General features: G+C 52.7%; 1 protein-coding gene and 1 long non-coding RNA gene across 11 annotated transcripts; one reads left to right on the forward strand and one right to left on the reverse strand.

Annotated features, from left to right (window-relative positions):
- Positions 1-273: 273 nt before the first annotated feature.
- LOC125385738 lies at positions 274-10,612 on the reverse strand. Its single transcript, XR_007225315.1, has 3 exons — positions 10,602-10,612; positions 3,983-3,984; positions 274-560 (listed from the first exon to the last, which is right to left on the reverse strand). It is a non-coding gene; the product is annotated as an uncharacterized LOC125385738 (long non-coding RNA).
- LOC105666158 lies at positions 4,009-116,636 on the forward strand. Of its 10 annotated transcripts, none has more exons than XR_007225309.1 (4): positions 41,981-52,346; positions 98,473-98,541; positions 108,728-115,296; positions 115,386-116,636. XR_007225309.1 is itself a non-coding variant. In XM_048409107.1 (3 exons), exons 1-3 carry the CDS (start codon positions 52,250-52,252, stop codon positions 115,592-115,594), a joined length of 375 nt encoding a protein of 124 aa, XP_048265064.1. In that variant the 5' UTR covers positions 51,406-52,249; the 3' UTR covers positions 115,595-116,636. The 10 variants fall into 10 exon arrangements, 2 of the variants coding, with proteins under 2 accessions (XP_048265064.1, XP_048265065.1); XR_007225311.1 differs by lacking the exons at positions 41,981-52,346; positions 108,728-115,296 and adding exons at positions 65,092-65,214; positions 65,396-65,900; XR_007225310.1 differs by lacking the exons at positions 41,981-52,346; positions 108,728-115,296 and adding an exon at positions 4,009-7,594.
- The last annotated feature ends 19,273 nt before the right edge of the window (positions 116,637-135,909 follow it).

Genomic DNA, 135,909 nt, shown 5'->3' on the forward strand with positions numbered 1-135,909 from the left:
GCACGCGCGAACTACCCGCCAACAGCGAACGAGGCTAGTTCTCGCGTGGCCTTAGCGATACGCACGAAGAGAGGACGAAGGAAAAGGCGCACGGTCGACGATCGCAAGGCGAGAAGAAAACGCGGGCGAGAAAAGGGTTCGGCGACGACCAGATAGAGCGGCGCGCCGGAAAGGTGAAAGGGGAAGAAAGAGAGGAGAAGGAAGGAGAAAGAGAGGGCCGAGGTAGCGAGTACGATTCGTCGGTGGTAGTGGCAGATAGCAGCGAGTGGCTCGGGGCACAATGAGCCTATCAGATTATATTTCTATTTTCGACACGCGGCCTATCGCGCAATCCCATCTCTCTGGCGCGGCTACCGCGACGTTCTGCCAACACACAACGCAACGCGATATACACGGAGCCGCGCGTAGCCTCGCTCGGCTACACGTACGAACGCGTGCGGGAGCGAGACAGTCGTGCAACACGAACACGAACACCGTGTTGCGAACTGTGCACGGCTCGGCTCGGCACGGAACGGAACGACGCTGTACAGCCACGCCACGCCATGCCACGCCACGCCACGCTACGCCACGCCACGCTACGCCAAGAGACGGTTCGTAGGCCCCGTCTCGCGCCGCCTCGGGCCTCTCGGCCTCTCTTTCTCTCTCCTCTCTCCGTCTCTCTTGGTTCTCTCGACGCTGATGCCGACTCTAACGCTGATGTTGCCGCTGCTGTTACCACCGATCGTCCCTGCTCCGTTGCACCTTTATCGAGCATGCCGCGAGTACACCAGCGGGCTTGCTCTCGCGCGTTTACTCGTCGCCGCGCCGCCGAGCTGCCACCGTTTTCGCCGGACGCATCATGCGCGCTCGCACCGTCCCGTTGCTCCCTTCCAAACAATAGAGGCGATCGCTACCGCGAATAAGCCGCGAAGGAACGCGCGTGCCTAACGTCGTTACTTCGGCCGATGAATTTCCACGCAGACACCGGAATACCAGCAGTCACGATGCTGCACGCGAGATACGCCCGATTGAAATACGGGAAACGACGGCAACGGGACGCGCGCGGCCAGACCGGAAAGACCCCTTTCGTGCCCTGGATCTCGCGAAAGTCGCAAAATCCAGAACGAGGAATATAGGAGCGGTGCGCCAACCGGTGGTCGAGGGGCTGTTTGGCTCGTAATCGGGCGCCAACGATCGAGCCAGCGATCGAACGAGCCATCGTCGAAAGGGAAAGGACAGAGTCGACGACCGAGATTCCACGCGTTCGGTATTTCGACGAAGAGAGAGAGAGAAAGAGAGAGAGAGAGAGGGAGAGGGTTGGAGCGGCGTTCGATGGTGGTAGCTCGCGGCTACTTCGGTCCGCTCGCAGACCCCTCCGAGAACTCTGGAGGCGAGTTGCCCGGCTTCGTTTCCTACGTTCCATGCGAGACGTCCGGATCGCGATGATGACGGCCACGCACGCGTATGCGTGAGCGCGCGTATGCGTGAACGCGTATGTACGACAGGGACAAAGGGAAGCGAGCCGAAGGTACGATCGAGCGAGACGAGCGCAACTCGAACCGCTTTCCTTCCTTCGGGCGGTGCAGCTTCTCCCGCGACGGGTACCACCGCGCTTCTCTCTTCTCTGCCGCGTCCTCCGCTCCTCTTCTTCGCGTCCCTCTTCGTCGTTTCGAGACCTCGTCCGTTTTCTCCTCTCGCTTCGATCCGCCGTGTCCCGTCGCCGTCTCTTCCTCTTCTTGCTCGCCGTGGTTCAACGAGCCCCTCGTCCACCTTCCCGTCGCTCGAACGATCCATCGACTCTTGCCAGGACGCGACGCGCTCGTAGTTATCCGACCGTCGCGGATTAAATCGCAAAGTTTCGAAAGATCTGGCATCGTGTCGAGGCAACGCGTCGGGATAGAATAGAGAGCAGAGAACGGAGAGCACGGAGAGACGAAAAGACGTCCGAGTCACGGCTCTCGCATCGTGTGCGAGTGGCGGCGAACACGGCGGCGGATACCTCGCGGAAGGCGCGAGACTCTTTCGAGGAAACGTCAAGCGAGACGTTGAAACGGCTCGGGGTGTTCCTGGTCGACGCGATGGAAGGGACTCGCGCGCGACTTGGCAGATGGTTTCCGAGCAGCGGATAGCTGTCGCGCTTCGTTGAGTGACGTCGAAAAAGGAACCAACCACCGACTGCCGCCAGTCGCCGAGAAGAAGGAAAAGCACGGCAGTTATCACGACACTTCGTCGCGACGTGTCCGTTGCTCTCGGCGGGAACGCGTGTGTGCACGCACGACACTGTAAAATTACCGCGTCAAAAACAATTACCTCACAGGCCAACAGTTCGCGGCAACCCGTCCTCCAGACAATGAAAATAACCAAAGCCGCCGAAATGTTTCGCGGCTCGGCTCGGCTCGTCTCCTCCGCTCGTTTCACCTCCTCTCCTTTTCCGCCTCGTCGACGAGTCTTTTCCAGTTGGTCCGACGCCGCGCGTTTCGTCGCGATCCGACCCCCGTACGATCTCCTCTTCGCAGTCTCTCTTTCGGAACGCGATGGTCGCGCGAGCGGCATTCGCGCCAACAAGCAACGGACCGAGTAACGAGGAAGCGCGTTAACGAATGTTAAGCGGCCAAGGGAGTACTCGCGGGACAAAATGCTGGAAAAAAGCTTGCCTTTACGGTGTATCGTGTAATTATCGGGGTGTATCGAGTGTCGGGGTGGCGCGACGCGTCGCGTCGAATATTCGCGAGCGACGCTGTGGAGCAGCCTGCTCGATAATATCAACGATGTTGGTTCGTTCGTGGGGCGGAATCGAGCGGGCCGTGGCAGCCGAACGGAACGGGGACAGGGGATACCGGTGGTGCACCGTTGTCGAGTGGAAAGGGGTCCAATCAATCAGCCGCAAATCAGTATGCACGGCACGTTCGCCTAATGCCGCCACTCTTTCATCATATTCATTTGATCGCAACCCCCTCGGCTTGTGCACGCAATCGTTAATGGCGCTGTTTAAAGATCGCTACCGATCGATGACGAAACCCGCCCCACGATTCTCGTCGTCCCTCCAGCCAAAGAACGGACGTCGTCGGTTCGGCCACCATCGTACGCACACTCCTTCGTTCTCCGTCTCGGATCTGTTTTCGACGAAAAGAAGGCCTGTGCCTCTGATCGCGAAGCGTTAAACAGATTACGGACAACAGACGTGGCTCGTTGCCAGAAGGCAAACGCGTCTTTGGCTGCGACTGGCGCGAGATCGAGATGGCAGCGGCCGGAGAACCGGGCAAATACGTAATCCGGATTACGGTGGATCCGCTTAGCTTACCGGACACTTGCGCCGTGGAACGATACGGCGCCGATACCGGTGCCCCGTTTTACCTCGCGCGTTATCCTTCCACGACTCCGACAACTTTTTAAGAGGATTTCTCTCCTAAGCCTCGATATTTTTAACGAGCGATTCTTCCGATCGACGCCCCATCGTCTGCACGAGTGGAGTGGTCGCGACCCGAAAATTTACCTCCGCGGTAATCCGTCACGCACGAAACCGTTGGCGATCGAGCGTCCGCTTAACGCCAAAGTTGCGAACCGCTGATCGCACGACGACGTAGATTTCCTGGAAAAGATAGTCGACGGCCGTCCGAGCCGGTGGTCGCACTTTGCCGACCGAGACCCGATTTCGTCTCGATCGCGACGAATCGCCGTAACGAAGCACCGGACGAGCGTACGTCGAGGCTCCGCGCGTCCACCAGAATCATCGAGGCGTAAGTCGCAGGAAGCGAATAGAAAACGAGCGAAGCGGAGGCGGAGGCCGGCGGAGCGAGGGGTAGGTCCAATTTAAGCCGAGCCCACGCCGCAAAAATGCTTCGGAAGGCTCTGGCTCGGTTCATTAAATGGAACCCAATAGCGGTTGTTTGCGTTGCCAGACAGCGAATCCGTCGCAAATTGAATGCCATATTGCATACGTTCCGCCTGCGCTTCGTATACAGTGCCGCGCGCTCTGCCGTAGCTTCGGCGATTCTCCGCCAACCACTCGCTGCTCGGCTATTACGCTTCCAATTTATAGAAAATTAACGGATTTAATATCCCGTCGAAATAAAATAGACGACCAGACGACGCGCCTATCGATGCGTACGGTATCGTCGATCGACCCGTTTGTCCGTGTCGTCGTACGACGAAACGTCGCCGCTATCCGGTTTCGAGCAACCGACGAAACAAAGGCGGACAAAGTGTCGGCAAATATTTCGCGATATTCCCTGGAAGAACGGTGGACGGATATCGCGGCGATACGGCGCACAGTTAAAACACAATTACCGGCACACCCCCGTGCATCGACCCCCGACAGACCGCGGCCGTACCGCGCTGTCAAAATAGATAACGCTCGGGGTAAGTCACCCCGAAGTTAAAACCCGTCCCTACAGCGCGCGCTATAGGTCCATTCACTTTGGGTTAACGTCGACAAAGGGTGTGCACGAGCGGTAACGAGGGGGGAGGGTGATTACGCCAGGACCATGATACGCCCCGTGTGCACGTTTTGCTACTCGTGAACCGAGTCAGGGGTTGATATTGCCGCTGTCGGGGGTGCCGGTGACGTCACGGCTGATTAACATAAACCATTTCAACGATCTCCGCCGCGATTGCTTTTCCTCGCCTTTGCCACTTCGCGCCGCGGGTACGTTCCGCCGTTTCGCAACGAACCAACGAACGATTCTTTCCAACTCGAGCGATGTCGCTGATGAATTTCGCGCGGGCTCGGCTTTTACGATATCGGGCAGACGCGGCGTCAACCCTTTTATTACGAGACCGGATGCCTATAACTATTTCGACGAGAGGAACGTTAGCGAGGCGGCGGTTGCGTTTCACCGTCGTTATTAATATATAACCACGAACAGCCAGCGCCAACACGGCTACGGGTTACGAGTTACGAGACACGAGTTGCTCCCTTATCGCGCACGACTTTTGCTAGCGTCGTTTGATCGAGCGACGCTGCGCGCAACGGCGAGAAATTTCTTGCCACGATACGAGGGCCGCGACGCTATTCTTTCCGACCTCGTCTTTCGCCACAGACCGCTCAATCCCGATTTACAGCGTCCGAGATCGTCGTTTGCGATGCACGTCGCGAATGCTTAAGCTGTATCGGGCACGCCGATTCCGGTTGTTTCGCACACGCGTTCCGTAAATCGGTTCCCACGTACCGTAAAAGCCGAATGCCGCCGTTAAACGATTCGATGCGCGATAGAGATAGACCGCAATAAGACGACCCTTTATGTCGCAGACCTTTATGCCGACCGTGCGATACGTTTCGACGGATTCGCCGATTACTCGATCGGAAGCCGGAGAACCGAGACGAGGGAGGAAAGACGAATTTCGCGAGGCGAAAGATTTCCCGGGCTCGGTGACCTCGGCATGGAAACGCGCGCGAGGTATTTCGGTATTTTCGAGGATCGACGGTTTCCTCGGGAGGAATTCGAATCGCTGGAGGTGTCGGAGCAGGCAGTCGGAGCAGGCGGTCGGACGCCAAAGCCCTTCCGAGATACTGGCGCGATCGGGAATCGTGTTACGAGGTACACGCGTACCGGCACTGTCGTATCGAGGCATCGCGGGGATCCCATGCATTCCGCGATCTTGCATTACAATTGCTAATAAACGCCCTCTCTTCGGGTCCGTTGCTCGTTCTACCGGCTCGCTCCTTCGACTTTGCCGCTTCCACCAGATCTCAGGGGGCTACGTGCCTCTGTTTCTTGCTCCTGCCTTGCCTCCCCTAGCCGCTTTCTATCTCTGTCGCTATCTCTGTCTGGTCGCGTAACCGTGAACGCGAAATCGAACAGAGTGAATCGGAGTAAATGGACGAACGGGGCTGCTCTTCGATTCGTACGCGATTCGTCGAGAGAAAACGAGAAATATGGAGGATCGGCCGGAGTGGAAAAGGGAGAGCGAGATAGCTGGACGAGCGTCCCGCGTCGGAGAGAAGGAAGGGAGAAGGAAGTGGCGTACAGCAGGACGAAACTTTGTCTCATTCGTACTTTTACATTTGAAAGCGGTAATTTATGCACGCGTCGAAGTGAAACGGAATGCAACGGAGCAACGGCGAGAGAGAGCGAGAGGAGGAAGCGCGAGGGGGCCGGAGGAGTCGGGGAAACGAAGGACGAGAAAGAGGAACAAACGTCGCTATTGTAATAGATACGTTAGCATGCAAACGCTGTCTTTTATACGTTTACCAGTGTACGGTAGTGGTGGCGATGTTTCAGGCGTGTGCTCCGGTGTTCGAGGAACCCGAGTTACCGTCGTCTCCGATCGCCGTGGACCGAGCGGACGAAAATTCGTGCTATCGGATCGGGGAGCGTCGAATCGGAGAACGAGCGAACGCCGGTATCGAACGACGACCGCCGTTACGTCCGCGACGACCACGTCGAAACGAAGGGGGTGGGAGTCAGCGTCGCGTCGTTGCGTTCCTCGCATCGTCGATGCGGCCGCAGGCCGACGCGAGGATTTTCGCGAGAACGCGCGAAACCAGCGTACGAGCAAGTTGGAAATAAATGCTCGACGAATACGTCCCTGGGGCCCCGCGAGGTAAACGTTTGGCGGCGACGCGAGGGGGGTACGGTTGTCGGTCGGACGGTGTCGAGAAGGGCTTGGGGAGGGGGGGAGGGGACGAGGTGGTCGGCACGGTAGCGACGAGGTCGGTGGCGGCGGCGGCGGCGGTGTCGGTAGCGATGTCGGTTCTCTGTGTCGGGGCGGTAGGGGCGGGGAAGGGTACAGGATCGGCTCGGTGAACGCTTAGGAGGGGAGAGGCGCGGGATCGGGACGTTCGAGGGAACGGCGTGCGGCAACGAGGGAGGGGCGGCGGTGGCAGGGGTGTAGCTACTTACCATACTCCCAGTATACCAAAGTCCCGCGGCCGACTCGCTCCGCGGCAGATAGCAGTCGCTAGCACACCACGCGCTTCTCAGCGCCGCTCGGGCAAACGGAGAAAGGCCCGGTCTCTCTCGCGAAAATGGCTGAAAATCATCGCGGCTACGGCCACGGCCGCGGCACGTGTTCCTTGGCTTCAGCGCGGGCCACCACCGCTCGGGAAAAAACGGTCGAGTTGCACACCGCGTCGGTCCTCCACCTACCAACCGTACGTACGTGTCCGTGATTTGCAGCGAGATCGACCGACCGACCGACCGACCGCCGAGCGAACGGTCGGAGGAAGCGATGCAACGAGGATGGAACGCGACCAGGACGAACCACGAGGACCCGGAGAGAAGACGGAGAGTGCCGGACGACGACCGCGATCAACGCCGGCAACGGCATAGGATCACGATCGGGGGACGCTGTTCCGCGTTTCCAGCGGTTCCGGTCACGTCGGTCACGTGGTCGCCGATCTCGCAGCCCTCCCCCTTGCCGTGAACCACCGCCGCCAGACCCCCTAAGACGGCTTTCCCACCAGGGAGGGGGAGTATCATAGGTGACCGGGTGGGGGCGGCGGATCGGCCGACAACGGAGGAACGGGGACGAAAGGAGAGGAACGGCCCAAGGGGTGGGAGAAAACGAGAGAGCGAGACGGACGCTTGGTGAACGTCGGAGCGCGACGAAGAAGACAAAGAGGAAAGACGGACGTGAACGATGGGAGAGACAGCCTCGATCGCGACCACGTGGGGTAAGTCGACGATGAGAACAAACGTACTTTCGCTTTTTCGTAGTTTGTCTTTGCCGGAATCGCGATACGTGGTACCATTTACGTATACGATACGTAGTAGTATCTGGTATTTGCCCCGATATTTGCCTCGATGTTTGCCCCGATATTTACCCCGATATTTGCGCCGAAAGAGGCGCGCACAGGCAAATGAATTCGTTCTGTCAATTATCACCGGACATTTCCAAACTGGACGCGTGCGGAATGTTTGGCGAGAAAATCGGAACGGTCGGACGAACGACCAGTCTCTCACGGATCGAGAGAGAACGAACGAGAGATCGAAGCAGCGATACGTCGCAACCACCGTCACGGGCGTCGTTGTTTCTCTTCGAACTGTTCGGTTGGCATCTATACTTGGCACGCGGGGTAATTGGTCGTACCTCGCGTTCGACAACGTGCTTGGTCGCGCCAACGATCGTTGCTCGTTCCAACGGGCCAATTTTTCGTCTCGGCGCCACGTGCTGTCCGACCACGTGCTCTCTCCTTCCAGTTTCCTTCGCTCTTCTCTTCTCTATCATCGGCCAACGAGACAACGATGATCCTCTGCAGGGAAAGATTCGTACGCGTTCGTTGCGCGCAACGGTAGTCGTCGCTACTTTTTTTCAAGCGATCGAACAGCATGGCGATCGATCGACCCTGGCACACGTGCGACTCGAAAGCGATTTTAACGCAAAACCAATCGACGACATCCAGGCCGACAGTGGAGGGTGGGCCGCTATAACTTTATCCTCGCTTAATCGCCTTTTCGATAGGTACGAGCCGATCCCTTTGTTCAGACAATATCTCCACCCTGTCCCCGCTAATGTATGCACCGTGCCGGCCTCTCTTCTCGCTCCCCCCGGGGCTTTCGTTCCTCGCGCGATGACTCCGGGGCTTCTAACTCGGTACTCGCTACCCCGCGCGAAACCCAGCCGAGGCTAGGGAGACCCCGTGGCACTCGTTCGCTTTTATTGAATTTTGGGACCGTTCCAGTTGCGAGCGAGAAGCACAAAGAAGGAGAGAGCGAGAGAAAAGAACGTATCCGGACACGCGCATAGAGCGAGCGAGAGGCAAGGAGGGGTTCGGTGGGCGGAGAGCTAGCCGGAATTAATTCTCAGCCCGGTGCATTGCTTTTTACGATATAACTGCGGTTTGTTAGTCGTTATTCACGGACCGAATTCAATTTCCCGTCTAACGCGGGATAGAAATAGCGCGGTAACGAATTTCTTCTTTCGATCGTCCGAGAGGGATCGTCGTCGTCGTCGTCGTCGTCGCCGCCGCCTGAGAGAGACGTTCCCATTTTTTATAAACACGCAAAACAGTTTGAAAATACGCGCCACGTGCAAACGTGCCTGTTCTTAATCGAGCGGTAGCGGTCTGCCGCGAGACGGTCCCCGACCGTCTCGTATACACCGGGTGAACATACATCCGGGTGAGTATTATCTTTCCGGCAGGGAGATTAAAGCAGGCGTGTCGGTGGTATACGATGCCGCAAACTCGACGCAACTCGTCGAGAGAAACCGGGAGGGTCGTCGAAAGGCGACGAGAGGCAGAAGGAAGGACGAAGACGGTCGGGAAGAAAGAGGGTGGCGGATCGTTGAGGGAAAGAGAAGAAGCGAGGACAGTCGGGTTGACAGGACACAATATTGCAATAACTTCAATTACGCCGACACGACGGATCACCGTGGGGTGAACGGATCTGCGGACCCTCGCGCCGACGCGCCCCGTCCCACCCCCTCGTCGTCCCATCCCATTCTCTCGTTTCATCCATTTGTATAGACGGAGTAACACAGACGTCGCGGTCGAATTGGCTGTCGGATACGAAATGGGGCTACCTTTAAACAAGTGCTTCTTAATAAACCATTGACGCGCGAAACCACCCTCGAAAATATGCCCCTTGGCGGTCTCGCGCCGACATCGGGCCACCCTTCTGCGGGGCTCGTCGTCGAGGGACGACGTCTAGTCACCGTTACTTCGTTAAACTCGAAAAGCCAGCCGGTTCTTGCGTCGACCGACCAACTTAACGAAGCGTTACGCCGTTTTTATTTCGAGGAAAATTTGGACGCCAGCCAAACGCGAATAAACTTCGCGCCTTGTTTCCGTTCGACCGACTCTCATCCCCGACTCTCTTCCGGCCAAGAACCAACCGGTGAAACACGCTTTCCGTCGGTTTGCCCGCCGTTAATACGTCAAATTATTATTCCCGATGAATTTGCATAGAATCTTTGGCCGCGTGAGCGACGGAACGCGATTTCTTGACTCGGAGAAGCGCGCGAAGCGTGAAACGGACGATGACTTATCGACCGCGCGCGCAGGCGAGTTTCAACGCTGGAAAAATCGCGCAGACCGTTTTGCCCCGCGGGCTAGGGCATTTCACTGGGGTGGCCGGGCACCCCTCTTTGCTCGCGTCCCACTCGAAATTTCGCTCTGCTAGCGCTTTTTTTTTTAACATTTATTTGACAGCTGTCGTCCGCAATGCGTGCTCGTTTACGTAGCGCGACCGCTCTCGTCTTTTGGCGGAACCGCGCGTCACGACACGAACGAGTCAGACGAGAAACGAAAGGGCGATCTGAGACGAGCGGAGATTTATCGTCCTCGTCGCGATCGTCCCCTGTATTCCGTTCGTTATCGCGTGACTCGCGCCTATTTTTTCCTCTCCGAATCGCTTTTCCCCGCGTTCGAAGTGATTTCACGATACTCGCACGGTTTGCCAATGTAAACAGCGTGCGGAACAAGGGAGAAACGATTTTCGTGTACTCGTTCGTTTTATTAAACGCGGCATCTTGTACGCGCCGTAGTAGACGTAGTTTCGAAAGCGGAAGAATCGCAACGGCGTCCGACGTTCGTTCGTACCGTCACGACGCAACGAAGAAGCGCGTTTCGCGGATTCGTAGTCGCTTTCCAACGAGTACCTCCGCTTCGTCTCCCTCGAACAGATCCGCGTAGATCGGCCGCTTTTCGATCATCGGTTCGGTTCGTCGATAGCGAATACCGCTAACACGCGTTTCCTGGAAGTTTCGCCACGCTTGTAGCTTATCAGTGGTGGCGCGATAAAACTCGTGGCGAGATCAGCGATCGCGGAAGCGCGATTTGTAAAGTATTCGCGAGCCGTTCAACTGTCACGTAAGGGAATCGCGAGGGTGAGCTCGTCACGCGAGCGAAACGAATCGACGATAATCGTCGAGCCTCGGTTAATTGTTCCGCGAGGCACGTCGCTGAGTGCGTGGGCGTAATGTTTCGCTTTCTCCGTAATCGCGAGGCGCGCGCCTGTGTCGCTCGATCGGAGCGAACCAACACGCGAAAAATTACCGGGAAATTATATCGTGGCACGACACTTTTCTCCCTTTGTTATCCGCCGCATCGCAACGCTTCGTACGTTCATTCCCGTTAAGGTAACGATTAACCGCCGGATTTTTCTCACGGTTGGAATTTTCTCGCCGGAAACGAATCCGGCGAGCTCGGACCGCGAAGCTCGATTTCGTAGGAGAGGAAAAACGTCGGAGAGCCGAGCGGCGTGGATTCCGCGGCGAGAGTTCCTTCGCTCGAGTTTCGCTTCGGAGGCGAGGTAAAAAAAAAGTGAAAACCGTATGGATAGGAGGCGGGTGCGGAGAAGGGGGCGACCGAGCCTGAGAACTTCGTCAATTAGAGGGAACAACAATTAGTCGACGCGACGTAGACGCGATCGGAGGCGACGGAGGCGGCTCGTTCGAGCCGATACGTAGGTAATAAGCAATAACGGATCGTAGAGCGGCCTGTCGGCCGCGCGGGCTTCTTCGGCGCGGCGAGCCTGTCGGCTCGTTTAATCGCGCGCGTTCGCACGACGACGCGAACGTTTAGCGCGTCGTGCCGCGCGTCGCCCGACGTTGCGCAACATTTTTTCGCTCGTCTCGGGGACGGCATAAATCACGTCGGTTAGAGAAATAATAACCGGCGTAGCGTAACGAGCGCCGGCGGTGACGAGTGACGAAACAGCCCGGTGTCACGATGTCGTCGATTTCTCGACGTTCAATTAGGGACAGAGTCGGCGAGCCGCGGCCAGACCGCCGCTTTTCTTCATTTTCCTTGGGAATTAACGTCGCCGCCACTTTCTTTCTTTCGGTGGCGCGGTGCTGCGGCCGCCGCGACGACTTCGTAATAAGCTTTCGTTTCGCCGGTAAATTTGCAATTCAATCCGACGGGGGTAGCGAGCAACTTCTTCTCGCGCGCGGCTACCGCGGTGTGTGACGCGCCAACGACGTCTCATCTCGGGATCGGAGCGATCCGCGCGGCCCTGCCGAGCTTCTCAATTATCGGCGCTGCGAGGTCGCGCGACGACTGGAATATCGGCCACGTTTCCTGTACGCGGAACATCGACTCCGACCGAGAAAAATCGGCGAGAATGTCGGTGATGAGCGCGTCGGCTACTTTCCCGCGGCAAGACGGTCGTTTCGCGTCTGGTCGCCGTTCCCGTTGCCGTTCTCGTTCGCGTTCCCTCGACCACGGTACACCGACGAGGATTCCTTCGATCAGTCAGCGCGGGACACTGGACTCTCGGGCGAAGAAAAACCTGACTTCCAGGCTTGCTCTCGCGTACGTGAGTTACGTGACGCCCGATCGACCGTCGATTTATCGCGATCGTAGGACACGCGCACCGGCAACCGGATGCGAGATTCGTTCCTGCCGATCCATTCGACGGAGCCCGACGTGACGTGACGTGACGTGACGTGACGCGACGTGACGCGACGTGACGCCGCATCGCGCCGTACGCACCGCTGCGACCGAGCGTTTGCCCGCTTTCTTCTCGCCAAGTTTTCTCGCGGCCTGCGATCGACACCGAACGATCGATCGGCCGCGATAACGCGTAGCGCGGACGACGCCAAGTACATACTAATGGTTTTTGCGATCCAGGGCCGTGTATATCGCCTAGCTGGATCGGTCGCGATAAACCGCGATAAACCGCGAATAAGATAACGACGATAAGAAATCGTCGGTTAGCGCGACGCGAGACGAACGGAAAGCGCGGAGAGGAGCGCTCGAAGACTCGGCGACCGGCGAACTAGTCGCACGAGATTCGCCCGTGAATCGATTCCCGTGAATTTTCTACATTGTCGGTGAAACTCGTCCCTCGTCTGGTTTGCGAGCCGGCGGTAAAGACAGCGCGCGGTTCGCAGGCCCGGTCTTGGCCCCGGGGCTGTGGATGGAAGCTCGAAAGGCGACCGTTCCGAAGTCGTATCGCGAAAAGGAGAGGCACGCCGGCAATTTTCGGGACGGTCGCGAAATAATGATGATCTTTATCCCTAATGAAATTAGTCCTGCTGCTCCGGACCGCAGGAATAGACATCGTACCGTGAAATTACCGTAATAGGCGGCGAGCCCGTAGATCTCCGCTACACGGACCCGAGCCGAGCATCTCTTCTTCTCGTCGGCTTCTCCAAACCTGTGCAACGTTTCTCGTGTATTTTGCGTCGATTTCGCGTCGCGTCGCCTCGCCTCGCCTCGCCTCCCCTCGACCCAATCCTCCCGGAGCTAACGCGGAACGATCCTGCAGCCTATTTCACCAGAACGCCTAAATATAGTTCTCTTTTTTACCGGAATTTAAAATTACGGTCGTAAAGAAGCCGAGGGTAAATTAGAAGATTCAACCCTCCGGGGGTGTTTCTATTCTCCTGGAAACTCCCGTATCGGTAGAACGGTGCCGGGTAGCGTCGGCCCGGCGAGTGGCGAATGCCGAGCGAGCGACGAACGGATGGTAGCGGGCCCCCTTCTGCGAAATCTCCAACGACAGTTGCCCGCTCGCAAGTGCCTGCTACTCGGAAAGATTTTCTTGCACCTGCCCCGGCACAGCCTGTCGAAGCCCATTACCGATCGATCTGCCAGCGAGCACGTCGACGTCCCGCGGTTTCGTCCGAAGCGTTGGCCGCGCGGCAAGCGCCGCGCCATCCTCAGGACCCGCAGCCCCACGAGCTCTTTCTGACGGAAACAATTGCTGCCGCGGGGCATCATTTACATCATAAGCAATCATAATGATCGAATTTTCGGCGAACGACGATGATCCAACGAGTGGAACGAGGGGAGCCAATTCAGAAGTGGGTACCCACTTACGAACCGTACGAACTATGCTCGCGAACAGACAAAGAGAGCGACAGATCGAAAAAGAGAGAGAGAGAGTGTGAGCCACTCTTCTGACCCTCCCCCATCTCTTTCGACTTTGTAGCTTCGGGCTATCCGCTCTCGTTCCTACGAACTGCCACCCGAAAAATCTCCCGCCCAGCCCGCTGTCGTTTTCAGGAAATATCGTTTCGACTTTTGCGCGTCGAACGCGCGTCGACCTCGGTAGTAGCTTTCGCGGCGAACTAATTACGCGTGTCGCGCCACACTCGAGTCTCGCTTCGAATCGAACGAATATGAAATTTCCGAAGAGGGTTCGAAGAGCGTAACGGGTATGGGTTACCGCGCTATTTTCCACTCGGAGTTTTACCAAAGACGACTGGAGAGGTCTGTTTTGGGCTTTGGTAGCGCTCTTCCTCCCTCTCTCTCTCCCTCTCTCTCTTTGTCTCTCCGTACGTACGACTGGACCCATCAGTATGCGGGCCACGAAACGTGGTCGAAGCCTCTCGCCCCTCGTCGTCCTCCTCCACCGATTCTCCTTCTTCGTCGTTCGAAGCTCGCCTCTCTCTTCCCTCGCACGGTGCCCTTCTCTCCCTCGTCTCGCCTTCTTTCTCACTCGCCGCTTCTCGCCATACCTCCTTGTCCCTCGGAAAGCGAAACGTAGGCTGTTTCGAAGAGAGTGTTTCCAGCGTAATACCGAAACGGTATTGATTGCAGGCTGCCTAGTTTAGCTCCACCGAAGCTATCGCGATAAGCTGTCGCCTATTTTCGTCGGTTGTCCTACGTCGATCCACGTAGATCGACGTAGCGAAGAAACGGTCAAACGGTGAGCGTTCGGTCGCGATCGGCTCGCGGTTTCTTCGGGTCGAAGGGGCAAAGAGGAGGGAGGGAGGGAGGGTGAGATAGGGTGATCGATTCCGCGAGAAAATCTCTATTCGGTGGACCGTGACGGATAGCGGAAATCGTGGCTGTCGCCTCGAAGCGAAATTGGCTGTAGGACCCTGCTAAAGGGTAGTAACGACGTAACAATGACCTCGGTGAGGGTAGTCGTCGTCGATGACTCGAAGGACTGTGGGAACGGCAGTTCCATCTCCGGAAGATGGGGTTGCCGTATCGTACCGTGGCAGATAATTAGACCGGTAATCGGGCGAACGGTCTGAGCTTCCAAGTATTACCGTTCTCTGCGATTTAATATAGAGCGACGGTCTGCGAGTTCTCCGATTCCCTTAACGACAGTCCCTCGTTCTACCCGAGATCTTATCGCTCGTATCTTCGTCGTTGACCTCGACTACTTCCAACTACATGGCGACCGTCCATCTCGCAAATCCACCCCCAAATCTCTTTTCTCGCTGTAGTTTTAACCGACGACGACGACGACGACGACGACGACGACGACGATGACGACGCGACGGGACGCGGTTCGACGAGCGATCTCTCGAGAACGCGGCACGACGATTTTCACGGATTCCCACGAAAGCGAGAAAGTCAAAGGGACTGCGGGATTTTTGTCGTGCGTTTGGCGGCATAACGAGGCCGGGGATCGATTGCCCTCGACATTAGCATCACAATGCCGGACACCCCCCTGCGCTATGCCACTGTACGTATAACGTGGCTGATAGACGGCTGGAATTTGGGAAGAAAACCGGGGGAAAAGGAAGGCGAGACACGGTTAGAGAAGACGGTGAAGCGGCGCAGGGGGAGAGAGCGACGTCGCACCAGCGGGCTTATTAGTCAGCAATGTGATCTATTTGCCCTGTACCGGCATAAAGAACCTACGCGTTATTGTGCCACTATGTTACGAAGAAGGGCGTTATTGCCCAATAGGGACCTCCAGTTAGGTCGCGCACCAGCAACCCGTGGCGACGTATGGCGTACGGTTATGGATATCGCTCGTTCTTTCGCCTCCCCCTTTTCTTCCTTTCCATCAACGACCCCCCGCAAGCATCTGCTAATACGCCGGTAATTTTTTCTCCATTCCGGATATCGCTTTATTATTTCCTGCCGCCTCGGCGTTACCATTGCCGGCGAATTCCACGCGTGGCCGTAATCGTGGGAAGGGAAGTGGATAAAATTCCGCAAGAACGAGAAAGCTCGCGGGGGCACCGAGCGTTTTTCGTCGACGGCGCGTGTTCGTCCGACGCTTCGTCGATCGCGCGTCACAATTTTGAAAGCGAAAATCGCGGCCGTGGGATCGGAGAAAGCCGCGCGCGCGACTAAAAACGTCTCGACGAACGAACACGATCGCTCGGCCTCGCAGCACCGGCCGCAGCGCCGATGGGACGCGGGCTCCGCTTTTTCGTGTTCCGAATTTTAAAACGCGTCTCGATGGAACAAAGGTGACGATATCGATGCGCGCTCGGCCACCTTACGCATCGAACGGTTCCGTAGTCGGTAGCCGCGTATAAGTACGCACCTATCTGAAATCTACGAGCCTCGCGAGCACTCGGGGGCGAACCGAGTCGGAGGAAGGGTCTGCCATATCTGGAGGAGGCCGTCATTCCTAACGTACACGGTGTCTCGAAACCACATCGCGCCTATTCTCCGCAGCAGCGAGAAAAAAGCCATCGGCGCGGCTAAAAACTCGTCGTCCTGCCGACGAGGCTTCATAATTGCCGGATAACGAGCTCCTCGAAGATTAAATAACGGCCGACCTGCTGCGTCCGGGAATAACACCTCGCGATCGAGCCGCGCGAAAAAACGAACCGACAACGAACTCTAAGAACTTTATAATTCGCGAAGTAAGGCGGGTTCGTAACGAGGCCGGTATCGCGCTGCGTCGCGTTCCCTCCGTCGTCTCGCGGGACATTCCTCTCCGAGACGAAGACCACGGGACTATGTTTTGCGATACGACCGGCCAACGATGTCGAGTTTTCCAGAACGCGTAGCCGAGGCACGAGAATCGTCGAACCGGTATCGCTCGCGATCTAGAGAATTCTAGCGCGGCTAATTTCTTTATCGTCCGTCGTCGCTGCGTTTCTTGCGTTCGCCGGATCGAAACGAGAAAGAAAGTTTCGCAGACACTGGGTAGATGAACGGCGTTGCTGACAGGACGATGCCACGGCCTCCATCCGCGACACTCCGTATTCCATTGTCGGTTTTGGTCGGTCGGTCGGTCGGTCGCTCGGTAGAGCCATTGTTTAGCATCCCGCGGATCATGCCTCGTCTGACTCATGCGATCGGCTTCCGTCCGCACGCGCGACCCAATCGAACCGTCACTGTCGCTCGCTCGTTTTGGCTCGTTGCTCGCGGCTTCGTTCTCGCTAGCAGCAATGGCGTCATCGTCGCGAAACCAAGTCTTGCCGCGTACACCGTTTCCTACCATCGATCGCGCGCTTTCGTAACGCCCGATTCCTGGAAACGGATGACTCGTTCGGTCGATTTCATCATTTTCGTCGTCGAATGGTCGATCTCTCGGAAGCCGAAGCGGAGGCCGCGTTCCGATCCAAGCCACCGGTGCTTTCGAATCTCTCGACCACGCTCGCCGCGCGATTCGGTTCCATCGACGGAACGAAAGTTCGAAGATGAGAAATCGTAGGAAAAAGGGCGCGGCGTGGCGAAGCCAGACGGTACAGCGTGCTCGCGAAGCAGCGAAACGCTTTCGGAAAATCCATAGCGTCAAGGAATATACAGGGTTCCAGCGTGGCGGAACACAATGGCGCGTTGTTAGAAAGGCGGTAGGGCGATAAGAGAGAGGAAGAAGGAGGCCAACTATGGGCGGAGAGGAGAGGAGAGGAGTGGAGAGAGAGAGAGAGAGAGAGAGAGAGAAAGGCAGAGAGCTTGCGGCGTCGGTCCTTGCCCCGAGTACGTGCTTCGAGTGACAAAGCTTCTAGCATGAGACCGACCGACCGACCGACCGTACGAACGCCAGAACGATACGGCGCATCAAGGTCCTCGACGATCGATAGACACGCTCGACTAAAATCTAGACGCTCCTCTCGCGTATTCCTCTTCTTCCGTCGGACCTCTTTCTTCGTTTTCTCCGCAAAGTTTCCCCGGTTCGCCGTTGCAACGTCGTTCGCCGTTCGAGAACGGCAGAAAATGAAACTTCTCGTCTGGACATAGGCCAGAGGAGCGTGGAGCGTGAAGATTCGAGCGGGCGTGGAAACGCCGGTCGGATATCGCGACGCGACGTAATGCGACGCGATCGTTTCGTCTTCGTTCGTAGACGACTCGCGGCTCGCGAAACCGCACGAGTTTGCTCGTGTTTGGTCCGTGACGAAAACACGGTTGGTCGTGAGTTGGAACGGCGAGGCACGATATTTTGACGTTTTCTCGGCTATGCCGGTGTTGGCGATCGAACGCGAAACGCCGTTCGATGTCCGATGGCGCGTAGCGACGGATTACGTTGAATCGAGACGGGAGCCGCGTTGCTACGTACGTAGGTGTCAGCAGATCCGTATCACGGCCCCATCGTGGCCGCTCTCGGCAGCGTGAAACGAAATTTGACAGATCGGCCCCACACACGCGTGCCCCTCTCTCCTCTCGTTCCTCGTCGCCACCCTTCTTCTTCCACTCCTGCTGCTGCTGGCTCCCTTCGACGTTTCGAGCGCGAACGAACGCCGTTTCCTCGATTTCACGAGCTCTCTCGCTGCAAAATGGCGTTTCTCGCACCTCCAGGGTGCCCCACGGGCATCCAACGCCTCCTCCCGCTTTCGCGAATGCTCTGCCCCCACCCCAGCCCTTTTGGCTGGCTCGTGGGGCCGTACACCCTATTTTATACAATTCTCTTTTATCTGCCACTTCCCTGCCGCCGGTTACGCTCCCTCGGGGCGCAGTTCAAGCGGGCCTCCTTAGTTCCAAGCCGACACCTTTTTACAAATACATCACACGACCTTCTGCCCTAGCCATCCCGTGCCCTCTCAACTTTCTCTTTCTCTTTCGCTTCTCTCTTCCCGTCCGAGTTTCGTACGCATAGTCGGTAGGTGACGCATTTGCTCGAGTATGTGTATAAAACGCTGCGGGACATTAGGCGCTTCGCGGATATTCGCTCGTCGCTTGAAAGAGCTGCGCGATAGTTCAACGCGTGAACGCGTGTCTCGTCTTGTCCGAGTTACACGGTGTGTCGACGTGGCCGCGTCGAATTCAGGGCGCGAACCCCGTGCAGGGAACGTTGGCCCCCGTGTCGATGTCCATCGGCAACGAAACGAACTCGATGCGATTACGTTACTCCGTAACGAGTTTTTTCTCGCCTGGAACCTGGCACCCTTCGTAATCTGCCATCAAAGCGCGGCAAGTTCGCCGTGACGATCTTGATCGCGACACCCTCTGGACCGGCGGTCGACGCAGACATTCGATCGAGCGACAGCTGCCCCGCATCGAAAACCAAATTATACGCTCAAAGGATCCAAGATCTCTATTTAGATTTCTATCTGTGGCTGGTGATGCAACGCAGCGACAACGTCACCGTCGTCTCTGCCAGCTCCGACCGAAGCAGTCACGAACGATTCTCCGTAACGGTTCGTGCGAACGCGTCGCGGCGTTCGATTTCCTCGCCGGTTTTAATCGCGTTTCGTTCGCAGCGTCCAACAGCCTCGATAGCATCTAACGCGGCCGTCCCTCGCACGTTCTTGTTTGTCGAGCCGATTTAGCGGCCCCTAACGGTCCTTCGAACGACCGAGGAAATGGAGAAAAGGCCGGGAAAGAGAAAAGGGTGGCCGTCGCGTTGGTGTCGTCCAAGATCAAGGTCGTACGACGGTCACGAAAGATCGTAAAATAGCGAAAGTCGTTGGAGCATATTCTTTTTTCCCGTCACCTTGGATTATCGACGAACGCGCAAAGTAGGATTTAAGTGGGAGAGCAGGAGGGCACGAAACGTGGAAACATAAAATTGAAAAGTTTGCGGTACGTCGGTTTATGGACGTTTTAGATCGTAGTAAAGCGGAGCGTCGCTTCTTCCGCGAATCGTTATACTTTTCTCGCTGCAGTTCACGGATTCCGTTGGCAAAGTTTTTCCCTCTGCGAGGCCGTTATCGGCCGCGTTCGTCCTTCCGACCATTCATCCCGCGCCGTTTCCACTTTCCGTCCCGTCCCGTGTCCAACTCGCGGTTCCACTCGACGATCGTTCGTCCTGTTTTGCCTGGCGTTCGACCGGAACTATCCCCCCCCCCACGCTTCCCTATCTCGATCAAATCGTCCGGTCTCCGCGAAGAACGGTAATTAGGCGAGGACAGGGAATGCCGTTGGATAGAGAGGTTCGCGAAGGGACCTTATGAAAGAAGTTGTTCGACATTCCAAGCTCATTGAACGGCCGCATTCCAAGCCTGGATCCCCACGGAACGGTTAATTATCCGTAGATTTTTGGCCAGAGGTCCGCATGCCGCCCGCCCCCTCCCCCGATAGAGCGATATATTGGGAAGGGTTGCGTGGAGAGGAAGAGCGAGCACAGGCCTAAGGGGTTAGCGATGAACTTGGACTCGCTAATGAAGCCCGTTCCCTCTCCGTCTGAACGAGTCATCGCCTCCGTTTCGGCTATATTTTATTGCGCGGCCGGCTTGCTTTATTATCGCCGTGGTCTTTCCTTTCTCCCCCGGTTGCCAGTCGGCTTGCTTCTCCGCGCTTTCAACGACTCCACCCCCCCCCCCCGAGAGCGTTAGGCGTTTCTGGCTAGATCAACCCTTCCTCACGCCCGACAACCACGATTCCGACCCTCGGAGAAAACAGTGACGCTCAACGAGCCGTTCCATCGCGCACGAATTCGCGCGAAACAAAAGGGTTGGACGAGATGTCTATCACGGGCATCGAAAGCGGAATCGCGATGAACCGCACCGTGCAGCGATCGCTCGTTCACCCTTCGTTCGACAACCTCGTTCTCGCGTAGTAGCGTTTCGACGCGACGCCGCAACTTTCCTCCACTCGTCTTCATCCGTCTACGCGTTAAAAAAGCTCTTCTCGAGTCTCGTCGACCTTTGGCGATTTCCCTAGCTGTGGAAATATCGCGTGGCCGTTCGCCGTCTCCGGGTTCGTCGCGCCACCTTCTTCCAGCTATCGGGCCATCGGAGAGACATGAGAACCGGTGGCTTTTAACGCGACCAGCTTAAAACTATAATGCGCCCTAATCCGGCAATATCTCATGCTGTCTTGCGGGATTCGCAGACGCGCGATCGTTCCTATTTAGCGGATCCTACGTACGTACATCGCGGGGCCCGCGCGTCGATGGATCGTTGACCCTTTCTTTTCGCGGACGTCCGATCGTCACTCGGGGACGACGAAGGGGGAAATTCGGGAAAACTCGTTGGACGAGGGAAAAGGGGACGAGGAGACTCTCCGTTGCTAAACCGGTCGTTGATCCGACACGTACCGTGCGATAGGTAATGAAAATCGCGAGATTGGTACCGCAGGGGGGCGAGAGCGAGGAGGGAAGTTGCGGGCAACCGAGTGGTCGGAGGAAGAGCGTCTTAGCGGCGCATCGGCATCTGTTCGCGAAGGAATTACGAGGTAACTTTGTCTCCGAAGATAGCGGGACGGTTGCTCTGGAACTGAGTGCTATCTCGGGATCGGAGCACGAGGCGAAGACGCGCGATGTAGCGAGTGGCGAGGATATAGTGGGAACCTTCGGATGGAGGTTAGCACCGGTGGAGAGGGTGCGAGCTGGTGAGTGTGCATGATGGGTGAGGCTCCTCGGAGGCTTGAGTTTCCATTGGGGTTGGTTCTTGCGATATAAGCTCTCGCAGCCACAGAACCACCAGCCAGCCGTCCCCCGAAAGCCCCTCTAACCACCTCGAAAGCCCGGCATCTCTCGCTGTTCCACCACGCAGCTCGCCCGCAGACCCCTACGAGACATACAGCATACCCACTATCACCCACAGATAGCGGTGGTTCGGGTCGTCTCTCGGTGTGCTACGGGGTGTCGCGAGCCTCATACATATTCAGCGGATGCATCACCCTCTACCCGCTAGAAACCCACCCCGCCCCGACCACCGCGACCTCCATCTACCACCACCGGTCATCTATTGACCCGACATCCCCCAGGGCCTTTCTCCGTCCACCGATGGACCAAAGTTTCCCCGGAACCTCGCTAAACTCGAATTACAGACCAGTTTTCGAGACCGATTGATGTTTAGGCGTTTTATCAAAACCGAGAAGCAGCGCTGCCGCGAGAGCGGCAGCGCGATCGCGTCCTCCCTCTCTCGATGCGAACTCGAGCTGTCGCGAGGATCCGCGACGCCTCGTTTATTCGATCGACGCGGCGCGCGATCTCTTCTTTTCGGTAGCGCGGTTAACGGACTGCGCGCCACTCGATATCCGGCGAATAAATTCGTCGCGGATCCGCGGTGACGCGAGCGAGAGAAACGGAGCGGCGACGATCCGCCGGACTCGCTAAAAACCGTATCGACGCGATCGGTCAAAGACGATAACCGGGCGACGTTTATGCAACGGAGACGATGCAGAATTCATGCGTCTCGAATTTATCTTCCGCCAGCGATAAATATTCTAGCAGGCGTTCGCCTAAGTGGATCGGTGGGGAAGCGAGGTAACGAGAGGCGTCGATCGGTCGAACGCTCGGCGCACAACGTTCCACGGCTTTCGTCGCGGCCTGTCGATGGGCAGCGACGCTAGGAAGCGCGCGGTTCGCTTCGCTGACATCCGACGCGACAGAACGGTTATTTACATAATAATCCGAGCTGCGGGAATAACACGTAATTGATATAAATATGCCGGGCGATGACGGCACCGACAGACGTACGGCAGACTGTGCCCGCTGGCCAGCCTATGGTATCCATGGACTGGCTGCGCATAATTTAGCATAAATAATAAATAATATTGTGAACACGTGCTGCGTTAACGCGCGTGCGTCATTAATACTCTCCCGCTGTATACGTACACTTGGACGCGTATTCCACACCGCACGAACCGATCTCGCTTCTTCGATCCGGTTATCCCTGCGTTTCTTAAACTTTGTGGCGCGCTTTTCACGCGCGTCGATCTAAACCGCGTCGCGTTTATCGTTTTCCGTCGCTCCATTTCCCGACGCGATCGCGTAATCTCCGCCGACCTATCGGACGACCGTCGCACGCACGCTCCCAACGGCTATCGCAGCACGCGTATCCCGATCTCGTTAAATCGTCCGGTGAATCGCATTCCTCCGGTGCTTATTGCCTGTTCCCGGTAATAATTAACCCGGTTCCACGATTCGCGTCGGAAGAAGCGTAGCAGGAACGCGCGTGGTTGCGTGTGTGTGCGCGCAGCCGCCAATACCTGGCAGATAGGACGCGGATCCGATGAATCGGCGCTGCCGTTTCGGGGAACGGGGAACAGCTCCGGCTACCACATCCCGACAACATCTTAATTCGCGATAAAGGGTATTAGGGCTGGAAACGGACACCGGGCTAGCCGCGGCTCGGCACGGCGCCGCCGACCCCGCAACTGGAACTGGAACTCCGACTCGTCTCGGATACGAACGAGACACGCAGGCCTCTCTCGTTCCACGTATCCACGGGGACGCGACAAGATTAGCATCGCTATTCGGTTACACGCGAGAGAGACACGCGGCTCCACGGCTACCGTGCGTCGCTCCTCGTGCACACGTTCTCGCCGACACGGCGATAGACCGAGGGAACGGTGTCTCGGAGATTCGCAGCCTCGATCAATAAAATCTCGCAGGCAACTCTCTCTCTCTCTCTCTCTCTCTCTTCGTCTCTCTGCCAGAGTATCGAAATATCGCGACCGCGGTCCAACTCGATGGCGGGAAAGGAGAGAAAAAAACGGACGCGATTCGGAGAAAAATTTATCGCAACGTCGCATGGGTGGGGGGTGGCGATTTTAAGAGGAGCCACCGAGTTGCCAGCGAAGAAACCCATCGGTCGATGTCAGCTGGTAATATATACGTCGTGTGCCCATAAGCATCGAGTTGCGCGATGCACAGCTTTCCATTGGCCAGCGTCACGTCGTAAATAACCGGCTGGCATTTGCTCGCGGGTAGTAAACATTCAATAAACGATCCAGATCCGTTTACGGGAATGCGTAATGCGGACGACGAGTCGCGCGAGGCACTTTTCGGAAGAGATCTCTAACCGGCGATCGAGAAGATGGGCCGGGAGGACGACGATGGTAGCGGTTACTTATTTACGAGGGAGAAATTCTCGTTGACCCGGTGGCAGACGAATGGTCGTGTTCGCGACGAATCTCGTAGGGTTTACGAATGCGCGAGAGGAAACGAGAAAGATTCGTCGAGTCGGCGGCTCGCTGGCGAGAAAGAAAGAGCGAATGGTTGGACGCCGGTGCGGGAAAGTTTCGGGCTCTTTCAATTTCTCGATCGTTTCGCGTGGCCGTAAGTCAAGGATAATGGAAGCGAGAGCCGGTCGCGAGCATATTCGGTTATCGTTTGGTCGGTGCCCGGAGCCAACCGATGCCAGCTCTGGCACCCCGGCTTCGACGTTAACACCCGCTAATCGAGCCCGATCGCCGAGCGGATAGGGCAACTGCGAGACCGAGAAGCCGGAGCGAAAAAAGAAGCTGGCCGGCGCGCTCGCTCGGTTATTTGATTAAGCGACGAGACGAGACGAGACGAGACGAGACGAGACGAGACGAGACGAGACGGGATGGACGGAGACGCGCGGTTGCCTCCTCGTTCAATTTCCCAAGGTGCTCAATTTCCATCGTGGTCTCTTTTGCGCCACGCGAATATATCTACGACGAACGATCGTCTGGACGCTGAGAAAATTGCAGGAGCGGCGATTGCAATTTATCCGCGAATACCTCGGAGGAGCCGATGATCCATGAGTGGCCCGAAGGAAGAAGTAATCCGGCCCGCAATCAAGAAGCGAGCCATCTTCGATCGAGGGCAGCGTTGCGGTCCGCGCGGACAGGTTTATCAATGCATATTGGAAACAAGTTGGCCGTTAAAGAAAGCGTTCTTCGCTGCACGCAAAAGGAAGGATGCCGTCGAGGTTTCGGCCCGTCCTAGTCGGTTGCTTCTTCTTCTACTACTTCTCCTCCTCCTCCTCCTCCTCCTCCCTTTCTCTCTTTTTCTCATCGGCGCACCACCCGCTCCTCCTGTACGCCCTCTGCTCGCTCGTTCGGTCTCGCTGGCTCGTTCGATGGCGCGCAGCACCGCACTGCACTCCCTGAAATATGCCGCGCGTTGTGAGTTAGTTTAATATGCAAATGGCCGGGGAGATAACGGGTCGATCCGTGAAGAGTGGAGACGGCTAAGTCGTGATTCCGGTAGCCGTGTCTTCTCAACCCTCCGCGTCGTTCCTCCTCCTCCTCCTCCTCCCTTCTGCTTTTTGCTCTGTCGCCTGGTCGAACTCGAGGACCGGTGCACCGGAGGATCACAGAAGAGAGAGAGAGAGAGAGAGAGAGAAAGCGAGGAACGGTTGCTGGCTCGCGCTGAGCGAATTGAGAGATAAGGGGCCCACGCTTAGGCCCCTCGTGGATGACCAGGGACGCATCGTCGCTCGTGGTCCATCACCGGTCTCGAGATGCTGCCGCTCTTAAAAGCGCGCCTAATGGACCCCGCTCGGTAGCAGCAAGCCCCGGTGGTCTCGCTATGAGGAACGACCGTCGCGTCGATCGCGGATGCAGCGCCTACGAGTGGACCAGCGGATCGCCAGATCTCGATGAAAATTTAACGCTCATCCCTGATGACCGTTTAATCCCGTAACGGGCCAAAAAGCCGCGTCTCGGAGATGGTTGGACGTCGGTGGTTACGACGCTCTCGGGTCCGTGCCTCGGCGTCCAGCACGATCATCGGATAGAAGGTGGCGAGAAACGGAGGAGAATCGATCGACGTCCTCGGTCGGCCGGTCGTTCGTTCGTTCGTTCGTTCGTTCGTTCGTTGGCTGAGAAAGAAGAGGAACCGTAACGTGGTGGCCTCTCCGTGGCACACCGTGTGTTCCCCGTGGCCTCGGTGTTGGTCGGTGTCGAGGTGTGTAGGAGGCTCGAGGGGGAGCCGAAGGGGGTTAGTAGCTAAGGTAGGTAAGCGCTTCATTAGGCCGCGAGAGCTCCCTAATTACACACGGCCTCATTAGCGGCTCCTGCTCTCCTCTCCCCGAACAGCCGTCCTCCCTCGACCTGCCTCGGCCTGCCACGCCGTTCCACTCCGCTCCTCCACCTACCACTACCAACGTCGCCTATGGACGCGTCGCACACCCTCTGCTAGTTCTTCGTCCTGGTTGCCGCTATCTCTGGCTGTTCGCGGATACGCGGCAAGGGGAGAACGACAGGGACGGGACGAGACGGGAACAGCGAGAGCGTGAAACGACGGATAGACGAACGGTTGGAGAGGAGAAGCAGGAGGAGACGGCGGTGGTAGATGGAGAAAGAGACGAAGAGGGAACAACCGGGCAGAGCTCGAGGGAGCCGCAACGGCGTGTTCGTCGCCGCAACGAGGTTTCGCCGACAGTCGACCGCGTCTGCCTCTGTGTCTGTTCTAAACGTGCCAGCAAACCGCCAAACGCCACCTGATCGTTCTCTCTCCGACACGCTCAAATTACACCGATCCCCGCCTCGTTTCCAGCGAATTATCGCTGCGACGGAAGCGTCGGCTTTTTTCCCTTTTTCCCTTTCGAAAGAGGCAAGAGGGAGAGTCGGTTACAACGGTTTCTCGTCTCGTTCGGTTTTTCTACGCTTTGCCTCGAACGAGCTAAACGAACATGACCGCGCCGTAATCTCGCGGCGTTCGAATACGCGCGAAAAGTTTAAGCCTCGGATTTTCCCTCCTTAGAAATATCGCGGCGCGAAGCTCGGGACGTCGTCGCGTGACTTAATTGGAAAGGGTGTGACGCGGCTGCGAAACCCGCGCTTAACGAGCAAACTTATAGCCTCGCGAAGCAATTCGTATCAATTAACCGTTTCGGTGCACGGTCGCTTCAACGAAAAACTGCAACACGCCCAATGGTATCTCGCGTTCCGCTAACAGGCCGCTCATTATTTATGCATTTAAAACGACTGCCACGGCCGTGTTTCAACCCTTTCGCTCGTTCCCCCACGGCCAGATCGAAAATAGCTATGGAAAGCCACCCTTTCTCGGCGCTGGTGCGAGGGAGTGTGCAAAGCCCCGGCGTCGACGACGTCCTTTTTAAACGTCGCTTAACGCGTCGTTAAGACCAGCGTCGATGGCTAATTTAGCGTGACTCGTGCACGAGTTTCGTCTCGTTCGAAAGAATCGACGGAAAGAAAAGTCGACGGCCCTTTGTTCGATCGACGCCCGTCGTGTCCAATTAATTTGACGCGAGTTGCTCTCTGTCGGGCCGGCCCCGCGCCTCCGTCCCGTTCGGCCGATTGTTCCACCGGTCTCGCCGATTGACACACCCCACCTGTGCTTCAAAAATTAACATCGGCTATTACGCGAATTAAAATTCAAAATTGCGCAAAGTAGAAAATAAAACGACGGCCGATACTCGTGACGAGGCAATCGATCGGCCACCGAATTAAACCTTGTCAATCGAGGCGTGTCGGCTGTCTTTCCCGATATTCGGCGTACAACGGCCGGACGCGTTAATATTTAAAATCGCGTAATTAACGTTGTTCGAAACCGGTGACCCGCGCAGCTTCGAAATTTCGTATCGCCGGCGATTGTTCGCGCCCGTTCTTCGAAAAATTCCCGACGAAAATTACTCTTCGACCGGACGCGTTATTTCCTTTTCTTTCTCTTTTTTTCTTTTTTTACGCGGACGAATGCGTGGAAAAAGGAGGATCGCAGGAATCGGTCAGATCAGAGACGAGTTCGAGACGAAACGAGTCTCGAGTTCGATCGATGCTTGATCGATGCGTGTCGTCTGTCGGTCTGTCGGTCGGTTGCGCGGTCGGTCGGGGTTGAATGCAGTCGCGGGCCTCCGCGGCGCTTCGCCGCGCCGGAAACGGTCCATCACGTGACCACGTGACCACGTGACGGTCTGGCCTTTGTTCCGCGCGATCATTAGTCTGTCAATATGCCCAAACGACGCTCGGCTTGTACGCCCCTAGCATGTATGTATACGTATCTACCTGCACAATGCGTCCATTGTCTTCCACGCGCGCGTATTATACACCCCCATTATGCACGTGGACGCGTGCGTGCTTGCCTGGCTGACTGGCCAACCGTTCGTTCGGTTGCCTCTGCTCGCCTGGCCGTCTAGCTGCCCGGCTGCCTAGCTGCCTGCCTGCTCGCCTACCTGCCTGCCTGCCTGCCCTGCCTGCCTACCTACTTGCCTGCCTGCCTGCCTGCCTGCCTGCCTGCCTGCCTGCCTGCCTGCCTGTTCGCGAGACCGCGTACGTGACGTAGGACCGCGCGTTTCCTCGATTCTCGCTGGACCAGGATCGATCGCGCTCGTTAACGCGATCGCGCCAAGGGTTGCGAAATCGTTTCGGCTAATGGCTTGTTCGCCGTGTGAGGGAGGAACCTCGTACGCAGAGATCTTCTTTTTCCTCTCTTTTCCTTTTCCTGTTCCTTTTTTTTTTCTTTTCTTTTCTCACTCGCAAACGCAAAGAGAGACGCGCGAGGAAAATCGCGTTAGGGGTTCATTGGATAATCCGTGGGTGTTAACGCGTCTCGTTCGCCTTTCTCCGGCACCCTCCACCTCCTTTCGTTCCCGCGACGCGTCGTCGAGATCTTCCGATGATCCCGGAAGGCAGCCCTGCCTCCGTTTCCACCCTAACGCGAGAAGAGATGCGAGCCGGAGCGGCGCGCTAAATCCAGATATATGATGCGAGCAGCCGTGACATGCAAATCTGGTCAAAGCCCGGCGCCATTACGTTTTCAAATCTTTAAAGTGTGTTTAGACAGTAGTCGTCGACGCGTCACCCTTGCGGAGGATCCTCGAATATCGAGGTATCGAGGGTCGTGGAAACGGTGCGCGTTCCATTCGGGCGCAAAGTTCCGTGCAAGAGCGAGCGTTCGAACAAAGCAGGGGGGGAAGGAGAGAGAATGGCGGTGGATGGCGGACGATAACGGTGGAACGCGAAGAAAGAACACCGAGGTCGGAAATTCGATCGACGATAATCGTAAAGAGAGCGGACCGCGTTCCTGGAAGCCGTGGACGATTCTCGGAGTGGATCGGCAGGGCAAAGAGACGCGTGGCAGCAGCGTAACCTGGGATCGAGCGGGGCGCGATCGTTCAACGTGGACGATCGATGCGTGCGCGCTGCCGGAGACGAGTTTTTGCTGCCGCGTCCAAGCGACATCGAAGTTTATTTCGTTTAACTTTCGATTCGTGGGGCCCCGCAGGGCGGTCCGCCGACCCAGCCGAGTCCGGCCGTGGCGCGTATGCGTCGCGTCGGCTCGCCGCTGTGTGAGAGCCCGTGTGTAACCTTCGCGTTTTATAGGACCCAATTAACGCCGGGCAAAAAGCGAACGCGTTCGAGGGTGGTCGACACCCACCGCAAACCTCGCCTCGATTTCGCCGATTCTCGCCGGAGATCGATGCGTTTGCCGGGCCAACAGCCGGTCGCATAAATACTCGCCTCATCGTACGTAAGAAAAAGTCGGATTCGCGGTGAAAGTTTAGCGACGTAAAAGCGTGATTCGGCCGACGCGTCTAACCGTTACTCGCCGAGTCGGAAATAAACCGGTAACTTCCGGTTCGGTTTTAAGGTTGCGCATGTACGTCATCGTGCGCGTGAATTTCGTCCACGCTACAACGTATCGACGTAACGGCTCCAGACCGCCGACACTTTCCCGTCTGTTCGCCGACTAGGTGGATTACTGGCAAAACGATTAATCGTAGTGGAAACGGACGGACAGTGGACGCGCGAGGCACGGAATCGCGAGCCGCGAATTCGAAGTTCTCCGGCGAACGAACGGAAGAACGAAGCGGACGAAGAGAAATTGGCGAAGAGGAGAGACGAGGAGAGGAGAGGAGAGGAGAGGAGAGGAGAAGAGAGGAGAGGAGAGAGACCGGTCGCTCCGGGACTCTGATAAGAAGGGGCTGCCGTACTCCGGTCTGGCCCGGCTCCTTTTTGCTCGAACCGATCCCACGAGCACCGACGGCCACGACGACGTTCGATCCCGTTCTCTCTCTCTCTCTCTCTCTTTTCCCGCTTGGTCGCCGCGACTCTCTGTCGAACGGAGGCTGCCAATCGCGGGACGATCGGGGACAAAGAGACGAAACACGGTCGGTCGTTTCGCGGTATTCCGTTTCTTGCGGAGGTGCGTGGTTGCCGCGAGCCTGCCCTTTCGCAGCCACAGCGTCGTCGGGCACGCCCGCGTACCGAGCCACGGCGACCTCGTTAACGCACGAACCGACATTTTTCTTCCACGATCGAAACGCGCGCGACGCACAGGAAAAAGACGCGGCGCGATCGAGCGCGGCAATTAACGGCCCGGCGTATCCGCTCGAACTGTTGGCGCGATCGTGGCGTTTCGCGCGTCCGTCGGACACGCTCGCGGATCTGCCGGATTTCGGGAATCGACGTTGCCTCTCGCCGGCGGCCGGCAACCACGAACCGCAGGCGGATCTCGTCCGAAGGGGATTATTTACGCCAAGAAGGGGGTGAATTCCTGCGTCGGTCGATCGAAAGGCGGCCGCGCCGATACGCCCGTTTGTTCCTGTTGCACGGCATGAAATAATAATAAATACGCGGCGGTGACCGAATGGTATTGCGCGCGGCTAAACTGATTCGTAAGCGTGGAAGCCACGGAACAATGGGCGCGGACTCGATCGAGCGGAGAACAAGAGACGGCGGGAGGGTAGCGAGGAGCCGAGAACGACCGCCGACACAATGGGCACCAAGTTGGCGGTCTGACCTCCGACCTCCGGCTCTGCACCACCGGCGCACCGCATTCGCATTCGGATTCGTCCGTTCGATTGTGTGCTAATGCTTGGTGCGGGGTCCGCTACCGTGCCAAGACACCGCGACACCCTCCTTTCCCGTCCTCTCTCCTTCGTACCATGCCATACCGTACGACCGTAAGTAAGTACGCAAGTAAGTAGGTAGACGTTTGGCTCGGGCCGCGAGACGTCGCGCGACGACGTTGGTTCGCGCGCTTTACAGAAATCGGCCGGCGGATCGCTCGACGGTGAGCCGGATCTGGCGGCCACGCGAGAGAATAAACCGGGTTTCCGGTGGCCTTGCACCCGAATTTCAAACTTTCCCCGTTAGCCGGTGGCGGGCGGCGGGGAAGCGGCGCGGCAGAGGGGTCAGGGTGGCAGGGGCCAGGGATGGAACGAAGGTCAGTGTCTGCATAAAACCACGCGAGCCTGGAGGCTACAGGCTGTCGGTTCGAGACTGCCGTCGAGGCGTTTGCTATGCGGGCTGCGCAGCTCGTGGCTACGTGCCCTGCCTCACGAGCCACGACTCAAATTCAACTCAAACTCTGCTTTCTGCATCTGCTAGTCCGCTTTCCCTCGTTGCTCTCCGTCAACCCGCCTACTCTTCGGTCGCGGCCACGCACCGCGGCCATGGTTTTTAAGTTGCGCCGACCGTCCACGCAGTATCGTCTTACCTTTGCGCCGCGTGGCCGACCATCCTCTCGATTAATTCGGGGCCGATTGCACCGCGAATTTCAATGTCCCGGTCTTCTCCATCCATCTCCGCTGCTCCGTTCCAGCTCCGACCGACCGAAATCGTTTCGGAAACGCGCGCACCGCACGCCATACTTTCTTCCTTTGTTCGCGTCGCCGTTTCTCTCCTACTATCTTCGTCCCGCGGACGATCTCGTCGCAAACGTGTAAGACCGTAACGGTTCGCGAAACACACGCGCCATCGAACACCAGCTTTGGGCGGCGCGTAACCAAACAGGGAAACCCGTCCCCGACTATCTACCATCGCGATAATTAATCCGAAATAAAAATGCTGTCGGGTGGTCGTCGGTTCGTTCGTCGATGACCGTTCGTGTGTCGAACGCGAGTGTCGACGACACGCGGCGCTGTAATAAGCCGGCGATCGATCGTCATCTTGGTTCTCTCGATAACGAACGGACGAGGATCGATTTGTTCTTCTTTCGGCGAAAGAATCGATTTTCGTAAAGTCGCGCGTGCTGCAAAGCGTTTCTTCGACGACGTTACCGGCTGCGAGGCGCTTAACCTCGGTTTCGTCGCGCGATAACGGCAGGATCAGCTGACTAGCAAAACTGACCTAATTATTATGCATTTATTCGCGCGTATTCAAATGCGCCGGGCGGCGGGGCCGTTCTCTCTCGCTCCCTATCCCGCGCTCGTCCCTTTCGCTCTCCTTCGCACCGACCGACATGCTCGCACGCTCGTTCGCTCCTCTCACGGACGCTTAACGCGCGCGCACGCCAAGAACGTGCACGCAGCCCGCAGGGACACCGACTCTTCCACGCTACGCCCGAAAACTTTCATCGTTTTTCCACCACCTTTTTTCTCTCCCCGTTCCAAACTATCGTCCGATCGAAACGCGCCGATAAATCGTCCATCGATTCGCGTCGTTTCGAAATTCTCCGCTTCTTGGCGACCGTGCTCCTATCCGAGATCCGATCGATCTTCGATCACGATCCGGAGCCTGATCGCGAGAATCGTCCGACCGACTGTAATTTACAATTTACAGCGACCGATCGATCGGACGAGTTTTACGCGATCGACGATTGCAAAATCGATCGGTACGTACGCTACCGATGTAGCGGCGACAGGGTTTAATATTCAAGGACAGATTGGCGGGAGCAAAAAACCTCTGGACGTGTGCAATCCTACGTTTTTTCCTACTAGTCGCGCGTGCTCTTTGTCCGCCTTTTTTTCAACCATCCGATATTTTCTACGGCTTTTTCCACAGTTTCTTCGTCGTACGCCGTTCTATTCGTCTTTGATGCAACGTTCGCGTCTCCTTGTCCGGCGTAACTCGCAAAGCCGGCGGAGCTCTTTTCGACGAGAGCGAAATCGACGTAGGCGAAACTTGGTCGAGTCGAAAGCAAAGCAAACTCGCATCGAACTCGTCCGACCCTGGTTCGACTACGCAAATCGAATTTAATCGCGGTCAGATTATCGAGAAACTCGCGCTCGTCCGCTAACCTCGTCATCGGAGACTTTGAAAAGCTTCGTCGAAACGCGTGGCGCGTATGGTAGAACGAGTGGCGAGGGACCTCGCGACTATCGCGAATTCTATCGAAATTCCGTCGGCGTTCCAACGACCGCTCCTGCTGCGGAAACGCGATTCCACGGAACGTGGAGAAAGACGTCGGGAAACGAAGGATGCGTAGTCGCGATGGAATTAGCGTACAGTCGGTCTTTCGGTCGGTCGGTCGGTCGATGGCTCGCTTTGGCAGTTGGTGTGCGTACGCGGTGAAACACGATTGTCCTACGTCCTACACGTCCTACGTCCTGCGGGATGATGCGTGTATGCACGCGCGCGACTCTGCCTCACGCCGATGTATGCCGCACACCGCGGCATGCCGTGCCGACGGAACCTGTGTACGGTGTACACATGTACGGGCGAGTCCAGGGAGGGTCGGGAGGGCGTCTCGGCGCCATGCTGATTTGCATGCGCCGCCATGACGGCCGCCACCGCTCGAGCGGGGGTTGCGCGACGAACGGGACGGAGGGTTCGGAGGGTAAGCATCGATCGCTTTCTCCTGTCCACCCCCGTCACCCCCCTCCTGCACGCCTCTCACGCCCTTCTCGCCCTTCTCGCTTTTCCCCTCGCTCTCCGACCCGCGCGGCCACGCGTTCGCCGCACGTTTTACGCCTCTCTCTCTCTCTCTCTCTTTCTCTATCTGTACTCTTTCTACGACGCTCCGTCCTCGACGATTTTCCTCGCTTCCTTTCCTCTATCCGTCACGGTGTTATCTTTCCCTCCTGCTCCGTCTCTGTCGCAGCCTTTTTTCTCGGCCGTTCCGTCGCTCACGGTCTCGAGTAGCGAACCCAACCCCGACAATCTCCAGCGTGACGCCTAAAACCAGAAAACAACGAACCGTCCTCTCGCTTTTCCCGTTTCCATCGCACCCTTCTTTTCCCTCGCTGTCTTCCTTATTCGCGCACCGTCGCCCTAACACCGCGCGTCGCTTTTCCATCGTTGAAATATCGGCCGCCGAGCGACCGTTTGACCGCGGCCGAGCCTCGTTCGATCGGCGCGATGGTCACGGCGGAGAAGAATCGCGTTGCGATACATCGACAGCGACGCTGAATGGAGGAAAGAAGCGGAGCGGCAGCCGTCTATTTACTTATGCGGTGGAGGATGAGTTCGAAGGGGTAGAGCGTGTGGGGAGGGAGCGGAGGATGTAAGGGGTCGGTGCCTCTGGCTCTGTTTGTTTTCGTTGGGCCACATAGCGTGATACGTTTGCTTAATGCGCCACGTCCGTCGTCCTTTCCACCGCCGCCGCAACCCCGTAGCACCGCGACTGGCGGGGATGGCGATCGTTGCGGTGAAATCCAGCGGGCGGTAAATCATCGCGTGCTCGCGTATTCTCGGATACCTTTTTGCCGATCGTGCTCGTCTCTTTTCGCCGATCGCCGAGCTCGCTGCTCGCCGCTCGCCGCTCGCCGCTTTCCGCCTCTCTCGATTCCCATCCTCTTCCAACGCCTTTCTCGCCGTCGCGTTTCGCTCGTCCAGTTTTTCCTCCGTTCTTCTCTCTTCTCTTTTGCGGCGCGGCGTCGATGCGCTTGTGCGAGGCCGCGAAAAAACAACGGAAAAACGAAGAAACGGCGCTTTACCGGTCTCGAGCGCTATGATGGATGCCGCGAGTCGAGCGAACTGGAAACGCGAGCCGCCCGCTTTATCCGCGAAACGGAGTTAATCGAGCCCGATGCGAGAACGAGCGAAAAGAAAGAACAACGAGGCGTGCGACGCGAGGAGGCGGTCCATGAATCGCGATTGCTAATGGTGCCGGTGGAACGCGGTAGGCCGTGCTGCCGTAATAGGATAATTGGTCGTTTCGTTCGACGTCGAGTGGATAAAGTTGGCAGGCGATGACGTTCGATGACGGCAATTTGCCCGCGCTAGCACGCCTAGCAAAGCGCTCGCTTCCGGCCCGAACGTTCCCGCGTCCTCTCGCTGAACGGAGCCAGCGCGTCTGCCGCGTTCCGTGGTCGGATCGCGCACCGTATCCCGTCGTTAAGCTTCTCTCGTCTCGATACGCGGCACGATGGCGAAGAAATAGCGCGAACGACGAACGAGCGTCGCGTTCGTACGGCGATCTCGACGAGAACAATAAGAGACAGATACTCGCGGAAACGCGGTTGTTATCCGAGGCCGGGTAAACAAACGGAGAATTCGCGCGTTTCCCGTATCGCGTTCGGCTGGCGGATGCGAGAAAGAACCGAAAGGGGCGACGATGGAAAGCGAGATCGGCGAGGGAGAAAGAGACGCGACGTCGCGAGAGAAAGAGAGAAAGGAAGATGGTAAGCGGTGGAAAGGGGGCGGGGGTGTGGGGGTGAGAGGGAAGAAGAGAGAGAGAAAGTACGGGTTACGGAGTAGTACGAAGTACGGGGCGAACGACGTGGACCCCTTGGATGGTTGCCTCATGAAAGATGCATAAGACGACTCACCGGGGGCGCGATAAAGAGTCGACAACAGACAGACCGACAGTCACCCCTGTGCACCTCCCTAATACCCCGATGCAATACACTACCACCCTGGGTAGAGGAATACCGGGATGCGGCGGCCACCCACCACAGGGGGGTGGCTCCCACTATCAATTAATTATAATCTAGATTGATGGATCCGATCCACGTCCGTATCGGAGATTAGTCTCGCTTCTGTCGCGGACGACGAGGTTTCGCAACGGCATCGAGACCCGGCAACCCCGAAACGATGCTTTCGTCCGTGTACGTTTCGATCGTCGATGGAATTGGCGCGCACCAGGATCGACCAGGGTCGACGACGAACAATCGACGAAGGGGACGCCGGAAAGACGCAAAGACGAAAAGGCGCAAAGACGCGCGACTGGCGCGGCAACGTAACGCCGAGGCGCGTTTGCGAGGTCTCTGGGCTAATGGCATGCAAGCGAGCGGCGGCGATGGCGGCAAACTTCCGTCCCGTCGCGGCCGGTCGATAGGAATTAGCATTTTTATGGGTCTATCCCGCTTACGTGCTACGGTGCCCCGTGGCACCTAGATTCTTCGGCATTGTTCACGCACGCCTGGTCCGCGCCGACGTAAATCCACGGTCAAACGGTCGCGCGGCGTGTTTCACCGCGCGTCGTTCGCCTCGCGGGGGGTATTTCTTCGTCGTTTCGTATCGGTTCGGCCCTCTCGTCGTCTTTTACAGCGCGTTCGGCGTTTCAACGGACGTCGTTTCGCGTCGGCAACGCGTACGAGTAGCGCGCGTTTCTTTTCCTCCGTCGAAAGGTTCGCCTCGGCGTATCTCGTGCACCGAATCGCCGTGCGAGTCGACGGGGAAAAAGCTCGATAATAAATCGATTGCCGCTACCGGCTCCGGCGACTCGAACCCGCTTCCTCGCTGGCGATCGAGATCGAAGCCAAGATGAAAAAACTTGCACCGGGTATATACGATCGACTTCTTTGGCAAATCGGTCGGTCGTCGACTAATTGGCGATCGTGCCGTATGACTGACCTTTCCGTGCCGAGTGAAAAACGGCGAGACCGCGGCGTCACGGAATTTTGATTAAAAGCTGGCGAAGAAAGAGAACGGCCGGAGGAGAGCTCTGTACGTTCTGCTTGAATTTCGCGATCGTTACGGTTTCGCTCGATTCCACGGTATCGCCGACGTGTTCCGTATTTCACACGGCCGAGGAGAACTCGGCTTCTTCCATGTTCCAACTTTCTCCGTGAATCGAACGCGTCGACTGGCTTCAAGGTCGATCGAAACGAGGATACTCGAGGCCCGAAGGCTGAAACCGCCGAGTCCTTTGCCTGGTCGGAGGATGAACGAGAGGATGAACGAGAGGACGATGCGAAACGAGGGAAGAGCAAAGACGCGCGTGTAACCCGTAAAGAGCGAACACGGCCTATGGGGTGTTTAGTGCGTATTACCGAGAAAAGGCGGCCATGGGGGTTGGCAGGCAGGGTCGAAGGGATCGACGAAGAGGAAAACGCGCGACGTACGTGGCAGAGGGAGGGCGAGAGTGTGTGAGAGAGAGAAAGAGAGGGTGCGAGAACGAGAGAGGATAGAGCGCGTCGAAGGGCCGGAGGGTTTTTGCCGAAAGGCGCCTGCGCGTTTCCATGGGCACCGTGTATATACGCCCCCTCTTCCGCGAAAAGAGGGGTATATATCCCATTCCAACGCACCGTCCCCCCTTCAGTCACTCCATCTCGTTCTGTCACCGTTCGTTCTCCGCGCCCTGCTGCCCACTTTCAGAGTTCCTCTGCCCGGAATCCTCCTCTGCCCCTTTTTCTCCTTCCTCTTATCCTTTGGTCTCTCTCGCGTCTCGTTCTCTGCCTCGCGACGCGACGCGACGCTGCGTCTACGCGGAATCTCGTACGTCTATCCCGAGGACGACGACTACGACGACGACAACGACGACGACGACGATGCCACGATCGCTTCTCATCTCGCGCACGATTTTCCTACGTTCCGACGTAATTCAACCCGCAGCGAATTTCGGCCGCGTGACTCTCGCCGTCTCTCTGCGTTTTTCGTCGCGTCGTTGACCCAATTAAACCGTAACTTTGACGCGGCGTTTTTCGACCATCTCTGTCCGACAAGATAGAAAAAAAGAAGGAGGATTGGAGCGGCAAAGGGCGACGTTCGAATCGCGAAAGGACAACGGAGAAAAACTTGCGAAGACGACGACGACGACGACGACGACGACCACGACCACGACGCAGCAACGTTCATTTGAATAATATTCGTGTAGCGCGAGCGAAGAACCGCGTCCCCGGTGTTTTTCGGCCCGATTCCGTCCTCGTAAAAACATCACGAGTCCCGGCCGTTTCTGTTCAAACAAAACCATCTTGTCCGCCACGGTTTTTTCGACTTTACATTCAGGTCCATGTTTTGTTCGGCGACTCGACGACGGACGGACAAACGGACGTGAGACGAGGACAGGTAGAAAAAGCCGTGATGCACCGAAAGTCGAGAACACACCGGATGGAAGGACGCGACCGCCTACTTCGACCGCGGGACACGCTCCGTTACGCGCGCACGCACGCACGCATTCACGCACACACGTCCAACCGCTCAAACTGCTCAGCTACGTGGCCTCTTGCATGCGCGGCACGAGTGCCTTTAAATATATCAGGCGTCGTCGGTTTGCCAGGACGAAACCGAACGGATCGGCGCGGCGGCTAGCCTCTATCGAGCTTTCCCTACCTGGGAAACTATTCGATGGGAAAGGTAATTTGGAAATCCGCCAGGCAACGTTAAACGAACGTTCGCGAGCCGTGGAATCGCCGGATCGCGTTTAACGACTCCAAGGCGAACCGAGGTCGCAGCGAGCTTTTGATCGAGGACCAGCGACGTTCCGGCCAACGGCGGTGTTCGCGGAAAGAGAAAAATCGGCGATCCATGGGTCGCAAGATACGCCGTAATGGAAATTAGACGGCGGTTTACCAACGGATCGCAGCGATATCTGGAATATGCGCAGGCCGTTTGCACGGTCGGTCGATCGACCGCTGGTCGAGGGCACCGCGGCGAATGCTTAGAATTTCTCTTACGCAACAACCTGTTTTACGAGTCGCATTATCCCACGCGATTCGCGTCGCGCGTGGGTTACGGCATTGACTGGACGTTGCATTTATGACGAAGTTAGCGAGTCGCCGTGCAACGATAAACGGCCGCCGAGCTGCTCGATCGGAATACTTATGCTCGCGATACGGAACCGCGTCCTGGGAACGGTCCCATTGGACGAGCCAGAGATTCACGGTTAATACTGGAATCGTCGCCCCCGTTCCGAGCTCGGGCTATAAACGCTAGCACGCCGCTTCGCCAATTTGCCTCCGTTATTTCTCTAATTTACGCGACACCGTGTATTTTACCGTGCCTGATAGTTGGCAGCCGAGATCTCGTCGCGTTCGCCGCGTTACACGCCGTTACAGTTTTACGAGGATCGCCACGCCGCTCGCAATTAGATACCGCTTAACTGTGGGAATCGATTTCCAGATAACGAGAGATCTCGTCTCCGGCCGAACCGAACGATGTCCAGAGACAAGAAAAACAGTGGATTCGCAAAAGATAGCAAAGAGGGAGGAAAAGAGAAAGAGTTTGCTTCGCCATCGGCGAAAGGTGGCGCGTTTAAGCGCGCGACCAAAGGGTCCGTCGATCGGAATAAAAAAGGCTGTTTATGATTTTTCTATTGAAGCGTAACTAGGTGGCACGCGAGGTGGTACGGGTAATAAAGTCCTTTACGCGGCAACTAACCGCGCTGCTTTCGAGGGTTCGACCGTGCGCCGGCTGCGTTTACCGTTTACTATCGCCGTTACAGCCGCTCGTACACATAAATCGCTTTACGATCTGTCGCTAAAAACGGATTTCATGCGAAAGTAGATGCTTGCTGCCGACCGCAACCACCGACACCAGCCCGGAAATAGGCTGACCCGCTCGGACCAATCTCCTTTTCGGTTTTCCGCGTAAATATCGGCGACGCGACGCGACGCGACGCGGCCAAACTCTCGTCCTAACTTGTTGCTCTAACACGCTCAAACGCAAAAGCGTCGCAACGAATCGTCGTTTCGCGATTTCGTGACGCGTCGTCGATCCTTGCGACGAAGAAAACCGTCCAAGTGTAAACGAGCGGTTGAGAGCGGTGGCGCACGGGCGGCGGAGAAGATTTGGCGAGTGAAAGTGGGAGGGTTGGGCGCGAACGAAACGGAGGACAAGATGATGGATGGTCCCTCTCCAACGTTGGTCGGGCTACGCGAACCGAGGGCGTCCCGACGCTGACGACGATGCTGACGCTAATGAGCAAAATATGAGGCGCCACCCTCTCTCTTCCCTCCGCGCCTTCGGCCCTCGTTCTTCTCCACCCTCGAGAGCTCCAGGTATCGATTGTCGCCGCGCGTTCTCCGGAAGAATAAAAACACGAGGAAACCCGGAACGAAAACAGGACCATCTATCCGGTTGATTACTTTCGCCCTTCTTCGCGGACTCGATCCTCGTTGCCTGCCATCGAACCGAGGCCGACCACGCGTAACCGTTGCGCCGGCTTCGCGAAAGTTTGCGACCCGGAAACCATTCGGTTGCCTGTCGCGTTCCATCGCATACGACGACCGAAAGTTTATCGATCGAGATTAGCGTCCGAAAGCCGCACGTCGAACGGTTTAAAGCGTCTTGTTACGTTCGCGGTGAGAGACGTGGATAGCTAAGAAAGGTGGCATTAGCGAAAGGTCGAACGTGTTTCCGGCGAGTTCCCCCTAGGAGCGCATCCCTCGCCGCGACCTCCAATCACCTTGACCGAAGCGGATGGCACGGACGAGGATAGCGCCGGATGTCCACACTCGTTTTTACCGAGGAGGAGACGTTCCTCTGGCGAAAAGGGCACCCGTTTAATTTCATTTCGCCGGCACCGCCCCCGTGTTCTCGACGCCCGAAGCGACGAGACGCCGCGAAAAAGGAGCTTGGTGGACGTTTTACGAGCGTAGCCGGCCTCCCTCGCTCGCCCCGGTAGGCTCCTGCTGTCGACGCCGTTCCTCTGCCTAGTCTCGCTGAAAAGCTAGTCTCGTCGTCGCTTGCTTCGCTCTCTTCGCGCTCTCCCTTCTCGATACGCGTCGTCGGTTTTCGATTCGTCGAGCGAACGACCAAATTCGCCGGATTCATCTTGCGCGGCCGACTCGCGGCGACTCGGCCCAAATCCGGTCGTGCTCGACGACGGTTTCGTTGGACGACGCTAGGAATCTAACTCTGCCGCTGTCTTCTTCGTTCGGAGCAGGAAAAAAGCAGGGACAGCGCGTAGGCACGTCGAGAAGAACACGCCGAGACACGCTAGCTGGTTCGTTATATCGGGTCGCCTTATTTTTTCGTTAACGATCACGTTTCGCCGTCACGCCTCCCGTGAGCGAGACCGAGGAGAGAGGTTTTTGCGCGACGCTCGGCGAGGCGTTCTCGCGTTGCCGAGAGGAGAAGCGCCGTGCCGGCAGAGCCTCGTTAGAAATTACCGTGCGGCCCATCCTTCTTGCCGTTAATGAAAGTCGGCCTCTGCGGCGAAGATTATTCGCGGTTTTTGCGCGTCCTGGCTTCGTTCTGGGAAGACAGCTCGGACGCGAGTCGGTGGACAGGCTCGTAGGTTCGACGTCGACGACGACGGCGCCGGCGAAGGAGAACGCGGCGCGCAGGAATCGCGGGACGAACCAATTAATTTGGCAAATCATCGCGTCGCGGTGTAAACAGGGTGGTTCGATCTGTCTTGCCGGGAGGAAGAGGGGCCTGAATCGAGTCGAGTCGAGTCGAGTCGAGTCGAGTCGAATGGAGGAAGGCCAGCCGAGGGTGTCGGTGAAGCTCGACCGACTGGGAGGGTGGATATCAAAGGGGAAGACGAGGGATATCAATCCCCGGAGAAGACACGGACTTGGCCTCTTTCTCTATCCTTCGCAGTCGCCCTCTTCCCCCGGCGTATACCCCATCCCAGAGTCGACGTATTCGCAGTTCTCAGCCGCGAAATCCTCCGCTCGAATTTATCGCCGTCGTAACCAAACGTACCGAAGTCGTCGAATCTTCTCGCGCCTTCTCCAAACGACGAATATTCGCGACCGAGCGAGAAACCATCGGATCTCGTCCCTCCGCTGCCAGCGAACGCGTTCGTCTTTAAAGGACTTGCTTTTACGAGCGTGCTTTCGCCAACGTTCGTCTCAACGCGAACGGGATCGGTGGACGTTGGAAGGTCGGTGAAATCGAACTCGCCGCGATCCGCGAATCTCGTAGCCGAAGAACGGCGAATCGGGCGCGGCTCCGTCATCCCGGAAGTTTGTTTAATTTCGAGGAGTACGATCTCGTGGAAGCGGTTGAAGGTCGTCTCCCGGTTATCTTCGGCCGTCGACAAAAGCCGACGCGGAATACGAAGGAAATCGCGAGAGCACCCATCCTCCACTCGGTTGCTTCCCTCCTTCGGCAACGGCAGCACACCGTCGTCGCCGCGCCGCGTCTCTTGCCCAGTTTCCGTGGATTTCTCTCTTTCTCCCGACCCGTCCCCATCTATCTATCCGAGCAGTAGCTATCGCCTCGTCTTCGTCCCGTCTCTTTCCCTCGAGCGGCGGATAGGGGTGCCTAAGGGGTGCGTCGGGAACGCGGGGGTGGTTCTTTCCCTCCTGTGACGGAGGAGTTGAGAGTGCCGTTGAATATGCATGAGAGCTCTGCCTCCTATCCACCGTCCTAAAAACATCCGAGCGACGCGAAGCGAAACGACCGATGGTCCGACCGACCGCGCGGCTCCCGTCGCTCGCCAATCAATGTCTCCGACAGACTTGTCTCGCGAACCTCTGCCCGGAGCAGAGCCGATCGTCTTCCGACCAAAAAACGTCGGCCGCCTCTGCCCGTGGAAAAATACCACGCCTTCTCCGGCTCGTAAGTCGATCCATCTTGCAAACGACGATCTCGTTGCTCGTCCGCGAGAAGTAGACGATCGAGCGTCGATCGGCGTTTGCGGCGTGCAACGAAGTCGGCGCGGCACCGCGGGCCCCTCCATCTCCAGCGACGTCCGATTCCTCGACCGTCGTTCACCCGGCTACGCAAACGCGTGTACGCAGCCACGCTTAATGCATTCAAATGATATTCACTGTGGCGCGCTGACGCGAGTGCTTTCGACAAATTAACGCCGCGTATCGAGCGACTATCTGTCGCTGGCGTGTTCACCGACCGTGCGGCAAAGTAGTCGCACCGGTGTCTTGCGCATCGAATGCGTAATTGGGAGGACAGATAAGATCCGGCCCGATTCCCGAATCGGGCCCGTCCATTTACCGTGGAATCGCGCGCTGTCGATCCAACGGCGTTCCGGCGCGATTCGCCTAAGCGATCGCGCGACGGTGCGAGAAACGTCTTTCCAAAGTAACGCGCAATTCCCAAGGTTGCGGTCGGAGGCAGTGGAGAGACGCGGAAACTCGGTTCGGCGTTCGACGAGACGCAGCGCGCCATCGAAGGGAAGACGATCGGATCGCGTCGGACGTGGCTCGGGTCGGGAAGGCCGATGGGCGCGTCGTGGAAAAGGTAGCGCGGCTCGTTAAAACTTTCGGCGAAAGAAAAATACGATTGGAAGGAGTTTGACCGTTGATCCGGAGTTTGGGACGAAAAGGAGGCCAAGAGGGAGAAGGTTTTGTCGCCATCTCTCGGCGATGTTAGGAGGCGCGGTAGCCATTTTGTTTCTGGCGGTGGCCAGAAGGTCGCCGTGGTGTCGCGGCACACCCGCGCATGTCCATTGGTCCCTCCTACGTTGTCCTCGCGGCGGTGGCGGCAGCGATCGCGGCGGTGGTGGCGGCGGCGGTGGCGGCGGTGGTGGCGACGGCGGCACACGGCGTTTCTCTGCTCGCTCTCGTCTCGCTCGAGCGACGGTGCCGCTTCCTCCGGTGCGCGCCCCTTCCCCGGCTTGCCGCCGTTCGCCTCTCTCCGCCGCTCACCCAGGCCCCCACCTTCTGGGCCCACCTTCCCTTTCGCGACCCTCGACGCCCCTCGCCGCCCCTCGCCGCCCCACGACGTCTCTTGCCACCGCACGTCCAAGCTCTGAAACCTCTGCTCCTCTGCACCGCCGCTTTCCTCCTCCGCGACGACCTCCGGCTCCCGCTGCTCCACCCGCCGCTCCTCCCGCCTCCGGCGTTTCTCTACCTCCAGCCACCGACGCTTCTCTCTTGCTCCTTCGCGATCTCTCGTTCCTCGTCGCTCGTCGCGCGTCGTCTTCCTTCTCCGTCGACAGCCACGGGCCGGCGTCCGTGTCCACGATATTATCACTCCGTTTTACTCGCGATTTATCGGCCTTTATCAACTCCACCGGCGGCGAACGGTGTATCGTCGTCGTCGTCGTCGTCGTCGTCGTCGTCGTCGTCGTCGTCGTCGTCGTCGTCGTGGAGATGCTACAGCGATCCGACAACGGCAGCCGCAACCGCGGCTACGGCCGATTTCTCGATTCCGATGAATCGAAGCGCGCGGGGCCTAACGCCGTCGCGTACCCTCGTAAATCAGCGCGGGTGGCTTATCGTCTCGTGCCGGCAGATCGAGAAACACTCCGTGCCTTCTCGCTCGATTCCTCGCGCAACCCCGACACGCCGACACCCGTTTCTCCCGGCACTTTGACTCGTTTCCGTCGTTTCCGCGGCAATCCGCGTATTCCTGTCACCGCCGCCACGTTCCCGTAAATCATTCGCCGCGCGGCGTGAGAACGACCACGATCGCGCAACCACTTCGAAAACGTTCGATCGAACGCCCCATCGAACCGGACCCGGATCACACCCGGAATCGATTTTCCCGAGCGGCGAAAATTGCCGCGAGGCGGTCGAAATTCCAGCCATCGATCGCCATGGCCTTTAAGAGGGAAAGTTTTAACGGGATACTCGTACGGGAACGGGCGTTTCGAGAACTCGAAATATGTAGTTGGTGCGCGCGGTCTGCCAATCTCTATTCAACGCGCGCCGCGTTGCTGTCATAAATTAGAGAGTCGAGTCACGCGCGGCGAACTGGTGTATGGAGCGCGGATATTTACAAGTATTTACAAACTGCGATATCTTCTGGTATTACTGTCCAGCGGGAACGCTGGCTCACGATAATTTAATATTTTCCGAATCGATCCAGCGTCGCGTCGCCTCCGCCACCGCTGTCCCGCCATTTGTTTCGCGATATCTTCGACCACGAGAGCCGCGATACGCGCTGCTCCACGGGTATCCGAAGAGGCATCCGCGACTAATTCGATCGAACGAGAGCAAGCGGGATCACGCGGCTATCGTTTTCGAGCGTTGGTGCCGCCGCGGGTCGAGTCGAAGCAAGTTGGTCGGGTTAATTTACGATCGCGGCGGCCATCATCGTCCAAGGCCCGCTCGCGGAACTCGACTCCCACGTTCATCCGCGATCGAACGTCAGATTGAACCGCGTATTTCTCAGCGTGCACATCCGTGCTATCTGGCATCTTATCCGGCGTATCGGCCGCGTCGACTACCGCGGCGACTATACGCGATGCTCGATTCCGCCGCGTTTTATTCCCACCGATCGTTCACTCCACGCGAACCAGGCCGACGTTTCCTCCTGCGTCGGTCGCGGCACGCTAATTTAACGATCCTTTGAAAATTCTCGATCGATGCGCGAGCCCCTCTACCGAGAGTGCTCGTCGCGGCCAAGTACCTGTTGAAATAGGAAGACGCGCTCTTAAAGTCTAGACGCAAACGAGCGTAACCGTCGTCGACGTAGATTACGGCTAACGAGCGTTTCCCCATCCTTCTTTCGCTCTCGATGATTTCGAGTGGCCTTTGCCGATCGCGATACGCGTGCCGCAGAGGCCGCGGGGTGCTGTTCGATCATCGCCAAAAATCGACGAAATCTGATCTGGCCGCGACTCTTCTTCTTTTCTCCGGCTGTTCCCGAGCGAACGAGCGAACGAGCGAACGAACGAGCGAGCGAACGTGCGAGATGGTATTCCATTTCCCGTCGTCATAGTCGTCGGTTTACATCCTGTTGGTCGGTGGAGGGTGCGCGGTCGCTCGGCGATGACGATGGAACGCAGTCGGTGTGCGTCCGAAGCGTACGCGTAGTAGGTAGAGGTCAGTGGCGCGTGGTGGTAGTCGTAGTCGGGTGTACAGTGTATATAGATCGGAGTCAGCGATGCACGGTAGAGTGCTTTCGAGGCGAGTGCAGTAGAGACTCACGGTGTTGCACGGTCTGGTGATTAGCGCCGCCCCCTGGGGACGGGAACCGCCAATCGGTGGACGGCGTCGCGACGCCCGCCGTCGTCGCTTCACCGCGCGAACCCGTCGGGAGTCCCCCTGCAGGTCCGCACAATCGCGGATATAACGGATAGCGTGAGGCAAAGCCACGACAAAAATCAATCACCCGCTGCTTCCTCCTGTTCTCTCCACGCTCACCCCTTCTACCCTCCGCTTTCTCGCTCTTTTCCCCCTTTTCCCTCTTTAGCCCCCGCTTTCTCCCGGTCTCTCTACCTACCGCCGAGTCGTTTTCCTTCTTTTTCGCGAGCTCTTCTTCCTCCCTCTGGCTCTAACGATATCTCTCTCGCTCTGTCTTTTTGCCGCCAACGCTGCCTTCTTCGACCACTTTCTTCGATGTCATCCGGCATCATCCCTCCGTAAGGAGCGGGAGCTGCGTGGCAGGAAATTTTCGTCGAACGCGGGTAACGCGTGTCGATCGAGCGAAATGCTCGTCGTCTTGCGATCGCGGAGATCGTCGTGTCTGGTACGCGCGCGATCTTGGAACGACGAGGAGAGAAGGCGAGGGAAGGTCAGGAAGCCGAGACGAAGGCAGTATCGCAACGCGCGCGCGTTGGTCGTGACCGATTTTAAACGCGCGTCGTCTTCCCACGTTTTCACGTATCCTGTTCACGCGCGCGTATCGATCTTGTCCGCGTCGATCCACGTCCTCGTGGCTGAGACGCGTACGAGCGGGGCAAGGACAAGCGAGATCTCGTCCGACCCAGCGGACTGACCGACGACCTACCTTGAATTTCATTCACACACACGCACACACATGCGCGGTGAGGTCGCGTCGCGACGCTTACGCGGAATACGAAACGACGTTCCCATGGATAGATAGCGCGGGACCAACAGCGTCGTTCGATCCGACCGAAATAAAACGATAGCGCGTAGCCTTTATAGGACACACCGTAGCGAGCCGTAGGAATACGCGCCCGTGTTCTACGACCGCCTTTCTCTCGCGGCCCCATGCCGCACGTATCGAGGGTTAACGATCCCTGTTTCTAGGCACGATGGTCGCACGACTAATCGAAAATGAATTTTTTCACGATTCTCCGTGGATGCGCTCCGTGGGAGCAAACGGAGGGCTCCCGTTATCGAGTACCCGCGGTTTTTCCAGAAGCCAGTCAATTTCCTGCGATCGTTGGCTCGTTCGTTTGGCGAAGTGTCGGGAGGCGTAGCGGAGAACGGTGCGTGCGGTGGCAGACACGGAACGGGACGCATCGGGACGATGAAGCCAGAGAGCGCGGAAAGTGCAGGCCGTGACTGAAAACATCCCATGGCGATAAAGATCTCCCGGCGATTAATTGGTACGACAGCGGCACACATTGGCGGTGCGTTAACGGGTATACGGCTGCCGTGCGGTAACCGGGATATCGTGCGCGATATCTCCTTATGACGCCGGTCGACGACTTCCTTCGCCTCCTCGGTCTCTCCGCGCGACGTGACGCGACGTGGCGCGACGAAACCAACAGAAAAAAATACAGAGAGAGAGAGAGAGAGGAGAAAACGGAGGGAAGAAGGCAAAGAGGTGGAGCGACGCGGGCGTCCTGGGAGCGCCGATAAAGAAGGGATCTCGAGGTTGTCGCGCTGCTTGCCCCGGAACTCTGGTTCCGGGAAAGGTCCGCGGGGAAGCCAGCTGCCGGAAGTTGCCAAGGCAAGGCGCTGCTTGCCGCCGCGAAAGCTCCGCCAGCCTGACCCGAAACGAACCGCAAGCACGTTGCAGGGATCTACTTGCCCTTCGCGGGTTCGAATCCCAGATTTCACCCTATCTCCGCTTCTCTCCTTCGCTCCAGGCATCCCCGAAGCTCACGCTAGCGATAACGTAGGAATCTCGTAGACGTTCCTCTATCCTGGAATTTCTTATCTTGGGGATAGTATCGGGGAGGAAAGAGCTTCGGATAACTCGGACCTCTCCTTTTACTCTTCGAGCTTCGTCGAGTCGGCCGATGCGAGATCTCTGGTCGATCCGCGAAAAACCGAAGTCGCTCGTAACGTTAGCACCTTTCGCGCGATTTCGTCGGCGCCAACGTTAAACGATTTTACAGATCCGTATCGGATAATCCAGGCCGATCGGACTAAACGTAAAAGCGTGCAAGTCGATCGGCAGTCGACGGTGTTTGGAAGCCGCGTCGCGTAGACGACGACGTTACACGCGCGCTTCTGCTCGGTCGCGGGACGCGAGAGCGTCTACGGGTTTCGTCGTTTGTCTTCCGGACGATAAAACGCAGCTGCGACCGCCGACTCGGCTCCGCACGGCCCGGGGATCTTTCCGATTGCCGCGGTCTTCGAGGTCAGCCTCGTTGCCCGTGGCGCACGCCGAACATCGTTGGTCCACCACCTGCTCCTTCTCGCAACCGTTTCACCTGCGCTCGCTACGCGGACGGTACCCTCTCCGACCGGGCAAACTTTTTTTTCGCGTGCACACGAGCGAACCGCCACTGCGCGCCTCGCGGTAGTATCTCCGATACTTCCGTTTCGTCGTGGAACGGTTCGCAACGGTGACGGCGGGAAAAGAAACGGCCCGTTTGCCGATTTACGTCGCTCGACCTGTGCGCGTTTCACGACAAAGTCGCCTCGATTTTACGATTCGTCTTTATAGCCGCGCGATTTTACGATCGCTCGGAGAATTAGCGATCCGAGTACCGTTCTCGAGGTAGGCGTCTCCCTTTCATCGGCAACGCGTGTAAAATAAATCGTCCGGTTTATCGCGAATAAACGCCGGCAAGAGTTAATAAACGGACGCGAGGACGAGCGAAACGAGAACACGGACAGTACCGTCGTTCGCATCTTCGCAGGATCGCTGACGAGATCGTAGTAAGAGCAACGCACGGGGAACACCTTGCGCGACAGGTGCCATCTCGTTCGCGAGTGTGTAGCGCGTGCATGCTCGACGAAGGAGAGCCGGTGGCCAGGCTCTCTTTCGGTTTGGTTGCCGTGGCTGTGTCCGGTCCCGTCGGTAGACGGTATCGCCGCTACTTAAAAATATGTTAGCGACCGGTATATAAGCACCGTGACCTCCGCGATACGATCTAAAGGGTCCCAACTCCGAGCCCGATGGCACGCCGTGCGTCAGATGCTTTTACGGGCCGACACCGAAGGGTGACACGAGCGGAGAACGACCGTGACTGTAACCGTCACGCGGTCCCCGGAAAAATACCGGCACCGAATATCCCGCGGCCCTCGTCCATCGATAAGCCACCTCGAAGAGGGACCACCGCCCTGGCTCGCACGCGTGCACGGCCCTTCTTCCTCCAGTCCACCGAAATGCCAAAGCCTTGGGAATTTTGCCGAACTGTTCGTGCAACGGTGTCGGAGCGACGCGCGTCCAAGACGCGCAACGACATTCGGTAGGACGAAGGTCGCATCCCGCGACATAGCCACTGGTCTAATAATTCATTTTATGGAAATACGGTGGGAAAACGTGGACGAAGGCGCGGGGATATCAGTGGGAGGCGCGTGGCCTGGGACAGCATATTTTGCCAGAAATTTAGCGTGGCCGATTTCGAGCCAATAAATCAAACTGACCGACCGGTCGGGGATGAGTCCAAGCGGATCTCCATATCGAGATTCTTTAGCATATAGAGTGCGGCGGCTTGCGTAACCCCTCGTACTTCGCGAGCCGGTCCACTCGAACGGAGGAGACTACGAGAGAGTGTGGCGCCCTTCTTTTCTCATCTTCCATCGGCTTCCATCGTCTTCCGTCTTTCACCCCTGTTCCGCCAGCCGACGGTGGATGGTCCACGAGGCAGCTCGTTGTTTTATGAGCTGGCCCTGGCCGGGGGTTACCGCTCGAGGAGGCGGCGGCCGGTTGACTGAATAAAAATTACGGAATATGTTGCATATAAAGTAAGTGAAAAACAGACCGAGATGATGAATTACCACGAGCCCGAGCGGGGGTGGCGAAGATAACGGCCAACGCCATCGATCACTGGCCCTGGCCAGCAATGACGCGACCTCTTTTCTCCTCCTTTCGAGCCACCGTAGACTATCGTCGTCGTCGTGGTGGTCGTCGTCGTCGTGTTCGCCTTCTTCGCTGCTTCGCTCGTTCTCGAGCTTCTCGCCTGCGGATCGACGACGAGTTTCCTCGAGCCCGATATGCGCTTCGGTAAGAGTTTCGCGATACAGCGATACGGCTACGAGCGATCCCCCGTACACAGGATACACCGTGAAAGGTGTGTAAAGCGAGTCTAAGCGCTGAGCAAATCCAAACTCCAACGAGAGAAACATCGGTGCGAGGATAGGAAAGAAGATGTTGGACGACGAACGAGCGGAAGGGAAAGGAAAAGGAGGGAAGACGAAACGGTGAAGTCGAGCGAAAACGGCGGAGGGCGAAAGGAGGAGGAGAAGGCGTGAGAGCGGAGCAAACAGGGATATAGGTAAGCAGGGGCGGAGAGACGCTTTCGAGGCTCGAGAGTAGCGCGAAATCTGCATTTCAGGCTTCCATCCTCGCCGCGCTGCTGGCGTCTCCCGCGCGGCTTCCTGCAACCCGAGAGCTTTCCAACGGCTCGCAAACACTCCGAGTCGCGGTAAAGCTCCAAGTCTGTGTGCGTGTGCGACCAACGACAGCCGCCGCCAACCTCTCCACGCTCTCTCGCCATCTCTTTGTCGTCACCCTACTTTTGCTTTCGCGCCTCTATTTGTCTGGCGAGAATCGAACCGCGAGTTTTCTAAGAACGCGCGTCAACGGTAACATCGTCTTCTTCGCGCGCCTCGTCGACCAAACTCGATCCTCTCGTGGCTGGATTCTCGACCAGAGCGAAAGGAAACGAGGCACGCTCGTGGCCGAAACTTTGCGTTGCGGCGCGATGAAAAATCGCTTTCCTCGGTCGGGCCAGCCGGCCGGAAGAAGGGCGAGAATAGCATGGACGCAAGAAGAGGCGAAGGCGACGGGTAATTAATCCGCGGTTTTTCCTCGTCTAATTAGTTGGATTTATTCCGTTGGTTCCCCTTATCCAACGGGTCTGCTCCTCTCGACGCGGTCGTCAGTCTCCAGCCGGCGGCTCGACCGGTCGGTCTTTCGCTCGCACCGACTCGCAACTTGGACGGGCTGATGTATGGAAATGTATGCGGGGAGACGGAGGCTCGCATTTTTCCAGCCACGCTGCCTTCATTTCCACCCCACCGATCCCCACCGATCCCCGCCGTGCCTTCGCCCTCGTCGGTCGCTTCTCTGCCCTCCAACACCGTCACCACCACCGCCACCGCCACCACCGTCACCCCCTTTCTCCGAAGCTCGTCTCGCTTCTTTCTCGACTCGTGGCAGTCGTGTCATCCCCCTTAATCACGCGTCTACTCGTTAAATTCGTGTCAGGCCGCGGTGTTTCTCGCGGCCGTTCTCGGAACGAGCTCGCGAGATCCAACGTACTTAACAAGGGATCCGCGTGCACGCGCCTCCGCACAGCTTTTCACTTTCCATTCTTGGTCTCTCCTTCTCGTCATCTTTCACCCGTGCCCGTCGCCGGCCTTTTTATCGTCGTCCAACCCTCCCCTCCAATGTCCGCTTATAAGGTCGCGCGACTTGTCGACAAATTCCCGCACCTTTCGTCGTTCGTCGTTCCCATAATCTACGGCCGATCCGTAAGCTTCGCGGCTCAAACAGCTACGGAACGGTGTTTTTCGCTTTCGTCGGTTCCTCCCGTTGGCTGCGAGCTCGAGCGTCAGGGCTCTGCGACCAATTTTCAACGCCGCCTTTACGTGACGCGTATAAATTCTTCCCTACGTTTAATATTTATGCTCGCGGTGGACGCGCCGCGATATCGGCGCTGCGAATTTTTGTGCTCGTTGTAATAATTAGCGGAGGTGATGCAACAGCGATCGTTGCTTTACATCGTTACGTGACCAAATTAATTTTTCATCCGATCCCGTCGAGTTTTAATTAAACGCCGCGTTTCGGATAAACGCGGCAGGCGCGCGAGGCGCGATGACGGGGCATTTCGTTCGAATAATGAGCGCTCGAGTACGTTTCCCGCAGCGATTTCGATCGGGAGAGGGTGAAACGCGCGCAGGGACGCGTGACAAAACATTAATGTAAATGACGCGGCCGTGCGTTTCACCGGGTCCATTTTCTCACCCGTGGAAATTACTTGCGTCGCAACGGAACACGCTCGATAAGAAAAACTTTTATCCGCCACGCAACTCGCCGTCGAATCGTACGCCGATACTTTCGACGGATCAAGGCAGCAACTTTCGATGAAATTTCGTCGTCCGACAGCATCGTGGGAATCGGAGGAGTTGCAGCCACAGGATCCCTTGGGCAATGCTCCGAGTTCTCGACACACGAGATGCGGAGACCGGAGATCCCCGGCAAGAAAAACAGTCGCGAGTGCGCGAGTTACAGAGCAACGATCAGCGGAGCGGCAACACAAAAGAATCGCTCGGCCATGTTAGCGTCTGCTCTTTTCCACGACCAACGCATGGTTTTTCGATCGACGGTGCGAAAGAAACGCGCGTTCGACCAAAGAACGAGCGAGCGCGTTCGTCGATGTAGCGAACAAAACGAATCTCGTCGAGTAAAAAAATCGTAACCGTTTCGTTGCGGAAGAATATCGGAGTAATAGATAAAACACGATAAGTGCATACCGCATGAATTATGCATCGCCTCGGTATACGCGATAATTGCCGCGCTTCATTAAAACCAGATCGCTCATTGTCAAGGCAAGAACGCGCGGTTTACGAAGCCATAAACTCGTCACGAGCAACGATCGATATCGTTAGCGAGAATCAGGATCGCCGATGGCCAACAACCACCGCGTCGTGATCGTGCTCGGTCGAATCTCTCGCGCGATTGTCGACCGTATTTTCCACGAAACTACGATCAGAGGGCAGCTATAAGCCCGAATCCGAGCGGTTCCCTACTCTTATCGAGAATTAAACGTTCGCTGGAATCGCTAACGGTTCGTTCGAACGCACGTTCGCGATCGGCAACGGACACTTGGACACGGGCGAAAAACCGCAGATGCGCTGCGAGACAGAAATGGCTAGCGGGAGGAGGAGAAGGAACTGGGGGAGGAGCAGCAGCAGCAGCAGCAGCAACAGAAAGACAAGGAATAAAGGTACGCATCGAAAGCGAAGGAATACGGCAAGAAGGAGCAACGGTGTGTATGTGGCGACGTACGGTGAAGGTACCGAGACGGTATGCCGCGGCGATGCCCAGCCACGTAGCTAGCAAAGTAGTAGGTACGTAATGGGCAGTAGCCAGTAGGTGGCAAGGCTGCGTGACGAGGCGATCGCGAACCGTGACTAAAATATTTAAAAATATGTATCTTTCTGGCTGGACTGCCGTCCAGTTCCAGTTCCAGTTCCAGTCCGGGACTCTTAGTCGGAGACCACCGCATGCCGCTTCCTCGTCCTCACCCCCTTACCACGCCGTATTTATTTCGCGTTTCCTTCCTGCCGCGAGCTTGCCCTCGTGCAGCCGGAGGGCTGCTCGTGCTGCTGCTGCTGCTGCTGCCTCTTCGTCGCTGCAGCCCAACCACCTTTTCCAAACTGCCAGCCGTTTCCCACCTTGCTTTCGATCCCACCTTGAGAACGGTAAGTCGACTTTTCAGTCGACGCTTCTAACGTTTCTTTCCGTGCGTTCTGCGAAGGGTGTCATCAGCCGATTTACGAAGCGTAATTACGGAAACGCCATTCGCGAAATTATATGGGGCGAGACGCGAGGAAACGAATGCAGCAAGAGGAAAGCGGGGAAACGCCGAAGAACCGGCAACCGTCGCCCGCTGCGATTCGCGCGTATCTCACGCCGGCTAGACACGTTAGATCGAGCCGCGGCAGGTGAGTTGCAACAACTGCAGGTTCCAACGTACAACTGCATCGGCCGGGGCCGGCGAGTGGTCGTGCAGTTCACCATACAGGATGACCTCAACGATCCGGGGCCCCGGCAGCCGGGTGCGAAATGCCGGCAAACGGTCGTGGCCGGGTCTGCGCGATGCATATTCATGATCCTTTTTTTTTTTCTGATCAGCCATCGCGGGAAAGAGGAAGTGAGTTCTGCTGGGCGCAACGCGTCACCGCGCGTTAAGGACAACCCGCAGGGCACCGCGACGCGACAGGGCGCATACTAATCACCTCACCGATTTTAGAGACTTCCGACTCGCAACCGACTGTTTCTCAGGCTTCCTCGGCCTAACGCTTTTCGAGATAATCTCCCTGTCGCTTCGATAAGCTCTTTCACGACTTTGTCGCTGTCCCTTTGCGCGTCGTTTGTCGCGATTCCGGGTTAATAACACGCGAATCGACGTTTCGTTGCTATCCGACTCGCAGAATTGAACGAACGATCGTCTCTTTCCATGGTAAACGATCGTTTATTTTCTCTCCTGTCTTTCTCTCTCTGTCTTATATACTTCTATCTCTGATATACTTTCGAAATGTAAGCGCCATTCGAGACGATTATGCCGGCGATGTCGCGATCCTATGTAAATGCAGGGGCGGGTGAACCGCTAATGGGGCATTAAATAAAAATATTCATTGGCGTACGAGAGGACGGTGCACGGGGGCGCGGCTTACAGTTTTATGGAGCTTAATTGTAAGCGAAACGCGGCGTTACCGTTTCGCCCGGCCGAGGCATTAATTTAATTCGCGTCGTCTCGGATTCCCTTCCCGGGCCACGCGGCCGCGAGAATTAGTACCATAGTTCGAGAAAAATCCGTCGTTGTGCGCGTTCCTCGTTCGCCAAGTTTCTGAAAAATTAGCACGACCTTCTTCAAACGTTTCTCCAACCTGTATGGAATTTGTGCCGCGTGTGGGAGCACTTTTTAAAAAAGACGAACGTTTGTACGAAAGGAAACCGCGTCGAAAGATCGACCAAGAAAAGTCCGTAGATTTTTAACCGACACGCCGCAGAAAGGAGTGCGAAGGGTCAGAGGAAGAAACGTACCGTCTTCGTACCGGTAGCGGCAGCAGTTAGCGCCAAAATAAAATAAGGATGGAACGAAATGAAAGGCAGGAAAAATAAGTCGGCCCTTATCTCGTCCTCGTCCCGTTCCGTTTGGCCTATGCATATTCAGAAGGCACGTTGGACTCTCTTCGTCCCACCGCGTGCTCGGACCTATCTCCCACTTTGTCGCGCTCCCTCTGGCAACGTAAACTCTACGAGGCATCCCCGGTTCTCGTGTTTGGTACCACCGGCTGCTTCGTACCACAACCGACTCTATACTTACCTACGTCCGCCACCCGCTAATTTCTAGGCTTCCTTCTTTAATTGCACCGGCACGATAATAACACCGTGTTCGACCGTGTGTACATACATATATCCGTCTGTGGACGTAGCGAGCCCTGCGAGCCTTGCGCACGTCCGAGGCTGTGCGTCGGTTCTGCCCGTGAGCGTAGTATATAGTAGCAAGTGGGTATGTATGCACAATGGTATCGTCTAACGAGGCGACACCCACTCTCGCGCCCTCGCCACCGAGATAATCTTCATCGTCGCGCAATGTTCGACGAGACTCGTCGCGGCTCCTTTTTTCTCCTCGTTAGACCGGAGCACGCGATTCTCCTTTTTACCCGGCGACGAGCCACTTTCGAATCGGACGCGCCGAAACTCGCCTCGCGGTGAGTCGACGTTCGTTCGTTGCGCAAAGTCGGACGCGGCCGAAGATCGCGACGCCTTGACCCGATCGGTGCGCAGCAAAGCAGAGCGAAGCGACGACGACGATTTGGCATGCGAGTCGCGTGTATTTTAGTGGAATAAGGTCGGAACCGGGCGACGCTCCTGCTCGAGGAGGTCGGGTATGGTATCGACGTTGCCGGACCCCGTTCGGCCCGACACAATGGCGCAGCGATCGTGTCTCTCGGAATGGAACGAAACGGAACGACTCTGCATTGTCCGTCGCCGTGACACGCGTCTTATCGCATTCTTATGACGCGCGTGACACGCGCTCTGCGCCTACTTAGAGAGCCGCGCGACCTTACTCGTGTCTTGGCTCGGGCACACGGTCCAGTCGATTATGGCCGTGGAAAACGGACCGGCCGATCGATCAAATCCGCGCACACCGCCGCTCTACCTGCGCCTCCGCCGCGAACGACTTCATTAGGAGAGACGCGCGCGTTACCGGATTCTTCGCGATTAGAAACTTTCCACTCGATCGTCCAACTATTCGCGCGTACCATACCGTTCGAGCGTATCGAAGACGCGTTCCACGCGATCGTTTCTTCCAAAACAGAGACGATCTTTCGTTTGCTGGACGGCTTTCAACGTCGACGCGTTACCGTCATTGGCAGCGAGAATCGATTACCTAGCAGTTTCACTGGTCGAGGTGGAGGCGCGATACCGTTAGGCACCAGCCTCGTTACCAAACTAAATGGACGGGGGTCAAGGCGCCGGGACGAATAGGCTTTGGATCGAGAGTCTTCTCTCCACCGCTAGCTGCTATTGCCAAGATCGTTTCAGGAAATTCTAATGCAGGCCAATGTTTTCTTCGAAGCGAGAAGGTTGAACGCAAATCGCGCCAGCTGAGAACGTTAAGAGCGTGCAAATAAACTCGAGCGTACGATCGGCCATGTACCAAAGATGATTGCCGAGCAACTCTGTACGGCGGCGAGGTAACTTCATCGAACGATACGCGTATCCTTTTGGACGAAGAAAATTGGCGCGTGTGGCAGCGGTCGATCCCGTTAGGCGCCGGCTAGGTCTAGGTAAACGGTAAACGCTCGTTCCACGCTACGTCGGAATGGATCAAAAAGTTGGATCGGTAGGGTGTCTATCGTGACGGATACCGCGTCGATTAACGATCGATGATCGAGAGTGGCGCGGTGCTCGGACAGATATCGAGGAAAGATGGGCGCGGCACGCGGCATTCCTCCTCGAAGAGCTCCGATGGCATTGTTCCATCGCGTCGCACCTCGATCACGCCTCTGTCACGTGGCCCACAATTCACGGGACGTGACTCCTCGTCCCTCTTCGACTGTCTACCAAACGACCGTCACACTTACACCGTAGCTGCCTCGACCAGCTAGTACATATTTCTTTTTTCTTTTTCTTCTTCTTCTTCTTCTTCTTATACTTCTCGCTCTTAAACGAATCGCCTGACAAAAATGCGCCTTGCGAGAGAGCCTCGGTTCGATTGGTTTTTCCGATGGAATACGAATCTTCTAACGGTGAACGAAGAGGAAGCGTGGAAAGGTCGAGAAAAGAGCGATGAATAGCCAAAAAGCGAGGAGCCACCGATTACCGGGCAATGACTTCCGAGATTATATAATATATCGCGGTACTCGTGTCGTTCGAGTTTTAGCGGCTCCCGTTGCGTATTCTCGAACGATGGATATCGTTGTATCGCTTCTCGTTGATATTTTTCTGACTGTGGTCTGGCCGTGTCTAACGGCGAACGAACGGTGGAGCGTAGCGCGGCTCGCCGTGTAATCGGCGGCGTTCGTTCGTTCGTTCGTTCGCTCGTTCGTTCGTTCGCTCGCTCGCTCACCTGCCTCTCATTAGAAGCCTTATCGCTAATTAATCCCTACAGGAACGGCGTCACGGCTCTCGTGTCGTTGGTTGCCTCGCGTTTCCTCCCTCCTCCTCGTCTCGCCGTCGTTTCTGCCTATTATGGTTATACTTCCTGAACTCGTCACCCTACCTACCATCCTAGCATGGCGAACACATCCCCGGTGCGTGCAGGAATCGCGCAGACCGAGAGTCGCGTGTTTCTCCTTCCGAAACGAGGGGATAAGACCGTGCCTTTTGAGAAACGAACAGTCATCCTCCGTCTTGCGATAAATCTTTTCGTGTTCATCTATGGAAACGCTGCCCCCCGTTACGCTGGATTTAATGAACTCCGGAGTGGAAAGGCGAGCTTTCATGGAAAGTAAGTACGTACGCGGGTCCGCAGGAAGGAACTGGTCAATTAAAATTGCCGCGGAATCGCAATCTCCGCCTTGCTCCGAATCGAGCTTAACGCGACAACCTTTGATTATCGCGCGATCCCATCGGGGGCCGACTCTTTTCCACGCTAATTAATAGACTTAACTAGTTTACGCCGTGTTACGTAGCCCCATCCACGGAAGCGGAGATACGATCGATGGAGCGTTCGTATCGAACGCCAGCCGAGAGTTAACAAACAAATAAGCGAGTTCGTTGCGTCGCTCGTTCCACCTGGATATCGACGTTTCGGAATTCAATCGAGGAGAATATATAGCATATTCGAGGGAAACACGGAAGACCGTGTGCCGGTGGTATCGCGCGTAACGATTCGCGCCGACGACGAATAGCTCGTGATTGCGCAACAACGATCGCTGCGGAATATCGTACGGGACAAAACGATGCCCGTGTCCGTGGAATTACGTAAAGAAGCACTCCGCGGGAGGCACGCGCTGCTGTCGCGCGACGTCGATCGTACACGTCCGATTCGTTCGGCCGTCCAGCGTGCGCGCCGATAACGCAGCTGGCGACATTTACAATAATGTATTCAGTCAATGTGTCAAGAGGACCGATCGTTGTTTCAGCTATCCGCAACGTTGTTAAGCCACTTAAGCCCTCGGCTATGCGACAGCTGGCATAGGTCAGTATCATTATCTCGCGAGGAACGAGAGTGAAACGACGAATCGATAGACGGACGTACGGGACATTAATAAACATGAAGAGGAGACCGCGCGAGGATCCCTACCAACCTATCAACTTGCTCGGAGTCTTCCCAGTTTCTCTCTTCTCTTCGCTTCTCTTCGCTTCTCTTCGCTTCCTTCGCTTCTCCTCGCTCCTAGTCTCTTCTCCTCGCACGCGTTATCGGCCACTTTCGCTCGATTCTCTCGCGATTTTTCCGCGAGTTCCATGCGCGCGAAAAAATCTTGGATCGATCTTCTCGGGCAACTCGCACCGTGATACTTCGACATGGAAGGTATTTAGTGGGCGGTGAACCGGTAAAAGCGAAGCGATGGTTTCCGCACGCGTTCGCCGGCAGCCTGAGGTCGTGTCGAAGCATTTTTAAATCGATCGACACGCGATACCCCTCGAACAGCTGTTTTAGCGTGAGCCGGCGCCGATCGTGAAGCGTAATGGAGCGGTGCGCGTTACCTCGTAACGCGCGAAGGAAAGCGAGAAAAAGAAGAAAGGATCGAGGCGTGTGCAACCAAGACAAAGCCAGATAGTACACCTACCTACCGGTATAGGCGCGCGAGGAGAGCCGGCAACTTGTTAATTATTAATCAGCATGTTTAATTCATATTGCGCGCGCCAGCTGTTTGTTTCCTTGATGCGCGCTAAGGTCTTGTACTTACTCCACCGCTTAAACGTTACCGCAGGTAAGCATCGCGCTCCGGGTGCTTAGGAATTCTCTCTCTCCCTCTCACCGGCCACAACCTCCGCCTTCACCTTCTCCTCCTTCGCCGCCTCTATCTCGTCCCCCTTTTATTTTCCTCTCTTTCCTTTTCTTTCTCCGTTGCCTCTCCCACGCCATGCTGTTTACTATGTATCCGCTACGTAACGCGTTCTCCTCGTGTACATATGCACCTCGTGCATCGCGCAATCACAAGGTCGTCTCGTACACGAGCCTACGCGTGCACCTCTTGCCACAGGAATCACGTCGCCTCCGTCTTCTTCCTTGTCTCTTCGTTGCTTTATCGCCTATTTTTCTATTTCTCCTCCTGCCAGCTTTTCCTTATTTCTCTCGGTATCTCCGTTCACGAGATACTCGCGTTAGAAAATTGACGCGTCTCCGGCTCTTGGAACGTTACGACGCGGAACAAGAAAGTCTCGGGAACCGTATTCCGAACGCGACCGACACCGAGTCCGCGTAACGGCTTCGATAATCCGTGGCGAGCCTCGTTTCTCGCGCAACATCGGGGTGGACGAGGCTCTCTGTCTCTTTCACGACGTTCCTTGTCTCTTCTTCTCGCGGCAGCAGGGCTGTTTATGGGTTTATTATACGAGCGCGGCTCGAGAAGGCCGCTCGCTTCCACAGGGATGACGCGAAAGTCAGTGCCACGTCCGGATGATTCAGTGTCGTGAGCGTTGGCGTGCATACACGCGCGAGACCGAGCCCGGCCGCGGTGGATCGCACGCGAAAAACATCCCTCCACGACGGCTATGTCTAAAGCGCGGGCAGGGTCGTAAAAAAAAATACCCACCGAGTGAAAATAAATCTAACCTCGGGTCGGCCAACTGTCGGGTCTCCCTTAGCGCGGAGTAATAGAAACGAATGGCCGTGAGAGGATGGAAGGGACCGAAAATGGAAACGACACCGGAATCTTACGTAATACGATGAACCTCTCGCGAACGAGAAATTTCTTCCGACGGGCATCGTTTGCCCGGACCAATCGACAGTTTGCGTCCAACATTTTCACCAACTTTGCATTTTTCATCGGGTAAGAGAAAGAAAATCGCATCGGATACTTGTGTCTATCGGCTGGTAGACGTAACGTACGAAAGGGGTTGAACGCATCTTCGTTTCCCGTATTAGCACCCAATTGCACAGCTATCCTAATCAGTAATCGCTCGACTCGAACGAGATTCTTTGTCGAGAAGATGAAAAAGTCGGATATATATCGTACGTAAGATACGCTTGGGTTCCACGGCATTCATCCCCCGCTGGCTGGGGAGAAAGGAAAATGTTATTGAAGGATCGGGGCTGAAGCAAACGGAGGTACTCTGGAAAGCAGCGGCTAGAAGAGAGATGGTTACGAGGGGAGAGAAAAACGTAGAGGAGGAGGAGGAGGAGGAACGGAGGAGGGAAACAGCGGAGGTTGAGTAAGAGAAAGACAAGGGAACTGAGAAGCACAGTGGGTTTACCGCACTGCTACCACCCTTAGCGCGGTCTGAGTTCATTGCGCGAGTCATCAGTATCCATAAGCGATGAGTTACCCCTGGTTCCCTCTCTTTCTCTTGCCGTGCAACGTCGTGGCGTCGTAGTCGATGGAACGAACGAAGGAAGGAAGGAAGGACGGAAGAACGAACGGACAGGCAGGCAGGCAGGCAGGCAGGCAGGCAGACAAGCGGACGGACGGATGAACGGAAGGAAGAAAGGTGGTGGGAAGGAAGAGGGATAGGTTAGGTTAGATGGAAAGAGGAGGGTGCTGGGGGTTGAGTCGGGGCACCTGGTTCGGTTGTTCCAAGCACTCCTCCTCTCTGCAGCCGGTGGCTGCCCCAGGATGCTGCAGCGAACGACGGTGGCTGGTTGCCGGTGTACACGGGAGGAGAGGACGAAGGCCGAGGACGAACAGTGCCGGCGGTGGGTGGTTGATTTTCTTAGGTCAACGTATAATGAAGCCACCGCGGAAGAGACGGGAGAGAGAGAAGAGCACGGACAGGCATCGTCCTAGACCAATCCCCGGGCTTCCTGGAGAACACCCCGTCGCGGGGGCGAGCCAACCGGCGACTTTACTTCCAGAAGGAGCCTTCCAGAAGGAACCTTCCGGATCGAGCGGCTTTCGATACGCTCCTTCGAACGACGATCCTCTTGCCTAGATTCTCTCGTCGCTCCTTCCTCCCCCAACCCCGCCGTAACATCCTGCCACCGACTCTCGCAACACGCTCGCGGCCAAACTTCGTAACGAATGGTCCGCCTGTGCACGCTTCGACGATTGAATTAAACGAGCTACATCGTTTCCACCGTGACCACGACTCGCGTTACTTGATCGAAGAAGCGATTAGATTCCAGCAACTTTAGAGTCAACCCCCTTCCCCCTCCCCCCCTCTCTCTCTCTCTCTCTCTTTTCTTTCTCGAGAACGCCTCGAGGATAACGCAAAAGGATCGACGACCGTCGAAGAGTAGCCGCGTCATACGTATCGAAGATCTTGGTGGATTAATCCTGCCAGGGAACGCCAACGACCAGGCAAATAAACCTCTCTGGTTTCTAGTCGCGTAGTCGTGGAACGATGGCCGGACGATGGTCCACAGCCCCGTCCAAGGATCGTCGAAAAGAAAGAACCGTGGGTTCGAAGGGAGGCGCGCGGAGGCAGGTGGCCGGTGAAAGTTGGTGTTCTCGGAGGCAAACGGGGCGAGATGGAAAAATTGCCTCGATGTAAAAACATGAGAATCGCTTCTCCGACGTCCACACTCGATAAAACGACCCCGGCCCAAGAGAGATACGTGCGATCCAGCGAACCGTACCAAGAGCACTCGGTCGAACACATTTACGAAGACGCGGATGCGACCGCGTACAAACGGATTCGATCGTTCGGTCACTTCCTTCTGTAGCGAATAGAAGAAGGGCGGACAGATAGAAGCGGGCGGAGGAGTGAAAGGGGGAGGGTGGGAGCTAAAGAGGGAGCGCGTGGAATCGAGTGGTCAGCTATCGAAACCTCCTACCAGCCGAGCACCCGTTCCACCCCCGGGGACTGGCTCCATCGGCCAATAATAAAAAATATACGATCTGTTGGCTCGCACACGGACGCAACGGACCGGTACACCGACGAGACTGGTCTCGGCCGAATTATACTTCGAGGCTGCTTCTAAGTGATCGCATTTCCACATAGACGAGCTGGTCCGATACGATATGAAAGACTGGTCGGTACCGTTATTGCCGCGTGGCCAGCGTGAGGGGGCTGAAAAAGGGCAGCTTGCCGCGCAGCAGGATGCCTCTGCAAACCGAGATCGAGGGTATCGTCGAACTGGATACTTTTCGGATTCTTTATGATCGCCGCCACCTCCCTTCGGAAAATTCGCGAAAAAGAAAAAAAGGAAACGGCACGATGAACGATCGTTCGTCGCAACAAAGTTGCGATATTCCTCTCTCTCTCACTCTCTATCTATCTATCTATCTATCTATCTATCTATCTTTCTCTGTATTTTGCCTTCGATCCGTGCGCGTTAACGGGAAATCTTGCTGCCGTAAAAGATACTTCTGTTATTTCGACAAAGATGAAGGAGCAACGAGTGCCGGCGATTATTTACGTCGAAGTAGTTTTCAGGAGAAAAGACGATTAAGCAGCGGCGGGAAGAGCGCGCGAATAATTACGAGAAATCTATCATCGAGCTCCCCTTGGTCGAGCGCGAGAGCGTAGAGGGCAAACTTAACGAAAGAAAGATGATCCATTCGTCATAATATAAAAATGGCCGTGACAGCGTTATCTGTGGCCATTTCCTGCAGCCGTACCGTCGACTCCCCCCGGTCTCACTTGTCACTATACCGGAGGTAATGATCATTACCCGGGGTTTCGATCCCCGCCAAGGGTATAGCCAGGCCGAGAGGTACAGCAACCCCGAGCGAAGGAGCAAGACCGCGAGAAAGCGAGACGAGAAAGCAAGTCGAAAGGAAAAAGAACGAGAAGGGTAGGTAAGAGGGTGGAAAGTAAAAGACGGTGATATAGACTCGATTCTCCAGGCTGTTTCCCCTCGTTGCGCGCTCTCGCTCTCCTCTCTTCGCCGCATCAGCCATGGGTGGGACAAGATGGCCGTTGGTAGAACTTGTCGGGGCCCGGTCGGCTTTATGTGTCGTAATAAATGGTAATTTAAAACAGCGAGAACTAACAGTTTCTTTCTTTATTTCTTCGCCGTTGCTTCGTGCTCCGGAGGCATCCAGAGACCACCCACACGCGCTCTACACGAGGCAAAGACACGCGCGAATATACGTACGTGGCCCGGCCACAGTGGGGTAGTTTTCTTGGTAGGTGGTAAAAGGAGAAAGCCTCGCGATCCGCCAGGATCTCTGATAGAGGGTGCAAGGGGCTGGACGAGAGGCGCTGGCTTTCTCGCCTCCGTATACCGCCCCAAGAGCCGTGAGCCAGCCAGTCAGCCAACCTACCCACGTAATATAAAGAGATATGTGCCACGGAATAGCATTACCATTAGGAGATATAGTTTAGCGAAGCCACCGGATGAAATGAGATACTGCGACTGAATCATGCATGAAGCGAAGGTGCGATTCGCCACCTTCTTGTACGGCTACCCTTCCCTGCTGTATCTACACCTACGCTGGATCATCTAGAGGGCTATCTGCTCGTTTCGTTCCACGTCGATCTCTTCTTCTTCCTCGTCCGCGGATCTTACTCCGCTTCTTTCGGTTTCGCTGGTAGCCTCTACACGGTCTCCGCGCTTTGGTTTTTCCTTTCCTTACCTTTCCTTTCCTTTTCCGCCCGCGTCCCCGCCCTCGTATTTCGCTCGTGTTTCGCTTTTCATCTCGCGCGACTCTTCGACTGATCACAACCTCTTTTTCGCCGGTTCACCTCGCCTCTTTTTCCTCGCAGCCCCGATGAGAAAAGTGAATATGCCGTGGTATTCAAATGGCAGCCGTGCGACACTTTATTAAACGCGCTATTTGCATCGCCGACACCCCTTCGTCGCCCACCCATCCTATCTCGATCGAGACTCTTTTTCACAGAGACCCGCCGTCAAACTACCCTCTAAACCACTGATTAAAAAATCGACAGAAAGCTCTTGCTCTCTTTTCGCCGCTAGTTGAAAAACTTTGCCCCGTCGTAGAAACGCGCAGGATCTATGAAAGGTAGATTAGGGCGCGACGCAAAAGAGTCCTCGGAGTGTGTCGCGGTCGACGCAGGGAGATATTACGCGGAAGCGTTTCGGTAGAACAGTGACTGCACGGGGCGCGCGTGTACACATTATGCTAATTTGTCTTTTAATCTCGCGTCCTGCCACCAACGTTACACCCTCTTTTCCCGAGCGAGGCCGAGTCGTTGCTTTCTCGTCTGCTAGATTACAATCTGCGTAGATTGCGTGCTATTTACTTGCCGGCAACGCGTGAGTAATTTAGCCTTTTTATAACCACCAACGCGAGATTGTATTTTGTAGAACCGCGTTGGAGCGGTTGTACCTTTGAGCCTTCTCGTAGATGCCCGAGAATTCTCGTTAAATCTCGGTTGACGGCGACCGGGACGTAGCTCTCCGGTAGGTAGCTCGAAGGGAAAAGAAAGCCAAGAGTCACGGAACTACGGGCAAAGTACATTCGTCATCCAACGTGCGATCAAGGTGGATTTGGTTCTGCGCAGGCAAAAGGACGGAAAGCGTCGGCAAAGAAAAGAATGCCGAATCAGGACCGGAACGAAGTAGGCGGGAAAAGCAGATGGTGGTGGCGACACTGGTGGTGGGAGCACTTATGCATTTATGCATTCATATTTCCGTGGTCTCTGCTCTCGAGACGAACCGTAAGAAGTCGTCCTCGTCGTCTTTCGCGGAGAGCTCTGCCGCGCGACAGCGATGAGGAGGGAGGCGGCGGCGAAGATGACGACTAGGCGCGCGATGGTACCACGCCACCATGCGAGAAGAAAGACGAGTACCACGTAGAAACGACAAAGAGAGAGAGGAAAGAAGCGGTGGGCGTAAAGTTGCTCCGGAATAATAATACAGACAGCTCGTGCCTGCTCGAGGAAAAAATCTGAATACATGAAACGTAATGACGAGCCGAGTTGTGGGCCTCTCTGTGCCGTCGCAGCCATTTCGGAGATGTCTGTATCCTTTTAAAATACAAGTTTCCGTTCTTTATCGATCGAACTTTGATCCCTTGAACTCATCGATCTCCCTAACGATCTATCGAATCGTCCGTGCTTGCGTTCAAAAGACGTTCTCGTCGATCGTCGTGCGAAAAGCAGTCGCCGCTCGTGTTCTTCTTCGCGAGCCGAAAGAAGTATGATTTTTCAAGAAATTCGGAGTTGTCCCCTCCGTGGATTAATTCTGCGATTACGTTCGAAATGGTAGTAGAATTTTTGCATTTTTAAAATACCTAGTTTAATAGTTTAGCTGGCTCGAGGCAACGTTTTCTGAAATTAGAGTCGACGTCGGCTAAAGGCAACTCCGACGGCGACTTAGAAGAAGGTGAAAGTGTAAACAGTACGGTACGTGAATGTTGTAAACGAAGGAAATTACAGGAATAAAGGGAAGGAAGGATGAAGGAGACAATAAGGAAGGAAGGAAGGAAGGGTGGAAGGAAGGAAGGAAGGAAGGAAGGAAGGAAGGAAGGAAGGAAGAAGGAAGGGCGCCGTCGTAGCCCGGGTACCCGTGGCTCCGCCTATCGGCGCGCCGCCTCGCGGTGGTGAATACATTTAGCCTGGTTAGTTTACAAATGAATACAGCGATTGAAGCAACTTATAATATCAATGTACTTCAGGCCGTCTCGCTCGCACGCCGGGCGCCACCCCTTGCGGGCATCTCGCTTCCACCCACTCTCTCGCGGGGTTCCATACAGAATGGCCATATTAACTTGATAATTAGCTCGGTTATACGACTTGCAGATGAGGAAAGACTCGGGACGGACGTCGGCTACCCCTACCAGGAGTGGTGCCAGTGTTCCTTGCTCTGCTCCCTATGCTATGCTCGACTCGGCCCAGCTCCTCGTCGCTCGTAGGATGGATATAGAACCCTTAGTTCGTATTCCTCTCCCTGTCTGCCAGGAACCCCGGTGTGCTCTCTCTGCTGGCTAGCTGCGCGTTCACGCCACGTTCCGCTCTTCCTTCGCCCGTTTCCCGTGGTTGCTCGAGTCGCGGAAATCGACTGCAGTCTACTCGAGTCTATTCGAGTCTATCCGTTCGAACCGCTCAGTGAAAAATCTAAGTGGCTCTGGTCGTCTTGGTCTGTGCATGGTGTTGGTGGTTCCAAGGTGTACGTCGGAGATCACGTGTCTAGCGCACGTCGAAAGAGTCACGTGCTTGGTCGCCGCGCCGACATCCGGAGGATCTATCTGTTCGACTGAATCATAGCGATGGTATCCCCTAGCGGGAAGACGGACGAACACGGAAGGTAGGTGAAGACGAACGGGAATCGCTGTCTGCGATTTTAACTATCGCCGCCTTTCGAACTTCGAAACTAAGAGAAAAGACGGCGATCGCGAGTGCGCTGCGCGCGGTAGTCGTCACGGTAGACGAAGCGGAGAAGCGGACTAGGTGGCGCCTTGAAGAGTCAAAATGGCCGCAAAGAGGAACACGAGAGAGGAAAAGAGAGAGGTAGAGGGAGAGTGAAAAGGGGGAGAAAGAGAGGCAGGCAGATGATCGGTGGCGAAAACATCGCAGTGCCGTCGCGCCACGTCGCTTTTCGTCTCGTCTCGTCTCGTCTCGTCTCGTCTTGTGGATAAGTCGGCTCGAGCGGAGCCGAGTCGAGCCGAGCCGAGTCGTGGCCCCGTGTCCTCAAAGAGATCGCGCGAAGGCCTTCTCGTCTTAGCGCGGAGCGCGGATCAGGAATACAAAGTACGCTTCGTTGAGGCGCATTCCGGGAGATGACTGGCATTGAAAGCTGCCTTTGGGGCCGCGCCTGCTTGCTTGCCTCTCCGTCTACGACCGGAATACAGAGGATGGCGGCCATATTAGGCCTCACCTCCTTCCACCGCCTCCTCCTTTCTTCTCCTGCTCCGTCCTCCTGCCTCCTAACCTCGACTCTTCTCGCCGGATCGCCCATCACCGTTCTTCTCCTCCAGACTTTTCGCAGTAAATACTCTCGTATCGAGTTATCCAGCCGCGAGACGCGACATCCACTCGACCACCACGCGGACACCTCTATCGAAGAGACCTGGCGTGTAGTTTGGCCGAGCGATCGAGCGCGTTGCCGAGAGCGCGCGAGGCCTATTCCCAACGAGCGATCGTTCCTTCCACTCGATTCCCTGAGACCATCGATAGAATCTTCCGTTCGAATATTACGACTAATCGCTACCTGTCGTCGCGTTCTCTGCTCGTTTCGTACCTCGCAAATGATGGGTTCTAGACGCTTCGAACCTTGTGGATTTATCGCAAAGGTGTCTACCGCGTTATATCCGTTCCGGTTACCTGCTATTACGTTGCACCTGCGCACGCGAGCACGCCAACCACTCTTTGCTTTTCTGCTCTTCTTGCGTTGCACACGAGTCCTCGCAGGATTCCTCGACGTCTATGTTAAGCAGAGAAACGATACTGTTGTATCTGTAGCAAAGTTACGAGAGGAAGAAGGCATATCGCGAGAACGGAGACGAAGGAAGGTCGCTCGAAGGCGGACCGCACGGTGCGGTGCGATGCGATACGTACATACGTGCCGTCACGTACGCGACGAGGTTTTTACTGAAATAAAATCTAAATAAAGCGACGGCACCGTACACAGCGATGCGCGGCTGCCACAAATTGTGTTCCCATGAACGCCGGTTTGCCGGCTCGAACCCGTGAGAGACTTTGCCCCGTTTCATCGTTACGTTCCCGGTATCGACCACCGAGACTCGTGTCCTGCTCGATTCACCAACCAGACGTTCCTTTCGTACTTCCTATCTTTTTTCTGTATTTTTTTTTTTTTTTCCTCTCGCTTTCCGAACGAAACGACTCGAAAGAAGGTGTTAATTAGCCATCAAGGACATCGAAGAGATCGACCGATTTGTCGGACATGGTCGGATCGTGTCGGCGAAGAATAGCATGACTCGGTGGAACATCCTCGTAGGTCGTAGATCCTCGTTCTCGTCCTCGTACGACGCTGTGACCCGTATCGAGCAAGGTCGGAAACAATCGTTAGCCGGAGCAACGAAAACGAGGCTGTCCGGCAATAAATTCGGTCGCGGAGTTATCGAGGATAAGAGGACGGGTACCAGGGTGCACGGTAACACCTGCCCAGTGTGGGTGCCACGCGGAGGGCAAAGAAGCCGACGAAAATAATGTATGCACCCCAGTACGCACAATGGAAACTCGAAGAGCGAAGCCACCTGAGCCTGCAGGCGGACGCGGGAGCGTCATTCGAGCCGGCTGTTTGGTACTCACGCCTTCCATCGGCCGCTGTTGCAACCGACGCCACAGCCAGCCTAATTATTCCCGCAATTTTTCTTACGCTCGAGAAACACGATCCTACGAGTTACGATAATTGCGCGAAATTACCCCGCCACGCTTGTATTTTCTCGTGATAGCGCGTTATCTAGCCTGCACCACGGTTCCGCAACCATCGTCACGACCCTCCAACGACTTTTCGCCGTCTTTGGATCGAAATATCGATCGCTGGCGGATCGAAGAGGGGAAAGCCATGGGAATCGTCCGGGCAGGTTTACGGCATCCGAGAGCAAGACGAGGAACGCGAAACGAGGCAGCGAAACGAAAAAGAAACCGCGGTTTCGGTGGAACGTTCGATCGCGCGGCGCAAGGACAAACGAGCCGGATTGCGGGAAACTGTAATAACTCGGGCTAAAACGTAGTTATCGTTGCCGGGCTGCCGTGATTATTTTCATTACGGTACGCGAGCGATCGCTATCTACGGCTTCCCACTGTAGTCCGCGCGGCAGAACCGGGGCTTAGATTTCATGTTTTTTCTTAATGATTCGAGCAATTAGCCACGCTGAGTGCTCTGACTTCTCGTTCCAGCTCGCTCCTTCGCGTCTCCTCCCCTTCCTTTTGCTAGCCGACTACTCTCCTCGGTTTCCCGGACCTTCGCGCTAAGGGCGAACCACGCGAAAAAAGGAAACGATCGTGCCCCCGAACTATTACTTTGTTTACCGCCACTGTTAATTAAAAGGTACGTCGGTTAACCGGATTGCACGATATCTTTGCTCGCCGACCTTCCACAGTTTCCCGCGTAAAGTCTCTAACCTTCTCGCGGCCTGATCCTTGGAAAAATAACCTTTCGTTAGCCAGCGAGGTTGTCGGAAGGGGGGTGTTGTGCGCGAAATTTCATAACCACCGCGATATCGAGGAACGACGCGAAAAAGCCGAGGACGCGGGAAAAGGGACAAAAGAAGCTCGGTAGAAACGAAGAAACGAAAGGACCGGGCCGCATTTGCGTATTGTTATGTTAACGGCTGGGTAAAGTAACAATCGGCACGGGCACAATAGCGAAATCCTCGGTGAAAAGAGAGAAGGGGTTTCGTAGACTGAAAATGGAGAACTGGAAGAAGGTAGGGGAAGCTGCGAGCAACGGAGAATCTGGAGGAGAGGGTGGAGGCGTTATCGCATTATCGTATTGCGGCGCCTCGCTGCCGGGGACTTGCTTTGCCCTTACGTAAATTCCTGCAAACAAAGATTTACACCGATACAAGCGAGCCTTCGTTGGAGCGCGCAACAGCCTCCATCCCCTCGTCATTCTCGTGAAATCTCGGCGAGCAGACGACCGAGGAAACGGCAGATCGTCCACGACGCTCCTTCCCTTTCATATTCCTCGTTTCCATAAGAATCCAGCAGCGCAGACGATTCCTTTGTTCGTTTCTGTCACCGAAAACCTTACATTTCCGAAATTCTGTCACCGTCGCTGACCGTTTCGATCGCGCGTCCAAATTTCTCGGCCTCGTCGCGACGCTCTTGCACACGCGTCGTCGAGAAGGTGAACGAGCGACCTGGTTTCGTCGCACGACCAAGTTTCCGGCCTCCGGAAAACGCCAACGTAACGAAAGGTAGACGATCGAGTCTCGCGCGGCACGTCGTCCACGTTGATCAGCGTCGAGCGTCGTGCAGCAAGCAGTTCCCAGGCCGAGTAAAAGGTGTGCAGGTAGTTTTTCAACAGATAACCACCACAGGGTGAAACGTGCACACAGCCCCTATGGTAAGAGGGGTGGGCCTAACGGAGGAGAAAGAGGAGGAAAGGACGGAGGACAGAGTGGCGAACGGTGGCGGGTCATGGGTGGGTGGTGAATATGCAAATGTAATTGATATTACTTTTTAAATATTCCCCACTCTCCCCGGCAAAGCGGCCACCCGTCTGTTGTTCGTTCGCCTGCAGCAGAGGGTGCGCGCCCAGCTTTATACACTCTTACTCTAAGTGCCTTTTACCCCCGTGTCCCAGCACCCCCTTTTCTCCGACAAGGCGCGCCGCTACCCCACCTCTTCCTCCACGAAGGTAATTAATAGGCTCGAAGATCTACTACGAGATCAGAACGGATAACGGGCGAACGGCTATCGTTACAAGTGGACCGTAACGAATTATCGCGTTGGTAAGGGCTGCGCGATTTGTTTCTTTTCTCCTTCGGTTTAATCGCCTTGTTTTTCTACCTCCTGTTTCTTCGTTCTGCCGTGCCCACGCTGCCTGCCATTTCGAGTTCCAACTGCAAGCGCCAACTGCAAGCGCTTTATCAACGATTATTCGATGTTAAACGATCCTAACGCGACAAACATATTATCCGATTTTTCCGTGCGATTCGTCAAACGCCGCCGTCCCTCTCCGATAACTGATCTAATTTCAACTGGTGACGGAATCTACCGGATTACCATACATTAATTTGCCCACACTGACCAATGAATTTATTAGTTAAATGCATCGCATTGCCGGACCGCTAATTACAATTTATGACGCAATAATAGACTAGTCGGATAATTGTCCGACAAAGCGTAAACGGACATCCCGACAAAAACCATAGAAGCGAATCGACGAGAACGAAATAGCCGATTATCGCCAGTTTCCTACGGGTCCGCGTTTTCTTGGATTCGTCGGTTCGTTCGTTCGTTCGAAAAGAGAAACGGGCCGATCGACCGCCCGTTTTTCGTCCACCTCTTCCAATTATTTGACGTTCTACTTAACGGTCGCTGTGCGTATTTTCTTAAGGGAGATTTATGGAGAACGAAGACGCCACCGGTCCCTACATAGGCTATGGCTATGGCTATGGTATCCCGACGCGATTTTACGTACGAACAAGTCCCCGTATAAAAGAACGTCTGCACCCGTTTCGGCCCGAGGAATTCCAGCGACGGGGCCGCCTCGGTGCACCGTTAAATTAATGTCCACGCTTGCCACTCGCACCTTTCTTACCAACGAATTCCGCTCCAAGGTTTATATCTCGGATTCGTGATGAATCGCGCCGGTCAAACGATTATTTAAGGGTCTGTACGCCGAGCAGGAAACTCGCGCTCGCGCCCCGGCCTGTCCGTGCACGGCTGGCTCTTTCTCCTTGGGATTTCGATGCGGTTTCGTTGAAAAAGAGAAAGCATCGAATCGATCGCTTTTCCCTCGATGCAATTTTCATCGGAATTACGTAACGGTAGGTGTTCGAGCCGCATTCGTGCCACGAAATCGTTTTCGCCTGCCGTTACGTTCGATTCGCGCGTTTCTTTCGAGAGGGAAGCGAGGAAAGGTTATAGAATGGCCTAGAGAAATATCGCGGTTACCGCAAAGACCTTTAGGAGTCTGCGTATTATTACGAAATGCCCCGACGAGCGTTATCGCGTCAGGTATAATAAGGAACGCTGCGTACCGGTTTAACATCCATTCACGCAACCATAAAAATAATCGCCGTTTTTGCTTTTCATTCGCTGCGAGCATATTCATTAAGATTTACGATACTACGAGAGCGGACGAATAATTAGCCGTGAATTTGTGTGCATCGCGGCACGCGTTCCCGCAGCGATGTTTGCAAGAATCCGACAGTCGATTCATCGGTGACGATGATGCATCCTAGCCTCGAAAACCGATTATCCTTGCCAGCTGGAGCTTTGGCTTTTGGTTGCGGCGCGGCGATTAACGCGGCTGGAAAGTCGATTGTCTCTAAAATAGACGCGTAACACGGTCTCTGAAATATTCTTTGTTATGTAAAAACGCAAAACAGTGCGTGGCTTTCTCATTAACGTCAGACAGCTGCATAAAAGTTGAAAGCAATGTCTTAGAGCGGTGATTGAATAGTCGGCGATTTGCACGCGTTGAGAAGCGGCACCGAGGGATTCCCATTGCGCGAGTTCTGCTTCTGACTCCAAGGCAAATGGTAGCGATTGAATTCATGAACTCATGCAAATGTGAGAGCAACCGGTAGACTAATCACCGATGCGCTAATAACGTGCTCGCGCTCGTGCCCGCGCTCCTTTTACTTAATGACTCGTAGCCCCGGCTGAACTTGCGCTCGATCAGCCTGACGGATCTGTAAAATCGAAAGTATTACGAATAGTTCGCGGTTCGTTTGGTCGCTGCTGCAAGGTTAGTTACGCGTCGTTTGATCAACGGCCTGGATCCTGGCCTGTTGTTCGTCGCCGGGCCGCCTCGGTCGAGTCGAGTTATCGCGAGTGCCGGACAGACAAGCTCGCAAATACGAAAGAGATGGTAACGGGAAAGGGCGGCCAGTGCGTAGGAGGGACGCGTGTCGCGTAAGCGACGCCCGACACCCGACGGACGCCATCGCCACCGCCATCGCTATCGTTCCGCGCCGCTTTCTTTCTACTCGCACGCTGCTCCCGTAATTATCGGGCTTCCTGTCGCTCTGCTTCAAAATGGTGGATTATCTGGCTAACCTGCGAGGGGATCGTAACAACGGCTTCCTGAAAACTGATTGGGACGACGAAAACTTTCGTTCGTTCGTTCGTCGACCGGAACCATCGACGAAGCTTCCTCGCCTCGTGAAACAAGCAAGTCCGATGGACTCGACGTCCTGTCGCTTGGGAGCGCTCGGCGGCGACGATACGATGGCCGCGAATTCGAAGCGGTGCGATTACGCGGTTTGCGTCCACCGCAAAACGAAACGAGTCGAAACGAATGGAAACGAAAGGACGCGGTGCGACGCGACACGGAACAACGAAGGAGAGTGGAGCGGAGAAACGGGGAGAACGAGGGAAAGAGGCGGGAAGAGCGGCGAACGCACGTACGCGGTCGTAGCTAGTTGCGTGCTGCGAGTAATTACCGGGTTCCCCGTGGTAACGCACCAGCGATGGCGGATCCCCCTGAATCCCGCAGGCTATAGGCATTCGGGCATTCGGCCGACGACACGGCCACGGTGTTCCCGTCACACCGGTGGTTTCAACGCCAATTAAACACCCGCTTGTCAAGGAGACGCCGAGGGAGGGGAAGCGACGTCGACCGATTCTCCGTGGCCGGCCCGATTCGGTGTCGCACGCGATACCCCGCGCACCGTTTCGCTCCCTCGACGTATCAACGTCCCTTATTACCATCCACGCGACGCCGCGACCTTACCCTTCCTCCTTCTTTCGAAAATTCCTCGAAAGTGCAACCGCTTCTCGGCGATATTTTTCGCGTCGTGGCTCGGTCGCCGCTTGCTCTGGAGAAGTCGACTCGACCTGGATTCGCGCTGCCAGAGGCGCAGTTACACCGATCGTAATTAAAAATAGGCGCGGTGCGTGTGCGTGTGCCGGAAAAATAAAATTCTCGGCGAACGGTTTGACAAATGCGCTTTCCACGAGACGTATATCGGTCGGCTGGCACGCTGGTCGAGCGCGTATCGTCGAATCGCCACGCACCTGCGAGTTCCTTTCGCGAGAAGGAACAGGAATAATTGCGGATGCATGTAGGTCGCGGCTAACCAACAATAAGCGATAGTGAAAACGTATTCTGTGCGTGCCACGATAACGAGTAAAACGCGGTGCGAGCACGCTGTTGCGTCGCTAATTCTAGCGAAACTCGCCTCTTTAAACGCCTTACTTGCCAGCCTCTGCTCTAGAAACGCCAAATTCCAGGCGAAGCGAACGAAATCGAACGGTTGTCGTTATTGGTCGGGCGATTTGACGAGCTTTCGTACGGAGATCGATAATACGACGCTGGCAACTTCGTTGGAGCTAACGGTAACGTTGTCGAAATTAAAAAACGGCACGAGGTTACGAAAATACGTTTTATCGGGCGCTTAATGCGCGTTTAGTTTTGCCGATCAACCTCGTGACGTATCTCGACCTTGGTCGATTCGAATTCTCGTCGGAAAATATTATAGCCGACGAGACGTTATCTAAAACGGGCGTCAACGCGGATCAACAGTATCGACGATACTGTCAAAGCGCAATTTATTTTCCGGTCTGATAACGAGTAGTAATCAGGCCGTTACAAATTTCTGACATGTACGATAAGAATTAGAGCGGCATTGGCGAATTAACAGAAGGAAAAAGCACGTGTGGATCCGACGGTGGAGAGGAAAGAGGCGAAGAAGGAGGAGGAAGAGGAGGAGAAGGAGGAGAGGATCGCGAAAATAGCGACGGAACCAAAGAGTTTCGGACGTGGAGGACGTTCCGATAAATTAGTCCAAAGCGGAGGGTGAAGAAGGGAACCCTTCTCCCTCCTACGGCAATCAGCCCCCCGTGGCTTTGGTAACGACGGTTCAACGCCAGTTTTAATCACGTCGCAGTCATGGGGTGCCCTTGCTATCACCCATGGGGCCATTTCATTGAAACGGTCGCTCGCGCTCGATCCTCGACTGCTTTATTAGCTCTATTCGTGTATTCCATTCAGCTTCTTATCTAAATGGAGCCCATTGGTTGTTGCTTCGAGTTTCGTTCAACGGTTTTACGAATCGTCGGGAATCTTTACGAGAATCGAACGATCGTGACAGTGATTCGATGATCGTAAACGTGGCTACATCCGGCTACGACACGGTTTTAGATTTGTCCGACTTTCGGCAAAAAGAAACGAATACCGAATGGTTGGTCAGACGCGGGGTTTAGATGATATCTGTAATCGTAAAACCGATACACCGGCATTATTGCCTTTCGTTCCGTTAGTCGTAATCGGACCACGAATAGTTTCCAGCGTTCCGCCGTTTACGATTTGATTTGCATGGTCGATAAGAGCGCCGATGCCAGGATAATAACCACTAAACCTTAAGAGCAACATGTGTAACGCTGCGACCGGGAACGCCACCGTGCTCTCGCCACCGCGGATGCGAATCGTATCGGCCGGAATAAAGCGGCTTTCGTTCGCTTTACGATTATCGTTGCATTTTTTACGCCGTCGTTTCGCCGGATTCGGACCAGCCGTGGTCCGCTTCGACTATTCGTTAACCCGACACGAAACCCATAAACCATCGGCGATTATCTCGCGAATTACGAGATTTAAGAGTTGCACGCGAAGCGAGCGAAAGCGGGCCGGCGCCTTTCGCAACTTCTCGCTTCCGTGTCGGTAATTCGGGAAACTCGTTGTCCCGAGCCGGTCGCGTTTGGCTGCACGAAGCGAAACGTCCGGAGGACCGCCGATGGTAGTATAATTTTCACGCGTCTCGAGCGCGATCGCTTGAAAGACAAGAAACGATAGACGATACGGAGGAAGTGGATAATTAAGCCGCGTAGATAAAACGATAGGAGTACGTCGCGATCAGGGTGACGTCGGTCCGGCCAAGTGAACGGGTGTGACGGGCAATCGAGAGAATGCCTGCCGACTTTTCCTGCTTCCGGGTAATGCCGCGCGGGCAAACGCAATCGCGCGGTTATCTCGATCGACCGCGAGACACGAGGACGATTCGCGCGAATCGTTGTTAAAAGCTACTTACGCTATCTGTGTACGCAACGAGCGAGACCCGCGGTCACGGGATACGGCCAGCAGATAGGTGGACGGTCGATACTTTTTGCGCACGGCTAGCTGTTACGTAAGAGGAAGGCCGACCGCTATCTCGACGAATCGGTGTTCCGCGCGCTAATTACCCATCGTGCCTGGCAAATGGCTTCCGCGGGTTACTTCGAACCTGGAACGTGCGCGAGCTCCTTCGCGATAAGCCAGGAATTTTAACTACGGAATCGGTTTGTTAATGCTGAAAACTTTTCCATTTTCTCCAGCTATTCCCCCCTTTGGCCGACCTCGTCTCCGCTGTTCTAGCTTTTCTCCCGTTGAACGAACGCTCGAAAACGTTTACGTGAAAACTGCCAACCGATGCGCGAAATCTCGATCAACGCGCGCGAAAGCCAAACGAGAGTCAAAGAACGGTAACGCGGTAAATACGTACGGCGTTCGACTCCGGCGAACCTCTTTCTCTCTCTCTCTCTCTCTCCTTGGAAAGAGGGCGAAGGATAAGATGGAAAAAAGGGCGACGTTAAACGTTGAACAGCGGAACGTAAAATAATTCAGTTGGCGAGAGCCGCGAGGATTCCGCAGGATTTACGCATTTTCTGGTTCGAAAACGAGCGTACGAGTCTCCATCGTAGCCGTATATACGCCAGGAGGTTCTTTATTAAAGCCGACCTCGGATCCCCTTGGGCTTATCCCGGAGAGACCTTCCATCATTTTAAAACCCGGCGTGATAAAATTAGACGGACAATTTCATTCCAAGACTTGGCCACGATCGAGCGGTGACGGTTTAATTTCGATGCCCAGAGCGATTTTTCGACCCCTCGCCGATCCTTCGCACAAAAGGCACCGGCTGCCGGTGCATTAACGAATTTGCCGTTGGAAATTCGACTTAACTTTGTTCCGATCTCGTCTCCCTTTTTCCCCTTTCATTTCCCGACACTCCGCGGAGTCCATCGTCGATGATTCGTCATCGCCGTTGTCGTCATGGTCGTGGTCGTGGTCGTGGTCGTGGACGTCGCCGCCACCGCGTTTGTCGCAAATTCCAAAGTGTTTTGGCACGAAACGTTGCGCGTAGGCGTCGAGCAAAAGCATTGCCGAGGGAAAGACGAGCTCGCGATGAAGAAATCAAATGGTGGATGGCGTGGCGGCTGGCCACGAAACACCAGCCGGCTTGTGTTGGCGCGATGTAATTCCGCATAAGCGGCGCGTCACGTGTGCCTGGAATGGGAATACATTAGACGCTCAGGACTTTCCCCCGACCGGTGGATCGACAGGATTAGATAATATCAATAGGAGAATTCCCGTAGATCGTGAATAAACCACGTCGCGTGCGCGCCGACTTAGAAACCGAATAAATCCCGTGGTGGAAGGTTGTGGGCCTTGTTTGGGAGCGAGGCGGAGAAGCGCGAATCCGATGGACGGGTGGACGTCGCCAAGTGCCAAGACGAATGGCTAGCAAAGTTGAGACGAGACGGGACGAGAGACGGGACGAGAGACGGGACGAGAGACGAGACAAGAGGCGCGCAAAGACTCGGCTCTGTGCGAAGGATAAAGCGTGCATGCACGCACTCGCGCACATGGAATAATAATTAGGTATCGCCGGTGCTGATACGAGTTCCTTGCAAATGACGTGTCAGGTGCAGCTGTTGCGCATCGTTCCGCAATGCGGGCTGTCTCTTCTCTGCCGGCTGCTTCTTCGATTTCTCGCTCGTCACCTTTCTTTCCCCGTAGAGGCAGCCGTTCACCCCTTATCATCGTCGCCGCGTTCGTCACACGCCAATGTCTCCACGGTGGCTGGCTCGATCTCTCCACGTACGGTGGTCTAAAGTAGCAGGTTACGTGCGAACCGCGCGGTCTCTCGCGTGCTACCTGTCATTAAACGGCCGGCCCTCGGCTACCCTCTACGTGCATCCTTGTTCTCTCACACCGGCACCTACGCCCGCTTCCTTCGGTCTCGTGTTTTCCGCCGCGCGCCAATTCCACATCCTGTTCTACCCGTCCTTCGTTCGCTGATTCCTTTTCACCCGGGGAACATCAGCGCCGAGGTAATTGAAGGGTTTACCGCAGAAAACGGCCTATTTAGTCTTTACAGGCAGAATCATTTCGTAGGTGTGTGCTCGACGATGTCAGGAATTAACGCTCGCGCCACCACCGTTCCCCATCGATCCGACTTTTCTTTCGCAATCGCCAATTCGCATGCCTCGCCGAAATCCTTTACCGCGGACCGAATTCACGCTCGCCGCTCGCAGAGATCGTGCGATCCCATCGACTTGAGACCGGCACCGTTAGATATCGGTCGCGTTTACCGCTCGATCGCCAACTACGACGATTTCGTGGCACAGCCAAACGAGAGAAACCGCACGGTCGCCGATGGTACAACGGCATTGCGGCACAGGTCGTTCATTGCTACTCCGGCCGGTGGTAATCGGTACGCGATGCGACAGAGAAGGAAAGCGCGACAAAGGGCCGAAGACGGAGAGAGAGACGACAGGCTACTTCTCACGGCGATTTCCAGTGGCGCTCGTCACGAATCGCACGACGATCAGGGCGCCGAAGACGACAATGACTACGACTAAAGAGGAGAACAAGGAGACGCAGACTCGTTTCGTCAGGCCACGGAGCTTCTCTGTGGCTCGACGAAGGCGCATCGTCGCGGTTTGTTGCACCATTGGAAATATCCTCGAGGAAACGAAGAAGGACGACGAGAGGCACGAAGGGAGATCGTAGACGCTTCTAGCCTAGATCAAAACCCGTAATCACGAGGTAATAATACCCGATCACGGAAGATATTGCACATTTCCCCCGAATCACTGCTATTCCCAGGGAAGATGCCCCCGTCGGGGTTGTTTGGGAGGTCTTACTGTTCGTCGACATGCAATCCCAAATTCGCTCGGTATCTCTTTCCTTCCTTCGACCGCGTGCTGCTGTCGTCGATCGTGCTGCCAGCGGCTCTTTTACGGCTCCTCTCGTTCTACTTTGCCCTCGCTTTTACCTACGCTCTTCTACGTTCTCCTACGCTTTCCTACGCTCTTTCTTCCTCCAACGTTCCACGTCCTCGTTTTCCCCTTCTTCGTCATTTTCTTCTTTTTCTTCCGCCCTCTTCCGCTGCTGCCACGTTTTCCTCGTATCTGTCGGTCAAGGATTAGACCGCGATCATCCGCGCGGTGATTTCGTCGACTCTGTCGTTACGATAGCGTCTCTTCGAGAGAAAAACTGTTGCGTAGGTAGCGACGAAAGCCAGACGTACAGATACGAGGGAGACTGGTGGCGGAAAAAAAAGTTACAAAGTTTGAAAGCGCGACACCCGTGGAATCTCGGCTCGTTTCCCCGTCCAACGTACAGGCTTAATCGTGCGCGGTGGATCGAGGCGGACGTTGACAGAAAACGATAGGCATCGAATTGGGAATGGAGAAAGAGAAAAACAGTCAACGACGACGACCAACGATCAACGACCAACGTCGAACGACGCGACGCGACGCGGCCGAGGGCCAGCACGAGCACGAGGCGACGCGACGCGATGGGGAAAGAGCTACGACGAAGCACGGTAGACGGACGGGCAGGTAGGACGGGTTTAACATAGCGCGGACTTTTTTACGCCGTGGCCAAACAGTTCGAAGCGATGGGCCCTTCTCGAAGGGCCTGCGGTGGAGGCGGTGGGCAAGGGCGAACGCGGCCAGGGGAAAGAACGTCTCGGGAAGGGTGCCTGCAGCCAGCCGTACCATTAATCATCGGGGTAATTCCATAGATGGCTGTTGGCTGCTCGAAGGAGCGAGCGATGCATGCCAAACTTACCTCGTGCCTCGCCTACCGAACAACCTGCGAAAAGACGCGTTATCTTTCTGCCGAGCTTCTGTCTCTTCTTTCTCGCTGATACTCGACCCTTTGCTGCCTTTTACTATTCCCTTCTCCGGTATGGTAATTAGTCGATCCGAACAACTCCGAGGACAAGATTCGCGTCCTTTCGCCCAAACATACCTGCTGCCACGCGGATACGTTTACGATTAATTGGTTCGAGTAAGAGCGGCACGTTTTTCGCGCACCTCGACCTCCTTTTCGTTTTTTTCGTCCGATTCATTTCGGCCCGAGTGTATCTATACGGCCGATCGCTTATTGATTTAATCCAAAGTCGTATATCGTTCGCTTCTTACCGAGTCTGACAAACCGCAAAATTTATGTTACGTTCCGACAAAAACGCGTGCCACGCTATATATCACTTTCAACGGAGTGGCGAGACCCGTACGATCGATCGATGTGTGCGGCAGTGTAATTAATCGAGAAGGTGCGAATTATAAGGGCACCATAGACGATATTCGTTCCACTCGTATAATGTCTACCCTCGTGACGTTTAATTAACGCGCAACCGAGTTATACGATTCTCCCTTCCGTCTCCTATGTTTACAGACCTATTCGACAACGTTCAATTTTTCCAACTACCTGATTGTCTGTAATTATCGAGCGAGGCGGAAAAGCTCTCGGACAGAAGTGGTCTCGTTACGATTGGCCGACCGAACGAAACGAAAGTCGACTCGTATTCGTCGACTGTTTGGACTAATAGATCCTCCGGTGAAGTTCTTCTAGCCGGTGCGACTCGAAAGAGAAACAGAGGTCTCATCTCCGAGGCACGATGTTCGCTCGTTCGAGGTACTCCGTTCGACCGCTAATATCCATCGTTAACGAACTCGCCGGGGCTTGCGTAGCCAGCCGGTCGTTCGTACACCGTGTACGCCGTCCGGTTTCTTTCTCCGCAAGAAAGCCGATACATCGAGACGGACTCGTCTCCGCGACTCGAGTCCGCCTCGTTGTTAAATCCGCGGCGAACAACCCGACCGCCGGTAGATAGTCGCTCGAACACGTCGTCGAACGTGAAATAAGGATTCGAACGGCGATCCAGAACGGAGGGACAAAGATGAGAGTCGGAGGACTCCGCTTGCAGCGAGCAGAGCGAGGGCAGGGGGCAGGGGGCGAGAGATGGCAAAAAAGATCGAACTCATCCGCGGAGACACGGTGGCCACCGGGCCGTCCGAACCATGTCAGCAGTTTAATCAATGCATTTAGCCGAATTCCTGTCTGGCCCAAATAAAAGGCGAGACAGGAGGAGGTTACTGGCAAAAAACGCGACGCGCACGACGGATGCCTCTTTCCTCCGCGATCCTAGCCCCTTTCTGTATTCTCATTTCTCTCTCCTCTACCTTTTCTCTTTGCCCCACGGCACAAAGTCTTCGGGGCCCTGCCGGACCCCTGCCCCACCAACCACCTCCACCACTACCATCGTCGCTCCTGTCAACCGCCAAAAGTTGTTAAGTATTCCGCGGATGTATTCCATCCTCCTGCCCTCCCGCACACCCTTCTTCGGCCGCCTCACTCTCTCTCTCTCTCTCTCTCTCTCTCTCTCTGTCTCCCCTCGTCCTCCGCTTTACGGACGGACTCTTCTTCGAATAAGGTACGTCAACCGCAAGGATGACAACCAGACGGAAACCGACTGCCCGTTCTCGACTGGCCCCTCTCTCTCTCTCATCTTCTTCCATTCACGTTTTCGCCCTTTCCACGCAGTCCCAGTCCGTCCCAGGGCTAGATACGCTTTTTGCTTACGCGCTGCCAACGATACTCCGGCTCGATCGTTGCTGCGTTTGGCTCGGCGCGTTCGATGCGCCATCGACTCTCGTTGTATTTGCGAATCGAGACCGTTAGCGAGCCTGCCGTGTACTCCGGCCCGTCTACACACCTATACCTGATCTATCATTTCGCGACGTCAACGCCTCGGATAAAAATAACGTCACGGAAAATAGAACGGGTCGCTGTCGCCCCGAGATTTCTATGCACAGACAACGAGCAGGGTCTACGAGTCGGGCAGCGCTATTTCATTGATAGTCAACGAGTCTGCCGCGTTTCCTGTTCATCTCCGTTATCTCCGCGAGCATCTGAAAACCCGACGAATAAATTTCAGGCCGTGTCTCGTCGTCGTACGGTCTTTCCCCCTACTACGCGACCACGATCAACTTTGGAAAACCATCGTCGTGAGCAAGACGCGCTTAAAACACCGAAAAGAAAGCGGTACAAGGGGTAGTTGAGTAACGGCGCCGTTAAATTCCAACGTTCTAATAAGAATTGGCCGTAAACGTTTCGTTTATTTTGCCAATAAACCGAGCGGCGCGTTATCGATTCTTTATTTCTATTTGCGGCGACCGAGCCGCGCGTAAGAGCGCGGTCCGAGCGCAAGCTCGTTACGCCTGTCGGAAGTATAAATCAACCGCAAAGTTATTCCGCCGTACTGGCGGCCAATTCCCCGCGGGGCGGCTTCATGAAAACTGCTACCACCTTCTTATAAGCGACATCGCTGCGCCGAGTACGTATGTCGAACTGATTCGTTGCGCCTTTCGATACTTACGATCCCTTACGATAACGACGATTTACGGCGAAATAGCCGAGCCTACCGATAACAAACGAGCAAACCGCTTCCGTCACGTTGCTGTTCGCGCCAGCCACCTTCCTTCCTAGCTTTCGTCCTTCCTCGCCAACTCCTATTAAATTCCACGAACCGTCGATCGGTTTCGTTTTTGCCTACACCATCCATTTCGCGTCGGCCATCTTCTAGTAGGAATTTTCTCTTCCTTGGAATCTCAAGATACCTAGAACCGCTTCGTAATGTCGCCTCTGGAAATCTCGGCTTTCCTTCCAACTCTTGTTGTTTAGTCCGCAATTCCTTTCGCTGATCTATGCCGTTTTCCGTTTGCCGAAATTCTTTCCCTCGACGATTATTCTACGTTCTACGAGCGTAGAAACTTCTCCAAATCCAAATTTTATGCGACAGAAACGTTCGTGATAATTGGGCCGATCGGCAACGAGGAAATCGTTACTGAATTAACAAACGGATCGTAAAACGATTGATAATCGATAAGTCGGTCAGAGTACATCGACTCGCGGTATAATCGGCCCCGTTATATTATCGCGCGGGCTACTTACGATCGGCGACACAACGCGTTTAACGGATAAAATGCAACGCAGAGACGCGTAGTTTGATATTTGTCGGACGATTTCTCGTCGAATCTCCGCAACGATTTCTTCGAAGCGATATCTGCTCGTCGACGCGCACGAACAAATTAGCGATTCTTTCTAACGCGTATAGTCGAGCCGAGTACAAACAGCGAGACGCGAACCAACGTAATGGAACCCTCGTAATACCCTGAGAATCTAATTGTGCGGCGACCCCGAGCACGCGAAGAGGTCGCCGCATCTTCTCGATAATAAAGGAAGAATAATCGTAACGAGGTAGCGAGGCCCGTGTGTACAGTTAATCGCGGTAACAGCGGGGAAAATTATTGCTTAATAAAATAACGAGATGAAGGAAGATTGCACGGTAATCGCGAATCAGACACTGGTAACATTGTCGTGGCGCGAAGCATAATGTTGAAACCGATGCGATCTAATAATTATCCGGTTGGTAATCGTATCAAACTGTCTATCGTGTTTGCGAATGTTTCCGGAATAGCAACGTTAACAGGAAAGGCAAACGGTTCGCGACGCTTTTTCTCGCGATTCGATCGAGTCGAAAACGATCGGCCGACGACCAGATTTGTCCTAGAACGAATCGCGGCTCGGTCGAGCAAAACGCGAGCCATGGAAGACGGTTTTTGAGCGAGCGTGACTTTCCTCCGGTTCCCACGGGACTCTCAGACCCGACTTTTGTCCCATGATCGAGCAAAGCGGTGGAACCGACAAACCGGAGGAGTCGGTCGAGCATCCTTCGAGCGGACGAGGCCGGACGTTGGCGCACGCACTCATGACGAACAGACGACAGGCACGTAGAACCGAGACTTCTACGTGTATCGTACAGTCCCCGCCAGGAATTCATTCCGTCCCCGGTCCATTGTTCGCCGCCAGTTTCAACAGGCCATGTTTCAACGGATATTTAGCTGGCGGTAGCGGGCGTCGCGTTTCTCCTGCGAACTCGATTCAGCCGGTGCGCGAAATCGGTACGCGGGTTTGTCAGAGAAATCGAACGAACAGGCGAGGATTATCGCCGACGACGAAACTTTCCAGAAGAGAAAAGAGGCGCGTGAAAAGGCTAACGGAGAAACGAACGAACGAACGAACGAACGAACGAACGAGCGAGCGAGCGAGAAAGAACCGTCACGCTGATTTGTCATCGTAGAAACGTTCGGTGGAACGCGAACGCGACGACGCTTTTTCTTTCGCCAACGTTTAATTTTCCGGTGATTAGTTCGCGCTTGCCGAGACCACCGTCGCTAGCCGTTCATTTATAGTTCACTCGTTAACTCGTCGCTTTTAATTGCTCGACATCGGGTAGCTACAACCGGTACGGAGCTCCAAAACCACAGACCACCGTTCGCTTAATTTACGGATCTTAAGCACGCGGCACCGCTACCTAACCGGTAATTTAGACCTGAATAAAATTAAGATTTTATACCCGCGACAGTCATTAAGCTATAATTTTTATGTAATCCTCGTTGATGTTACGCCACATTCGCACGATCGCGTTCTCTGTCGCTCGCGCCTAACAGTCCCCTCGAGATTCCTGATTGATGAAACGGACTGTACGCGTACGCGATAATATACAGAGGAGCGTACAAAGCCGGGCCACCGTGCGTCTACGTGACACATGTTTCTACGTGGGTGCTGGACATTTTACGACTTTCGGTGCGCAGGTTCTCTGTGAAAAAAGCTCCGAGCGAAGAAGCGAGTGGAATGGAGTGGAGTGGAGTCGAGTCAACGGATTCGTTCCTCTCTCACAGAGAAGCGAAGCGTGCACGTTTCTTCTTCTCTTTAAGCCGCGATTCGGATCTCTCGCCAGATTTTTATCGACGACGAGCTTCGTTAAACTCGCATCTGATACGACCGCGGGTCTACGCGGGCGCCATTGTCGTTGCTGTATGCTGGATTCTCGCCCGAGGATAATTAATAATTTCCATGAAAATCGCATTTAACCGCGCACACATCGTGTTTCATCCGAATAGCGAAAAGGAGCGCGAACAACGCGAAACGCTTTCTTTTCTCAATTCGTAAATCACTCGGGCCAGCCAATTAAGACTGACAATACGTAGCGAAGCGATACGCCGGCCAGCCGAGGCTAAATTGGAAGAAATCTAGACGCTTCGGTAACGATCCAACGATACCCGGAAGAATCGACACCGCGGCATACTACGCGTGTGTCTACGGTAACGCGAACGTTAACGCAAACGCGACTGAGTATCGCGTGACAAACGCGTACAACGGCGCGATAACCGCGTTCTCGTTTCCCCTTTCTTCGCGCGTTTCCAGCCCCATGGAAATGCGGCTACGTAAACGCCAAATAATCGTTTCCCCTTCGCGATTACCTACCTTTAATCGGGCCAAGCGCGCGTCTGTCACGCAGATGTCGATTAAGTAAATACGAGGAAAGGAAGAAAATTCGTTCTACTTGCAATTAGATGGCAAATCGAGGCAAAGGGTTGGCGCTAGATCGGTCACGACGCTCGATTTTCGTCGATCCCTTCTCTCCTTTTTATTTCCTTTTTCTCTTCTTTTTTCGCGTCTGATCGTAGCACTTTTGGGGTCTCGTCTCTTCCGCTCGTTAGGCGTAGAGTCGGGGCTTATGCTAATTTTAAGTAGTCGCCCCAGTCGATTCTTTGCTAAAGCTATTAGGCGATCATCTCGGATAATCCCGCGATTCTGGGTTTACTCGGGACACGACTTTTCTAAGTTTTCTTCCTCCGCGCGGCTCTCGGCCATCGTCGAAAGCCGGCTGACGTCGTTCGAGTTCGCGTGCTCGTGTTTTTTCCATCCATCGAGCGCACATATATTTGCGTTGGGTCGGCCGTGAATGGGGTTAGACCGGGGATTACGCGTCACCAGGATATACGAACGGGTTCGGCCAAGACGCGTTAAAGGCTTCGGTGAAAAACGTACGGCGCGCGATCGCCAACCAACGCCAAACAACAGACGACTCAAACGCGCGAGTTTGTTTCGGTTTGGCTCGTTTCCCATTTAACGAACGAAGACGATACGGCGACCGGTTGTTCTAAACGTAGACGTGCGAACGGAGAAGATTTCATCGGCGTCCAACTAATGGCCGCGTTTTAATCTCTACCCAAAACGATCGTGCTTTTCGAGTAATTTAACGGTAATAGAGATACAAGGGTAGCTCGATTGCCCGTCTCCGCGTTGGACGAGCGGTCAGGTGCGTCGAGGTCCCTCGAGACGCGCCTCCGGAGGATGCACCTGTCCTCGTCCAGGTTGCCTTTCGTTCCTTCGTTTCACAGAACGCACGGTTCTATCGTTCATCTATCAAATTGGCCAGACATATAGATAAGAAAATAGGGGAACCAGCGAGAAGGCATCCGTGACGGAACACCCTGGTTGTTATTTGGTCAACGTCACCCCGCCGTCTCGCTCTAAATTCCTTCGACCGCTCGCGTCTCACCAATCTCACCTGCTCGCCACGCTAAATGACCACTCTCTCCGATGCCAGAGCTATCGTTGCCATCGTGATATTTCTCTCCCTCCCTCCCTCTCTCTCTCTCTCTCTCTCTCTCTCTCTTTTCTTCTTTCTTTTTACGTCGACTTATCGTAAAGGCACGTCGTTAACGACTTTTTATTCCCTCGCGTTTTTCTTTCACCCCTCGACGTGTTCCTTTGATCTTGCGGATAATGTGGCACGGTGGTGTTGCGCGATTCTCGGATAACCGACAAAAATACCGCGTACTTTTATTAACTTTCAACGCGACCACGTTCGACGTTTTCCTTCTTTCTTTTTTCTCTTTGGCTGTTTATCGCTCAACCGATCGGCAAATCGAATCGTCCACCATCGAATCGATCGCGCGACGATAAACACGGAGCGATCGTTCGCTAGATCGTTTTCGCCGTGAAACGCAAACAAGATTTGGACGAACAAAGACGTCGCGATACGGCTTCCAATAGATCCGAGGAAACAGTTATAAAAGTTGGCCGCGCGATATTCAAATAAGCCAACAAACTTCACGCGGAATGACGCTCGCGAGTAATCCGAATTTTAAGTCTCGCAACCTTTCTTCCGTGGTGAGATTCGACGGTAAGCGTGCATATAAATTACGTTATAAACTGTCCCGAGTTCTCGCAAAGTTTAACCGCGAATATCTCTTCATTTGCGAACGACGCGTTCAACGAGCACGACGATGCCTCGTGCGCCCGATCTTTCCGCGATTCTTTCAATGATACCGACTCGTTCTCATCGGAGTTCGTAACGCGGTTTAACGCGTCCTCGATATTTCTCGCGAATCGAAGAAGAACATAAAACGGGACTAGGCGCGAAAAACCAGACGAGAACGAACGAGCGGCTGGTGGTAACCGTGGATCGGAGTAGCAACGAGGACGCGCAACGTGGGATAATAACTTGATTACGCGGCAAGTTTTATCGAAAAATCATAAAGCAATTAATAACGTTCATTAGAGACGAGAGCTCGGTGGCGAGCAGGCGCGCGCGCACTCGCGCCCGTGCGATAGTAATTCCGTTTGATAGGTAATTAGACGAGGGAGCGGGTAATTGCGTTAATTGAGACCGAGACCAAGCGCGTTGGAACGTTGCGCAAAGCTTGGCTAGATATATGGAACCGTTCCGTTGTACACGCACGCCGTGGTCTCTCTAATCGCTCTAATCGCGGTTCTTCTTACTGGAAATAACGTAAAGTATGCCCAGACTCGTCTCCCGTCGCTCCTACCTCGTAGCTCGTTCGTCTCTCTTAGACGTCGCCTCGTAGAAAATCGCCTTTCATGGACACGTCGACGTTTCGCAACGTTCCAAAGATCTCGTCGTGTGTCGCCGGCTTCTCGATCGTTTTTTTTTTTTTTCTCTTTTTTTCTTCTTTTTTTTCGAAAAAGTCACCCGGATCGTCGCTTCGATGAAAACGACAGGATGGAATTCTCGAAGCGCGAGCCTCGAAATCGATCGAGTCGTTCTCCCTGGTGATTAATAGACGAAAATGGGAATCGCGTAGTCGAGGACGAATCTGTAGGTTGCGATCGGCCGCGTTCCTTACAGGGAATCGACGACCGAGAATATCGCTCGTACGTACGCGCGAATGTACGCGTTCGACGATTTACGAAGAAGCCCGTGGGAATTTCACGCGTTTTCCAGGACGCACGGTTTTCCAGGGCTCGATAGATCTTAACGATCTCGGATCGAACGACTGTTTACATGACGAACGCACGTCCCTTGACGCGATCCGAACCATTCGTCGCTGGAATTCTCGCCATCCAAATGCCCTCGGTCATCTAGTCCTCGAAATCGTGGCTCGTGTTCCTGGTGACGCTAACTTCGCGAAAACATTCTTCGTTTTCTATATACATTTACAAGGAACGGAACAACGCTTGCGACGCGTAGACACTTCCAACGGCGAATATCCCAAACATCTGCCGGGATCTAGCGTTCTCCGTATCTTTCTCTATCGTTCCTTCCTTTTCTTCCTCTTTTCTTTTTTTTTTTTTTTTTTACTCACAAGAGAACGTCGCGCAATAAAGCCGCTACCATCGGCATAATGCGGCCGTAAGCCCTTCCGATATTTGCCATTTTATATAACGTCTACTTACGCGGCGGAGCTCATATTAAAGTCAAGCAAGAAATACGGAGAGCCACGCCTGTACGTACGTATCGCCGTCACCGACGAAATTACCCGGAAAACCCTTTTTTCTCGTCCGCAGTTTCCACGTTTTGCTGTCCGATCGTTCGTGATCCGACTGTAATTTTACGACGATTAAAGGTTAAAGATCGATCGACGACACGGTATCGAACGAACGACGTTCGATCGTCCACGTAGAGAAGACGAAAAGGAAAGGAAAGATCGGATGGAGTCGACGAAGAAGATGAATTTAAGCCGCCTAAGTAAAGTCACCGAGTCAGATTTCGTAGGCGCTGATCCGATAGCGTTCGTGCGTCGCGTCGTTAAGCTTAATTCTGCGCAAAACGATACGTGCAGACGGCCGTACGTTTGTGTTCGATTCTTCCGCGCGTGGGTTTCTTCGCGAACCGGGAACAAACGTGATTCCGTGTGAATCTAGCGGCGCGATCGAGAATACGATCGAGTTAAGACGTAAACGCAGGCTGCGCCGGGAGAATGCCGGTCGCGCGAGCAAACGCGAGTTATACGCGATAGTTTATGGGAAGAAAAAACGGCAACAGCCAGACAGAAACGCGGGGCTTTATGTAATACGGCCGTTATTGAAGACACGAACTACATATCGTGCATTCGCGTTGCGCTCATGCTCGCGCGATATACCGCACTTCCCGTCGTCTGGCGAGAGAAAGAAGAGAGACAAGTATCCAATTAAAGGCAAGGTAGAATACTTTTGCGCTATCTTATATCGAACCGTGAGATGTATCGACGAAAACGGCCAAGAAACTCGCGTTTAACATAACCAGAATCGTTATGACTCAATCTGGCCGTAATTGGCGATATCGGGGATGCATATCGTCGTGACACACAGCCGACAAATTCGAGGAAGCCCGATAATCTCGAGAGCGTGCTCTATTATTAATATTAAACTATCTGATCGGCCGATCGGGAATACATTTACATTCATAAAAGAAGCCGGCGTTACAAGGGGACAAGGTTATCCGCGCCATTATTCCCGCTGATCCGCCGCGAAACCATTCCGCCTTGTTCCCGAACACGCGTTGATTGAAAGACCCGTCGATTAATTAGCACGCGAATGGACGACGACGGTTATGGAACGGTTAACGTTGCTGCACGCTTTCCACCGATGGATGCGACGCGCTGGCTCGAATGCCACCAACAGACGACATGGAAATGAGAAAAAGACCGAACGGTATTTAACGCGCGGCCTTTCGGCCACTGCTAACTTCGTAATCGCGTACATGAGTATCAATTAGCCGAGCTACGCTATTATTGCAATTATTCGCATGAATATGAATACGATATATAGGCAGGAAACGCGGTTCCCGTGGCTCTCACGGAACAATTTGTTTCCGACCCGCTAATTCGTGGAACAACGCCCATGTCGTTGAACAAATAATATCTCGAATAAGGAACCAAGTTTCGCGATATTCCGCTCCGATGACTTTTGAATAATACAACGCGATAACTGTCCACCGTTGCACGAGCGTTCGTTCTCGTTCTCGTTCTCGTGCTCGCAGTTTCCGAGCATTACCGGGTACACGATGATATCGAAACGCGATCCAAGATAAAAGTCGCTGCCTCGTACGGCGATCGGCGAAACGGCCAACAATTTCGGAAAACACGGTAACCCGTTATACGCAGTTCGGGTGTGGCTCCCGACGACGGGTCGCGTCGGTCCGGAAAGAAGAAGAATCGCATCGGAAACGAAAGTCTCTGCGGAGATTCGTCCCGGCCACGTACTTGTATATCCTGCCGTGTGTGCATTAATTTTGCACCGTTGTCACCGGCAGGTACATGCGTATTCATGAGACACAGCGAGGCTTATAAACGTCGGGCTATTAGCGATACGATTAAAATGTGCATTTCTCGGCGTTGTTTTAAACGCAACCCCGGCCCAGGAGCCTCGAACCGTAACTCTGCCAGTAGCCCCGACGCGAAGCCGCGTGTATAGTACGGGCCGCGCCTATTTCACCTACGCTCGCAATGTTTTATTTCCCTATTCCGCTTCCCTGCTTTATCTACCGGAAGAAATAATAATCCGTTTCGTTCCTGGCCCCGCTTTAATTCTCGCTCTGTCTTGCCAATTAATTCCGCTTTTTACCATTTTACACGGCACGCCGCGTCCACGAGTTTCACCACATACCCATCCTCGTCAGCCTCGGCCAACGATAAGAGACGCTCGATATCCGCTAATCTTCCGGTGATTATGAACGCTTTCCTTTAGGATATAGAGAGAAAGAGAGAGAGAGAGAGAGAGAGAGAGAAAACGGTCGTCGCGTTTCCAAGAACGCAACAGCGAGTAACGTTGGACAGCGTGGAGCGACGTCCAATATCTTCGACGAAATAGATTAAAAAAGGAAACAGAGGAACGAGCGAACGTTCGAGCGTTTCGCGTATGGGTAAACTGGGCTGGAAAAAGAGCGAAACGACTCTGCCGGATACTGGACAGAGTTTGGCGTACATATCCGACAGCGTACTCGTGCAACTGCACCGCGGACACGGAGAAAACCCGGCCCCCTGTCCGCATCGTTGCAAAACGGACGCATTTAGGATGCAGCTGCGAGTTCGTTAGAGCGTCTAACGCGCGTGTGCGAGCCCCAATTGTTTATGCGCGCTGGATGTAGCCACGGAGCGCACATACGCGTATCAGAGAGCGATGAATATGCATACCTTAATTCGCGGGGCTAATTGAATAATTTGTAAAACGCGGCAACCCGGCCCGGGCCACGACCTTTTTGCATTCCCCGCTACTCGCCGCCCGTGTACCATCGTGGCCACCGCGCCACCGCCTCGCCGCCGGCAACCACCAAACGCCGTCCAAGCAGAATGATATCCTTACCGATCCGAACGCTTCACCTGGTATGGATAGCTCGCCTAAAATGCGGTTTGGCACCCGTCGGTGCTTCGGGAACGCGACGCCCTCGACACCCTCGGCCCCCTTTCCACGCTGGCAACGCGTGTCCCTCCTCGAACCCAATGCCGATTCTATTTGTCAGGAAACTCGTTCCCTTTTCTTTCTCTGGTCCGCGCGTGTCTCGTCCTTCGACCATTCGCCTCCTTTTTATGAATCGCGGGACGAGCCACGAAATACAAGCGCGCGCGCTGCTTTCCTAGGCGTTCCAGCGGATCGAACTCTTAGACGAACAAGAGATACTGTTATCCGCGATTAACCGATGGATAGGATGTACGAAAGTGTCCCCTGGTAGCGCAAAACAGAGGAGAACGCACGCGAGGGGAAGAAGGGAGAGGGCCGAGAGCGAGATGGAGCGGTTCGTGGGCCTATTCCCCCTGTTAGCTGATGAATGGGCCCAAGGCTCCTCCTTACTTATGCGATGCGTGCCCCCGACGGCATACATCACTGCCAGCTAACGTTTTTACGGGGCACGATGCGAACAAGAATATGATTACGCGCGTTAACATTCTTGGAATATCGTTGGTCCGCGGTCGTTCCGTCCAAGGATCCGTCGGCCATTCGTCTTTTCCAGAAGGAGGTATAGCAGGCCGGCGGCGTGCGGCGCGTATCGCTCGATGGTTCGATTTCGCGCAACGAAACACGCGTGAATTACGCGCATCGTCGGATAACTCGCCTAGATTCCTCCCACGACTTTATTACGCGTGAAATTGGCGGACGATCGCGCGGCAAGCCTACGAGCCAGCGTTTCAGACTCGAGCAGCGAACGCATAAATTTCGTAATTAACTGGCAATTATGATAATCGGACGACGGGCGAGGGTAGCGTGTACTCCTTCCTCGTTCCAACCGGATCGTTGATTATCGCCCGATCTCCGCCGTCTCGTATAAATCTCCGCAAGTAACGGCGCGATTTTCCGACCGAGCTTGCCGAGAAAACCTGCCGGCTGCCACGCGGTGGATCCCTCGATTCGGAACGTGCTCGACCGAGCGATACGGCAAACCCGTCGCACGACGATCGTAATGGCAGAGCGTTCGGCGAGGAAATCAGTTGTCGTACGATCGACGATTTAACGACAAAGGCCTAGAAACAGGAATATCCAAAGTTGGCTGACGTCGTAGGGATTCTCGGTGGAGTGGCAAAGGCCCGGCGAACGAACGATTCCCTCCGGTTCTCCGTTTCTCTCTCCCTCTCGTTTCGGTCTGGCCGCGTCGCGCGCTCGTTCCCCAATGGAGAGAGACGCGCGCGAGCCTGCCAGAGGTCCTTTGATCCTCGGCATTCGGTGTCGGCAAACAGGAACTCCACTGGTGAACGCAGCCACCGCGCTTTAATACCTCATGCAAATTTCAGGAAAAGGGCGCCCCACACGACCCTCCCACCCTCCTCCATCCTCCTCATCCTTCTCGCTTTCCTTCGTCTCATCCTCCTCGAGCTCGGTGATAGCCCGCTATATTGCTTTTCGAACAAATCGTTATCCGGTTCGTACGCTTTGCCTCTCCATATCGGCAAGTCGACTACCGAGCAAATTTCAAATTTACTCCTCCATCGGCCTGCAAAAACCAGAAAGCTCAAAGCCTTCGTAGCTCTCCTGTCCTATCAGTTTCCTCGAGCTTCCCCCTACGGATCGTTCCTCTTACGGATCGCTATAGCGATCGTAACAATACGTCTCCTTGTTTCCGCCGCGTTCTAGGCCATACGCTATTCCATTTCTAACCTCGTCCCTTTTAGTTACCCTCCTCCGGCGACATTGTTTTTTCAGCTACCTCCGCGTGTTTCTCCCTTTCCTTCCCTCCATCCCTCCCTCCCTCCCTCCAGGAACGTACGTTCGCCGATCCTTTTCCTCTGTCACCTTCTTCGCTTCTTCCGCGCCGTAGTTTACACCAGCCGATATACATACAATGCGGTGCAGAGCAATGCCAGATCAAACGTACGTAGGTGCGACCAAGCGTTGTTTTTTCTTTCTTTTCTTTCTTTCTTTCCTTCGTGGGCCACGAAGGATCCCGTTCCACCCTGAAGAATTTATTCTCGGTGAATTACAGGTTCCCCGGAGCAACTCGTCACCGTGGCCAACGCCATAGCGTTATCGTTTCTGTGCAACGGTCGTAAGCGTCGTTGGTGCAAATGCGAAGCACGCTCGATCGTCACCGTACGCTCCGAAACCCCGTGCATCCCGCTTCTGACGAGCCTACTTAATCGTCCTGAACTTCGTGGGGCCGAATCGTTGCACGCGCGCCTTAACAATGCAAATTATAGCGTGGAAGCGTATGACGAGTTGGAAAGTACGCGCGAGAATCGTCCGAGAGTGTCGATTATCGGAACGAGGGGACACGAGCTCGAACCGCTTGCGTGGATACGCCGAAACAAGCAAAATTATCCGTCGCGCGGATAAGTTTTATTTCTGAAATCAAAGTTATCGATCGAACGCCCGATCACAGCGTATCCTCATTTGGAGAGCGATAATTTTGCAGACGCATGGCCCTCGGCGGTTTTTGAGGTTTCGTGGTTTGGAAAGTGTCCATTGGCGTACTGTATGGCTGGCTATACCTGTATATTTGTCTACGCACTCATGCCCCAAAGCCGTTCGTTCCAACCAACGAACCGCATAATCCTTGACGAGAGAACCTCGTCAATCACGGCCTCGATGCGCTAGACGAATCGATAGGTACGAATTTATCTGTGGCTACTCCCGCGGACGCTTTCATCGTTGATTCGCTCTCGTTGGGATCACGAAGTCGATGAATCGAGCACGTTTTCGACATCGAACGCTCTTGTGTTCCGACCGATCGTTCGTTCCCACGATTTCGCGTATCGACGCAAAAAAAAAAAAAAAAAAAAAACTAGAGAGAAGAACGAAAATCGCCAGGAAGACCGTAGAAGTTGGGCTATCGATGCTTTCGTACGGTGACACGAAGGATCGACGCGAATCGTTTCGTGTAATACGTTTTGCAACCGCTCTACCGTGAGACGCACGGAAAAAATCGAGAGTGACTCCTATCCGATCCGGACGAATCCATGTTTATCAATCACCTTGAGAGATTAAAAGATAGAGTCGGAGTGGTTGGAAACGGCACGACCGGTTTACGCGGGGCTTGCAATCAATCGCGTTTCGTAAAGTGACGCAACGAAGAGGTCGAAATCCGCGCGATGGAAATCCGTGGAAAACGATTTGCCCGGCAAAAGGAGGACTCTGGCCATCTCCTCTGGCAAAGGAATCCCCGTGGAGGTGGTCCGTGAACCAAGGTGGGTACCAGAAGGGTACCGAAGGACGTCGGAGGAAGCATGGAGTCCTCGGTTGGGCGCGGGTAACTTTTTTGCACCGCGAAATGGCCCAGAGAATGTCATCCAATGAGGGTGAAGTAAAGGGAAAACAAGTAAAATAATGATAAAAGGCGGAGCCCGCGGCGTGATTTGATTGGTCGAGATATCGCCGGCGTTCGAGTCAACCCGCGAAGAAGAGGGGGTTGTCCTCTCCTTTCTCTCTCCTCGTCTTTCTCTCTGGCCCTGTCTCTCTCGATTTCTCGTTCCTCCTCTTCGCTTCTCTCCACCACACACCTTCGTCCCCGCTTTTCTCTCTCCCTCGATCCTTTTCTCGTCTCCTTTATGTCCGTCTCGTTTCGACCGCTACGTGCTCTCTCTCTCTCTCACTCTCTCTCTCTCTCTCTCTTTCTCTCGTGCGCACACAACACACACACACACACATACACACCACATTGGCTTACTTTATTCTCCATTCTCTGTCGGTCCATGCTCCGTGATCGTGTCCTGACTCTGGCAGAACCATCGGTTCTCCCTCCTCCCCTTACTATCCTCCTTCAACTTCTTTTCTTCTTCTTCGCTTCAGCGTCTTCTTTCTCTGCGCTCTACTACGTCATCGTCATCACCGTCGTCGTCGTCGTCGTCGTCGTCGTCGTCTTTCTTCTAGGCCCTGTCTCTTTGCTCGCAAAGATACACTTTAATCGATAGAAACGGTGGCAACTAGGGTACTCGATCTGCGCGTGAAATATATATTTCAAACGATCGCGATAAATCTCGAAAAACTGGATATCGACGAGTGTAACCTTTTTCCTGGCCAAGTGCTGTTCGGCCAAGATGCCACGGCGAATCTCGTTCGACAGAAATATCGTACATCGATGATAGGAGAGAGGAAAGAGTAACTCGTTGCGGAACCATATGCGGGAAGCATAGGTCAAAGAGATGATTAGCGTAGCGAAAATTCGGAGGCCGTCACGTGTTCCGAGGGGCGGTTTCGTGGCGGAAAAGTATATTGACTCGTGATACGCCATCTGTGCGAAGGAGGCACCCTCTCGTCGGCATTATTGGCAAAATTAATAAGCCCCGTGATCGCGGTAGGTCGAAATGGGAAGTGGTTAATTCTGGCTTTACCCATGGACCCGATGTTGGCGGATTAGAAACCTTTCCAAACGAATGGAAATTGTTTGCTCGACGAGAAGCAACACGCCGAGGGGTTGCCGCGTCTCCAACTTGCTACGCGCGTATCCTAAAGAAGCATCGGTGATAAATTATTGCTGTCTGCCGCTGAATTCAGTTGCCGTAATCTCCGATACTCATTATGGCGCATTAAACCGAACAAGTTCTCCAAATAAGCGTTCAAGGTTTACCGATTAATCGCTACCGATAATTTGTCGTACGCTGATTTATCGTCGCTCTATCCGTGCTCGATTCTCTCGTTCTCGTTAGATTCGACTTCTTTTTTCCTCCAAGTACCGAGATAAAAAGATCCACGTTACACGTGCTCGTTTACGAATACGTCCTTCCGACATGCCGCCTTGGACTGCGCGATACAATAATTATTAAGAACACGATCGAGCACGACGAAACCGATAATGTTGCCGATCCGATCTATTTCAGCGACTGGATGACGTCTGAAAAATGAGTTTCCCATGCTTCCAACACTCTCGGTGAAGCGAGACGCGCGTGTCGTTGCAGGTCGAAACGGCTGGCGACGCGGTACCGAAAATTAACGCCACCGCGAATCAAGACGACAATGTGATTCATCAGTTAAATCCGCGTGCATAATCCTTTACACAGCGTCCGATCCCCGTCCACTAACGTAGATACCAACGTAGATGGGGAGGACGAACGTAGCTACGGAGGAGAAGCGGGGTTGACGATGGTGGTTGGTTCTGTCAGCAGGGACTACGAATTATAATCACAGTTGTGGTTCGTGCGGCTACGGGGGTGGATCGAGGTGGACGATGGAAGAGGAGCCAGAGGAGGAGGAGGGCGACGACGACGACGACGTTCGTCCGCTCGAGGGGATGGAAAAGGGTGTATTTACCCAGCAACGGTATACACCGGCGCCACCGAGGACGAACCTAGATGGAAATCTGCGGCATTCAGAGGCACTGGGCAAGAAAATTGGCTGACAACATTTCGCACGGCCGTCGAATTGCCGATCCCGTCCCCTTCCTGGACAGGAGGCCGTGTTCACCGATATTTACGCCGGACGAACTTGACGCATCGTTCTAATCGTCCTGGCAATTTATCCTTCCTTTCCTATGCGGGATGCACACGATCCGCGGCATAAAATCGCGATCGGTCTGGTCGTAACACGGAATCCGCTCGACGCAACGACCACGCGCCAGTTATTTCTTTACTCTTTCGGTATTACAAAGCGGCGAATAACGTTCGATCCGAAGGGCATTTAACTAGGATCGAAACGGAGAAAAGCGTTTGTCGTGCTGAATGTGACAGAGACCCGTTAACGAGCAACGTGGCACGACTATATCGAATGGCCGCGTTTATTTCGGCAAAAGGCTTGGAGGCGTTTCCGACGAGAAGCCCTAATGATCGCCTCGTGCCGACAACCGGCGAATCCCGGCCAAATAAATCCGGCTTGATTGAATCATTGTTAAGCGAAACCGCGTTAAATACCCGTGAAATTAACCCAGACGATCCGTGCGCGGCACGCGATCGCTGATTGGCTCCAGGGTATCGCCTTTAAAGTGCCATTAGAGGGCACCTCGTTCTCCGCTCCGAAACCATTGATTAATGACTTGTCTGCAACACCGAGCCGCGTCTCTTGCAACAAAATCTTCCGCTAACGTATCCTACGAACCATCTTGCACAGGCGCCTCTCGACCCTCTCGTCTTTTTCTCCGATTCCAGGAATTTCACCGGGATTGTACGAACGTCCGCGCAAATTTAATCGGTAAACAATTTATTGTTCCAATAAAGGTCGGTCGGTGGCTCCGAGGGGGCAGGCGAACCTACGGCAAACCTGTCGCATCCTTTTCATTTCGTTGGTGATAATTCCGTCTTTGAGCCAGCTCCGATACAATCCGCGGTCGGACATTAGGGTGATGGCACGGACATATGGGAGCACCATGTGGTCACCACCGTGTCAGCGAAAGAGGAGAGAGAGAAAGAGCATAGAACCCCTGAGAGCGAGGCAACCGCAGCAGGCGATAGGGATATAGGCGACCACAGATTCAAACGGATCCGACGGCTAAACGCTCGCCGCAATTTGTAGCAATTTGTTAAGTAGCCGGCCAGAACATTACCTATATTGCGTTTACTCCCCTTGACCGGAAGATATACGGGGGCAAGTTCAGATTTATCGTTCTCGCTAACGGAACAGATCGGAGAAAAGAAGTCACGAGCCTGTGTGAGTCAGGATAAATTTGCTCGCGAGGCGATAAACGTTCGGCGTGTTGTGTAGGTCTTTGCAAATTCGCGGAAAGAACAGAGCCATTCGTTACGAAAAGAGGCGGGACCATCGCGTTTGTCGAGCGAAAATAACTTGACCTCGTTTCAACGAGTCGACGCTTCGATGCGCGACTTTTCGTCGAGTCATCGCCGATGAAAAGCAAAAACGAGCTGCACGGAAAAAGCTACACGCGAGCGAGGAAAAAGGAATCCAGTGTAACGCAAAGATTCCGTGAAATCGAGGTTGGAGCTGGCAGACAATTTAAATCGTAGGTAAACGTCGAGGGGACTCGTTTTATCCCCGGCGACCTTATCGAAGTCTCTTCTCTTTCGGCGTAGAGAGGACTCCTCTTCTCTTGTCGGTGTTCGTGGACTCGTGCAAGAGGGCGAAGATTCGAGACGAGAGCGAAACGACTTTGGTCTTTCGTGGATGCTTTTAGTCGATGAGTTTCGCTTCCCTACATCCCGTTTCGCTTTCGTCTCGTTCTGTAGCATCGCTGTCCTGGCCTAACCCAGCTTTCTCATCCATATGTAACAGTCGCCTGGTATTAATGACAGGGGGAAAGAGACGGAGCACGACATGTTACCTTCTTTATCCTAGAAACTCTCTCTCTCTCTCTCTTTTCCTCCGTTTCATTCGCCAGTTACACGCTATTGCGGTTTTATCGTTGCCTTTTCATTATCTGATAAATATAATGGAATTATTTGTTTGCCGTTTGAACGCGGCCATTGCGTCACGGGGTTCCGCGATTGCCAATAAGTTATTTAGAACGACCGCGCCTTTCGACGACACGAAATTCTTCGGCACATTGTCATCGCGATCGAGAACGACAACTTCTCGTTTAATAAATGGAACGCGGACAATCTAGGCCAGAGTTTACCGTCCACGGTCTACCGACGTCTACCGTACGTTTCATTCGCTGTTTAAACGCCCTGTCTTTTTCCTTCCTTCCTTTTAAAAAATTCCTTTTAAAAAATTTTACGCGAAACCGTTTCTTTCTTGTTTGTTACAGAGGACGGACGAGGAGAGGCAGCAACTCGCGAGTCGCGAAGGACAAGGATCGTTGACGGTGATCGTAAAGGTAAGAAAAAAATATTCGAAAGGTGGTTTTGCCAGTAACAAAGTTACGTTCCAAGAGACGCCGAGTCTGATTGATTCTTGTACGCATCCGATTACGTTCGGTCTGCCTGGCTTGCAAAAAAAATTATCGACATCCGTTTATCGATCGATTTTCGTGGAAGGGCCACTCGTTGCCCCTTTCGTTCGAATAATAACAACGTAACGGATGAATAAGTAAAAACCTAGGTTCGTGACGTGGTATCCGCCGGTGAGCGAACGAACGTATAAACCAAGAACCGTGTTAAATAGAGACGAATGTCGAACGTAAAAGGGTACGATACGCGTGTCGATCGAACAACAATCTCGAAGAAACGACGAACCTCGACGAAAAGCATATCCGGCGTTCCTCTGTCGCTCTCCTAAGTGGCGTGCAAGTCTCGAATTCTCTGCGGGCTACGCCCGACGAACATCTGAATAGGATCGTCGGTCTCTACAAGCGACGCGAACATATGTCAGAATTAATCACAATGAGCGGCACAGGTTGAAGGTTGCGGAGAACGAGACCTCACCGACACCCAGGCAGTTTTTCAAACGTTCGTAAAGTGGTTGATAAAGAGACGGCAATCGGTTAGCCTTTTTAACCGAGGCGCGATGACGGCCACTTACCTGCAGCTCGGTGGCACTCGGACGACCGTCGACAATCACGTGAAAAGACCAGGAAGAGGATTCGGGAGGGGAATACTAGCGAGAACATACGCGCGTTTGTCCTCCTCAATGCTGCTCATCCGTCGACATCAGTTACGGTCTCTTTTTCGAAGGAATTTTCTTTCTCGTGCGCGCTCCACCATCTTTTTCTCTCTCTTTTTTTTCCTTTCCTTTCTTTCTCTTTTTCTTTTTTATTTTTTGTTGTCCTCTTTGGTCGACTCGCTATACACGAGACGATCGCTCGGCGTACGATACTTTTGCGCGATTCACTCGCAATACACTTGCCGCTAGACGCCATTTGCCTGCAACTTTTCACTGGCAACTGGCATAAGGTTCCATTAACAGCTAAGTAGGATCGATTCGATTCGTGCCTCTGGTAAATGCTCCCAGTGCGGCAGTTAGCCCCCGTGTAAATTGTCTTCGTCCTCGCCCTCGCTCCGTCTATCTCTCGTCCGCTTTTTGCACGTGCGTTTAACCGTACAAATTACACGAACGTAGGACCCCATATCCCTGGATACCAGGCCGAATGTTGCATGCCCCGCGGGTTGCCCGTCGACCAAGAGGAAAGGTGACGTGAACAGAGAAGCCACGGGAGAGACGAAGATCGAGTCAAGATTCGAACATGTGGCATCATTTGTTACGTGCAAAGTGGGGATCCGCCTGTTGGTCCACGGGTTATCTAAGCTCGCTTAACACGTTCCGTACAGCGTGTGTTTTCGCCTGACTTTCGATCGAAGCTGCATATATAATACGACGGATTCGTCACGCGTATTCCCTAGGAAAGAAGTCTAGCGGCAACTCTCGATAAAAGAATCGTCCGCGATACGTCAATTTCTCTCCGAACGTTTGGCATTTAAAAACTCGTGACCTCGAAGCACCGATCGATCGATCGAAATGTATCCCGATCGACAAACTCGCATGGTGCGACGATCAAATTTTAGGGGACGGAAAGGTGGAAGAGACGAAAGATCGGCGGGGAGCGCGTGGCACAGACGCAGATACTCGATGGGGATCTCGGTTTCCGTGGACATATGGTCAGCCGTGGCTTGCCGTGACAAAAAAGCGCTACAGAAACGGCGACAGAAGTTGGGAGTGTCGGCGAGCGATATATCAGGGCTTAAACTGTCCCGTCGTAGCAGGCATGTCCTACCAGCGTGGTCCTCCGCACCCTGCCTGACTGACTGGATGGTCGACTGGTTAGCTGGTTCGCTGGTTCGCCGGTGCACGTATGGCATTGCGTTCAACAGGGGTGCTGGCATTAGTTAATAGGGCCGCGCCGCTGCTTCAGAGAACGCGTTAATGCAAAAAGGAAAGAGAGGATTCTCTGTCCGCCGGATAAAAGGTTGCCGTCTAACCGAATGCGGTTTCCAATCTGTTGGGTTTTTACGCCTCGAGTCTAATGGGGAAGATTATCGGCCCGATTTCACCGATTCCAGGGGATATTTTTTCGTGCCACCTGATTCGCTTACACACGAGGTTGCGGCTCTTTTCCGGCGCTACGAACCGATCACGCTAGATTCAATTACGTTATCGTTAGAAAGGGAAGAATCACGATCCCAATAGTTTAGAAAGTTCCTTTTCCGGTGTCGTTGACGGAAGGCTATCCGCGAAATTTACTGAAAAATTTCCAGCGAAGCGAGCGACCTTTAGGCCGAGGGACGCGTAAAGGCAAAGCTAATCAGAAGCCGAGTCCACTTCTTGTCGCCGGAGAAACTTCATTACGCATTCAGCTTGGCGCCGGGATTATCATATCCAGAGTCCTTTGACAAGGATCCCTCGATTCCCGGCTGGAAGGACTTGAAAAATATAAAACTCCAAGAATCTCGCCGCCTACGTCTACGGACCAGCTACCAGAAACGACAGACGACTTCCAGTTAGAAGAGCGAAACTCATCCTGGACGCGCAATGAATAAAAATCGTTTGAAGTATCGCTAGGTGCAAATTAACGCATAATCGTCAAACGTAATGAGAGACACCGTCGCCCTGACGTAAACGAGCCTGGTCCGTGAAATGTTTCTCTGCGACCCACTCAACGTCCTGCTTCGGGAAACTTTGATTATTTTTCTAATAACTTGGGTCTGCGAGTTGGCAACGTTCTGCCTCGGCGTCGCAGCCGCTTCAAAAGTCTCCGCTTCTTTCGATCGTATTTTACTTCTCAACGATGCCGACCAAAACCGATTCTCCATTGTCGCGCGTCCTAATTATTCGTGAAAATACGCGCAGGTGCGTCTTCAAGATAACGAGGACACGAGGCCCGTTTAGACGATCGGAACGTGTTGATCCGACGCGATCGTCGACCAGTGTTCACCGAAGCGTAAAGAACGAGCGAAGCGTTTGAAAACTTTTCGTAGCCGACGGTTTTGACAACCAGCGAAAAAAGCGGAGAAAGAGAAGTTGTTTTTTTCCACGGTGCTTACGCAACCCTTGCTCGATGCCGGAGCACGCGATATCAATTAATTCCTTCCATATATATATATATATATCTCTATATATATATCCGACGCGGAGAGGAATCGAGCATTGTGACCGAACCGAGGACCGCTTTCTCGGTGACTAGGCTCGGCTACGCCTCGACCGACGGCCAGGCTCGTTTTCTCTCCTGACGGCACGTGCCGAACACAATGCCACCGAGTGACTGCCGTGCACGACTTGCAGCCATCGACGATCGACATGCTCTCGCGCCCTTTTCGCCTGCACGCCCCCCTCCAACAGAAATACCAAAGACAAACAACGCCACCGATACCAAAAAGCATTTATTCCCGATTCCTTCCCTCTTCTTTCTCCTTCCCATTCTCTTTATCGGCCGTTTAACCGAATATCTCTTTTTGTCCCTTCGCCCGTTGACGAGGGATGGACCGTGGGCGGGTTTGTCCCACACGCTTCTCATCCATGTACCGTTGCCCGTTTTTATTGCCCCTGGAAATTAACGAGACGGCGAGTATACCTAGGGATACGCGCAAACGTTGTCTTTTAAATCGATCTCGGAGAACGCGAGGGATGTTTTTGATGCGGTGGCTCGCACGAACCTTCGGCTCCAGTTTTCCTGCGGTTCTTGCGGAATTCCAGGATCCGCGGATTTTTAATGTGTCGAATACTCATCAATTTCTTCTCCCGGCAAAAGACGGCCACCGTCTAACGAACGATCGCCTTGTTTGGTCGTCGTCGAAAGAAAGGAGGGAGAGTTCCATCTGCATTCTACTCGCCGAGAAGGCTTTCCTCTATGCCGAACCACCGACAAAACGACTCGGCGCGTATGTATTTGGAGAAACAAACTCTGTATCGTATTTGGGAACAAGGGGGGATCCATTAGCGATTTACATCGGTCGTCCATTCGATTCCGAGCAAAATCATCGTCGCTCGTTCGTCACGTTTGGTCAAGCCGTCGGGGCAGTGATTTGCGGTTCCTATGATCGAGAACGAAGTCTCTCGTTCCTTCTCCCTCCGAAACGGAAACAGAAGGGGACTGAAGTGATTCGGAGACGAATCGACGAGTCGATCACGCGTGAACTCATGTTCATCGCGAGCAAGTATCGCGATGATGAATCGGCCAGTCCAAGTTTACACGAAGCGGAGCCGAATAGCTCGTGCGTCGTTCGCGATACATCTGCCGCTGGACTGGAAAAACCGCAAAGGAATCTTCCGTTGGGAAAAACCAAAGGCGTGGCTGATGGATGAAGATCGATGACGTGTACGTGGCGCATCGTGCACCACATCGCGCGTCCTTGCCTCCGACCTTTTCCTTCGGCTCCTCGCAATGTCATCACGCCTCATATCCTCCCCCGTCGACTTAATATCTTTCGACACGTGCAAGGGTCCCGCATGCAGCACGCGCCAGGTGCTTTTCTTACAATTTTCAGTGGCTGCGCGCTCGTTTAAATGTTCGTTCCAACTTATTTTTACGACGGCGCACGGAACGAAGAAAGCTAGAGGAGCTACGAGTTGGATTCTTCCAACAGCCGGCCTATCGATAGAAGACACGCGAGTTCGTGTGAAAAAGACGCATAAATTGTCAAAGTTTCCGGTGAAACGGAAGAAACTACCCGGGGGAATGCCGGCCTCGAAGCGGCGAAAACAAGCGAGTTGGCCGGGAGAATCAAGTTGTCTTTCCTTTCTTCCGTATGCTTTCGTTCGAGTTCTTCGATGAACTACGGTTTTACCGACTTTGAATCCATTCGCCCAACTGCGATCATCAAGCTGTTTCTGCCAAACTTTCCGCCCCGTATTTCATTGTTTTTACCTTCGATCGACGGGTTATCGTAGAAAGAAGGACACGGAGAATTTCGCGCATCATCCTTCGATATTGTTTGACCCTTGCTTCTTCCCTTGTTCCCTTCCTTCCTCCCCTCCCCCTCCCCTAAATAATCGGTCTTTTGTGCCCAATTCTCCAGCGACTACGGCATAGCCGAACGTTCCCGGGAATCGACGATCGAAAGCATCTAAATCCACGATGAGATCCCAACGTTTAGGTGGAGAAACCTGTCAAGGCACGATTATTGATGACGCGCATTGATGACCGTCGTGAAAGAGCGCTGACCGCTGTCTTTAGCGCTGGCAGCGCTCGCTAACGCGAACATAATGCCGGGTTTTTCCCTCATAAGGGAGTTCAACAATACGATTTTCATTTTCGACCGAAGGGTAGACCTCCATCCCTCGTTTCTTTCTCCTTTTCAATCCGCCTCTCTTTATCTTCCACCCTTCTCTTCGCCTCCCTCGGATGCCACGGTTCACCGTATCATCGAAACACGTTCGTCGATGAAGCGTCGTCGTCGTCGTCGCCGTCGTCGTCGTCGTCATCGTCGTCGTCGTCCTCGGTCTTCTCGATGTAGTCGTCGCGGTTGTCGTCCTGCGAACACATCGGAGGTAATGGCGTGTGCCCTTTCGAAAGCCCTCCGTTCCAGACGATTTTACCCCGCATCCACGTTATTTATCACTTTCCAGTGAAGTTTCGAGACTTTTCTCGACACCCTTCTCCAAGATTCGCCGCTAGAACACTGGGGAGGAAACGAGCTGTGCACGTTTATCTATCATAAAGCTGATCCCGCGTTAAGAACAGTCTTCCGGTCAATTGTGTTCGACATCTCCGTAATTAAGCTTGACACGAATTACATCGACACCCGAGAAAACGTTACACAAGGATGAATCTCGTGATTGATGTTCGTTGACATTCCGAAGGCTAAGCTAGAACCTGGCGCCAACTCTTTACCATTTCTTCGCTAACAACCAAAGTACGTAATACGTAACTGTGAAACGAACGGTCCTTTCAAGTTAATCGTGCCTCCTTGCGTTCTACGGACGTAGCGTTCTTGACATTCGAAAGAAACGAGGGAAAGGGAGTGGGTGGAAACGATACGCGCTACTTTCTGTTGGGCAATTGTTCTACTACGTCCAAGCTAGAAAGCGAATGAGACGGTTTACCGTGAAACGCCAACGGGGAGGACGAGCCGATATTCATGAGGCGCGAGGGTGAAGCATAAAAAAAAGGTTGATGCGGATCCCGTTAGCATGGAATCGGTTGGTCATTGAAACGGGTACGGGCAAACAAAGCTGACGCGAGGATCGCGCACGTGTGTTTGCCGGTACCCGCGGTGCCCTGCGAGAGGTCTACACAGAACGGAACGGAACGACAGGCAGAGTCTCGAGGAGGAGAAGGTTTCGGTATCAAACGTAATAGGAAGAGCTTCACCGGCTCGTGGTTCATAGGCAGTTCCGAAGGGAATAGGCTGACCCGTTGCGCAAATCCGTAAAGGGGAGTCCGCGACTACGGAAGGGATCAGGCTGCCACGTGACAAGCGTGTTTGCTGGGTACACATAGCTCGGTGTTTGGTACACACGGCCTTGGAAGGCACAATGCTCGATGGGCTTCACCAAAACAGCGACGCGACGCCGGCATAAGCGATATTTGTGTCAGCATAAAGGACCCCCTAAAGCCGTGTTAAAAGAACAACGATCCCCACCACTTTGCTCCTCTCTCGCTTCCTCTCGCTTCCTCTCGCTTCCTCTCGCTTCCTCTCGCTTCCTCTCGCTTTGCTTCTCCTTGTCCGTCAAGCGTGTCACCGTACTGGCAATAGTGAACCAGGAACAAAGCTGACGTTCCTTTTTGCACTTAATAGCGCATAGTAAAGTCTATGACACGGGTCAAACGCTCGTCGCCGCGAGACGTTTGAAAACGACTTTGCAGAGGCGAACGCTTCCTCGTCAAATCATCTTCTAGACTAACTCGCGGCTCGAGTCAACGCAATAGGAAAAGACGCGTTCCACTTTGCTTTGCTAGTAATCCGCGCGAACGTTTCTCGATCGATCGACTGTGATTTATCGGCTCTTTGATCCTATTCCCCTTATTTGTTTATATTCTGTACCGACGTACCTGGAGAATTCTACAACCTCTCAGCGTTTGCATATACAAGCTAATCGCTCTCTCGCAAACATTCCGTGTTCCCCTTCCACCAACCTTCGAGCTGTTCTATTCTCCTTTTCCTTCCTCCGCCCTCCCCTTCCCGCCCCCCACATCCTATTTACGCGTATCGCGGTGTTTCTCATCTCTGTCCCAAATTGTTGCATCCTCGATAACTACTATTATTCGGCGAAGAATATCTCCTGGCAGAATGCAGTCGGAAAATATTATTCGGCCGTCAAGAACGAGTATAAACGCAATCGGATTAACTGCCAAACGTAGAGAGATGTCGACGGTAGTGGCAGCGTAGGATTAATTGGTATAGATAGTCGGGCTAGCGGAAGACTATGACGGCTTAACTAGAGTGCGCCAGCTCCCACGGAGATCGGACACCAGACAATCCTTCCTGGCCGTGGTAGACTTATACACCGATGCAAAACCAGATAGTTTGGACTTACACAGTTGCTTGCATACCACCGATAAAAATAATAACGGCAGGTATGACATGTTTATTGCTGCTAATTTTAAAACTCGCAAGTTTCTTATCTCTGTCGTGTAAAGTTGCGCAAAGTTGGCAGGCATTTTATAGATGGTATCTCGCGCTTAACTCGTTAAGTCGTCTGATGGAAATTAACGGAGGTCGTATTACCGTATTAGTGAAAAAAAATAGAACAAAGCGGCTGTTTGTTTTCTTCGATTATCTAGAACGTTGTATTTCGTTGTCTTATCGCGAAACTCCCGTTGCGTGGGAATATCTTTAACGACGAATGGCAAGAGAAAAAAACGAAAGAAAAAAAAAAGGAAAATAGAAGGAACGAAGAATGCAGTTTTGACGATGAATCGAAAAGATGGACGACGCGTTTTTTGCAACGAAGAAAACAATTAAAAGCGTGTTTGGCGGAGTTCGACGCGGAGAGCGAAGAAGGATTCGGTGGTGCTCGACTTCCGTGCGAAAACGCAGCTGAAAAAAATCCGCTTTCAACGAGCCGGAACCCAAAGAGCGTGCCCCGCGAGGATTTTCAGCTAAACGACCGTTGGCTAATGTTCGCCGACGACGAAACCTCTTGCACCCGGTTTTCTACGCCGACGACAGTCGCATTAGCCACAGGACGAGGTTACAATGGACCCCTCTGTTTTTCACGCTCCATCAGGACGCCAGGGGGGAGGGTGGATGCGCGAGGGGGCCACCAACCCCCTCGTTCTCTCGGCCAAAACCCCCTACTTAGCGGAGAAGATTTGTGAATCAGACTGTCGCGTGCGAAACAAACAAAAAAGTTGACGAATCGCGAAATCCGATATAAATGTTCGCTCGCTGTCTCGGTCTTCTGGTCGAGAAACAGCAAGTTCCATTTAAAGGTAATCGCGTTTCTTCGCCAACGCGTTCCAAACAATTGCATACGATCCCACGCGAATAACCATCGCAAGTTACAAGATTCGCTACCAAGATATCCACGTATAGTTACAGTTTCGTGTCAAATATTTCGCGCTGTGTATCGAAAGAAAAATTCTTCTAAAGTCAAAGAAATATTCGTCGTACAGACTGGTTTTGCACCGTCGGTGTCACGCTAAATCTCCGGTGCATTGTTCGCGCCCCCTCTAACCGTCACGATTTTCCATTGGCACCCCTCGAAATCCAGGCGTACAGTCAACCTCCACCCCTTAGTTCTTACTAGCCCCGTCCCCGCGCGTTCGTCAACTTCACCCTCGGCTTTCGTGATCACCGCGCAACGAATATATCCGTCCAATCGAGTGGTACGACAGTTAGCATTCGACCGGCTACACACCCCACCAGAACACGTCGGTATCTCGCTCGTCATCCTCCTACGTGTTTCCTCCCCATCTTTTTCGCCTATCCTGCTGTCCAACGTCGTAATAGACGCTAGATGACTGGAAACGCTCGAGATTTCGGAAAGCGTGTAGAGCCTCGTGGTTAAAATCGTGCTCGATGTTACGAAAGATAAATTGGCGTTCGTTAAAGGCGGAGAAATCGCTTTCGCCAATGCGACTGGCTTCCACGTGATATTTTACGTGTCCGAGATATAATCGACGATCCCCGCCGATTGGCGTGATTAACGAGAACGATTAATAATTAAGATCCACGAAGCGGGCTCCCTAGAAAGCCGCGGGCTTCTCTCTCTCGCTTCGTACCGCCGGGAACACCGGGTAATGGCAATTTACGCGTCCCATGGGACCAGATAACTTCATATCTTCCCGGTAATCATTTATTCTCTCAATGGGCATGATATTACCAAATTGAATTAGATAAGCGGCCACATGTATCTTTCGCGTACGTGTTGCCGCCCGGAAGAACTCGTCGAGACACATGCGCGTTGCTATTTTGTTTATCTCTTAGGCGTTTAGATGGTGTCCTGGACATTTCCCGTTGAAATTCGCAGTAAATGAGGAGACCTATACACCTCCGAACCTCGGTACAGACGATCGACAACTCTGCGCCGAGTTCCCCGCCTAATTGATTCTTCGTCGCTGGATACACATCGGTTAACGTCGACGATCAGGACGCGAGAGGCACTCGGCAACGCGTGTGTAGAGATCGGCTACCTCGTAAAGAACACCGACACGTTGGAGAGAGAAAGAGAAGAGCCACGAAGGGATCGGAATTTTCGTTCGAAAGAAATCGCATCGGTTCTGCTCGTCGATGCAGCCAGCGTCGCTTCATCATCGTTGACAGATTACGCGTCGATTAGTCATCTAAAGAGAATCGGAAAACGCTCCAACGCCTGCGTTCGATAGATGCGCGTTTCGTTGTAACACGTCGAGAGGCAAACTGTCGCACAAGCGTTTGATTCGATTCGAATGGAACAATGGTCTACCTGTCCACCTAGTTCGTTGAATGGCCACTTTGCTGCGCAAATAAATTCGCAAAGAGAAACACGGTTACCGGACGGCTTATCCAAATAAATAAAGCGACGGGGATGGTTATAGAAAGGAGGGCGAATAAATAGCGAACGTATCTGAACGTAAACGGTACCGCAAGTGTCGCCGAAAGTAGACGTCTCTCGATATCGGGCACGTGGGGCGGACGCAGAAAATGTTTTGTTACCAGCGTGCGATCCAAGCCACGTGGCGGAGATTAATGTGTTTTGATTTTTAGACTCGGCATTATAGTCGGTCGTAAGCCTTCGCCGCATTGTACGGATCGTGTGCACGCGCGCCACACCACCGGAGCCATTCTCCATAACGGACGAGCACACAGGAAGCACGCGAATTCTGCAGGATGCCCCAGGAAAGGCAATCGAATCGATCTTTCTGACGTTTCACCCCCCGCCGTTTCAGTTCCAACGGAGCTATTTATCGCGGAAAAATAAGGAAAGAAGGATATACGCGTTTTCGATCGATGCTCGCCACTGCTACCGCCGTCGCAGCAACAGCAGCAGCAGCAGCAGCCGCCGCCGCCGCCGCCATGTACTTGATAAAATAAAAAGGAACGTCGATCGCGATTTCACGCAACAAAAGCAACGGATATTTTCCCGGGAAGAGAACGTTCTCGAGCCGAGGTTGGCTCGTAATTTTGTCGGAATGCGTGTCGCGTATAACGCGGCAGCTACAAATCGCGGCGGCGCAACGCCGGCCAAGCGAATCACGGAAAATCGCAAGCGAAAGGAAAGCTGACATTCGCACCGTTTCAATTTATCTCTGGTTTTTAACGTTTCAATTTAATTGACGGCACTCGAACGACAAAGAGAGGCTCGAGAGAGGCAGAGTAGGAAGAGACGACCCGATTAATTCCTTTGTCGCCTATCTGCCGGTGGAATAACAAACCTCTTCGGCGGACGGGAGTCGAGAGGATACAAGTACGATAAAATCACGAGGGTCCACGGGACGGTGGATAAAAAGACTGTAAAGTGAGAGGGGGTTCGGGGGACGAGAGAGAATAGGGGGTTTTTCTGAGGGTAGGAGAGGTCTGGAAAGGGTGGAGAGGAGACTCTGTGGACCTCCAAGTCCTCCCTTCATTTTCCAGGATCGGCCGCGCTCGTGAGCAGAGGGAGGAATAGCAATTAAAAGTATCTGGCACAATCTTCGTTAAACTTCTTCCTCGTTCTTCGTCGTCGGAGGGAAGGCATTATTAAAACGTGCCGTCGGCTGCAACCACCGTACCCCCTGCTCTCTCCCAGATTTTCCCCCCATCCCTCGGTATCTACCCGGCTCTTCAGCCTCCCGCCGCGCTGTCGCGAGGACCATTCTACGTTTTCAACTCTTTTGCATAGAAAATACCGCCACTCCGCCGAATCCGCAGTTGTAAGTATCGCTGTTCAAAGATTCTGACATCTTCTTCGGCAGCATGGAATTTCGTCCCTTTTCCGTTTTTCCCTCCTTCCTCCTTCCACCTTTTCCGTTTCGTTCGTTTCCTCTTGCATCGATGTTCTCCTCTTTACATATAAATTTTTCATAGATTCTCGCCGACCAACTCGAAGATCATATCGCGACCATTGCCGAGTAATTTAAGCCGCCGTAACGTGCCGCATTCTTTTGAAACGTGGTTGGCGCTTTGCTAGGGCGATCGCACGAGAGACACGTTGCTTCGAGAGAAATTTAAATCGTCCTAGTAATTATCGCATCAACCGTATCAAATTAACGATCGAAGGAACAAAAGTGCCTAATAGCGTTGTTGAGACAGAGATCTCGATTATACCGTTGGCTTTCGTGGAAAATGGAAGGTGCGAGAGCGTACGATTCCTCGAGGGCGAAACGTCACGACGGAAGCCTCGGTTTATCGAGAATTTTGAGAATGGTAATGCGGAAGCCCGGGAAGAGACAGAGGGAGAAAAGGAAGACGTCGAGCGGGATGCGGCGAAGCCGAGAGGTCCCTGCAAGGTAAGAAAGGGAGAATAAGTTCTCAGGGTCTCTCCGAGTAATCCTGCTGCCGGCACGGAGGTCGAGGAATATAGGATGAAAATACCTGGAGTTAGAGAGGTCTTACTTGTCTCACACCCTCTTTCCACCTCTTCTCCGTGGTCTGGCTTCTCGCATCGCTAGACCGTCGCCCCAAATAAGACACAAGTCGTCATATAATTCCACGACTAATGCTCGTCCCTATTAAACCCTAACGACGTTAACGTCCCGATTATTATTCCTTTGTACGAGAAGTCGACGAGAAATCGATGATACAAGATCGTTTATCGAGTGTTTCTACTTGTCGTTACAACCGTAACGCCGTGGCGTCGAGGATTAAATTCTTAAGTTTGGTCGGCCACCAGATGACGATCGTGTGCCGTGTTTCCTGTTTAAATAGTCTGCGGGACGAACGCTCCAGTGTCGATTGCCGCCGAGTTGATCGACGATTTTGCAAGAGTGTCTGTTCGAAATTACCGGATCCCGTGGGGACGATCGTGCGAAACTTTCATACCAACGACATCACGAGCGACAACGTTGCTCGAACATCACCGGAGAGGACATTATGTCACAGTTGCTGAGAACGGCTCTCACGTTTACGATTGGCAATAGTGAGAAAGCTACCCACAATATCGCTCGATTATTCCGTTAGACTGTTGGAAACTTACCTTGAAACGTGAGAACTTTTCTACGGTAAAGATTTTTAATGCTTCGTCGGCCGTTACGAAGATACCTCCGCGTACCGCGAAATAATGCGATGAAAAATCAATTTTACGCCGCTCAAGTTACCACGCACGGAAGTGTTATTAAAAAAACTATATTAGATCGTTCGATTTCACTCCACTATTGTTTCCACAACGAAGGAAAAGATCGTTCCAGATTGTATTTCGTTCTACAACTACATTTTTCTTTTTTCTTTTTTTTTTCATGTTTCATCGATGATATTTGCCAAAACGAGGCTCGGAAACGTTCGTTGCGAGTATTCCCGGGTAAAAATAAATTAATTAACAACTAACGAGCATGCGATCGTATAGCTCGGTAACACCCACTTGGCTGAAACACATCGTTGGGAACTCGAGATGAAGAAAAGCAAATACCTTCGAGGGGGTGGCTGCTGCTAGCTCAGCCGAAGGGAATGGGTAGCGGAAGAACGAGAAAGAATTCCGTCACGATCTCGTCTGCGCTTGCTTTGTCCCCTGCTTTGATTTCTTCTCTTCGGTACTCGACGAGCGAGAGAGCGAAATGCCGAGGGAATGCGAGAGGGTAGGAGACACGAAACGGAGAGGCACAGACATCGAGAGAGAAAGAGGCTTTAGCTGGTTCGGTACCGGGAGAGTGAACGATATTTACATGCGATTTGCATACTAGTTGATCCCTATTGCTTCCATCTCCAACGAGCCAGCAGGGGCGGCGGACCTACACCCGAACCCTCCGTCATGCCGCGTTCTGCTTCTCTTCCTCTTCCTCTTCCACTTCCTCTTCCTCTTCCTCTCGTTTCACGATTCCACGAGTTTTCATCTCTATCTGTGCTCCTCTTGCCACGAGTATCTCCGTGGAGAACCGAGACTTCGCACGTTCTCGTCGAACCGCGTAAGCGAAACCCTTAACGCTAAAGCGAACCGGAGCGGGACGTACCACGTTCCTCGAATCCTTTCTGCCTCGTTATCATCCTACGCTTTAACGAACTGTCCTCCTTCTCTTTCAACATCCTTCTCCTTTTGTCCCCTTTCGCTTGGTTTTGTCGCTTCTCGCGCGGTTCGCTTGCTCGTAAACGGTTGTAAAAATTCACGCGTACGATTCGGCAATACGAGAACGAGATAAAGGAAGGCGATAGAAAGGGATCGATTCGGTGGCGAGAAGAGGACGAGCTAGCTGGATGTTTCCAGATTTTGCTTAGGGTTCGGCTGGATTAAAGGAAGTTGGCAGAGAGACGTAATCAGGTCATATAAATGTGGCTGGCTAATTGCAGATAGTCGGTTTCACGGGAATACGCGTTAAGAAACCCGCAGAAAGGTAAGACCACGACGGTGTTCTTACGTCTTCTGACGGACGAAGAAGAAAGGAAGGGACTCGGTGCTTTCCTATCTCGCTAGCAAATGGGGAAGCCAAATTAGCCGGGATAATCAAGTCGGTCGAGAAAGATGGAAGGAGGGTAAAGTTACCACGGCGACTAAAGGTTGTTTCTTCAACGACGTAAAATTGGCCAGGTTCTCGCGGAAATCACACGGAATACACGAGTTCCCGTGGTATTAGTTTCGTCGGTGATTTTCTCTGGAAGCAGGATTCCGTCTTGAAACGAAGCTGGACAATTTTTCGAGAAGCTTAATTAAACGGCGTGACGAAGAGAGCAAAGTTTCGCGTATCGAGGATCGTTCTAAACACGATTCTGTCCGTTCGGTATCCCATTTTTCGTCGAGGGGTTAAAAGGGAGAACAAGCATGGGATAGGGGGAGGGGCGGGTAGGGGAGCGAGGGGTAGCGGAGAAGGAACGAGGGATGAGAATTTTTTAAGAAAGCCGAGCACGGGTCCATCCAAGAACGGAGAAGCAACCGATTGATATCTGAGCATGTTGCCACGTGAGCTCCCGAAGCACGGCGTCTAATTAACTCCGTGACTGGCTGACCCTAGGTGACCCTGGACTCGTTGCATGCTTCGATGGCGCCTGTGTGCATGCACATACACGCGTCCATCTACGTGCACACGTGTTGCATCGGCTCGCACACCTAACGGACCGCTATTCCGTCGTAGATAGAGACATCATCGTGCCACCGACCAGCTCTACACCTTAACCTTATACGGTGCTGAGCCACGGAGGAAGAGAAGACCCTTTCCTCGATCGCGTCTCTGCACGAACAGGCCGATGCACGAACTCTTCGAAGCAGATGTTGCATCGGAAGGAGAAGAGGACCGCGCCAGATATCCGTGAAAACTTATTGTCTCGTTCGATTCTCGGACACGGCTCTCGGCCGGCCGCCGAACGATGAAACCGTTAATTCTTGGTCGTCGTTCGCCGATTTATCGCGGCGAACAAAGTCGAGCAATCGAGGCGAGATCGTGCAGACCCGGTTTTTCACACGGCCTCGTGTAAAACGTGCCACCATGCCACGTCGAAGAGATAGACGTACCGCTCGCGATGCCCCCGGTGTTTCGTTAATTAAAACGAACGAACGAACGAACTGGTTAATTTTATGCGAGTGGCGAATCGGGCCGGCGTGCATGGCTTTCCCATTACCGCGCCCACCTCCCTCCTGCGTCGATTGGTCATTGGTGTCACAAACGATCATGCTCTGCTCCTCTGCCACCGCCATCGCTGAATATTGACGTTGCTCCCTCCTCCCCTGTGTAAACCCCGATGCGTTATCGCTCGCTAAAATATATTTTAAACACGTAGCAGCATCGTTCGTAGCCGTCTTGCGGAATACTTTTTGCAAAATAAATATCTCACGAAAGCAAATACTTATATTCTGCAAGGCTTATCTACCGAGCGTAGCTTCTACCGCGATAGAAGCACAACGACCAGACACTGATTCATTTTACTTAAGCCGAGAAAACGCGGCCAAAGCGGCGTTTAATGTGCCCAGAAACAGTGATACAGTGTTTATTGCCGACAGACGCCTGGAATTTTGAACAGGCTCGACGACACTCGGAATACGCCGTTTTATTTCATAGCCACCCCCGCTGCGCGCGTAATGGCGAATAAATTTTAATGAACGTCAAAAAAATAAACAGCCGGTTTCACTTAAACGGAGGTAAATTTGACCAGTCGTTGTCGAGCCGGCGATTACTTCCCGCTACTCTTAAAACCACATCGATCGTCCAACTTGTAAAAATAAGTTGCTTCGGCGATATGGCGGGACGAAACGGCAAGGAAAAAAAGAGGAAAATGGGGGCTCTTCGCTTTGGCGTAAAATTTGAATCGAGCCAGGGAAATGTTTGCCGGTTCTCGGAATGGCGCGCAGCGTCACTCGTATTTTTCGGAGGAATAAAAATTTTGTTAGCCGCTAGACCGAGCGATTTCAAAATTCCGATCGGCCGCGATGAGGGATCGCGGTCCGGAGGGAGCAGGGAGGATCCACTGTGGAAAACAGGGTGTGGCGCGTGAGAGCTGGCTCACCTGAAACAACACAACGTTTTCAGATCGCTGATCCCATAAGCGTCCACGTTTGATCCCTCCGTTGTTTTGCGAACGCGTCCGCCTGTCTGCCGGGTTAATTCGCGAAAAACTAGAATCGCGTTCTTCGACTCAAGCAGAAACGCGTTACGGGTTTTATGCCGCGTTACGAATTCGACGGTTCTCCGCCTCTTTCGAAACAACGATACCGATTATCTCGCGGAGATCTCGATGACCCTTTTAAAAACTCTGTTTTCTCCAGTCAATCAGAGTGATTTCCTGTGAAAGGCGACGCAGTTATCTTTTTCAATTGCGCTTTCCAGCTGGTGGCCGAACAGAATTTTTTTATCGAGGGGTGAAAAGAAAGGCGACGGGGATGGGGTGAGACTCGTCAAGCGATGTAGAATAGTAGAGATATATCGTGGCGTAATATGCAAAGCGGATCGGATGTACCCGGCGGGGGGTGAAAGCGGTAGCCAAGGGGTGATTAGCGGGACAAAAGCTGGCGCCGCTACAAGTGGAACCAAATTGGTAGAAAATTGATAATCAACCGCCAATATCAACCTCCATTGGGAACCGCGTGGCTCGTTATGCTCGAGAAGAGGGCAAAGGATTACACAGAAACACGCGCGAAATATTTGTTTCTCGGATATAAAGGCTAGCCGCAAGACGATACGTGCTATAAAATCGTGCATCTCTTGGAAATTAACGCGTACTATGTAGGTGCATGTAATTTCTACGATATCATAAATTGTTCGCAATATGTTTCGAAACTAATTTTTCGGCAAAAATTTACGTTGTATTTTAGGTCGAACGCGCGTCGACGACGAGACGAGCCAAGATACAGGAACGGAGAGCGGCAGCGAAGGAAGAAACGAATGCCAAAGAAAAGGGATGAAACGCACGACGTACGAAGAGTATTCACTAAAGAGTCAAGATCAAGTTGGCTCCTGTGAATGGAACACGTGTACCGTGTCACATCTATCTGAAAAGTTCATCGTTTCGGAGATCTCGTAAAAAAGTTTCCTAGAATGCGAGCTATCTTCGAGGCCATGGTGGCGAGTGTGTAATCGAAGGAATTGTAGAACACTTTTCTCATGCAAATACACTCGATGCCGAGACCCGGAGAAGGGACAACGAACTTCTTTGGGCTGCTTAAAACTTCGAACTTAGGTCCTTTTAAATTTAAATGCTCTCCCCGGTCGAACAGCCGTCGTGCGTTCTTCTCTCGTACGGCTTCTCGCGCCGGTGTCGTATAGATGGTAATAAAAAAGAAAAGAAAAAAAGGAAAATACGCCAAAGCGTACGAACCGTGCGATGGATCGCGACGCCGGGATAAAAAAAAAAATGTCATCGATATCTCCTCTTTACGCATGGAATAGCATTCGCTGTACGTTCGCGAAATTGTATCGCGGCTACTTTAACGCATATTTCAATGCGAAAGCAAAAATAGTTTTCAGAGAGATGGCAAAAATTCGACCTGTCCCGGAACAACATTTTCGAGCAATTCTAGCGCGTTCGGTCATTGTTTACCTGGAAATTTTACAACCTTCATAAAAGATCGTACGCGTATTCGCGTTGCAGTAATTATCGAAACGAATAAAATTGTCGGCCTGTATGTAATAATAAGCAGACAGGCGAATATAAACGTAATAATCGCGAAAACGTGCGTTCGAATCGTAGTAACACGAACGTATCAAAAATTATTATTTGCCGCTCGACGTCCAATGACCAGAAAAATATTTGCCTAAAGCGCGCGCACGCCGTTGATGTGCCTCGATACGGATCGCATTTGAAATTCGAATTATTATAATTACGGTGTGCGATTAAAAATGAGAAGACAGGAGGGAGGGATAAAGGGATGCGTAACCTCCGCTGTTCAATGATATAATTACAAAGAGTTACATGGTAGAATGCGTCTACGAGCTGCGCTTATTAAACCGAAAATTTCATGCGCATTAAATTAAGAATAGATTGTATGCATTATCATCGTGTGTATCCCACAGATATTTTTCCCTGGTGAATAAAAAATAATAAAGAAACGAATGTAATGAATAAACGAACGAAAAGCTTGAATCACCCTTTACATGTACACGTTTAATTCGTAGCGTAAGACATTAATTTTTATTTTCCATTTTCATTAGCGAGCATTTCGTCTAAGCATTTCGATATCGATATCGAGCATCGGTTTTAAAGCGTGGAATTCTTTTTAATAGGTCGACAAGCGCGTTAATACGTATACGCGGAATTATAATTCAGCGGAAGAAAGAGGGGCTGAAATAGGAAGGAAAAGCTCGTGGCGTCCACGTGAATGTGCATCGTGGTTGCCGTGGCGCGAGAGTACGAGAGTGACAAGGTAGAAGAGAAGAGTTATTAAAATGTAAATATGAATCGACAATCTGTAACCCAACGCGTCGCGTTAAGCACGTGTGCGCTGCCGTGTAGATAAACGTGCCTCGAATATTCGCGAAAGCGCGATGACGTTCGTAAATGGGCTCGCCGGAAAACTTATTTCGACCAACTTTTTATCGCCAACAATTCTACCTAACCGCATGGAACGTCAACCCTTTACGCTCCATTTCACTTCTGACTAAAAGCTTTCTGCCCGTCGATCCAAGCGAATTGATAAATAACGCAACCAATTTCTACCTCGTTAACGCGTTATAAAGAGTAGCGATACACGTATCTGTTTTCCTTTTTTTTTCTTCTTTTTTATTTTTTCTTTTTGATTAGCCGGGCCTTTTCCGACGCATCGCGTCCATACTCGAAATAAATAATTTCGCTTACGGGCGATCACGATTTCGCACGTTGATCATTGACTAATTGCCTTTAGTTTTTACCGGACTGCAGGGGATCGCGAGGATCAGCAGATCCGGTGGCCGTTGCCAAACAGCAGGGAATATTATTCGAATCTGATGGAAATAAAAATTCTTCGGAGTTCTGCTTCTGTTTTTTACGGTGCCAGCCATAAATTTTTCTTCTCGCCCCTCGGCTTCTTTCTCCCGATCTCTCTTTTTCTCTCTGTCGACTGGCTTCACAGATTTATGGACTTATAGATTCTTTCTCCTGCTTCCTTTCCATCCCATGGATTTGGCGGAGGTAGAACGTTCTCCGACCAGCAGCCAACCTCGAATTCTCCTGTTTCCTACGGCTTCCTACTTGCATTCCCTCCAACTACGCGTTGTACGGTCACGTTTGCCACCACCGCTTTTCTTCTTTTTCTTTTTTTATCGTCACCCGTTTTCTGCAGCCAACGACGAGTAGAACGTCAAGATACATTAGTCGCAAATTCTATCCTTATTACGAAACGATAATTGCTTCTACTACACGGGCCGTCTTCCCTCCAAGAGAAACATTTTTTGTCGAAACAACGAGGTACGGCTTGGCTGTGCAATTATATCCAGGAGGATAGTATCCGGCGTTGGAAGCATCGAAAGAGAAATCCCATGGGATGACAGTAACCACAGGCGGTTCCTTTCCATGGCCGGTGGAATCTCATTCTTCGTCCCCTTTGCTGGCAGCATCCCCGACTATGTCGAGAGGGTCCGCACCTCTACGACTTTCTCTCTTCCTCCGTTTCGCTCTCCGTTGATTGCTCTCTCGCGCCGCAACGGCGGCCGCGATAGCTCATAAATATTCAATGGCCACGCGGCCAAGATAAACTAATTAAAACTTAGATCTCGGTAGTCACTTTAGATTTTTACTTACACAAGAAGCATTTCAGCGCGGCTGGCCAGCTGGAAAAAAAGTCTACACGAAGCCGGCCCTGAAGCCGCGAATCCGATTCGACTGTTCGCGGCGACCAGCACGGCAGGAAGCTGTGGCCGAGCGAGCAGGAGGGTGAAGGACCGCTCGCAGGCAAAAGGACGCGCAAAGAAAGCTTTACTCTGTACTTCTCATTAAGGAAACCACGCTTTCTTTTCTTCATTCTCTCTTTCCTGCTTGTAGTCTTCCGTCTTCCGACGGGCGGACGTTCATCCCCCTTTTGCCGCGTTCCTCTTTCTTTTTTCGCTATGCTGTGCGAGCCTTAACGAGTACCTCGAAAGAAATACGATCGTCCAAACTCTAAGATACTCATTGTTCTTTTAAATTCGATTGCAATCAAACGAAAACGAGCCTATTTATATCTTTCTTCGCTCTGGATCGTTCAATCGCGCGTGTGCGTACAGCGCGAGAACGACAACGTGAAATTACCTGTCCGTTCGTGTTTTATATTCTAATAAAAATTAATAAATTCTCTGACGTATCGATCTACAACGAGTTGTTTCTCCGTTTGCAGTTGGGAAAATACGTTTCAATTCGATGGGAAAATATTCGCGAACGCTATCGTAGATATCGGTTGACTCTCGATTGCTCTCGATCGGGTCTAAGCTGCTTCACCACCCTGGCCGATGCAAAAGAGGCGGGCGTTCGTCTCGTGTCCAGGTCACGCTAGTCACTTGCAATATCGCTGGCGATCGATACGAGATCCGTGAATAATCGCGCGATCCATTATCGCGCATCGGTTTCTTTAACGTCTCCGTCGCTAACGAAATGATTTATTAGCGAACGTGGCAAGAGTGCAATCTCACGTTTACTTCGCTTTGGCCAGTTTCGATCGGACATACGTCAGTTTTTATCCGCAAATTTCTTCCTTTTCGCCGTCACGGTGCAACGCAAAAGAGACGGTAGAAAGTTGACTTTAACGAGGTCTGTTGCCGACGATTGTTCGTCGAAAATAGGATGCTCGTGATGGTTAGGATGGATGCCCGTCAGCCGGTGGTAACAACTCTCCCCCAAAGACGACGCGGCCAGAGATCGGTCGATCCTTCGTTAGAAATTCCGCGCAATCATATTCGAGCAAATAATTCGTTAGGCCCTCGTTCCGCGGCCTGTTCGTTAGTATAATTAAAATAAATTCAAATGACTTTCTTGTCCCCCGTCTTTGGTCTCGCAGGCTTTCTCCTTCTTCCGTCCCCGCCGCCTCTCCCTCTTTCTTCGGCTTGTCCTTCTTAAATCCGTTGATTAGTGCAAAAATCCGCTTACAAATTAAGCGAGACCGTGCCGGAGGCTCCGAACTCCCTGGAGGATGGTCCCGAAAGACGGAGGAATCTCCAACTCCCTCCGGAGGAACGAAAGAGCGGAGGAAGGAGGCAAGGAGAGAGGGAAAAGAAGAAAGAAAGCTAAAAGAAGGGTGAGCACTTTAATATCTTAAGTAAACCTGGCTCGGGATAAAGAAGAAAAAAAATAAGTCCTGCCAGACCGAGAGTCGTGGAAAGGAAATGGGGTGCTACGCGAAAACATGCGCAACGAATTAAAATACGAACCGGGGGAGAGCAAGTAACCCGACGTTCGAGTTTCAGAGCGGAAAATATTTGCTTTTTCAGTTCCGTGGCTTCGACGAACAATCGAACGACCAAGTTGGCCGATGCGAGAAAAATTCCTCGTGAAAACGATTGCAGACATTTCGAGAGCGCCATTTCGATGTCGCGCAGCAGTTACTTCGATATTTGCTCGAACCAATTTGGCACGTTCGTTACCACTTTTACGGTAATCGCGGCAACGAGTTAGCAAAAATAATTCGAGAACGCGGTGAAACGTGTCCAAATTCGACGAGTCGACCCCCTTAAGAGGGCATCGTTAGGGTTGTTTCGATTCCCGTGACTCATCCGCGTAGGACTCGATATATCGGTGGGCTCGCACACGCGTCCGATTTCACCATAAAACGTGCACGCTCCTCGGTCCTGGTGTGTTTGAATGTGGGCGGGGTGGGTTGCCATTTGCAATGCAAACGATAACACAGCGTATCGCACGAAAACGCGCACACAGACAAAGATTCCGGCAAACGGACAGGGTACCGGAGAGAAAAGGGCACGGAAGGATCGACCAAAGAGAATCGTCGTCTGCTGAGATTCCACGCGGCCAATCTCTTCCTCGTTCCCTTTTTTCTGCCCGATGATCTTTATCGCGACATTAGTTGCAACCGTCCGACGCTAAACTCAATTCCTCTCAAACACAGTTTTCGATATTCCTGCTACAACGCGCTCTTGCCGCGTTCAAATAAAAAGCAAATAACATACGGCAATAACTACGTCGAAAGAACCGCGTTCGTTCGTAAATTCCACGGTGGCTCGAAAAAATGAGGTAAAAAGCCGAACAGGCTTGATATTTTACGAGGTACGAGTTAATATTTCACGAGAAGAAAGTTGGTGAGTTTTGTTAAAGTTTTCGATAAGAAAAGAATTTGCCGAGCACAAGGCGTTCCTACATCATCGTTCTAGTTAGTTTCGCGCTTCGCGCGAGAAATTTCTGGCCCATCGATCAGCGGAAGGAGGTAGAAGCTTTTTTTCTGGTACGTAACACGTTTCATTTACGCGAAGGGCAGAAAGAGAGAGAGAGAGAGAGAGAGGAAGAGAGAAAAGACGGGGTATCGTGGCTCACAATCTCTGCGAAGTCGGTAGCCACGCGAAGAGGGAACCCCGTTGGTTGGTCTACGGAGCTTACGCAAGTAAGGGGGGGGGGGCGCGATACGCGGGGGTGGCAGACGGCAGCGAAGTGGCAGCAACGTTGGGGGCCACCGAATGCCGTTCCATGGCACGCGGAACACGGAATATCCGTTTTAGAAATGAGCTTACTTTAAGGCCGTCCAACGACCCGCCTTCCTGCGGGATCCCTCCGCGCGATGGAGATCGGTAATTAATCATTTAGGAAGCTGGCCTGGCCTCTCCGTTGCGAGCCGCGCGACCAGGGGTGAGCTGCTACCTCGGAGGCAGGGGTTAAACGGAATAAAAGGCAAGCCCGTGTGTGCACGACCGGCACGACCGAGGAAACGCCAAATGGCCAGCGTCGACTGAGATTGGCTTCGGCCACGAACGCCGCCGTTCCGGCTTACGTAGAACTGGGGCTTCCTTTACATACGTACCACCTACCGTTCACTGGCGTAGAAATGGATTGCCACCTTGTTTCCAGCTTTCCCCTATCTCGCGACCTTCTCTACGAACCGCGATCCGTGCTCATCGCGTACTTAGAAACGAACGGAGCGCGTGAAATATTTTCCAACGGCAACGATTAGCGGTTAAAATAGACGTAACGTAGGTGAAAGACGTTTGACAGACTCGAAAATAGGGACAAGTCGAGTGGAGAAACTTTTCTTGTAAGTAATTTGTTGGCGTCGCACGATACGCGCGACGATTAAATAGTTAGTTAGGTACACAGGCACGGAAATGAGAGTGAAATCGGTCCTACGACATTGCACCCTCTCGTGCGTAGGACGAGAGTACGTTCTCGCTAACTACACCGTACGAGTATAGGTACGTAAACCGTGTATCCTACGTATGTTCCAGTCGTTATCGCAATCTCGACCCCGTTTGATATAACAGTCACTGTGACGACTATCGTCTTCCGACACGCGAGGCCGTTGCAGGGTTTTACACACCCTGCACGGACCTCTATGAAATTGTTACAATAGGTGGAGTAACTAACGGCGACGGCGATAACGGCGATCTAACGACCATCGCTTGATATCGCCCCGACTTATGGAACGCTACCAGAAAGGACAAAGGTTTTTTTTCTCCCCCCCCCCCCCGCCCTTTTCTCTCTCCGGTGTTTTCGCGTCAAAACACGGTACGTGTAAACCCAAGACCACCAAGCTCTCTAATTTATGCGCGTAATTTAGCCGAGATCGTTTTGGAAAAGCTTTCGTATAAAGCGAATCAAAATATTTCCACTAGCGGCGATCGACGCGCAAAGATGCTCGATAGTGCTCGCGTTCCCGTAAAATTAATTAAAAGCACAATGGTAAAGCGAACGCGACGAAGATAATTAAGCGCGATTCAGCGTTCTTTATAAATTATCGTTCTCGCGCATAAAGCGGACGACATTTACGGGTATTATAATTTCGCCGTGGATACGGCGTTATTTATCGGTCTCATAATTCGCCAGTAGCATTCAACCTGAAAATTCGAATTTCTATTCTGTCCCGCGGGACTGCGAGCTCGGTTAGATCGGACCAATAAAATTGCAACGGTCAAGCGCCGGCCTAGCCGTCAATTAACGACGAGATAGATACAATTAGCCAGGAAGGATAGACCCAAGGGGTCCAGGAGCGGACCAAGACGAAGGCAAAGAGACAGAGGTTGGCTATCGTGTCAGGATCCATAAACGCGACTACGTCTCACGATGGTTAGAAGGTGCTAACGAGCGTTCCCTCGCTAGACTCCTTCGAATCCGAGCAACGTCCCAAGGGTCACCATTACCGTTGCCTTTGCTGTCCCCGCCATTATCTGTTTTGCTACCACCCTTGCACAGTCTCCTTCAGCCACTCATACCGGAATCACGGCCCTCCTCGTTAACCTCGAAACGATCCTACCGGCAGTTTCTCCCTTTAACGCGCCTGCATCGCGTCTTATTTTCCCTCTTGCCGGTTACCGTTTTCGCCCCTTTTCGTCTCACTCTCCAAAAACTTCCGATTCTCTTCGTTCAGCTTCCAATGGAAAATGCAAGGCAATTAGAAAAGTGGAAAGACAGGTCCGATGATAAAACGGATTCAAGTATCTCTTAAGTATGTTTTTACAGACAGCAACCGAGTATTCCGACGAGTGAAACCCGATCGAGTTTCCCGCTTGCAAAAACAAGCCGCTCGTGTTTTCGCGCGATGATCGGTCCACCGTGAATCGGAACCACCGCGTACCTTCTGTTTTTGCACGTAGTGCAACAACAGTTTCCCCGTTCTCCTGCATAACTAAAACCGCAGTAGGGTATTATTTCGCGTGGCCGTGTAAAAATATACAATCGAGCGCGCTCGATCGAGCACGAAATAGAAGGCTCGCCATAGAACACCTTACGGCTGCGCGGAACGCAGCTGGAAAACGGTTGTCCGGTTGCTTTTCGATTCTATCAACCCCCAGAGAGGAAAACGTTGCTCGAGAGAAGCGTCGTTGCTCGAGCTGCTCTCTAATTAAGCCGTTATTAAGAGCAAAGCTCGCCAACAACGAATTAAATTCTAAACCGCAAAGGGGTGACTACGTTTCACAGCGATAACTCTAAAAATAAAACGCATACACTGCAGGAAACGCGAACGAGACGTTTCTCATTACGCTCATTGTATGTCTCGCATTAGTTCTAGCCAGTCTAATTGCCGCTACCATGCAGCGATTACGTTCGCCGATAACGGATTTGATTATAACTGTTAATTCGTGCCGTACCACGATTATACCAAGATTATAACTAATTATTGACTTAAACACGGGATAGCCGGAGTTCCCTCGAGTCCAATTCCCCGCACAATACTTTAAATTTCTCACGCGGATGCGTAGCACGCACCGTGAACGCTTCGTGTTCAATTAATCTGTTAAGTACGTTGAACCGTTTTTTACCTCTAAACGATTCGTCGACCCGCTCGAAACAACCATCCACGAGGTATCCGCGGCTGCCTTCGCGACCGTGCCAACCGCGAGATCTCGCGCACCGCATCCCCCGGTTCTCCGATGAAAGTGGAGAACGCGAAAGAGGAAGGTACCGGCGGCGCGCCACTCCACTGACTATGGAAACTACGCGAAAGAGAACCGTGCCGCGAGAAGAGGAAAAGAAGGAGCGGTCGAAGAAGGAGGAACTCTGGAAGCGAAACGGGAACGGGAACGGAAGCAACGTCGTAAATCACCAACAGTACGGAATAACTGGCAAAAGCGCGATAAATCAGGGATCTCGAGGCAACCGAATTAGGAAATTGCCTGCTTAAAAACCGCAATGACGTTAATCCGATGGTGGCAGCGGCGGATTCAGGCTAGCGTTTGCCGTTCGCGCCACCGCAATCCGGCGAATAAAACTGATCTAGCCACGGAGCGGTTCCGTATCACGGCGCTGGGTGGAATAATGCGGAATAAAATCAACGTAACTCAATCGCGGTTGTCTTTCGAGATCAGCTTCCCCGTCTTGGCCGCTGATAAATGTTCAATACCGAGTACCTGTATACGAACGCCCGTCTCTCTAATTCCCCATCGACCTCGACGCTCTGTCGAAGCAAGGAAGCGATAAAGCTTCGTGTCCAAAAAATCTTTCTCAGAAATTTATCACCGTTCGACGTCTCCGGCATTCGAGCCGCGCTGCCATTCGTTCTTTCCGTTTCTGCATACCGTATTACGCGTTTCGTCGATCGGTACGTACACCCGTGAAATACGAGCAGAAAATATCGCCGCGAAGATGAATTTTCGCCCGTGTCGAAAAACATCGTCGACAGACCGAGGATATTAACTGCGCGCGTGAAAAAAACATACATCGGACACCATAGAAACGCGTATCGAATCATCGTTGGTCTATCCAGAGCCAATCGTTCGTTGCGATTAACTAGACGGAGGGACGTAACAGCGGGTAACTGGCGCTGGGACGAGGCAGATTTTCAACTGTCGACAATGGACCGGAATTGGCGTGGAACCGCGTTCAAACCCGGTCTGACTTCCCTTCTGGAATATGGAATGACCCGCTAATGAGTTTTCAGCCGTGAGAATGTATCGCGAACGGTAAGCATAAGCGATGTACGTCGATATTGTACGACGACAATCGATTACGACGTAACGGCGCAGCGCGGCAAGTTGGCGTAAATAGGAGATCACGAATCGTGACCAGGACAAACGAACCAGCGAACAGACCGACCGAATTGACAAGCACCGATGGACAGACATTTCGCCTCAACGCATTAATCGAGTTATTAATTATGTAGTCTCATGCTAATTGTGCCTGTAATCTGGCCGCGATGCCGTAAAATACCCATGCGATTTACGTTTCGATGGATTCGCAGTTTGGCGCAAATGATCCGTGCTCGTTTCAACCTGTTCCGGTGCTATCGACCACCTCCGATATGAAACGCGTCATTGTGCTTCTTGAACGACACGAACCGTATTTCCGTTCGTCGCGAATTAATAACGCTCTTAATGTCCGCCGTGCAACTCCAGTTAATTATTTCGACAACGCTGTTTGTTGCGAAGGTACGATCGTTCGTTTAACGAGCGTTTCGTCTATGAACACGGTACGTTCGTCGTATTCGAGCGTCGGCGTAATTTTCGAACGTCGTCGCAGGTTAGATTTTGGCCCGGCAACGTTATCGACTTTTCAACCAACGTTCGAGAAACGAGCGGATGCTGATAAAGCGAAAATGCAATCTAGAAAGAAGGCGTGGAAGTCGCAAAGACCGCGAATCGAGTCGACATCAAAGAAAGTCGATTCTAGCGGCCCTTGTGCCTTCGTTTCCCCCGTTGCCGCCATGCTTCCTTAAGAATCCTCGGCAATGGGCACCTGTCGTGTAACCAAGGTGCACGCAGCCAAGTATACCAGTAAATGTATACTTAGTTTTCTGCTATGGGGTGCGTGCAAGAAGCCGCGCTACGGTTATTACACGCGTCACGCGGCACACTACGGTCACGCACCCTCGTTTCTCGAGGTCCCTCCACAGGGAAACAGCGTTATCGTCGCTCTTTATCTTGTCAACCGCAGGGGCAGTCCTATTACGCCACTTACGGGGCACCGACTCGCGCGCACCTTCTTTTAGAAAGAGGACGGAACTAACTTAAACAACCTCGACCGGAACCTGCACGCGAACCAAGATGTTACCGACAAGAACGACACCACCTGTGATCGAACGCGCTGATAAACCGGCAAACCTTAATCGCGGACCACTTCGATCGTTTCTGTTTTGCGCGCGGCTCGCGCTCTCCGCTGGTAATTAAGAATCAATCGGGTATTCAAATTGCTGAAATATGAATACATTTGTTAAATCTCCTTTCGATCGCCGATCCCGCATCCGCGTGGAAAACGCTAGTTAGCTGGTAGAAAGTAAATAAACGCGCCAACTCCCTTTCCAACGACTCGTATGTATACCATTAAGAGGATCGTTATTACCTTATCGGACGCCAAATAACGAGCGATGGTATTAAACAATTACAGTTGACATTTTTTACATTAGAAGCGTAATGAGTCGAGATAAATTGCACGTTTTAACAATGCGGTTAAGTTTACTTAATGTTACCAGCTTCGTATAAGGCTTCCAGTTGATGAGAATATTACGTTTACGACAAAAACAACACCTGTTATCGATGTAATTTAGTAATATCAGTCCCTGCTTATTTAGTACTCCCGTCGTCTTCCTTTTAACGTAATGCTACTCGATTAAATCAAACATCGAGCGTCTATATGTGTATGTCGGAGATGAAAGAACATCGCGACCTTTCCTTTGGAATTTTCGAAAAAATCCCCGATACTTTAATCCAGACTTTTTATTATAGCTGTACTTAAATAATAAAACTTAGAAGCAGTTGTTTATGATTTACTCCGATTATGTTTAAGATTTATGACAGTAGGCTTGGCTCGAAGTGACACATCTGGTCGCTAAACGTAGCCACGGTCACGGGATGGACGTTTTCGCCCAAAAGAGGTACGACGTAGTTGTATAACTCTTCTTAAAAATGTAGTTGACCCAAGAGGTACAGAAAGGTACGTAGTAAAGTACACGAGTTCAGTTCCACTTGGACTTTTGACAAGTAAGCGCGTTTGCTATCCTGTTGATATTCCTTATCGAATCAAAGATTATTGTCATTAGCATCTCGAGTATTCAATCGTCACGGTGATACGATCACCTTGTGAATTTATTCATTTGATGACTAGGTACTCGTTGTTATTATAATATGGGTCCTTAGTGAGAGCTTGTTGTTGCGCGGTGAAACTTTATTCCGTGATAATCGTATTTGTGCCATTGGCTATCTTCCGTATTGTATAATGGAAGAGTGGCTAATCCAAACGAAGGTTCGTTAAACGCCCCTAACCCCGATGCTAACTCGACTCATATATATCATATATAATACATGTATATCTAATAACGTTATGAGTTTTTAATTCGAGCATCGTTTCCCGGAGGTCTGATATACTCAAAAGATTGCCGGCAACGAGAAACAATTCGGTGGCACAGATGTCCGAAAAAATACAGAGAAAGAAGCAGTAAGAAGTTGGAAATGACGGTATAAGGAAGAGCTGTGGCAAACGATCTCGGGGTTGACTGGATCCAGACGGGAGGAAATTTCTCGAGCAGAGAAAAGAAGATGGTCGATCCATATAGAAGAAGGTACAAGTGGACGATATAGGTTAGCCGATATATACCCGGCTTGATATAGCGTGCCAAAAGCGCTCCGTCTTGAGGAGGCGGAACGAAGAGAAGAACCGCCACCGTTATCAGCTCGGGCCACGATTGGCCGAGCTCAGACGGAGCTTTCGGAGCGGCCAATAGCGTCCTGGTCTCCGGTTTTCAAGGATTCTCCCCCGAAATCCTGGGTGTGGGCGAACCTAGAACATCGTACGGGTACACGTAGCCTTTTCCTCGGCGATACGCACACACGTCAAGATCGCTGCCCACTGGTCAGCAGTCGGCTCTCTCGGTACTTTAGCAGAAAACCCCCATTTTCCTCCGTTCCGCTTCTTTTTCTCGTTACCATCATCCCCCAGCGCTGCCGCCTCTTTTCCCATCCCCTCACCGCTCTTACTCGACTACTCGATTCTTTCACCCGAACCGTCTTTCTTCTTTCTTGCCGTTGTCTCCCCAGGAAGCTGATTCCTACAATAGTCCGCCTTTTTACTCGCTTTTCCCGAGTTCCCGATCTTTCGTCTACGTGTTTGCCACAGCCTTTCTACGTGTATGTCTGACGCACGTACACGCCCGTCACTATGGAAGAACCGGTACATCAGGGGTGCCATGTTACCAATGATCCGTTATATCGCCGGGTTGGAACTCGCAGTATCGAATTTTATGACGGTTCGTTTGGTTATAATATTTACTGACGTAGATCGTCCAGGAAATACGCCAATACGAACACCAACGTACCTCGCTAGATACCTTTCCGTTCGATAATTCCACGCAAAAACGTACGTATTGCGTAAGATTTTCGCCAGGACTATGTTAAGAAGCTGAGACTGCGACTTCCACTTGGAATCCCTTTTGCTTCGCCCGTCGTAACTATGCCGCTACTTCACGAGAGAATTATGAAGAAGCTGCGAGTGACACCGTGATGCCAGCGACGATATAGGAACGCCTCGAAGATCCCTAGTCCCTGTCAACCAGAGCTACTCGATGTTTTTTCTCTCCCCAGGCTACGTTATCGTTGCTTGCTTCGAAAATTTTATTACGCGGGAATAAAAACGCGAATGTCGTAGACGACGTGTCTCGAGTAAAGCTCCGTTAAAATTACGCACGCGCTCGTTGAAAGCTTTTGCTTTGATACGAGATAAATAGTAATCGAGATCCTTGAGTCGTTTTAAATTCAATATCTATCTTCGAAGGATAATATCTATACAACGCGTTCAAAAATATGTTTCGCGTAAAGATAACGCTGCTTAGCCGTTTATCAACGACACTGAAATTGCTTTGGAAAAGAGCATCGTGAATTGTGTTATCGATATCGTTTATATCATTTCGGTGACTTTTCTCTAGGAAAAAAGAGTACTACGTTCCAGTGCAAAATATGCCATCGTAAACATCGATCTCCGCGAAGCAGGTGAATGATAGACAAGAGTCGTAAATAATCGATAAATAAAGGCAACTGATGGCGAAAAAGAAGAAGGGTCAGGCTATTGATAACATTATCATAAAAGCGGCGTTAAATGGTCGCTCGCGAGGTTACGCCGATGCGGTGGTGGCAAAACGGCTCTATAAATGCGTTTACTTTGAGCCATAAAAGCGGCGTGCTTCGGTTGCCACCGTTAACGTACACTCGCACACGTTCACCGCCGTGTACGTAGAGCGGAAAACGAGCGTGTGCGAGCGCGCATCTATGGAAGGAACGAGACGTCGAAGCACCAGCGCTTTACGGTAAAAGCCCTCTTTGAGGGATCCGTTTATTGGTTGCTAAACATCGATATATTGCTTTCGGGGTTGCGCAAAGAGGCGCACCGCTGTCCTCCGCATATCCACCCATTCGACCATACGCTCCACTCTTTCCCTCTTGCTCCCTGCGTACACACACCAGCGCGTGCACACCACCCGCATATAATACATACTTACAGGTGTATAGCGTTTTCTGAGCTTTTGAAAGCACTGTCGTATCGCCAGTCTCCGTGACGCGAATAAATATTTTCGAAACCGATCACCGCTCACGGATAACCACGTTCAACGATTTTTCTCGCAATCGGCGAAATCGTGATTAAACAGGATCGTTGAAAGAGAAAGCACGACGCAGGTTTGCTAAAATGCCGAACGCGATGCAAACGATATATAGCGATAAGAGAAACGATGGTCGAAATAAATCCAAGGATATATCGCCGAGCGAAAAGTTATTTTATCCTCGGTTCCAGCGATATAAGTATGTACTCGATGGTATTCGGATCTCGTCTACGATGACAACGATACACATCCAACAAATTCTCATAGACACAGCCGTGCTAACGTATCCGATAGCCGAGCAACACGGCGGATGATCGATTCGACGGGATAAAAAGTGGAATCACAAAGGATCAACGAGCATCTCACCTCAAAGACGTGTCCTTTCGCTTAAGACGATCCCTGTCAACCGACTTACATTCACCCTCCTCGTTGGCGAATATTTTATCTGGCTTCTATCATCTTTGAAACGTCCGTCGAATCCACGACGACGTAGGAATATATCGTAACGAGGTAAAGAAGCAAGAATAACGAACGCTTCGATCGTTTCAGGAGTTGTATTAAAAACGTAACGATCTCGAATGCGTTTCCCGTATCCTCTATCAAGCGCGAGAACCGAGAATATCCTGAAATTTTTATTGAGAAAGTCGTTACGCTAACGATCACGGAATTTCCATGAAATTGCTTATTAAATCGCAAACTTTTTCATGATGATTTAACGTTGCCGAGGCCATTTGTCTCTGTGGATTGTATCGCCTCCCCCGCTGTTAATAAAGCAACCCCGTTAGGCTTTACCGTTAGTCGAAAATTTTCCCAACGATTTTCATCCTCGAGAAATACATCTTCTGTTTCGTTCAATTTTCTCTACCTCTTGATAGATTCGGCAAATTTATAAGTTTGTTTTCGTTTAACGTCCATAAATACTCGGCTTGGAATTTTGCAGCAACCTTGCCACGACAGTTTCGCACGCGTAATTGTAAAGCTATTTACGGATGGTATCATCGAAACGAATATTTTATAAGAGAAAGTTTACTGGAAAATCGCACGATCGATCCTGAATGAAAATGGCAAAGCGTGCGCCCTGGTCGACGAACGTACAGCCGTCGCACGCAAAGACACGCCAGCTACCGTAATAGTAATAGCCAAAATATTCGGCGATTTATTCGTCGTATGCGTGCATGTGAACAGGATTTCGTGGCATGTCGACTGGCAACATGTGGTTCGACAAACGCAATCTGCCACTGACATTTCCAATTGAACTCGTCAAGGACTATTCTAACGGCGAAACTGAACAAATTAATCTTCCCGTGCAACAACTAATTTTGTTCTGCGAATCTTCAAAAAAAAAAAAAAAAAAAAAAAGAAAAGAAACTAAAAACAGCAACGTTATTTATCTTACGATACACGGACGTGTTTAAATCAGTGGTATTAGAGCACGAGGAGGCAAGGAGCACAGGCCGCAAAAAGTGGAAAAGGGTTCTTATAGTCGTAGCTTTCCAGCTTCGACTAAGCCGATATGCATTCATTATAATAAGAAATGGAAGGCGGCGAGTGAAAAGTTTGAACGCGCCCTGGCTTATCAACTTCCTCTGAATTTTCTATTATTTAAGAGAACTCTCGTTCCATCTTGCACGCTCGCTCCCTCCGACTTGTCTCTCTTCGTTCTAGCCGCCTCCCTTCGTTTTGGCCATTCGTGGCACTTCCTTCCAAACAGGCCGCGAAGGTACCGAGCAACTTAACTTAACTTTCTTCTTTCGATGCGGTGCAAAAGCTAAGATGCGCGGCATTTGAAGTTCCCGGAATAGCCATTAGCATATTTATTTGTCATTCAACGCAGCCTTAAACGCGTTTCACCCGTAAAACTGGCAACTTTCTTTCAGCTTGTACCATCGAGGATAGCGAACAATAACGTACACCTGGCTGCTTGATATAGTTTACCTTCAAAAGTATATTAAGATGGCAAAGAAAAAGAGAAAATAATCGCAGAATCAAAGGATCAAACGTAAACCAAGGGGCGCGAAACTTAACGTAAAAGTTACTACACGGAAATGCGTACACATTTGCATATACCATTTTTAAAGTAAACCATTCTTTCGTGACCGTGTTATTTCATAACGCGATCTTTAGCGCGTGCCGCGAGCTAATGACATAATCACGCAATAAAGAAATGTTGCTATTTTCAGTTGCACCTTCTGACGACAGGATACAAACAACGATTACGTCGTATGGTATTAATGGTCCATAATACGGACAGTATAAGTGACGCATAAAAGTATTTCGCATGTAGGCCATGAACAAAAATATGACCAATCGGGCTGGCGAACGATTCGTGCCGAGAAAATCTTATCGGGTTAGACGTCGTTTTAAAGTCTCGAAAAAATAAACAATAAGAATGCTACGGATAGAATAAAAGCTTTAGGGGAAGGTTCATTTTTGAAACTAATGAAAAATGCACGGAAAGATAAAGGACGGGAGTGTTTCGAATTCTTAATGTAAATTATAAATTAAACGATACTTAAAGAGACGATTCAATCGAAACAAATTTCTTTAATCGAAGCTCTATGCTTTAGGTCCTTTTAGCTTCATAAGCTATGGCTTGACAAATACTATAACGTTACATCTTATGCTATATATATTCGATTAAAAACTGGCGCCATTCGAAACTATAGCCATCGCACGGACATCTACGCAAACTAGATTGCCTGACTGCAGTCTTTTCAAAACTAAAGCAGTCGGTAAACGGTGTTACGATACTCTTCAATTTCTGTATTACTATTGACAAAGTATAGACGTTACTCGATTAATCAACTACAATCGCTGACTAAATACGGAATAGACGTGGCATTATACCACTGATCCTAAACAATTCAACTCAATCGTCCAAAGCGATAAAAATGGAGCTGGCATCTTACGGGATGTCGCGTCGTATGTTCTGTAATACCGACCATTCGAAGGTTTTTTCGTCGGGTCACAGACGAGCATGGTCAAATACAGGGTAGACTTTCTCGTCGATGCTTTGTGTGCCATATTCTGAAATACCGATCGTGTAAGAAATTAGAGATTTTGCCGCTGACTACCATAGAGATATAAAGATAGAATGCGCGGGCAAAGTGAAAAAGCGGTTTAAAAATAGAAATAGAACGTTGCTGAGAAACGCCCTTGTGCCTTTGCTTGTTAGACGTATTATTATATGTAAATATAACACCAATCAACGAGCGACGTCATTGAGCATGCTTGATTAGACAGGGATAGAAGAGACCTCTATGCAATATCCTTTTTCTATTCACACTGTAACGTGTGATTCGCATAAAATTTAGTAAGATTCTGACAAATATAGATGTGAATTCGCAACGAATAAGGCTCAAACGCTGCTTTGTGATTTTTACCTCTTCTCTTTCAAACGTATCTCCAATTCATATTTCATTGCTACGTTTTAATCCATATTCCAAGTTCCATTGATTCATTCTTGAATCTTTGATGTAAATACTCATAATTTGAAGTACTATTTACGCGATAACTGTGTTAATAGATCTACGACAAACTTATTTATTGTATTTGTATTTATAATAGAGAAAATGTACAGCTGACATTAGACATAAAAAGCGAATAAATTATAAAAGTAACCCACAGTCTTTTAATTTCAACTTGAATTCGAAATTAACCATTTCAGTTTGAATATTTGAATTTGAAAGCTATCAAAAATGGAAAATTTACTTTGAATATCAAAATGAAAAAAGAATTGATTAAAATCATGATTTCTTTATCGAACTATTTAATAACACATTTACACCATCTTTTTGTAGGATGAATTTAAGTTTTGCTCTTTGCATTAAAGATTGACGCCAATTCTATCATTTTCGTATTTTTCATTTCAATGACTGTATATGTACAGTTCCAATTATTCTCAACCATGGCCTTGCTCGTATAATTCCTATTTCATTATATAATTTTTGCATAAATTACCGAAAGTCGAATATATGTCGAGTTACGCTCGTACAACGTTTCCTATGCAAAATTCTTGAAAATAAACAATGCTCGCGAATGAACGTTAATCTGTGCGCAGCAAGTACAAACATTTATAAAGTCATTTTTTGATTAATCGATCGAAAATACCATGGACGAAAAAATGATAACTCTAATAACGAACGCTCGCTGTTAATATTCTAAAATAATGAAATAAAATCTTCGCGATATATATGCCAAATAAATTATTACTCTATAAAATGTTATTAACTTGGTCATCGTTACTTTGTATATCATATAGTTCAAACTTATTTACATATCATCTCTCATTTTTCTTGAGATGCGTATGCCCATATGAAACGACGAAATAAAGTCATATATAAATCATGGCAGTTTTAAGTAATACAGCAATAAATTACAAATGTTCATCGGTATCGAACAGATGTATTGTTCAACAGTATCTCCGTTAACAAACGCTCAAAGGGATGCTGAAAAAAGATAGATCCAATAGCCAGAAGGGCGATCCGCTCGATAGAATCCCGAACAAACCGTGAGTGGAACATTTTTCTACTTCGCAACTCTAAATCTATCGAATCTATTAAATCTATAATCACAAAATAGAAATTTCTCGAAATAAATCGCGTGGAGTGCGTTATCACAGATTATTTCCAATACTATTTAGTTTAGTTATTGACAAAAGAAAAAAAAAAAAAGACTGAAAAACATGGAAAATTCGCGAAAGCAGACACCGCGATAGGATTTACCCAACCAGTGAAAACAAATGCGTGAAATTATTCACGCAACGCTAACAAATACTAATCTGTACGTGCACTCGTATTTCAATATACGCAACGCTAACAACGAGATGTCGAAGTGCAGCCACGTTCGAAGCTGCTGGTGCTTGACCACTTCTGTGCAACTGTCTTAGCTGCATCGGGTGATCCAGGAACAGCGATAGATTTCCATAATCTCAATGGAAAAAGTTTGGGCATTTCATAGACGCAACGCTACATATAAGAACGCGATCGTTCATCAACGCAACGCTAATCCTTAAAACGAATTTTAATGTAACTTACTATATCTATTTCTAGATGCAAAAGCAAAACTAGTTCAATTACGCGTTATAGTTACAAAATTAATTCAAAGTTAACGTCATTACCATTCGACTTTAAATAAAACAAAACGCGACGAATTAAAATTCTACTTTATTCGTAACGCTAAGACCAGCTTTATCGTAACGGTAATCCAAGGCAAAGTTACTCTAATTGGCAACGCGAAATTTGAACTCGCAACGCTAACTCAAAGACCGCGATTTGCCCAACATGACGAGAGACCGACGTGTATGTCGGCTAACGGACAAATTACAAATTACTACAAATACTAAAAGCGAGCACAGTGACAAAGTAGTAACGAATGACTTTCCATACTCTGGGTGATCCAGAGGATGGAAAGCCATTAGTAGTTGCCCATTAGTAGTTAATCACAACAGTGATCGTTGCCCAGTCGCATGTGCGTGCTCGAGCGGTACATAAACGTGCGTGCCGAGACCCACTCGCGACTACGACCGCGCAATTCAAAAAACCGATAGGCAAAACCATAAACGAGTGGCATTGTCCACTAGTTCTAGTTTTACTGACGATTTTTCAAATTAGATTCCCTGAAACAGGTTGGTCACGCGAAAACGCGCCTACCCGACCAGAGACTGTGCCAACCTGCCCGGCCCTACCTACTTATTATACGCAACAGACACGCCAGAAAGTATGCTACCTATCCTACCTAGCCCTATATTTAAAAATGGCAAAACAGGCACACCAACACACTCGCTCCACGATTCTCTCACATACCACCCGGGCGCAAGGACCTACGCTAGAGAGGACGTCCCGGGACGCCTCCGACACCCGAGTTCAACACGCTACTTGCATACTCTAATTTACGTACCATTTGCCTGAAATCGACTGACGAGGGCTAGCGACCATTGCGTACAACACGATAAAACTAATTCTCGACTTTAATTACAAATATTCGTAATTCAAATAGTGTATCTATTTTTCAGGAAAATTACAGATGGTACGAAATTTAGTACCATTTATTATAATTTAACGATAAAATTACTAATACCGATATCCACGATTCGCCGTGGAGAATAGCAAATCTGTTTTCACTGGTTGCGATCGAAATGATTTATATTTTTTACTACTTAAATTTACAGCAAATGAAACAAGCATTGAAACGACGCAATTCCACAGCCTAACCAAACACA

This window comes from Bombus terrestris, chromosome 10 (genome assembly GCF_910591885.1).
Source record: "Bombus terrestris chromosome 10, iyBomTerr1.2, whole genome shotgun sequence".
NCBI lineage: Eukaryota > Metazoa > Arthropoda > Insecta > Hymenoptera > Apidae > Bombus > Bombus terrestris.

Bases quoted from the DNA above. Each gene is read 5' to 3' on its own strand.
- LOC105666158 (XM_048409107.1), top strand. From the start codon at position 52,250: ATGCGCTGCGAGACAGAAATGGCTAGCGGGAGGAGGAGAAGGAACTGG. The intron at 52,347-98,472 runs GTACGCATCGAA...TGTTTGTTACAG, and splicing joins CAGAAAGACAAGGAATAAAG to AGGACGGACGAGGAGAGGCA. The intron at 98,542-115,385 runs GTAAGAAAAAAA...GTTGTATTTTAG, and splicing joins CGTTGACGGTGATCGTAAAG to GTCGAACGCGCGTCGACGAC.